This window comes from Malaclemys terrapin, chromosome 1, assembly GCF_027887155.1.
Source record: "Malaclemys terrapin pileata isolate rMalTer1 chromosome 1, rMalTer1.hap1, whole genome shotgun sequence".
In the NCBI taxonomy this organism is placed as follows: Eukaryota; Metazoa; Chordata; order Testudines; family Emydidae; genus Malaclemys; species Malaclemys terrapin.
The window spans coordinates 199,476,057-199,600,862 of NC_071505.1; the positions used below are offsets into that span (position 1 = coordinate 199,476,057).

A 124,806-nucleotide genomic window follows, 5' to 3' on the forward strand; every position below is an offset into this window, starting at 1 on the left:
GTTTCTTGCTCTCCTGTCCTGTGTTGGGGAAATTGCTGCCCAGCCTTCTGCTTATAAAATGTGCAGATGACACCAAGCTGGGAGGAGTTGCAAGCACTTCAGAGGACAGGATTAAAATTCAAAATGATTTTGACAAAGTGGAGAATTAGTCTGAAATTGACAAGATGAAATTCAATAAAGACAAGTGCAAAGGACATCACTTAAGAAGGAAAAAAAATCAAACGCACAGCTACAAAATGGGGAATAACCGGCTAGGCAGTAATTCTGCAGAAAATATGAGGCCAACAAGGTAATGCAGTTGCAAAAAAGCTAATATCATTTTGGGATGTATTACCAGGACTGTCATTTGTAAGACAAGAGAGGTAATTGTCCCACTCCACTCGACACTGGTGAGAACTCAGCTGGAGTACTTGGTTCAGTTTTGGGTGCCACCCTTTAAGAAAAATATGAACAAATTGGACAGTGTCCAAGGGAGAGAAACAAAAATGACAGAAAATTTAGAAAAAAGTGAGTATATTTTGGCTTGAGAAAAGATGACTCATGGGGGCCCTAATAATAGTCTCCAAATACATTAAGGGCTGTTAAAAAGAGGACGGTGATCATTTTTCCCCCTGACCACTGAATTTAGGACAAGAAGTTATTGGAGATTTAGGTTAGATATCAGGAACAACCTTCTAGCTCTAAAATAGTTAAGTATTGGAATAAGTCACCAAGGGACGTTATAGAATTTGCATCACTGGTGATTTTTAAGAGCAGATTAGACAAACACCTGTCAGGGATGGCATAGGTATGTTTGGTCCTGCCTCAGCACAAGGGGCCATAGGTACTGGAACTAGGGGTGCTGGAGGCCCTGGATTGAAGTGCTTTCCATCATATACAAGATTTACAGTTTGGTTCAATGGCTCCTGCACCCCCACTATACAAATTGTTCCAGGACCCCTGCAGGCGGCTGGACGAAATGATCACTTGAAGTCCCTTCCAGCCCTATATTTCTATGATTCTGCGATTCATTATAACCCTGGCAGATTCAAGAAAGATACAAGAGAAAAAAAGACTTGGAGACCCTCTTGATTTATTCTTGACAATACTTTCAAGCACTGAATGATAATTCTGTAATTCAGACCTTATATTCACAGGTACTATAGAGTTTTGGATCCCCTGGATAATCTGACTTCTGCTGAAACATTTAGGAAAAAACTCTGTTGTTCCCCTCTTAAGGCTAGGCTTGGATTTTAAATTTTAGAGCAACAGAAAAATATCCTGTTTATTGTCAAATGCTGGTTTGCAGCCATGACTTGAGTAACAGCAGCTTGGAGGAAATGGTTTGCAACCTTTCAGCAAGAGGTTAAAAATTTACAGATGGGTTTTAAACTTTAATATTGCTATTGCTTAAGGATAAAATAGCTGCATGAATGACAGCCTGACCTTGAGCAGTTGAGAGGTTTTAAAAAAGAAAGCAGTTAGGCAAACATAAAAATCCTTTTGATCTGAGATGCTTTCTGGGATGATGGAGTACAGAAATTCCACATCTGCTTATTTCTGTCTGCATGTAATATGCCCTTCGCAGCCTCAGACAATGACATTCCTCCTGTTTGTTCATCGATTTCTGATGAGAACTGAAGAGAACTGGAGTTAACTATGTAGCCTGTAGGTGGTGCTCCTGTATCACTGCACTCTGGGAATAGCAATGCTTCAGTTCGTGCTGCACACAGCTCACTTTCTTATCCTCTGCACATAGAGACGTCTGGGAATATAGGACCGCTGTCCTTATTTTCACAGTTTGCATTAACTGGAGCACTCCTCATAAACTGAAATAGTGTCTCTGTGGAAGGCTGTTTTAATGAGACTTTTGTTCTGAGTTGTAGCATTGACTGTGTGGGGCTTGTGGCATAAATTTGCTGGTGAATTCAGCCTGATTAGGCTTTATTGCCCCTAGAGGGTGATACATACTTTGTAGCTTCTGTAGGCAGAGCTTCTAGGACATACCCAGGGCTCCTTGCATCCCTCCATTCCTCCCACAAGCTCCCTGTGTGCCACCCTCCCATCCCCCTCTATTTCAGGGACTCCCTACAAGCCCATCACCATCTCCCTCCCTTGCCAAGGGCTCTGTGTGCTCCCTATGTCCTCCTTCCACTTCAGAGCTGCCCCCTACCCGCTACCACCCATAACAGGCTGTCCCTTCTCCCTCTATGCCAGGGGCTCTATGTGCCCTTCTATTCCTGCTTCACACATCCCAAACCAGAGTCTCCCAATCTTCCCCTCAGGGGCTCTGTGTTCCCCCCTATTTTCCCCCCTGTACCAGGAGTGCCTATTGCCTTCATGCCAGGGTCCCCCATTTTTCTTCTCATGCCAGGGGATCTGTATGCCCCCCTTTCCCATGTTACCCACCATTTTAAATTCTATTGGGAGGATAAACTCAACTGGGCAGGAAATGCTCTACAGGGCATGGGGCGGGGCGACTACAGTCTACAAGTAGAAACTCACTGTTCAAACCCCAGCATGTCGTTATTACTAAATAAAACAGCCTGTAAAAAAAAATACCAGTCTAAGTCAGCACTGACCTCTTTGAGACTGGAATCTCAATGGATTTTGACCAGAATGAAGAATGTTATTGTTATTTTTTATTCCTAGATAGCACTATAATGAGAAGTAGCTAAGAGTTGTACTATGGTATTCAAACCTATAGAATCCAACTGTCAATGAGAAAAATCAATAGTGTCCCACCCTCTTATGCCAATTGACTTAAAACAGCCATTAACAATTCAGCAGTGTCCAGGGAAAAGCCTGAGCATGGTCTGACACTTGTCATTCTCTGGCTCAGCTGCACAGTCAGGGAGAGCAAGTTTCAAAAGCAGGAGCCTTACGCTGCAAATACTATGCTGCCAGCCATGGACAGTTGAGATCCATGAAACTACAGCAGAGATGCCTTGGGAGATGTCACACAGCATGGCAGGATGCTGGGAAAGAAGAGCATGTAGGGCGTTAGTGATTGTCACTAGCACCTGGACACGTACCTGAACTGAGCAGCCAGTCATGCGAGACACCATAGCACTGAAGTTATTTTCTGGAATACCCCATGTCACAGAGTCACCAGGGCGATGCTCTGAAACTGCTCCCTACAAAGCCAGTCAGGTCTCTGGGGGAGCCTCCTCTCTCTGAGCATACTGTCTCCAGGGCAAGAAGCTTCCACAGCTTCGACCTTCCTGGGCCTGACCTCAGAGCAACCCCTTCCACACCATGCATTTCCCACAGCGAGTCCGCCTGGGCGGAGCTCCTGGGTAAGCCAGAGGGCCCTGCACCCCAACTCCACAGTTAGCAGTGACTCTCAGACAGCCGGTAAAGCAGAAGGTTTATTAGTTGACAGGAACACAGCGTAGAACAGAACTTGTTAGCACAGAAATCGGTGACTTTCAGCAAAGTCCATCTTGTGGGGAGAGGAGCCCAGAGCCAGGACGCTGATCCTCCCCCTGCAACTCAAGCCAGCCCAGACTGACTCATTTCCAGCTGCCTGGCCCCTGCCCTGCCCGTTGCTCCTCCTCCAGCCTTTATCTCGCTTCCGGGGCCAAGAGTCACCTGGTCGCATCCCTCTCCTGGGTCTCAGGTTACGAAGAGGCGGCCATAGCATCCATGCAGACAGCTGGAGCAGCCCCGCAAAAGTCACACACCCTTATTCCCACCACCTAGACACTGGTGCAATACATAGGGAAACTGAGGCACACACAGCATTCATGCAAATCAGTAAGACTAACGTAGGCTTGCATACAACATAACAAGGGAAAATCCCCACTTCGTCACATTCCACCACAATCTGCTTCCATAGTGGTGACGTGTCAATGAAGTGATTGCCATAATGCTGTTGTTAGAATATAATTAATATACTATAATTTAATATAATATAATATAATATAATATAATATAATATAATATAATATAATACATAAACTATCATGCCTTTAAGCTATTGCACTTACTGTAACCTGATATGAAATCTTGTCCTGGGCCAAATGAAACTGTGATTGTGACACCTGTCGGTCAAGGAGACTTCTATTCACAATAGCCTTATTTACACAACCGGACAACCCTAGCGGGGAGCAGAGTTCAAATAAGCAATTGGCAGCAAAGATTTATAAAGAACAAATCTCGCTGGACAGATTTGATTGCTTTTTATGCTAGAATTAGAAAATTAGTGACAGATGGCAATGGAACAGATGTAATAGACCCGGTTTGTAGTCAAGAATTTGACATAGTGTCTCATGAAATCTGACTTGGGAAAATAACTCAAATAGGCTTGGAAACGAACACTGCCTTCTGAACTGATAATGGGTAGAAAGACCAAAGATAAAGAGTTATAATACAGAGCAATGGATTGACTTTTTTGGGGGTGTGTGGGGGGATTAATGGGATGTTTAGCCTGCTCCTGTGTAATATCTCCATGACTGACCTGGAAAAGAGCTAAAGGTTCACAAATGACTGTAAACAAGGAGGTTTTGTGTACCCCAGTGAGGACAGAGAAATAATAAAAAGACACCAGAGGAGTTGCAGAATAATAACAGGGGTTTTGAACCACCAGCTGTTTCCATAAGGGGGAGGAAGGGGATTGGAAAAGGGCTTTCACTTGAGCGCTGTATTGATATTGTAAGTCTTCACTTACAGATGTGGTAGCCTAAAGGAGGAATTACAACAGTATTATGTAGTTCCTAGACACTGTTTAAAATAACAAGGATCTGGTGGCACCTTAAAGACTAACAGATTTATTTGGGCATAAGCTTTGGTGGGTAAAAAACCTCACTTCTTCAGATGCATGGATGCATGACTCCATGCATCTGAAGAAGTGAGGTTTTTTACCCAAGAAAACTTATGCCCAAATAAATCTGTTAGTCTTTAAGGTGCCACCGGACTCCTTGTTGTTTTTGTGGATACAGACTAACACGGCAACCCCCTGATACTAGACACTGTTTACTTTATGCATGTATATTCACAGCTAAACGTAGCTTCTGAGGGAGAGAGCTGCCATTTTACAAAATACTGTCGTAGCCCTTTAAAATTCCTCCTGACCTGATGGAAGGAAGTGTAGTTTTTTTTTTATCAGGAACTCAGCATTGTTCCATGGAGTTTATCCAACAGGGCAGGAAATGCTTTGCAAGGCAGGAGGAACTTTAAAGAGCTAAGACAGGACTATGTTATATAACTAGAAACATGCTATTCAGACCCTACACATTTATTATTACTAAGTAAAAAATAAAACATTAGCAGTCTAATTCAACATTGACCCCTTTGGGAATGGAGTTGCAGAAACTCGTATGTGCTTCGTGAAAATTAGCTATTACTCACAGAATTTTGGAATGGTACACCACCGACACTTGTAACGTCAGGGGCATGCACAGGAATTTACATTCCACAGCTTTTGGAAGGGAATGTTTTGTGGCCCTGGGACGGAGGAGCTGACTCTCCCTGCAGCGGCCCTAGGCTAGAGGAGTTCTGTGCCCCCGCCGATTATTGGGGGGACGGACGTGCCCCTGCTTGCTCCAACTTTCGCATGCCCCTGTGTAAACGCTTTCTCTGCCACAAGATACCATAAGAAGGGTTTGCTTATTCATATTATTATTTCTTATACAAACATCAGGGTTAATTGTGATCATCTCAGTGCTCCATGGCGCCCATTTTCATACGTAAAATGTATCCTCTTAGGTTACCCAGGATGGATTTTCTTTATGATGCATTTTGCCTGTTCTTTTCCAGAACAGTCACGATACAACACAGTTTCTACAACGTATATATATATATGGTGAAAGCACACATATCTTTGTGCAATTTAGATGGGATGTTTTATTCACAGAAATATGCATATGGAGTCAAGGGTAACATTTTCAAAGGTGCTTAAGGCATTGTCTACACTGGGTGGCATGTAGGGTAGGTGTAGCTACACACCACAGGCTGCCTCAATGCTGCGGTGTATAGCTAAAAGTGTTAGTGAAAGGCTCTGAGAGCTCCCCATTACTGGAGCCTTTCCCCACTGCCTCCCCTCTGCCAGAACTTTTCCCCACTGCTGGAGTCTTTCCCTGTGGCAGGGAAAGTCTCCAGCCATGCCCTGTGCTGGGGAAAGGCTACAGCAGTAGGGAGCTAAGATGCCCTAATATTCTGGCATGTCTTTACTCTACTCACCTAAGCCATGCCTCACCACCTACATTGCTATTTATACCTGTGCTCGGGTGTGTGTGTGCAATGCATGTACTCCACACACCGCCATCAGTGAGTGTGCGTGATTTGGGAGATTGTCACTTTTGAAAATGACCTTTGGCTTCTAAATCTTAAGGGCTTGTCAACACAGTGCCACAGTGTTCTCTACAGGGGTGTTAATTGTATGTGTTGCACTCTAACTGCCCTGTGGAGGCCCTGCTGGCATAAACTAAAAGGTACCTAGTTTGCACTGATGTAGGACTACGTTAACATGCACTAGGTGCCTCTTGGTTTGTGCCAGCAGAGTCTAAATGGGGCAGTTAGAGTGCAACATGTTAGAGCACTCTACAGTTACATCCCTGTAGAGCAGTGGTTCCCAAACTAGAGGCGCCGCTTGTGTAGGGAAAGCCCCTGGCGGGCCCGGACGGTTTGTTTACCTGCTGCGTCCGCAGGTTCGGCCGATCACAGCTCCCAGTGGCCGCGGTTCGCCGTTCTCGGCCAATGGGAGCTGCAGGAAGCGGTGCAAGCCGAGGGATGTGCTGGCCGCCCTTCCTGCAGCCCCCATCGGCCTGGAGCGGCGAACTGCGGCCACTGGGAGCTGCGATCGGCCGAACCTGCGGATGCGGCAGGTAAACAAATCAGCCTGGCCCGCCAGGGTGCTTACCCTGAACAAGCGGCGGCCCTAGTTTGGGAACCACTGCTGTAGAGTAACCTGCAGTGCTGTGTAGACAAGCAAGGGAACGAGAACCTGTCAGAGACTCAAACGCCCCGAGGAATCAGGGGGAATTAAGGGCACCTGGAACCAGCAGTATTTCCACCCAGCTCCTGCCCACCACCTGCTTTGGAAATGATACCAAAAGATTCTTTTAAGTTTCTGTATCAGACAGAACCCTCCTCCTAATGGCTTCTATCATTGTAGAACTTCTTTCCTCAGAAAGTCCACATAGACCTCCGAAGGAAGGACCTAGGTTTGTCTCCTGGCTCCCTAGCCCACTTTATCCACAGCTACTTGCAGGGCCGGCTCTAGGTTTTTTGCCACTCCAAGCAAAAAAATTTTTGCCTGCCCCCCGTCCCAGCCCTGGGCTCCTCGCCACACCTCCCCTGCTGCCCCAGCCCTGGGCTCTCCCCACCCACCCACCCACACACACCCCCTGCTGTCCCAGCTCTGGGCTCCCTCATTCCCCCCGACCATTGCTCCCCACACACACCTTCTGCCGCCCCAGCCCTGGGCTCTCTCTCCCCCTCCCCCACCTGCACCCTCCTTCCGCCGCAGCCCTGGGTCACTGGTAACTCACTCCTACGGCAGGTCATTCAGCATGAATTTTAGATGTGCACAGAACACAGACAGGATTGGTTCCCATATGGTTACAGAACTGCAGTAAAGTGGAACAATTTTCGGCTTGTGTGATTGGAGGATATCTGGATGCATATTATAAGACTGTCCTACGTAAATGAGGAAAAGTTGAGGTGCCTTTATTATTCTTTTCTTCCACTCTTTCTTTCTATGGGGAATTTGCCAATGCAGTATCACTGTCTTCCTTTTAAACAAACAAACAAACAAACAAACAAACAAACAAAAAAAGGCAATGGCTGTTGAAAATAGCAATTCCAGTCCTAATAACCAATGGGAAGCATTTCTTGCTCAATTTTATCCTACTTTTTCTACAGCAAGTTATGGTGGATCAGTATATTTGATTTGGGAGAAATGAAGTAACAGCTGCCCAAACTGAGCTTGAGCACTCCTGAATTTTGAGGTGTTCAAATCTGGAAGGCAGGTGCTGGAGGGGGAAAGGGGGCTGTGGCTCCGCGGGGGAGCACGGCAGCATGTATGCAGCAGTGTGTCTGGCGCTGCGCGGAGCCAGACATGCTGGTCTGAGTGGCACGGTAAGGGGGCTGGGGGGATGGATGGGGCAGAGGTTTGGGGGGGCAGTCAGGGGCAGGGAGAAGGGGGGGTTAGATGGGTCAGGGGTTCGGGGGGCAGTCAGGGGACAGGCAGCAGTTGGAGAGGCATGGGAGTCCCAGGGGTTGGGTAGGGGGTGGGGTCCTAGGGGGGAAGTTGGGGGGGGGTCTCAGAAGGAGGCAGTTGGGGACAAGAAGGGAGGCTTAGATAGAGGGTGGAGTCCCAGGAGGGGGCAATCAGGGGACAAGGACCAGTGGGGCTTAGATAGGGGGTGGGGTCCTGGGGGGCAGTTAGGGGCAAGGATCCCAGGAGGGGGTGATCAGGGGACAGGGTGCAGGGGGGGTTGGATGGGTTGGGGTTTCTGTGGAGGGCAGTCGGAGGGGGTGGATGGTGGCAGGGTGGGGTTACCCTCCCTCCCTGTGGAGTGTCCTGTTTTTTTAATGTTAAAATATGGTGTCCCTACCCTTCAGAGTGCAGCTCTCCATTCATAGCAAGCTGCAGCATGAGGTCTCAGCTACCTCCCTCCCTCCCCCTCTCTCCTGTTGGTAGTGACCAAGGGAATGCTGGGAAATGTAGTTCTTTCCCTGCTCCAGGGCTGGCTCTATAGGCAGGGAGCTAACCAAGGAACTACAGCTCCCAGGGCCCTCTGTTGGTTCTCAGCTCTCATGCTGGATCCCTGCCGCCCCTGCAAATGGGCTGCCCCAAGCAGTGCTTGCTTTGCTGGTGCCTAGAGCCGCCCCTGGCTGCTTGGTCCCTCTGGGTCCCACACTTGTTCTCCCGTACATAAGACAGATCTAAGCCTTTAACCCCACCCTGGCACTGTTCTTATCATCCCACTATTTTCCATATGCTCCAACATAGCTCTAGCTTTGTTGCTCTTCTCCCCTATTTGAGAAAGCTTTGGGGCCCCCACATCCCTTCCACACACACCCCAACTCCAATTTTTTTAAATCTCCCAAATACAAGTGAATGTATCTATACAACACCTCTGAGAGATAAGGAACTAGTGTTATCACCATTTTATAGAGAAGAAATTGAGGCACAGAGGTGAAAGCCAAAGATAGCAGCTTCCTCCAAAAGGTCTAGTTAAAGTGACTTGCCCAAGATCACACAGGAGGGCTGCAGCAAAGACCAGGGATGGAACCCAGTTCTCCTTGCTCCTAGTCCTTTGTATTAATCATGTGACTATTCTTTGTTTTCCCCTTATAGTGCCCTCCTCATTCAACTATTTTCAGGGGGATCCTGGACCTTGCTTTTTCTCTGCCTGTGGTCAAAAAAGCATTGTAAGAATATTGATTGTTTAAAATTAGGACATACTTTGAAGAGTTGTATCTCAGATAAACCTTGATCAAATGGAATAAAATACGCAGCACAAATTCTACCCCAATCCCTGAAATGACACACTAATTTCCAAGCCTACCTGCCCACACACATTGATTTTAAAGAGTTCATATTTAAATAAAATTCATATTTAAATAAAAACCACCTTACAAACTTAACTGTGGTATCTGTTGCTGGCCCATAATTGAAGAGCATGCTTTTTCATGCCATTTTTTCTTATTATTTTCCTTTCCACATTTTCCCCTTAATTTGAGTAAAACTCAGTAATTATACAAATAAGGAGCAATATTAAATAAAGATGTCACAGGAATGTTGGCAAAAAGCTAAACTTCATTTCCTGGCTCCAGTCACCGTACACAGGTCAGGGCTACAAAGGTTAATACCCTTTCACATGAGAGGGGTCACTGACAGTGTTTATCATTACAGTAAATAATGATAGACTCTGTTGTTACCATATTATTCCTATTTGCATTAAATCATATTTATTGCTTTCAGCTGCTTTCCCGCAACCTCTAAAAACATGTGTCAACCATGAATAAAATAGTGAACACAGCACATTAGCCTTGCCACTGGCTTGTGATCTGTCATTATACATTGAGTATAATGAGATATTACATTAGTAATTATTATTTGTATTGCAGTAGCATGTAGCACCCCCAGTCATGGACCAGGACCCCATTGTGCTAGGCGCTGTACAAACACAGGTCAAAAAGACAGTGTCTGCCCCATAGAGCTTACAATCATAATATAACCAGGGCCCAGATCCTCTGAGGTATGTAGGTGCCATGAGAGTCATCAGCTTCAATATCTTTGAGGGTCTGGAGTCATATGCGTAACATCACATCATGATGGTTTCTTTATCCGTATCACAAGTAGTGCAGGCTGAGCGGCAGATAAACATTCAGACAGAAGGATGCTTTGTTATAGGGTGTATAGACCCTGGCTCAGCTTTGGTGAGGAGAGGGTCAGAGTTACAGGTGTCTTGTCTCACTGCAGGGATTGCAGAGAAACCGCTATTGAATGGGCATGAGCTCAGATGATGATGATTCCTGTATCAGGAAGCAGGAATCTGTATAAGAAGGGAGATCCAGGAGTGAATCAGTTTCTGATGAAGCTGAGCTAAAAGGATGGTAGAGACATGATAACATTAAAAAGTGCTTCTACAACAGACTTATTTAACCTCAGGAGACTTGCTTTGTAGATACCTTGCACCTTTTGCTTGTTTACTTTGCTAGTGAATGGACTGTGAGAAGCTGTCTATTTGGTATTATATTTTGGCCACAGGAGGCCTGGTTTGAGCCTGCAGCTGCTGGGTAGTGAGCATGAGCCCTCAGTTTCCGCTGTAGATAGATAGCGGGTTGCCTATCCTATACCATGCTTAATGCATACTCTTTCAAAATCTTTAACTATGTCTTCTTGCACCTGCTCTTACCTGATTTTCCTTCTACCCTCTGACAGATGCTTAATTCTGTTCCAACTAACCTACATTTCCTTCTTCAGTCCTTTGGCTGTGCCCTGCATATTTTTCTAAGATCTACAACACCCCCATCACATGCTGAGCAGGCTTAGGAGTCTCTGAAGGCTTGACTTAATGGTTTCCAATTGCCCAAAAGGTTCTTGCTGCGATCAGTAACAATGATAGCACTTTTTTTACAACAGGGCCTAAGTAGAACAGTAGGCCATCTGTTTACTACGGTAACATGCAGGAGGGAAAAAATAAGACAGATAACTGTGTTCCTGAAGAAAGATACAAAGGTATCCATGCAAATAGCTGAATAAGCACATAGGGGGGAAATACTTTGAACCCTCAGAAACAGAACAAAAACGTTTTGAGGTTATAAGGCACAGGCCAGGCCTGTGACTTGTAACCACACAGTTCAAAGAAGAGGGAATGCTGTTTCAGTGGAGGATAGATAAATGGAATTACACGCAAAGTGAGGTTACTTGTTTTCTGGGAGTCTACCTAGTGAAAAAGAGTCTTGGATAAATGAAGCAGTATTATGGAGCATTACCTCCTTCAAGACTGGGCCCCTAGTGGAATTTTGGTCTAAGTACATGTTTACAAAAATATTATAGCTATGAGATTGTGGTTGCATGATCCTCTGAGGAACACAAATACCATCCTAACGGCTTGTCTACATGTACAGCGCTGCACAGGTGTAGCTGGGCAACTATAGCGCTTTAGTGAAGACGCTACTACACCGATGGGAGAGCTCCTCCTATCGGCATAGTACCTACAATGCACCTCTGTGAGAGGCGGCAGCTATGTCAACAGGAGAAGTGTTTGTACAATGATTAATACGATATTGGGATCTGAACAAATCATGACAAGGGGTTAGGATGAGATCACAAAGTCACTTTCACTTACAACCTCAGTTAGGATTTGAACCTGCCAACTTTGTTATGTATGTAATTTTCTTTAAAAAGATGCACCAGGCAATGAAATACCTTTGGCTTATTTCTTTGTATTGCTATGTTGTACCTTTTAAATCCTGTACTGAAGATTACTGTGTACTGAGACCTAACTGTTGGACACCTGTATAAACACTGTAGCCTCATGGGCCTGCAATTACAATTGGAGCTTCAGTTTTGATTACAGTCTTAGGTGTCTGATTTCACTCAGGTGAGAATTATTGTTGAATAATGTTATCGGACAAAACTACAACAACTAGAATTGTGCGAAAAAAATATCTCCTGTTGGGCAAAGCTGCTGAGATTTACCCTATTGTTGCTTTTTGAAATAGGGTGAACAATTTACTTAATCCAGGTGGTTGCATCAGTTTCATTATAAGTAATTATCAGTCTGTCAGCAATTATAACATGTGTGCATCTCACCAGGGGAATTTTACTTCAATGGAAGCAGGATTAGACATTGGCAGAGGAACAGAAATCTTGATTACCTATAACTAAAATCAAGAGAATATAATAGAAGACTAACCCAGTCAGAATGAGGAAAAGGAACAGGTGTTTGATAATACAGACGAGATTAATCCATTTTTCACCATTCTGCCAGAAAACAAAATTAAAATACTGTCTTACAATGAATGCAGATTAAAATAATTTGATAACACAATAAAATAACCAGATCAGGCAATCAAATAATAAAAGCTATCATAAAACATTTTGCTGTGTTTCTAAATCTTTTAAAATTCTAGTTAATGTTAATTTTTCTTTAAACGTTTGGTAATTCTAAATAGAAAAATCCATTGTATAGCCTTAATGCTATTAATTAAAACATAACTAAATAATACCATTAATTAATAAGAAATACTGTTAGTAATATTAGACAATTTTATATAGGTATATGCATAATTACACCATTGAAATAAACCCATTAACATGGTGTGAGGGCACGTGGGTAAAGATCTGTGGAAAGACAATGAAAGCAAGCTCCCATCCAGATGTGCTGGTAAGATCTCATAGCAAGACGTGCAAGCTCAGATCCTCTTAAAATCAGTGGAAGTGATGTACCTAAATACGGTTAAGGATCTGAGGCACAAACCTTGTCCTGTCTCTCTACTGAGATAAAACTGAGAAATGCTGAGATAAAACTGTCAACTAGAGACAACCATTCATAACCAGAAAATCCTCTCTCACCTTTAAACATGTCTGACCATATCACCAGGTGGCACTGGCCCATTAAGAGGGCAGAGGCTAGTGCACTTGTGACTCATCAGCTCACTCCAAGTGGTCTTAAAAGAGAGCACCTGTGCCCTAGAAGGGAGGGAGCCCTGGTGGCCAGTCAGGGAAAGATCAGGTGAGAGCTGCTTGAGAGCGACAAGATTTTGGCAGGTAAGTGCTGCCAGAGTATGTGGGAGGTCCCTGCTGGAAGCTATAGGTGGTTCCTGAGAGAAGGCTGAAGGCAAGAGCGCACCAGGAGCAGTTTGCTGCTCTCCAAGCTTGACCTTCCCCAGGAGAGAGCCAGGGCTGGAGATGGCTGAAGGCTCGGAGCAGTAGAGGAAGATGTCTGCTGGCTCTCTGAGCAGGAACCAGAGGGCTGGAGAGGCTAACAGAGAGATGGCTGCTCCCCTGGTGGAGATGCCCTCCGAGCAGAGGAGCTGTAGGGATTTCTGCTGGGAAGAGGGGGCTACACTCCAGCTGGAAGGGCTATGGTGACTGTCCTGGCAATAGGGCAGGAGGGGAGTGAAGAACTACCTAGGTGTGGAAGAAGTTGCTGTAGTGAGGGACGTGCTATGTGAATTGTCTAGGTGAGGTAGGATTTTAAGGACATTACATGTGGGAAATGGACTCTGACTGGGACTCCTGTTATGGGTTATTTGAACTATATTATGGTAATAAATTGGCCCTAAGGGGGGTATTAGTGAGTCAAGAACACATGTGTGGAATTAGGGGGGACACTGATGGAGGACCTGATCCATTACTGTGATTGCCCCAGGCAGGGCTGTCATAAGACAGCCCATAATCAAAACAATCCACCTAATAAAGAATGTTACTCTGAGCCCTAAAAATTATGGCATTAGATAGAAAGATAATTGTACCATCTACCATGATACCTTACACAAACACTAATATTAATCCTTACTCCTACAAAAGGACATAATATGATCCCATGTATCCTCTGGCACTGCAAACATTTACAAGATACTCAGGGACATTTTTCTACTCAAAATGATGTTATTGGGTGTTTAATGAGTACCTACAATGACCATGGTACAGGTGCTTGTTTAGGATGTACTTCATAATAATGTCTCCTGACACAATCAGGCAGATGGTGAAAATGGCATGGCTGCACTGCGGCTGGGAGAGAGCTCTCAGCCTGGTTAGAAAGACTCATGCTGGCAGGGCTTGAGTTAGCACAGTGGTTCTCAAACTTTTGTACTGGTGACCCCTTTCATATAGCAAGGCGCTGAGTGCGACCCCCATTTTATAAATTAAAAACACTTTTCTATATATTTAACACCATTATAAATGCTGGAGGCAAAGCGGGGTTTAGGGTGGAGGCTGACAGCTCGTGACCCCCCATGTAATAACCTGGCAACCCCTGAGGGGTCCTGACCCCCAGTTTGAAATCCCCTGAGCTAGCACATGGAAAAATAGGAGTGTAGATGTTGCAGCTCTGGCAGAGACTCGGGCTAGCTGCCCCAGCTCAGACCCAGGGGTCAGGTGAGCTTGAGAGCCCAAGCATCCACCCTAACTACAACATCCACGCTGCTATTTTTAGTGAGCTAGCTTGAGATGAGGTAGTGTGAGTCTGTTTGCCTGGACTGGGAGGCTCCCTCAGAGCTGCAGCGTAGACATCGTTTTACAAAGATTATTATGCTGCTTCCCATGGGGCCTTACCATCCAACTCTCATTTCTAGAGGCAGAGATGATTCCAATGAATTATGCATAGAGTTGCACACTTGTCCTTGCCAGGATCTTCCTGAATCATATGCTATACTGGCCAGCAAATGGGGTAGCATAACATGATTTATAACCTGTTTCTATGGTTATAAGTCAACCTCAGTTTGTTTGCAGCTCAGGAGATCCCTGTACAGGCACTGACCATTAATACTTGTTAGAAGTGGGTATAGACATGAACATGACTGAAAACACATTCATCATACATCAAACAGCTACCACAACAACATTCTACGTCCAGATCAACGTAATATTCTTCCACTAGCTCTCCTGAGGCATCACAGACCCTCGTCTCCCATATGTCTAGGTCTTCTCTTCCACCTCACTGTGTGGGGTTTTATTGGTATCATCTCTCATAACAGTAAGCCAGTAGTTGTTTTAAGACATCGCAAGCCACAATATTATTAGGGATTACAACAGTGATAAGAGAATGGAGTAGCAGGAGATGATACACCAGGAAAGCAGGTCACTACATTGCGTGATTTTGCCAATTTATCATATTAGATGTACTTTTCTTTACCTACAGTACATTATTTTTACTGGACAATCAATCCCAGATATATTAGAGACAAACAATAATTACTGTTCTAATGAGTTCAGGGTATTTGAAATCACTAGACAATATTCAAAAGGCCATTTCTTCCTGCCATGATCTATAATTTAAATAACTTTGCAGAGCTACTTTTGAGCACAAAACTTCACATACCATCAGGGCCGGCTCTAACTTTTTTGCCGCCCCAGGCAAAAAAGAAGAGCGCTGCCCAAACCCCTGCCGCCCCCCCCCCCTCGAACGCTGCACTGGGTCGCCCAAACCCCTGCCCCACCCCTGAGCACCTTGCCGGGCTGCCCAAATCCCCAGAGTGCCGCGCCACGCCGGGTCAGCCAAACCCCCGTCCCCCCCCAGCGCCGGGCTGCCCCGCCCCACCCAAACCCCTGCCCCCGAGCGCCACGCTGCGCCGCCCAACCCCCCAGTGTGCCGCGCCGCTCCTCCTCCCCAGTGCCGCGCTGCCGAAGCCCCTGCCCCCCCCGCCGCCGAAACACCCCTCCCCCCCCCGTGCTGCCCGGCCAAAACAAAAAAAACCAAAACCCCTCGAGCGCCACCCCGCTGAACAAAAAAACAAAAACAAAAACACCACGAGCGCCCCCGCCACCCAAACATTGGCCGCCTGTAGTGGGGCGGCTGTCCCACTCCCTGAGAGTATGGGCTGCGGTAGGCCAGTTGGCCTGCGCAGACAGGGAGCCAATCAGGGAAGGCCTTATAGGGAGCCAATCAGGACCCAGATTGGAGGGAGCCAATCAGAGCCAGGCTCAGGCCGAAGGGGAAGTGGCCCAGGGACGTGGACAGATGGAGGGAGAGAAGGAGGGCAGGACGGCTGCCACTAGAGGGTCCCTGGGTTGGGACCCAGAGTAGTGGGCAGGCCTGGGTCCCCTCCTTCCCCCTTGCCTTGCACCCGGCTGACGGAGCGGCCATCTGGAGCTGCACCAACCCCCTGCCAGGAGGGGAGTGACTTTGAGGGTGCAGTTGGCCATATCGGCCAGGACGCAGAGAAGCAGCTGATTGATTTCCCCCCACACCCCCGGAAGGGGGCGAGGATGGACTAAGGGGCACTGCTGGAGGGCAGTGGCTTGAAGAGGATGCCGCGAGCTTGGGGAGCAATGTGGGTCCGGACACGCCAACCGAGGGCAAGACAACGGATGGGACACCACCAGGAGGGGGCACTCCACTGGACAGAGCTAATTCCCAAGACAACCTGTAGGAGGCGCCAGGTGGTGAGTCCCAACCCCGTCACACTGCCCCTTCCAAGGTGCCGCCCCAAGCATGTGCTTGGTCAGCTGGTGTCTGGAGCCGGTCCTGCATACCATAAGGAAAGGGGGGCGGGGGAGAAAAGCTTCCAAAACATGAAACTGCACAAATATAGGTTTTTTTTTAAAATACTGTAAAAACTTAGATAAATGCTAACGCTTGTATAGTTGTGAATTCAGAAGACTTGACTGCTCATGTGAAATGTATATAGTGGAAATATAGCAAGAGTTACAATATTTCTTTGCTAGAAACCCAGATGGCTCAGATTAGTCACAGGCATGTTTGTTCTACTTAACTACCCATCCAGTTCTGGACTCCTGCAGTTTTTTGCCCAAAAGAAAATGAAAGTTTCTATTCTAGTAAACTCCTCCACTGCATTACACCTGTTGTGACCTAACAAATCAGCTTATCAAAACAGTGATTTCAAAACAACAGTTAAGAACACACAGTCTGAACCTGACAACCAAAATTACACTGCACAATATGAGCAGAATTATTGGACTAATCAACTAGCAATGTGACAAAATCGGTCCACTGAATACTCCACATTGTAAGGGTAACTTCTGACACATTGGTTGTATGACTCCCATTGAAGTCCATGAGAGATGTGTTTTATTCCAGTGAACCTCAGACATCTAGCTGAAATCTCACTGTAATGGGAGACTAAAGGGACAACAGCAAAAACACTACACTTAGACAGTGAGGGTCCATAACGCCGAATATCCTTGGCACATTGTACGGCTTTATTCATGGTATCAAAAGATCCACAGGTTTATTACAGGTCAGGTGCTGCTAGATTAATCATGCATGATCGTGTTGCTGTTGCCAGTCCATAGCTGGGCAATGTCCCCTCCTGACAACAAGTCTGATCTTTAGGGCTCTGAGACGTGCAAGGACTTTGTCTCTGAGGTGGGCTATCTGATCAAAAAGTGCCAGCAATCTGTATTGCTGATAAAATCAAACCAATTTATGCCCAGTAGTCACTACTACCAATGCATATGAAATGCCTCCAGTCTCCTGATGTCTTGTTCAAGCAACATTCATATTTCAGATCCATATAAGAGGATCAGAAGTACACAGGTTTGATAAATCCGTACTTTTATATATAATTTCCTTTTTTTTAACTCCGGACCCTATGCAGATCCTTCATAGCTGATGCTGCTAAATGATTCTCCTTAGGATGTCTGTCTGGCTGTACCTATTGGATATATGAAATCACCCACTACTTCCACCATTTGTCTGGCAGCACAGATGTCTTCTATCACAACTTTTGTGCCAACACTCTGGATTTTTGTTCTTGGCCAAGAAACCGTTAACCCAAGGGCAGCTGCCATGTGCTTCTACTATGTCTTCAAGGTCGTTTGTGTCATCACTGAAGAAGACAATATCATCCGCATAATGCAGGTCAAGTAAATGAAATTGAACTGATACTTACACCAGTATTTGTGGGAATATGTTCAAGAAGCCAATCCTTTGCAGGGCAGAATAAGACTGGGGGAAGGATGCATCCCTACTTCACCCTGGATCTAGTGTAAAACTTGCCAGACAGACCTGTGTCCCTTTCCCCACGCCCCCCCCCCCCAATCGCACCCGTGCCCCTGACATCTTGAATTAATCTTATGAGGGATGTCGGGAACAGAACATAGTTTCACTTGAGTGTTATTGGTCAATGTCTGTATGCAATGGCAACTGGTCCTCTAGCAACACCTAAGTTAAATATAACGAAGAGATCTTGTGGCACCTTAGAAACTTCCAAAGTTAGGAAAAATGGGCCACTCTCTTACCACTTCAAAAGTTATTTTTCCTCCCTTGGTATCCTGCTGTTAATTGTTTTATCTCATTAGACTGACCTCACGCTTGGTAAAGCAACCCCCATCCTTTCATGGAATTATACCTGCTCCTGTATTTTTCACTTCATGCATCTGATGAAGTGGGTTATAGCCCACAAAAGCTTATGCCCAAATAAATTTGATAGTCCTTGTGGCACCTTAGAGACTCCTCGTTGTTTTTGCTAATACAGACTAACACGGCTATCACTCTGAAATGAGTTAATTGTTGATTTTTATTGAAGATAGGGAGAAGATGATTATAAATGTAAAGTAAACTCTGCAACATAATTTTGCAGTAAGCAAGGAGACAGATGGCTGATCCAGTCTGCACTGTAGAAACATGTTAAAAAAAAAACAAATAAAAACACTTTGCAAGTTAGGGTTATATTGTTTCAAGAAAAGCTGGATTTAAAAATTAAGGACACTAATGTGAAGGTATCGTTATATATTTAGAAAGACCAGATCTCATCATAAAGATAAGAACAACAACAAGGCCCTAATGGATTTTGAAATCCTGGTTCTGAATTTTTTAAACTACAGTACAGCTAATAAATAAAAACATACTAATTTGGTTTAAGATTTTTTTTTTTTCAGATGAGGTTTCACTTTATTAAAGCTCTGTTTAAGCGAGGGTACAAAGAAATGTCCACAAGAAGATTAATTTGTGAATTTATAGGGTAATTAAAAATTTTAAAGAGAGACTAGTGCTTAAAAGAAATGAAACAGAGTATTCAATGGAAAGAAAAACAAGTAAAATGAACATGGATAATCTTACTGATAACTGACTGAGAAACCTGAGTATAATTCCAAGGTCCTGACCCCTCTGTGTTTAGTATAGAAAGCTTTGGATTTGATTGAGTACATGAGGTGGTGTTGTTTTGAATATTTAGAAAATACAGTGTGTGGAATGCAACTATAATGTAGGAAATTAGTTCAGGTCCAGCATGTGGCAGAGGTTGGCTATCTCTGTGTGTGTGGGAGCTTAAAATCCTCACAGGGGCACTAATACTTAATAACTAATAGCCTAATCATCCTTCTGAGATCAGTGTGTAACGGGGACCATGCATGCCAGTGCAGGAGTCCCTATCTGCATGGTTCCAGAGAGCTGGAACACACTGAACAGGGGGATGGGAAGTGTGTGGAGAGGCACAGGTCCTTTGCAGAGATGTCTCTGGTCTCCACCTTATCACTGAGAATCAGCAGGGCTTTGAGGCACAATTGCTTGCTTCTTCTGAGGAGTGAGGGAACAAAAACTCACCCGCTGTACAGAAGAATTTGGAAGATTAATTCACTGAAGAGATCCTCCCAGACTTGTTTTAATAGATTTTAAAGACAGAAGGGACTATTGTGAACATCTAGTCTGACCTCCTGTGCGGCCATAGGACTTCTCTGAATTAATTCCTGTTTGAAATGGAGCATGTCTTTTGTAAAAACAACCAATCTCGATTTTAAAAATTTACAGCGATAGAGAATTGAATTTGTTCCATGATTACTTACCCTAGCCATAACAAATGTGCACCTTAGTTTGAGTGTGAATTTGCCTAGCTTCAACTTCCAGCCATTGGAGCATGTTAATCTTTGTCTATTAGACAAAAGAGCCTCCTATTATCAAATTTCTGTTCTCCGTGAGGTATTTATAGATTGTGATCAAATCATCCCTTAATGTTATCTTTCACACTAAATAGATAGATTTAAGGAACTCAGTCACTATAAAGTATGATTGCCTAGCATTTAAATCATCCTTCTGGTTCATCTGTGAATCCTCTCCAATTTGTCAAATTCCTTCTTGAATTGTGGACACCAGAACTGGACGCTATTCCAGCAACAGTTGCACCAGTACCCGCATCTACTCAATATTCCCATGTTTATTTATCCAAGGACTGCATTGGCCCTTTTGGCCACAGCATCCCAAAGGGAGCTCATGTTCTTGCCTCTGGAGTTCCTCCCTGTGGATTTCTTTGTAAGAGTGGGAAACTGGGCCCAGAGTTTAGTTGCTGGTGCAATTTTTTTGTCCTCGTGACTGGCAATGAGAGAGTGAGACATTAGAATAATCATTGGAGAGAAGACCATCTAACATGCTGAGAATTAAGAAGAATGCCAAAGTGGAAGTGCTTCTGATTCCAGTTCAAATAATTTAGCAATGAACTAATAATAGGTGGCAATGGCTTGTCTAAAAAAAGAGCTATCCTTCAAGACATGGGTATAAAGTGGAAGATGTGGCTTTGGTAGTTGCTAAGCAGCAGCACCAGTATGCTAAAAATGAAAGGTCTCACACTGTGAAAGCATTAGACATAACTGAGGGGTGAAAACTGTTTTTCTGTGGGAACTTTGTGAGGCAGAGGGAGAAGAGGAGTTTATTTTGTTAATTGGATGCAAATGTATTGTTTCGTTAGATGCATAGCTCTACCCCAATACATTTTTATTCAGGACAATTTCAGCTTGGTAGTGGCGGCAGGCAGCAATTTCTCTGTCACTACTGCTGTTTGTTCTGCATCTTTAAACTTTACTCCTGAAATTCAAAGCCAAGACTGAGATCACCAAGACTCTAGTGGGAGGGTGGGAAATGAAAATGCCATTGCATAGCAATGAGAGCCCTGAGAGCTCTCTTCTGGCTATTGCTCACCGAACAAGAATAGTATCTCTGGATTGAAAAATTAAATATGGCTCTATCTCAGGGATCGGCAACCTTTGGCATGCAGCCCATCAGGGAAACACACTGGCGGGCTGGGCCAGTTTGTTTACCTGCAGCATCGGCAGGTTCGGCCGATCGCAGCTCCCACTGACTGCGGTTCACCGCTCCAGCCAATGGGGGCTGCGGGAAGTGGCGGCCAGCACATCCCTTGGCCCGCACCACTTCCTGCAGCCTCATTGGCCTGGAGCGGCGAACCGTGGCCAGTGGGAGCTGTGATCGGCCAAACCTGCGGACGTGGCAAACTGGCACACGGCCTGCCAAGGTAAAAGGTTGCTGATCCCTGCTCCATCTGAAGCTTTTCGATTTCCATTTGGCCTGCTTTCTCGCACTCTGGCTTGTCCATAAACTAGCATTCCCTTCTGCAGCACTCAGAGTTATGTTAGGCTTTTGTTATTCCTAACATTATCCTTTTTTAAATCTCCATGTCTCTCCCCACCTGTGGCCTATCACATACAGCACTCCCCAGCTCCCTCTCATATGATAGAGAGATGAGGAGGTAGGAAGAGCTGCAGGCTGCTAGAGAGAGGACCAGCTAGGAAGCCTTCTGAAAGCAGCACTCTCACTATCTTCCCCTGTTGCCCAGCCAGTGCTGCCAACTTTTTTGGCATTGCTGTTTACTTCCTGGGCCTCCTGTGGCTGCAGCCTCCCTCTCTTGATGGAGACACCTCTGGTGGAGTCTCTGCTGGCAGAAGCTGGCATAGACCCTGGGTCAATGGAGCATTTATTTTGAAACTAGTTGAAGGCAAAGGGTGGCAGTGCCAGGAACCTCTGCTAGTGGGTGAAAGCAGGATCCCATGGCAGACAGCACATCTCAGGAAACTTCTCCCAATGTGATTGTGGGGCTACTCTGGAGGGAAACATATGAAAAAGAGATAAAAATAATAGGAACTTGGAAACAGCAATGACTGGGGCCAGTAAGCAGAAAGGGGGTACACGTGTGTGTATATATATACTATCCCTGACAAAGGAAGAACTGAAATCCTAAACCCCAGCAAAAAAAATTATTCTCACAACACCAAACCAGCCAAGGCCCCATGTACTCCTTTCTGATTACTGGCCACAGCCACAATAGTTTCCAGTTTCCTACTACTTTTATCTCTTTTTGCCTAGGTTTTCCTCCAAATTAGCTCCAGAATCACATTTGGGGAAGTTTCCTGCGATGTGGTACCTGCCATCACCAACTGCAGAGGGATTCTGGCACTGCCATATAGATAGTGTGACAGACCCAGACCAGTGGGGTACAGGAGTCTGGTAGAGGACAAATATACTGGTCACTGGATGAGTAGTTTTCTGTTCCCTGAGTGACCAGAGAAGGGGCTGCACTAGAGTAATCAGGAACCTGCTAGAACCAGTTAAGGCAGGCTAATTAGGACACCTGGAGCCAATTAAGAAGCTGCTAGAATCAATTAAGGCAGGCTAATCAGGGCACCTGGGTTTTAAAAGGAGCTCACTTCAGTTTGTGGTGTGTTTGTGAGGAGCTGGGAGTAAGAGGCGCAAGGAACTGAGAGGGTGTGCTGCTGGAGGACTGAGGAGCACAAGCATTATCAGACACCAGGAGGAAAGTCCTGTGGTGAGAATAAGGAAGCTGTTTGGAGGAGGCCATGGGGAAGTAGCCCAGGGAGTTGTAGCTGTCATGCAGCTGTTACAGGAGGCACTCTAGACAGCTGCAGTCCACAGGGCCCTGGGCTGGAATCCAAAGTAGAGGGTGGGCCTGGGTTCCCCCCAAAACCTCCCAATTGACCTGGACTGTGGGTTCTTCCAGAGGGGAAGGTCTCTAGGCTGTTCCCCCAACCCACATGGTGAATCTCTGAGGCAAGAAAATCCGCCAATAAGTGCAGGACCCACCAAGATAGAGGAGGAACTTTGTCACAATAGTTATAACAAACTGTTGGGAAATTTTAAATAATCATATTATGGAAATGAGGGGGAAATGAGCCTGCTGATGAAAAACTGAATGATTCAGCATGTAACATATTTGCATTTACTTACCAATCCATCCATTTCATTTTGTAGGCTGTCTTGTTGAATCTGGTCTAATGTAACTGGGATCTAACTAATATTAAAAATAGTTTGATTATCATTTATATTACAGTAGTGCTTATAGACTCAACTGAGATTTGGGCCCATTGTTCTGGGCACTCTACAAACACGTAATATGAGACAGTCCCTGGCCTGAAGAGCTAGCAATCAAAATAGACAGACAAATAAAGGGTGAGAGGAGAAACAGCTTTTGTAATCTGAAAGTTACACACTTCTATTTGAGCATAAGGTTTCATGGGTGAACGCCCACTTCATCAGACGCAAGTAATGGAAATTTCCAGAGGCAGGTATAAATCAGTATGGCGATAATGAGGTTAGTTCAATCAGGGAGGGTGAGGTGCTCTGCTAGCAGTTGAGGTGTGAACACCAAGGGAGGAGAAACTGCTTCTGTAGTTGGATAGCCATTCACAGTCTTTGTTTAATCCTGATCTGATGGTGTCAAATTTGCAAATGAACTGGAGCTCAGCAGTTTCTCTTTGGAGTCTGGTCCTGAAGTTTTTTTGCTGTAAGATGGCTACCTTTACATGATGTAAAGGTGTGAGTGTGAGCTCCAGTTCATTTGCACTCACACCTTTAGATCATGTAAAGGTAGCCATCTTACAGCAAAAAAACTTCAGGACCAGACTCCAAAGAGAAACTGCTGGAACGGGACACCCTTGTACCAGGGCAGAAGGCTGTAAGGGCCAAGGATTATCATTGATTAGGCTTTATTTGTGGCTAGACTGTAAAGGGCCCTGCATGTCCATCCCAGCTAGTGTTTTCCCCAGGAATGGAAATTGGGGGAGGGGGGTGTTCGAATGTATGGGGGGGGGTGTCAGGGCCAATGAGGGGTGAGATTGTAAGGTGTGATAGACCCAGACCAGTTGGGAACAGCAGAGTAGCAGAAGGGAGATATACTGGCCACTGGATAAGTATTTTTCTGTTCCCTGAGTGACCAGAGCAGGGGCTGCTCTAGGCTAATAGATCACCTGACTCCAATTAACCTGCTAAGAGTCAGGTGAGGCAGTTAAGCACCTGACTCTAATTAAGGCCCCTCTGATGCTATAAAAGGGCTCACTCCAGTCAAGCCAGGGGGAACCAGAGGAGAGGAAGTGTGTGTGAGAGGAACTGGGAGCAAGAGGTGTGCAAGAAGCTGAGAGTGAGTAGGTGTACTGCTGGAGGACGGAGAAATACAAGCGTTATCAGACATCAGGAGGAAGGTCCGGTGGTGAGGACAAAGAAGGTGTTGGGAGGAGGCCATGGGGAAGTAGCCCAGGGAGTTGTAGGTGTCGTGCAACTGTACCAGGAGGCACTCTAAACAGCTGCAGTCCACAGGGCCCTGGGCTGGAACCCGGAGTAGAGGGCGGGCCTGGGTTCCCCCCAAACCTCCCAAGTCCTGATCAAACACAGGAGGAATTGACCTGGACTATAGCTTCTACCAGAGGGGAAGGTCTCTGGACTGTTTTCTGACCCACAGGGTGAATCTGTGAAGGGAGCAAATCTGCCAATAAGCGCAGGACCCACCAAGGTAGAGGAGGAACTTTGTCACAAAGGGTGAGTTGGGCTGTATGGCACCATAGTAAAAACTGAAAAAATGTTTCATGACCATTTTATTAGATTTAACTCATGTTTTAAAATCATCACACAAATTAAAGTTGGCTACTCAAGCCTTCTATGAAGCACTACATATACATCCTTCTTGGTTTCTTGTTATAATTTTGCACAACTCTGCTAATAAACTTCTTGAATGCAATGCGTTAATCTTTGGTGGCTTCTCGTGTGTCCGGTACTTCCATTCCTTCAATTGATATGCTCATTAGTTCATTCACATGATCAGGCAGAAAGTGACTTCTTTCCGAACAGAAAATTCTATTCAATGATGTAAAAGAACACTCAACTGTAGCTGTTGTGACTGGGAGTAGCAAGAGATGAATTCCTACTTCTTCCATCCTGGGAAACAGAACACAAAGATCAGGTCAAGCCACTAGTGATGATAAAAAAGAAGTTGAAGTCAAATCTTCATTAATTTGTCGTATGATATTCCACCCTATGTTCAAATTCTCTATTCTGTCCTGAGCACACAGCAGCCCCATTGTTGGTAGTGTCTCACTCCACTCAACTGTCAGTGTTTTATAGGACAGGGATCTGTAAAACTATGTAGAGGTTGAGTAGAATTTAGAAGTCGCTTTTGTCAATTTTTAAGAATCAAGTCTCTGTACTTTTTCATTTGTCTTAACTAACACTTCTTGTCCTCTTCACTTAAGGATTCAATATAAATGCCTTTATTAGTCAACTTCTTGACTGAAGTCTTTGCTTCTTCCAGTACTTTTTCAATGGATAGCTCTCTGATTGATCTAAATGTAGCTTCTGTTGCTGGATAAAGATCTACTACTGTTGTGGCAGATGCCTGGATGGCATTGTGTAATGACCCAAGTGGTTTCAACTGTAGACTTACAAGAGAGAGAATGGCCATAGTCTTCTCTGAACATAGTAGCAAAAGTAATCCACCAGCTTTGCTATTTAGATCCATCCCATCTTGGTAGATATTTACCAAAGCCAGTAATAATGGCTGGAGTAATTTTAAGACAGCCAAGGATCGCTCAAGAGAAAGCCAGAGGGTTTTCCCAGGTTGGACTAATTTGAACTTCAGTCCGTGTATCTTCTATATTTTCCAAGATATTCAGTCTTCTTGGACTCTTGCTGAAAAATATAATGAAGACATTACATTTATAGCTTTTTTTTAATGTCTTTTAAAGAGTCTGCAGCTCGTATTAGTGCTAGTTGGAGTAGATGGCCTCTGCAGTGTGTATAGGAGAGATTAGGGTTACACTTTTCTCTGAGCAAAGCTTGTACTCCTCCATGTCTTCCAGAGAAGTTTACAGTTCCATCAAATGCACTAGCAGCCATCTGTTTGGCCTCCAGTTGACAAGCATTTAACTCTTCTAAGATGTGGGTTGTCACAGATGCAGCCGATGTGTCTTCTATAACTTGAACATCTAGAAATGCATCTACTGGCCTACCACTGACATCAAGATAATGTACACAATAACTTAATACTTGATGCTTATTTGCATCAGTGCATTCATCAGCCATGTATTCAAATTTTTTTGAATGTTGTGAAAGAGTTCTTTACTTTTTCAACTGTTGAGTCTTTCACTGTTGCACCACATGCTTCTAGCCAGTCAGTTGAGTTTCTTGCAGAAAGATAGTGAGCATTTGCTGGTCTTGTTTGGAACCAGTGTTCAATTTCAGGATAAACAAGTGACAGCGCACTTAACATTGGCCTGCAGTTTGTAGTCTGTGGTATCCCTTGCTTAAAGAGAAAGTATGATGTCACAGCCATGTTTGTTCACATGAACTGTATTGTGTCTCCAGCATTCTTAACAGCCTCATTAACACTCACTAGTGTTGTCCTTGGTCAGTGGAGGTTCAGAGGTGCTTTCACATGAGTTCACCTCCCAGGTGGGGGGCAAGAAGGCACCTTGCGCATTCCTCCAGCTGCTCGCTGTTTGCTCTGGCCACTATTGTTCGTTGTGCCACTGTTCACTCCATCACTCTGTTGCCAATGGCCCTGCGCTGTCACCTGCTGCTGCCACCTGCCACTGTGACCTCTGCAAATTGATCTCTTGAGGTTCCACCCAGCTCTCAGTGATTTCAGCTGAGCTCTCAGTGCGGGAACCTCACTGCTGGTGCAGACTGGGCCGTCTCTACCACAGAAACACTGTCCCAGAGCAGGTCTAAGAATTTAGACCTGATTATCAGTGATTTCAGTTGCAGTGGTCACTTAACAAAACAAAAGACTATCTATGAAGCCTAATCAGCTCTGTCTTTAAACAGTGGAGAGGGACAGGTCCCCGCCCTCTCTCTTGATGCCCTCAATCAGCACAGGCTAAGTACAGTTCTACTGCCCTTTACTCATACAATAAGAACAACAACATTTCATTATCCCCCCCCCCCCCCCCCCCCCCCCCCCGCATTCAAGTGATTTGTAACCCAACCCCAGCCAAAATCTATCACCTGGGCAACACAGCTCTGTTTGCTGGATACCTAGGTAGATTAGGTGTGAATGTAAATCCAATCTGGTCCTGAAGCCTTTCCCCCCAGCCCCAGCTCATCACTAGCTGTCAGGGAGAGCTCATTTAGACTTCGCTTACAAATGATCATTTGAAATTATTAGGTTGGCTACCATCACCGAAATGAATGCACTGACATTGTCCTAAAAAACAACAGCTGTAGAAGGAAGCTAGTCTATGTTCATACTTTTCAAATCTATTATACTTTTTCAGATACATGTATTTTATCATACACTTTATATGCTTTTAAAGTATGTATTAATGTTTGAATTTCAATTCAAATTTCCAAACAGTCACTAAATTGGCAACTCTGCATGTAACTAGTTCACAAAACTGGGGGAAGGGGGGTTGTTGGAAAAATTCAGGCGGGGTATACACCCGACCCCGTAGGGGTGTGTGTAGGGAAATCCCTGATAGCTACAGCAGATGAGGTGCCCCAGCCAAGGGACAGGACAGCAGCGTGTTTCAGCCGCTTGACCATAACCCCGCCCCCCCTTTAGAGGTTAGAGCCCCCGGTTAGAGAGGGGGTTGCTGGGGGGGAGCAGTGGGGTCTGTGGGCGGGCTCCCACCTGCCCTTTGCAACCTGAGGCGGGGGGACGGGACACGCCGGTCGTGTTCTCAGCTCCCCAGCCCCGTCTCGCCCCCCCGCGCTGCCATTGACGGGGCGGCGGGCGGAGCCGGGAGCGCCGCTGTCAGACTCCGGCGGGCAGCGAGGGAGACGCGAGCGGCAGCTGCTCCGGGAGCCCCAGCCGCGCAGAGCCCGGGAGCGGGAGCCGAGGCAGCGCCATGAGCCAGAAATGCGACGTGATCGTGGTTGGGGGCGGCATCTCAGGTCAGTGCAGCCCAGCGCCGGACACGCACCGGGGGTCCCAGCCTGCTCCCTTTGCGCGCGGATGTGGCTGGGAGCAGGGCGGAGACACTCGTGCCTGTCTGCCCTGGCCGGGGGAAGGCAGGTGCTTTGCAGCCGCCTGCGGCTGGGAGTTGCTGCCTCCGGGGTCAGCCCTGCAGGGAGAGCTGGGGCAGGAAACTCTGCTTCTGTCGGTGTAATTGCGGGGCCGCCTTAGCGCGGTGTGGGGCTGGCCACTGCTTCTTTCCGCCACTCCTCTCTGGAGAGCTGACATTTGTCAGATGGAGCAGCCGCTGCCGTCATCCCCACGGCTCACCTCCGTCTGGCCTAGCGCCGCTCCACAAGTGCAAGGGGGGGTTTCAATGCTTGGTAGTAGGACACCTTGTTTAATGGCCCAACACTGACCTTAGCTCATTACCCAAACTAATGTACTAGAATTTAGCTCGTTATATGCATATCATCTGAGCACCCAAACCAGCTACCAGCACTTTCTTCATAGATCAGCTCTTTGGATGGATTAAATAGTGCACATTGCACACGAACAAACCTGACTTTCTAGGAATTGCATTTCTGAAGCTGGGAAGGCTTATTATTCAGGTAGGCTAGGAAAAAAACAAGAGGGGAAATCTGGCACCAAATGTCTTCTTGTCACAGGCGTTTGATGCAGCAACGCATTGTGTCAGCTAACCTAGAATACTTACAGTTTATCACTTATTAGCTCACTAGAGCTAAGTTAATGGAAATAATACTTTTTGCAAGAATTAATACATGTGGGTAACAAAGAGTATGCTCACTTTCTTCATGAAAGAAGTATAATTAGAATATTCACTACCCCTGAAATGTGGCTGCGGTTGAGCGTGAAGCATGGGTGAAGGGAGGGGATTGCTTCTAGGTTTGCTCTGTTACTGAATTTCAGTAAATATTGTATTAAAAAGGAAATGGAGCACCCATAAGTGAGATGATGATGATGATGATGTCTAACACAGGGGCTAATCTGGTATTTATGCAGCTTTTAGTCAAGCACACTCTCACTGCAATTGCTGCAAGGCCAGCAGGATTGAAAGGTCTGCTTTGCCATAGGTTTAATAATCACATTGTTTCTTAACACTATTATCAAGTTCTAGTTACATTTTGAATCAAAATAGCACTCTCCTGTGGCAGGACTCTATAGAACTCAATAAAGAATTGAGAGCTGCCCTGAAAACCACATAGCACTTATTTCTACAAGCTGTCTAGGGAGGGTGACCATCAACTATTCTACCCTCTACCTTCCCACCCCTTCCAGGACTGCATGCTAGTGCTTCCTCATGGATCTCTAATGTGCTACATACATTTTACTTCAGACATTACCTAGGTATTTTTCTAAAAGCAGTTGATGGATGCCCCTGTTATCATGTTGATTGAAGATGATTGGAGAGCTGTTGGCATCGATTTTATGGATTAATGAAAAACAAAGTTGAAAGTAGAGATGGACGAACTAGCTCTTATGAAATACAGAGCTGGCTCAAGGCTTCTCTTGTTTTCTCAGTCAGACATTTCAGGATTGGCAAAGGAGACTCTCTGGTCAACCTCCAGTGCTCATACCTTCTAGTAGAGACCTGCTGTGGGGTCCAACGTGTTTGACTGTTGTTAATAGACCCCAAGCAATGTTGCACTCACCTTTTGTGCACTCGGGGATGCCTCTGTCAAGGAAACCCCTGAACATGCAAAAATGTAACTGCAATGGTGCCCAGGAGCCAGCTAAGTGAATGCCATGCTGTACCCTGCAAGGCGTTCTGAACATGAGGAGTAAAGCTGTCCTACAGCAGCAGAGTGAAACATACAGCTGAAAGGGTATTTATCATTGTTATTAGTATGGGAGTGACTATACTAATGCCTGTGTTCAATCTTCAAGCATGACCCATGTGAACTAGCTTTCTTCAGAAGTCTGAGCAGGCTCAGCATGAGCCGAGTGCTCATGCAATTAATAAAATTGCTGTGCTTTCTCCAAACAGCATGACTGCTTAGTTCTTCCTAAATGCTACAACATAGACTATTCCTGCCTTTCAGAGTAACAGCCGTGTTAGTCTGTATCCGCAAAAAGAAGAACAGGAGTACTTGTGGCACCTTAGAGACTAACAAATTTATTAGAGCATAAGCTTTCGTGGACTACAGCCCACTTCTTCAGATGCATCTAGAATGGAACATATATTGAGGAGATATATATATACACACATACAGAGAGCATAAACAGGTGGGAGTTGTCTTACCAACTCTGAGAGGCCAATTAATTAAGAGAAAAAAAACTTTTGAAGTGATAATCAAGCTAGCCCAGTACAGACAGTTTGATAATAAGTGTGAGAATACTTACAAGGGGAGATAGAGTCAATGTTTGTAATGGCTCAGCCATTCCCAGTCCTTATTCAAACCGGAGTTGATTGTGTCTAGTTTGCATATCAATTCTAGCTCAGCAGTCTCTCTTTGGAGTCTGTTTTGCTACCCAAGATCCATAAACCTGGATATCCTGGACGCCCCATCATCTCAGGCATTGGCACCCTAACATCAGGCTTGTCTGGTTATGTAGACTCTGTCCTCAGACCCTACGCTACCAGCACTCCCAGCTATCTTCGAGACACCACTGACTTCCTGAGGAAACTACAATCCATCGGTGATCTTCCAGAAAACACCATCCTGGCCACTATGGACGTAGAAGCCCTCTACACCAATATTCCACACAAAGATGGACTACAAGCTATCAGGAACAGTATCCCTGATAATGTCACAGCTAACCTGGTGGCTGAACTTTGTGATTTTGTCCTCACCCACAACTATTTCACATTTGGGGACAATATATACCTTCAAGTCAGCGGCACTGCTATGGGTACCCGCATGGCCCCACAATATGCCAACATTTTTATGGCTGACTTAGAACAACGCTTCCTTAGCTCTCATCCCCTAACGCCCCTACTCTACTTGCGCTACATTGATGACATCTTCATCATCTGGACCCATGGAAAAGAAGCCCTTGAGGAATTTCACCATGATTTCAATAATTTCCATCCCACCATCAATCTCAGCCTAGATCAATCCACACAAGCGGTCCATTTCCTGGACACTACTGTGCTAATAAGCGATGGTCACATCAATACCACCCTATACCGGAAACCTACTGACCGCTACACTTACCTACATGCCTCCAGCTTCCATCCAGGACACACCACACGATCCATTGTCTACAGCCAAGCTCTAAGATATAACCGCATTTGCTCCAATCCCTCGGATAGAGACAAGCACCTACAAGATCTCTATCAAGCATTCTTAAAACTACAATACCCACCTGCTGAAGTGAAAAAACAGATTGACAGAGCCAGACGAGTACCCAGAAGTCACCTCCTACAAGACAGGCCCAACAAAGAAAATAACAGAACACCACTAGCTGTCACCTTCAGCCCCCAACTAAAACCTCTCCAGCGCATCATCAGAGATCTACAACCTATCCTGAAAGATGATCCTTTACTCTCACAGATCTTGGGAGACAGACCTGTCCTCGCTTACAGACAACCCCCCAACCTAAAGCAAATACTCACCAGCAACCACACATCACTGAACAAAACCATTAACCCAGGAACCTATCCTTGTAACAAACCCCGATGCCAACTCTGTCCACATATCTATTCAAGTGACATCATCATAGGACCTAATCACATCAGCCATACCATCAGGGGCTCGTTCACCTGCACATCTACCCATGTGATATATGCCATCATGTGCCAGCAATGCCCCTCTGCCATGTACATTGGCCAAACCGGACAGTCTCTACGCAAAAGAATTAATGGACACAAATCTGACATCAGGAATCAAAATACTCAAAAACCAGTGGGAGAACACTTTAACCTGTCTGGTCATTCAGTGACAGACCTGCGGGTGGCTATATTACAACAGAAAAACTTCAAAAACAGACTCCAGAGAGAGACTGCTGAGCTAGAATTGATATGCAAACTAGACACAATCAACTCCGGTTTGAATAAGGACTGGGAATGGCTGAGCCATTACAAACATTGACTCTATCTCCCCTTGTAAGTATTCTCACACTTATTATCAAACTGTCTGTACTGGGCTAGCTTGATTATCACTTCAAAAGTTTTTTTTCTCTTAATTAATTGGCCTCTCAGAGTTGGTAAGACAACTCCCACCTGTTTATGCTCTCTGTATGTGTGTATATATATCTCCTCAATATATGTTCCATTTTAGATGCATCCGAAGAAGTGGGCTGTAGTCCACGAAAGCTTATGCTCTAATAAATTTGTTAGTCTCTAAGGTGCCACAAGTACTCCTGTTCTTCTTATTCCTGCCTTCTTTCTTTGTTTTACTACCCAATCATGCATTTGTTGCACATGCAAAACTTCCATGTTGTCCACAGAAGTTTTACCTACACAAGGATTGCAGCATTTGTCTCTCATCCACTGATTTCAGTATTGCTGTGAGGGAGCGCAAGTCAAGCAGTGCTAATTTTGAAACTTCTGGGATTTTACCTGTTTGGAGGAGGAAGAGAGGTAGGAGGAGTGAAAGGGAAAGTGAAAATGTGAATTGAAAGCCCTGAAAATGGGCTAAATTATTTTAAGATATTCTAAGCATCTGTCCAGAAAAGTCCCATTAAAATCAATGGAATTGCTCATGTGTTGAAAGTGAAGCACATGCTTAAGTCCTCAAATCAACCAGGAACTTATTCCATAACTAGGAACAAATAAATAAATCCGTGCACTTGTTACAAAGCAAATGACAAAATCTAACTTTTAGACTATTTGCTTTTTATATCTTACCCACTTAGGATTTTTTTAACCATCAGATTTAAGGGGTGTAATTTACAAATTGGGCTTCTTCCATATGCAGTGTCACTTTCAGAGGCCTTCCTAAGTAGTGTTCAATTGACTTAAAAGTTATCTATTTGTACAGACTACTTTTTATGGCACTTGGCACTAGATTCATTGACAAAATTATCCAAATGTAAGGGGACTGTTGCCCCCTTACTAACATTCAGTGGGGGTGTTTTGGTTGCTAGCTCCCAGCACTAAAAGGGGAAGGGTCGATGGCAAATCAGGAGCCTGAGACTGACAGTCCCCAGGAACAATGGGGAGAGGCCAATGCTCCAGATCAGCCTGATTGACAGGGCGGGCAGGCTAATCAGAGAGTCAGGAGGCCAGGGGGGGTCCCGTCCTCCATGTAAACTGGAATGGCCTGAGTCAGACAGAGTGGGGCTGAGCTAAGGAGAGAGCAGGGGCCCGAGCTAAGCTGCTGGAAGCAGAGCTGCAGCCCCAAAGCCAGAGCCCAGCCCAGAGGGAGCAGAGCTGCAGCAACCAGAGCCAGAGAGGCCAGACAAGCAGCCAGGGAGCTGGAGGCAGAGCAGCAGCAGCTGCCGTGCTGAGGCAGAGTGGAGCAGTCCGGAGCTGGGTGCGGGGCTGGAGCAGTCCGGAGCTGGGTGCGGTGAGCAGCTGGGGAGAGGATGGGGACCCTGGGCAGTGGGCCCCGCACAGGGAGACGCCTCAGCCAAGAGGCTCTGCAGGCCAGACTTGGAGGGGGATCATAATCCCGACCGGGCAGGGGCGATGCTGGGAAAAAGGGTCCTGCCACCTAGAGCCTGAGAGCATGTGGCCACCACCAGAGCAAGTGTCCAACTCACAGTGTCTCTGCAGCACAGCCAGGGCCTGAGAAGGAGCCTGGGACCTACAAGAAACAGACTGTGAACTGCCCTGAAATTCCAGAGACACTGTTTGTGATGTTCCCTGCCACAGAGCAGGGTGATGTGTTTCCTTTAACCTTTCCCATTTTTCCTTATTTAAAATTAATTGTTAATTAAACAACTTGTATTTGCTTTAAATTGTATGAAATGATCAGTGGGTCAGGAAGGTGCCCAGTGCAGAGAGAGCACCCTAGCTCCTGTCCTGGGTGACCACAGCAGGGTTGGGGGTCGAGCCCCCCAGGAATCCTGGGCCCAGCCTTGTTGGGGTTACGAGGACTCTGCCAGACAGGAGAGTGGAAGGGGAGTCCTCAAGGGCAGGGAGGTCTCTGGGTAAAGGAAGTGGGAGCGAGGACTCAGATCCTTTCAGTAGCCCACTTCACCGGGATAGTGCATGTCGAGGACTCTAACCCAGACGGCATGGTTCGTTGTCTGACCGCAAAGAGACAGGCAACACCAGCAAGGTCCAAAGACAAACTCTTTATTGAAGAGTGCACACAACAATAGAGAGCGGCCCGTCTCCAAAGAGAACCAGCCCCAGTTTTAACAACTAGTAGGGTTATATAGACAGTTCCATCGCGTCATAATTAAAACAACCCAACCCTCCTTTATTAGTTAGAAAGCTTCTAATATTCATGCATATCTAACTTCTTTGACACTACAAACAATTCGTGATGCCTCAGCAACTTATCAGCTTTGTTGTCATGCACCAGAAACTAGGAGAAAGGAGGGAGTTAAGAACAGATGAAGAATAGAAACAGGGAGTGGAGACTACAAGTCTCCATGTCCAAACAAACTGTTCCTAGCACTTCTGGTACAAGAATGCGCCCCCCCCCCATCTCGTTCTCTGCAGCTCAAGCAAGCATGGCCTCAGGTTTCACAGAGAGACAGGAATGGCCCAGCAACTACTGTTAGCCTAACTTTGGCTAAGCTGGCCAAACAATGTTCTATACGCCATACTTTTTGGCCTAATATGCAGAAGCCAGGAAAGTTCCCCACAATAGCGGGAGCATTCCCCCGCTTACATAATACCAGTTCCATGATGAGTACATTTTATTAATTATTAAAAGTTCCAAATACTTGATATGTCTGCAGTTTTCTGTTAGCTGATTTTTTTAAACTGTCAGCAAAAAGAAATCACCAGTATTTTGAAAACTAAGAATGATTCTGAGAATTTGGCTAATTTTTAACTGATACCTTATTTCGCACTGAAAGGCTATTATAGTACATTTTATTGTAGTTTCCAAATGAAACAGATTTCAGTAGCAAGTTTTTAGACAGCATCAATGCTATGGGTCTCTTATGCTTAATGAGTGGCTTCGGAGAGTTCAGCACGACATAAACAAGTTGTTTATAATATAACCTTGTTTTTCATTGTTGCCATGGGAACATTTGTGTGTAATTCCGGTACAGCTTCTGTAATAAATTCTGAAAGAACGGTCAAAACCCAGGCAGAGACGAGGTGGTTTATGCTGTTCAAGCAACGGCTTCCTTCTTTGCTACCTGCAGACAGAAATAAATAATGGGGGTTGCAAGGAACCACTTTGCTTTGTCATTATAAGGATTAAGTCAGTCCCACTCTAAAACACTCTACCTTCTCTTGGCCAAATAACGCTAGTCCTGCACTCCAAGAGATGTTAGCAAAATAACACACACCCACACACATTCACAAAGAAAGTAGAACCAAGCAAGATATTAAACACTTCCACTCACTCATTTAGCTTCAGTTATTTCCTACCAGCCATCTTCCACCAATGAGTTTTCTATCTAGTTTTTAAAATTCTTGGGGCGGTGACCTTGTATTTATACTTGTTTGAGAAGCACCTACCACACTTTTGAATGATAAAATAATAGTTATGTCTCCATGCTCCTGTTGAGAACACCAAATAGAGTGTCACTTAGTGCCAGTTGCTGTGCGATTGTGTTGGTTCCATTGGGAAATGGAACAGATCAACTTTAAAGCAAGTCACATTACTGAGTCCAGATTTGTCCCCAATCCAGATTGGATGGGTCATTCCTCCACAAAGGCATTGCCTTCACACTACAGGAATAGCAGCCAAATCTCTTATTCTTCAGTTTTTTCATGTCTTCTGGTGAGACATCATTAGACCCACTGAGGCAAAATGCTCAGGAAATCGTCAGTAAAAGTTTGAACTATCCTTGATTTAGCAGTTATAGAAACCAGCGAAAAAGAAGGCAAAATACAGGTGGAAATGCATCATTTGTAGTGCTGATCTAGCAATGTGAGCAAACATACAAAACAGATTCCTTCCCACAATGTTTGTTATTTAGATGCATACAAATGCTTTAAAAGAATGCCTATCCATAATGCTCTAGCCACCCTTGTCGAGCAGCTCCATTTGTCTTGGCTTCTTCACATCTAGATTTAGATAGGAGATTCTCAACCTTTAGGGATGGAAAGGCTCTATTAGATCTTAGTCCACGACTTTGCCAGCTCCTTATAATTCAGAGCCATCACAGTCAGTGTCCTAGTAAGGTGAGGAGATTCTAACCCAAGATGCTACTCGCCCAGTTTAATCATTTTTACGCTCTTTTAGTATAGAAGTTTGTTGAAAAGCAAACAATAAAACTAAACAGCTGGATGATTCAGCTCCTAACTCAGTAATGAAAATCTGCTCTTTTCCATATCCTTCAGGTATAACTACAGTGCAGTGGGACGCAAGCCTCCCAGCCAGGGTACACAGACTTGCACTAGCTCTGCCTGAGCTACCACATTACAAAGAACAGCACAGATGTGGTGGCTTGGGCTAGCCGCCCAAGTCCAAGCCTGCCTGACACCCTAGGTCTGAGTTTGGGTGGTTAGCCTGAGCCACCGCCAGTGTCACAACGTCCACACTGCTATTTTTAGTGTGTTAGTTTGGGTGAAACTAGCCTGAGTCTGTCTACCTAGCTGGGAGGCTCGTTCCCAGCTGGAGTGTGGACATAGCCTTAGAGGCTAAAGAACCTATTGTTGTGGCTTGTTTGAAGATTTCAAGTAATCTCTTAATGCAATTATTAAGCCAACTAAGGAAGCAGAGGAACAGGAGGCATTAGCTCTCTGCCTGTGGGAAGAGGTAACATCCAAAATGCAATGGCTGTTCATCTTGCAGTTTTTAAGGGTCAGATTCTATTCTGAGGGTAGAACTTCTGCTGAAGTCACTGGCGTTTCTGTGCATGGAGTGACTAAAGAAATGGGCTCTATTCGGGAAGAAGTTCTCCTGAATTAAAAATGTATTCGTGAAAGCACCAGGCAGTACATTATATAATGCCGTTTGATACGAAACAAAAATTTCGCACAGGAGGTGTAAGAAAGCTTAAACTCTCTTGGAGATAGATTCGTCTCTTACTTTAGACTCAGCTGTTTGCTCCTGAAGAGACTTCTAGACAGAAAGATGGAGACAACTATGAGAAAAGCAATGGGGCTCCCATCATACCTGCTGAGAGCCTTAATTTATGTGATACCAGTGGCAATAACTACTTTGCATGTTTTCTTTTTAATCTCTTCAGAGTGTAACAGTTTCTCTAAATTTCCCAGTAGTGTTTTCAGAACAGTCTTCCTTTGCCATTTCTCGCTGTTCAGATTGCTTTAAGAATGAAATTTAGGTGGTTTCTTGGCTTTAAAAGAGGCTGGGTTAAAAGAGATTATAAATCTTTAAGCTAACATCATGGCAGAGGTATCTTTTCTTTCTCAGCATGAGAAACCTGACATATCCACTTTGTTTAAACCAAAAACTATTGGAAGAAAAAAAATCCAACCAAAATTTTGGATCTATAAGATAATTTTAGATATTTAGAGCATGATGGTACCGTGAGACTATCCTCCTCTTTCTCCTAAGACTTGTTTACTGTTTATATGATGCTTGAAGGCATTGCATACTTGCTATAGCTCTCACTATATCTGTGATCCAATAAAAATGTTCTTTATGAAAGCAGGTCAGATGTACTAGAGGTAATATATGATGATGTTCATCCCATTTATCAGAAGACTTCAGTAGAGGACAACCTGTCACTGTTCAAGGATAAACTGGTGTGTGTTGCAGCAGGACTATAGATGATATAAGCTTATTTACCTCTTTTGTCCTGGAAAGTAATTTAGACTTTCCTGATATCACACTTAGCGGGGGGTGGGAGGCGGGACGATGGCATTTTCTATCATCATTAAATATCTTTGGTGAGAGCAGTATTAATGTAAATATATCCGAAGTATAAATTATAAGATATTTATGCCAGATATTTCACTGTTTAAAAATATTAGGGTTGATGAAACAACCTTAAATGGGTGAAGCAGTCCCTGTGAGTGTAGTCCTTCAGAATGTTAATTAGTCCTTCAGAATGCCAATTATGTCGGCTCTGATACCCATTGATCCAGGGAATTTCTAGCATCATTAGATTTAATGGTCCTCTACATCCACATTCCCACTGCTCTCTTTCATCAAAGGTTCTTCCTTTTGTCCTCAGTTACCTTCATTTTCACTACAAAGTGAAATGAGACTAAATATGTGGAACCTGACATTTGGCCTCTCAATGGTTCCTTGTATATTCACAAATATGATGTAGTAACCAGCAATAAACCTTGACAGGAAACAGGACTATTATGTTGTTTCAGGATGACTTGGTAATCATGCACATGTCAAATAGGCAAAATGTGTGGGCCTGTTTCAATCAATGGGCCTGGTAGTGGATTTTGAAAATGTCTTCCACTATAATTGCAAAAGATGTAATGTCTGGAGGCTCAGATAGATGCATCAGCAGGAAAAGCTTTTACATTATCATCATCATGAAAAAGCATTCAAAATATACGACATTATTAGACAAACAATGTTCATTGACTCTGCACATAGAAAATAGAAATTACTTCATTTATGATATATTTGGCATCTACATGCTATGGTGATTGGTACTTAAAAAAAAAAAAAAAAGAATAGGTAGAAGACCTACTCTTTGTATGAAGAATTCAATGGTTATTCTTTTGGATACACATACTGGAAGAATCCACATCTTTTGTCTATCATGACTGATGCTAGTGTTATGGACTGCAAAAGCGCATAAAGGTAGAGAGATTACAGATGTGAATTATACAAGGAGGCTTCACATCATCAATCTGCTTAGGCTAAAAGCTATTAATCAGTCTCACTTCACTTTCAAGGATCAGATAATAGAACATTTTATTAAGAATGGACAACTCATCAGTGGTGTCTAACATTTTATGAAATAGCGGATGAAGCACTATGTGGAATAAGCCTTCACTGACAATGGGATAGATTAGATGACATAATAATTTTTAAATCTCTGTGTTTTTATGCTACTGCGTGGCGGAAAGACCTTGCATTTATCAGGTTTAAAGCACCTTTCTGCATTCTTACGTATGCTTGACTAGCTAAGTCGACATTACTAATCTGATCCAGATTTGCTAACAGAGCAAGATGGATTGATTTAAATCAAAGCCAGTCAATAATTTTAATTGTGATTTAAATAAGCAAGCAGGAAACATTGATATAAACAATTGATTTTAATGTTGTTTTGCATCTGTATTTTTTCATAATGTTCCTAAAGAAAGGTTCATTCTCTTTGGTTGGTATAATCATTAAAACACGTTTATTTGCAACTCAATTTAGCTTTTACACTATATTTGGCACTTCTTTTTGCCTACCAAGAAGTTACATTATATCTATATACATTTATTTAAGGAATTATATTGTATAATATACATTTTATTCAGAGTCTGAATTTTTACATTTCTTACAAAGTTAGAAAATGGTGACTGTTGCATTTCTTATTTATTAGATTTTATTTTTAATTACTTTGGATTTTTGTCAAGCTGCATTTGGATGGAAATCCGCATTCAACTAAAAATGGAGAAAAACAGCATTTTAAAATTGTTTTCTATTACGGTAGTTAAATAAAGCTAGCTTAAATGTGTTGGATCATTGAGATAAAAGTTTATCACAATACATTTTGCATTTAAGACTAACTGATTTATTAAACAAAGGAAGTATTAATTGTAGTTGGTGAATCGATGGATTGTTTCTGGTCACCATGGGCCAGATTTTCAGAGGTTTTTGGGTGCCTAAAGATGTAGATGCCTAGTGGGAGTTTTAAAAACACGTAAGCAGGTTAGGTGCCTAATTCTCATTGATTTCAGTGGGAGTAACTGATTTTTATCCACATTGAACAGAGGTCATGTGGGTTCAATAAGACCTCTGGTGGGCCATGTGATCTTTCTATCCAATTTCTCCTTTTCCTTCATCACAATATCTACTCACCACTACAAAGTTAGTATCAGTGTACATATGGTTTTTATACCACTGACTCAACTTGTTACCCCTTGGACAACAGTCTCATTCAAATCAAGCCAAGAACTAATCAGTAATATTTATTCACGAGGTTATAAGGACACTGATCACTAGACGGAGTTTAGTTTTAATATTTTCTGAAAGGACATTTTCCTTACACAGCAAAATAGCTTGCAACACGGTACTTTAATATAATATTAAAGACACAGGGTGAAATCCTTGCCATATTGAAGTCAATGGGAGCTTTGCCATTAGCTTCAATGGAAGAGGATTTCACCCACAGTGTAGAACAGGAGTCAGCAACCTATGGCACGTGTGCCAAAGGCGGCATGCAAGCTGATTTTCAGTGGCACTCTGCTGCCGGCCTGGGGTCACGGCTACTGGTCCCGGAGGCTCCGCTGCCGGTCTGAGGTTTCGGCCACTGGCCCCTTACCAGCTGGGACCTGGCCGCTGGCCCCGCTCAGGCGGCTGCCAGCCTGGGATACCAGGTGCTGGTCCTGCTCAGCTCGCTGCCGGTCTGGAGTTCCGGCCGTTGGCCCCCTGCCAGCTGGGGTCCCGGCTGCCAGCCCCACTCAGCCCACTGCTGGCCTGGGATACTGGCCGCTGGCCCCACTCAGCCCGCTGCCAGCCTGGGATACTGGTCACTAGCCCCCTACCAGCCAGGGTCCCGGCCGCTGGCTTCGCTCAGCCCAGTGCCGGGCTGGGGTACTGGCCACCGGCTCGGGGCTCTGCTCCTGGCCTCGGCCTGGCACTCTGCAGCCGCCCCCAGCTGTGGCCCACTGGCCCCAGCCTCGGGCAGTGAGGGGTGCAGATAGGGGCAAGAGGGGGCACAGTTCAGCACCCATAGACTCATAGACATTAAGGTCAGAAGGGACCATTATGATCATCTGGTCTGAGCCCCTGCATGCTGCAGGCCGCAAGACCCTTCCCTGGACTCTACCGTTGAAGTCCCCAATCCTGTGTTTTAGTGACTTCAATCGGCTGAGACCCTCCTGCTAGTGATCCCTGCCCCATGCTGCGGAGGAAGGCGAAAAACCTCCAGAGGCTCAGCCAATCTACCCTGGAGGAAAATTCCTTCCCGACCCCAAATATGGCAATCAGTAATACCCCGAGCATATAGGCAAGAGTCTCTAGCCTGACCCTTGTTGGCCATTATGCTGTTCATGTACCATTGCTTGGTTTTCCTTGGCTACTATGTTTTATCATTAAACCATTCCCTCCATAAACTTATCCAACTTAATCTTAAAACCAGACAGGTCCGTCGCCCCCACCGTTTCCCTCGGAAGGCCGTTCCAATATTTCACCCCTCTGATGGTCAGAAACCTTCGTCTAATTTCAAGCCTAAACTTCCCCCCGGCCAGTTTGTATCCATTCGTTCTCGTGTCCACATTAGTACTAAACTGGAATAATTCCTCTCCCTCCCTTGTATTAACCCCTCTGATATATTTAAAGATAGCAATCATATCCCCCCTCAGCCTTCGCTTTGTCAGACTAAACAACCCAAGCTCCTCTAATCTCTTTTCATACGACAGGTTTACCATTCCTCTGATCATCTTAGTTGCCCTTCTCTGCACCCGTTCCAGTTTGAGTTCATCTTTTTTAAACATTGGAGACCAGAACTGCACACAGTACTCCAAATGAGGTCTCACCAGCGCCTTATACAACGGAAGCAGGACCTCCCTATCTCTACTAGATATACCTCGCCTAATACATCCCAAGACCGCATTGGCTTTTTTTCACCGCCACGTCACATTGCCGACTCATAGTCTTAAAAATTGTTCCAGGCCACTGGGATATTTTTAAGTCCTGGTTTACTGCTTATATCAGGCCACGTGGAACAGCGTACTGCGTTTGACCTTGTGTGTGCCCTCTGTTGCCATTTCCCCCCCCCACTGAGTTGAGGGGGACATTTGACAAAATGTCAGCTCCTAAGAAAGCAAAGTTAGATGTCTGTTAATTTCAGCCTTCATGAACAGACACATTTGGATTTATTCAAAAGAAGGACCGTGCTGTTTGTGCTTTCTGTTGTGAAAATGTTGTTTTTCGCACATCAAGTGTTCAACGACATTTTGAAATGAAACACGAGAAAACCTTGCTTGATGAAGCAGACAAGACTGAATCGATCAAAAAGGCAGTAGCAGGATATGAGAAGCAAAGCAATGTTTTTAAATGCTTAAGTGAAAGGAAAAATCAAGCTACATAAGGAAGTTACAAGATTGCACAGTGCATTTCAAAAAATGGAAAGCTATTTACAGATGTGGAATATATAAAAGAAGTTTTTCTCAGCAGTTCGGAGGTTTTGTTCAATGATTTGCCAAATAAAGATACGATCATATGTAGAATAAGAGAACTGCCTGTCTCTGCCAGAACAGTTGAGAGATGCATAAGTGAAATGGCAGAAAACATTAACGAAAAGCAGACAACTGCATTAAAAGACACAGCAGTGTTTAGCGTTGCAGTTGATGAGAGCATGGATATAAACGACGTTCCACGTTTGGCAGTTGTTGGAAGATATTGTGCTTCCGATGAAATCCAAGAGAAACTTTGTTGCCTAAAATCCCTGCATGGCACAACAAAGGGGGACAATAGAGTGGAAAGTTTTGTAAACCATTTTGAAGAACGAGGAGTTGACATCAGAAAAATATTTTGTGTCACAACAGACGGTGCTCCTGCCATGGTCGGAAAACAGAAGGGATTTATAAAGTTACTTGAAGATCAAACTGTATCATCCATCAAGAAAACCTGTGTGCTAAAATTTCTAATTCAGAGCTTAATAATGTGATGACTACAATGGTGCAAACTGTGAATTTCCTTGTTGCTCGATCTGCTTTAACTCACAGACAGTTTCAAGCACCGCTAGTAGAGATGGACAGTGCTTATAATGATATTCCACTTCACAGCAACATTCGGTGGCTAAGTCGTGGCAAGGTTTTGGTGCGCTTTGTAAACTGTTGTGATGCAATCAAGGCCTTTTTGTCGGAAAAAGGACAAAACTACCCCAAACTGGATGATGATAAATGGCTGTGTAAGCTCATGTTTCTAACTGACATCACCGCTAACCTAAACGAACTCAACCTCTGTCTCCAGGGTGCAGGGCAAATGGTTCTGGATCTTTATGAAGCCTGGAAGGCATTTGTTGTAAAACTAGCAGTTTTTTCTCGGGATATTCGAACTTCTACTTTCCGCTACTTCCAACACATAAAAGAGCTATCGACACGTTGCACTGTCAGTGTCGATGAGATTGGAATGTACATGCAAGAACTGGAATCAGAATTTTCTAACAGATTTCAAGATTTCCAGCGATTTTGGCCCAGTGCTTTCTTTTCTAATTAAACCTGAAAAGTCCAGCAAAAGCGACTTGGATTTGTCTGTATTTCAGTGGATGGGTGTTGAAGATTTCGAAATGTAGCTCATTCAGTTAAAAAGCTTAGAATTGTGGGCATCAAAGTTTGGAGATCTGCGGAGTGCACTTGAAGCAACCGAGAGAGATCATGGGGCCTCTATTCTGATCTGCTGGACTTCCCTGCCAGAGAAATTTAACTGTTTGAAGAAAATTGTGTTTGCAGTGGTTTCAGCATTTGGATCCACATACCTGTGTGAACAGGTATTTTCACAAATGAAATCTGTCATCTGTCCCTCTTGGAGCCGGTTAACAACTGATCACTCAGAAGCCTGTGTGCGGCTTAAAGTATCCAAATACGTGCCAGACATTGGAAAACTCAGCAAGGAAAAGCAAGGGCAAGGATCACACTAAACTGATAAGATCTGCATTTTAATTTATTTTTAAATGAAGCTTCTTAAACATTTTAAAAACATTATTTACTTTACATACAACAATAGTTTAGTTATATAATATAAACTTATAGAGAGAGACCTTCTAAAAACTTTAAAATGTATTACCGGAACGCAAAACCTTAAATTACAGTGAATAAATGAAGACTTGGCACACCACTTCTAAAAGGTTGCCAACCCCGGTGTAGAAGCATAACAGTCTGCATCTTTCTAATGACCTACACCAGTGGTCCCCAACCTTTTTGTGGCCAGTAGCACATTCATGTTTTCAGAAGAGTGTGGCAGGCTCCAACAATTTTTCAAGGCTTATTTTGTATTTGTACATTAAATAATACGAAAAACATCATATTTAACATTACATAATATATGAATCCATAAGATAAAAAAGGTAATTTTACATGTAAAGGTATTAATTAAATTATTCGGCAATTACTCTTTCACCTTACCATGTGAATTTGCTTTTTTATCTACCTGTAAGAAAAATTAAGGAGTTTTTACAAAATAAATATCAAACAGTTTTCATCTTATTTATTTTAAAAAAACATTGTTGAACTGCTGGTCCAAATGTATTTATTATTCTTACTTTAACATAGATAGCCAGTTATGGTTAATTAAAAATATTCTTTGTATTGTTACTTGTATCTGGATTTCAATAAATAAGCAAACAAATATGAAAAAAAGTTAAACACAAGTTAATCATACGCGCTCATCAGCACTTAATGGAAAATAGGTATCATTAATTCACGTGGTTTTTCTAATAAAGTCAGTGTGATTTTTTGGCACTGCATTTCTTCAGCCAATTTTTCATAGGTAGGAGAGTAGGATGATATTCCCGTTTGTAAGCAATCGTCAAGATGGCATCTGTAAGCCGAGATCTGTATTTTGATTTTATGATGTTCATTGTTGAAAACAGAACTTCACATAGATAAGTGGAACTGAACTAAGATTTTATTTTGTATGCTACATTTTTTAAGGCAGGAAACTTTTTGTCGGTCAACCAGATTCCAAAAGTTTTCATCTGTTGTGCAGGATTTTAGAACAATATCATTTTGAAGGTCCAAAATCTCCAGTTCCACGTCTTCTGTTCTTACTTGAATGAGACTCGCAATTGATGTAGCCATTTCTGTTACCTCTATTTGGTAAGTAAAAGGATTCACAAGAAAGGCAACTAGAGGCTCAATGATGGTGAACTGTTGAAATCTCTTTTCAAATTGTTCCAGAAGTGTTTGAATGTGGATAACAAATGATGATGGATTAAAATCACTGTCATATACCATTTTCTTCATACTTGGAAATGTACGAGTGACTTTGTCTTCATATATGACATCCACAAGATCAGTTTTGCTTTGAATGATTTTACAGAACCTATCATTTGAGCCACATGTTTGTCTTTTCCCTGGAGCTCAAGATTTAAAATGTTCAATTTGTCAGTGATGTCGGCAAGAAAAGCCAAGTCCATTAACCAGCTGGAGTCTTCTAGTTGCTCGAAGTTCTGATTTTTGGACTTCAAAAATTCTTTGATCTCTTCAATTAGGCTTAAAAAACATGCAAGAACTTTACCTTTGCTTAGCCATCGTACTTCTGAGTGCAAGATAAGATCAGATTGTTTATCATCAACATCTTCCAACAGGGCCTTAAAAATTCTGGCTGCATAAGTGCTAAAAAATCTCTTCTTTCTCCCACTTGGGATGAGCAGCACAGCTATTCATTCTGGAATCACTGGCCTGGGCTGCAACTGAAGTTGTACCACAAAGGGTGAAGTTAGGGAGAGCCAAGAGAACACACCCAGAGCCCACACAAACAGAACGAGGCATCATGTACTCTTTGAAAATGCTCTCTCAAGTCCTTGGTCCTGCTGCAGAAACCAGTTACAGTTTGAAAAGGCACTGGTGGTCAAGAGTGACCCTTTCATCTATGTATTACATCCAGCATCTCGTAGTTCAAGTGATCAGAAATCCTACAATCTTTAGACCTGCACAGAGAAATGCAGACATTCCTGGGACGATCACAAGGAATTGTCACATATTTAAGCTTACTTTTGACTATCAGTAAGTAAGAAATTAAGTTTGATAAATGATCTCCCAGTGGTGTTTTAGAATCATTTGCAATAGTGCCATTATAGCTCTTGGATGCAGAGTAAATATCACTATGTTGCAGTTGAAGGGAATAAAAACTCCTTTTTCCTAGTGTGTGTCAAGATAATAGGTGCAGTTACACAGTGTTAGTGTAAACTACTTCTTATGTAATCAAAGTGGAAATTAGGGAATCTGGGATATATTAACAATGTAATTAACAACTGAGAAAAGCAAATGCACTTTGAATAGACAAATTGAACAAATATTTACTGTATACTAAACACAGTAAGAAACACAGTGTTTTGATATTTTGTTGAACTAAATGCTAATTCTTCATTTGGAGAAAAAAGTGTGCAAATAATATGACTAGTTCTTCTGCCCTATTCAGCTTGTTTCTCTCATTCAATATTGGATCTGCCTCTCTATCTTGCTTGGCATCAACATTCAATATCAGCTAATAAGGTGTCACTTTGCCTATTTAATACAAAATAAACACTCCTACTTGTTTTTTAATAATAGTACAGCAGAGCCCACTTATGCTCTGCACTGCTGGGGGTCCATTATAATTTATTTTTATGTATTTATTTCAATTTTTTTAAGTGCTCCGATAGACCAACTTTTAATAAGCACATGTACATAACTTTAAAGAATTAAATCAAAAGCGGAGTTTCATTATAAGTGTGATCAAGAGGCTTCACTTCATTATAAGTGTGATCAAGAGGCTTAAACTGCGGCCCCGTGCCTGCCAGGGACTAAGAACAGGGGCGCCCGCAGCCTGCAGCCCCAGAGTTCTCTGTCCCCGGCAGGCGCTGGGCTGTGGCTTCTCTCCCCTGCTGGGCACTAGGCGGGCGCACATAAATGCCCTGGCGGGCGCCACGTTGGGGACCACTGACCTACACTATTTTAAATAACACTTTTAACTGGGTCTCTGCTCTGCAGTAGGCAGCTGTGTACAAAAAATGTGCGTGTACACATATACTGAGCATGTGTTGCAAAACTGGGGAAAGCTAAAACCCACATATTGGGAAAGTTATCAGTCAGTCTTCAGACTGTAAAAGAGCAAAGGCAAGCAAGATGCTTTCCAAATTCTAGAGCTGAGTTTTCTTAGAAAGTTAGGGTTGGGCAGAGGAAAGACTGTCTCAACTTTGTCTCAAAGTTCAGCTCGTTATTTATTTAAGACTCAAATTGCAATCCTAATTTTATTTCAGTGGATTTTTCAGACTCTCTCTAAGCTCTAATTCTGGGCTTTGATATTAAAGGTCTCCATTTGATCAAGTGGTCAGCAAGTTTGGATTCTCAGTAAAACTGCCTTTATTATGGCATGTCTGTGCACAAACTTCTTGCATATTTGCAGTCTTTGCAGCTAGTCATTAGAAATTCTAATTGTATCAGGGCTGACACTATGTTAAATGTTTTGAGGATTTTTTTGAGGGGGTCTCAGAGTTGGCTACCTCTCCTATGGTCTGCAGTAATTATCCCTCTCCCCCACTGATTTTAATTCCTGGAAGGAGGTTGGTAACCTTCCCCAACCAGACAGCATACAGCTCCTGGCAAACAGAGATAGAGATAATATTTACGAAGTTTTTACATTAGTCTCAAAGCTATGCCTGTGTTCGTCATATCTGGCTTAGGATTTGCAAGTGGTTTCATCATAAGGTCAATGTTTCTTCTTATAAAACTATTAGAGTTTAATTAAGCTGGGTGGTATTGGTCAAATTCCCATTGTCATGGTTTGGTTCTGTTATAGTAAAGCTGATAGCTGTAGTTTAATATTTGTATTACTTAAAGATAAGATAGTGATATTGTCCTTTCGGCCGGTTCCCTGAGTTTTAAGAATACATTTGTCCTAATATTTCATCATAGTTTTATAGTAGTTACTGTACCAAACTCACTGAACTTTGATTTTAATGGCAAAATTCCATGTTGCATACAAAATCATTACTCAGTAACGTTACAGAACTTAAAAGTGGATGTGACAGATGTGAGACATTGGAAGCATGGAAACTTCAAAGACTATTATTTTGAGATGTGCCAGACACTAGGGGCACATGCAGTATTCATAGAGTCTTGTATCAGTAAGCATTATACATGTCTTTGTTTTCCTGGCTCACCAGGTGGGTTTCCTGTGCAATATGGAATAAATAGGGGGTGATTCATTAAAAGTCCCATTGCCGATTATGCAGCTACCTAGCCTTTGAAGTTTTACCCCCGGGGGAAAGGGGCATGTGACTGGTTTTACCTGTTTTAAGAGCCTGGGGAACAAAGGCCCCAAAGTATATAAAGTGTCAGTCCCAACTGACTCCAAGATTAGGGTGACCAGATAGCAAGTGTGAAAAATCGGGACAGGGGGTGGGGGTTAATTGGTGACTATATAAGAAAAAGCCCCAAATATCAGGACTGTCCCTATAAAATCAGGACATCTGGTCACCCTCTCCAAGATGGGTCTTCATTTGATCCACAAACTGACATGAAACTTTAACCAAGAGGGTAAAATCCTGCTGGAGAGGGTTGAAGGACTTCGGAAAATTGCCTGGGTCTCCCTGTGGAAGATGGGTGACACCTGATAGGCTTAGCATTTGTGTAGACTTATTATTATGTTATTTTAATGTTTTTGTCTGAAATATATGTTTTGTTCTTTGTAAAAGCTGGCTAGTCACTGGTAACCCTGTCATAGCCCCTGGGTGTTGGAGGTGGGGGCAGAACTGCAGGTCAGACCTCTGTGGAATACGCACAGTAAATTGCACAGGGACTGCAACCCTAAAATTCTGGTATGGAGGGAGAGGAATGCAGGTACCTGCCCATAGAGGGGTGATGTCTGGAGGCCTGAGCCCTAAAGGGGCACCTTTGAGCAAACCATGGAAGGGGCAGAGGTGTAGTTAACCCCAGAACTGTTGACAGTATGTGGAAAAACTTCCTTCAATTTTACTTTGCACAGAATGTATCCTGGTGCACTCACAAGCACACAGTTAAGCTACACCTCTACCTCAATATAACACTGTCCTCAGGAGCCAAAAAATCCTACCACGTTATAGGTGAAACCGTGTTATATTGAACTTGCTTTGATCCGCTGGAGTGTGCAGCCCCTCCCCCCTGAGCACTGCTTTACCGCGTTATATCACAATTCGTGTTATATTGGATCGCATTATATCAAGGTAGTTGTGTATTTGTATTGTCAGTGTATGGGCAGTGAGGATGTGCAGTGTGTGTTGATAATGATCTAGCCGTGCTGCTAAACTGATCATACAGTGCATTGTGCTTCCTGTGGTGTAAAGTGGATTTTCATGTGGTTTAGATTCTTGTGCAAAACCGATAAAAAGCCAAATAACACTGAGGCCAATGGGATTGTTACCTGAGTAAGGACTAAAAGATTTAGACCTTTGTGATTTAAACTGTGAACATTTAGGATTCTTTTAAATAAAGTGTCCACATTTTTGTACTTTAGTAGTCACAGATCATGTTGCACAAGATTTGAAGCATTTGTATGGGAATTCTGCACGTGGCTCAATGGAATGTAGCAGATTTAGCTGGGCCACTTGTAAAGATGTTCTAATGTCTAGAAGTTATGGTTGGGATTTTTAAGGAAGCCTAAGGGAGTTAGGACCCAAATCTCATTCACTGGAATTTTGATGCCTTAATCTCTTAGCCCATGTCTAGATTAGGAGTGCTTTACTGGTATAAGAATGGCATTATACAATACCAGCACATCGCTCCTAGTGTGGATGCAGCTATATTGGCAAAGCTGTGCTTTGTAATGGTATAGTAAAACTACCCCCCAAGAGTGAGACAAGGTACACCAGTAAAAGAACAGCTTTGCCAATTTAACTGCGTGTGCCCTAGGGGCTTCTGCTGGCACAGCTAGATCAGTTGGGGATCACATCTCTTCCCATACCTGTCTAACATCGCTATGCTTGCAGAAGGCTGCAGTGTAGACATAGGATGTGGCTTTTTTGACAAATCGAAAGCTTTTGGCAAGACAGCTCAGGTCGTCCCATATATCTTCACAAAGGCAGTACAAGCCTTTTTTTTATGTCAGTTCAGACAACTTGCTTGATAATAACGTTAGTGTGTAGTCCCTGCAAAAATTGTGTTTGCTCAACAAAATTGTATCATGATTGTTTGGCGCAGAATGCATTGAAGGACAGAAAAAAAAAAAACATGGCCTCAATAGTACTTGGTTGTCTAGAACCTGAAATCTAGCTAAAACAACGAGGAGTCCTTGTGGCACTTTAGAGATTAACAAATTTATTTGGGCATAAGCTTTCGTGGGCTAGAACCCACTTCATCAGATGCATGGAGTGGAAAATACAGTAGGCAGGTATATATACACAGTACATGAAAAGGTGGGAGTTGCCTTGCCAAGTGGGGGGTCAGTCCTAACGAGGCCAATTCAGTTAGGATGGATGTGGCCCATTCCCAACAGCTGACAAGAAGGGGTGAGTATCAATAGAGGGAAAAAATATTTTTTGTAGTGACCCAGCCATTCCCAGTCTTTATTCAGGACTAATTTGATGGTGTCAAGTTTGCAAATTAATTCCAGTTCTGCAGTTTCTCGCTGAAGGCTGTTTTTGAAGTTTTTTTGTTGAAGAATTGCCACTTTTAAGTCTGTTACTGAGTGTCCAGGGAGATTGAAGTGCTCTCCTACTGGTTTTTGAATGTTACATTGTACATTGGCCAAACCGGACAGACTCAATGCCAGGGCTTCCCAAACTTGGTTCGCGGCTTGTTCAGGGTAAGCCCCTGGTGGGCCATGAGACTTTTCGTTTACTTGAGCGTCCACAGGTACGGTTGCTCGCAGCTCCCAGTGGCTGCGGTTCATTGTTCCCGGCCAATGGGAGCTGCAAGAAGTGGTGGCCCGGCCCAAGTTTGGGAACCCCTGCTTTACACCCACTTTTCACAATATAACAATTCCATGAGGTGCAAGGCAATGGAGTGGAGAATCTGGCCCTGTAGAGGCTCTTGGTATCTCTCCACTATTGTTGGTTGTGAGAATGATTATTGCTATTTGATGATCCATGTTATAATTGGGCAAAAAGTTCTGATCAGTTTTAACCAACTCGAACCCATCTGCTCATCGTACAAATAACGTATTTATTCCTCTGCTAGATAAACTTCTTCCATTATGTTGTTTAGCTCCTACCTTGTAATTCAGTTGGAAGAGTTAAAAAAGATGTCTTTGTAACCTCCTGCTTGTCAGCCAGATGGTCTTTATATGCTGTTTAGACCATTGAGATCAAACATTGAATGCAGTCTGTGTAGTCCACTCCACACTGTGACAGCTGATCAAACAGCCAGTTCGTGCTGTACCTTCTGACTACATAGCTTGTATATAAACCATGTGTTATGTTTGGTTTGGGGTAGGTAACTGGTTGGAACACATTAAATATTGAAGCAAGATACCTCTTTTGTACACTATTAGTTTATTCTGCTTTACAAAATGAGTCCAATTTAACTGGTGACTTAATCAGTGGGGTATGGTACCTATGGGATGTAAATGAAGCAGGAAAGGGGTACAAGTCGTGTTGGTTTACACCTGTCTGTTAGTTGCTTCTCCTGCTACATCCTATCTACTCCCTTGCTTTTGCACACCACTACCAAATTGGTGCAAATTATGCTGTAACCGTTTTGATTCACTCTTTTATCCAGGGAGCCCAGCCTGAGCTTTGCTGGCTGACAGGTCTGTTTTTGGAATGATCAGTTTTAAGCCACACAGCCCTACCTCAGCTAGGGAGCAACCTATCCCCACTTCTACATTAAAAACACTCCTCTTCTGAAGCAATCGCTGTTTAAGTGTGTAAATGCATTCCTTCCCTCTCCCTCGCCGCCAAACAGCTCCATGTTTTTCCCCATGATACTGTGTGAGAGTGGGAAAAACGCACCAACAAAATGAATCAAACCATAACTTTATCTACCTTTAAATCCCTCTTTAAAATTAATCTCTGAGGTGATGTCGTCAGAAAACTATCATCTGACAATGACATGGCAGGTGGCAAGCTAGGACTAATGCGAGCACATGCCTGTGGAATTCCTTGGCAGAGGATGTTGTGAAGGCAAAGACTATAACAGAGTTCAAAAAAGAACTAGATAAGTTCATGGAGGATAGGTCCCTCAATGGCTATTAGCCAGGATGGGCAGGGATGGGTATCCCTAGCTTCTTTTTGCCAGAAGCTTGGAATGGGCGACAGGGAATAGATCACTTGATGATTACCTGTTCTGTTCATTCCCTCTGGGGCACTTGGCATTGGCTACTGTCAGAAGACGGGATACTGGGCTAGATGGACCTTTGGTCTGACCCAGTATGGCCGTTCATATGTAATACTCATTGTGCTAAAATATGCTTGCTTTACTGACACCTCATCTGCCACTTTTCTTCCCTCCACCCTCTCATTTGTTTGTTTTATCCACCTGTTCTGTTCTGATGCAACCTAGATTGTGAGCTATTAGGAGCAGGAATTCTCTCTCTTTTTTAAATAGGTGCTGGTAGGGTGCCTAGCAATACAGGGTCCTGGTTGGAGCCCTCAGGTACTACTACTACTACCAATACAAATGTATCTTGCTTTTCCAATAGATCCTTGGGGCTCTGTTCATAAGAACAAAATAGAGAGCATTTAAACCCCATTGGTGTTGATTTTTTTTTTTTTACCCCAGTAGAACCTACAACTGATTGTGTTTGAAAAAAATTGAAAATAAAAATATTCTCCTGAAGCCTTGAAGGCCCAGTTTTAGCAATTGAAAATTTGCACCTGAAAATAGAAAACACAATGGAACCAATAGGAAGCCTTTACTCCACTGTTGGGCACTCCCAGAGTAACTAAAGGATCCAGTTCTGCCCTCAGCTACCACTGCCTTGATTTTGAAGGGAATTGTACCCATGTAACTGGAATGAAACTGCACCCTAAGGCCCTGATCTGCACATGTGCACACGGTTGCATCATGTAGAGGCTCACTGAAGTTAATGGAGCTCCACACAGGTGCAGTGAACTGCTTGCATGCCACAATTTGCAGGATTGAGGCCTAAGATGCTATAGCTGTGCTTAAAACTGTCCAGATTCCATAATACCTAGCAGATACCCTGTTTGGAACAAATTCAGCTGGAATGATTTCAATGACAGTTATCTTTTTTCCCCCCAATACTGCCGTCTGTGCAGTACATGAATAGCATAAAAGTATTGTACTAGGAGAAGGGTCATTGATAACTATGGGCCAGATTCTATAAACCTGTCTCATGTTAAGCAATATTAACTCACAGAAGTACTCCCATTGAGGTCAATGGGAAAATTATAGAATCAGGCCTGCTATGGAGCAGACTCAGTATATGGACTAGTCTGTGAAATATCAACAAAAAAAAATTGTGCTTGCATATCCCAGGCAGAAATTTTTTATCCCTGTACAAATATTTTAAACAAACAAGCATATTGACAGTCTCCGCACCTTAGTGTTTCTGAAATTGTCACTTCTTGGAAGCTCTCACGCTGTTACAGAGTGATATTCATTTTAATGGCATTCAAAACTGCATTTGGTGCATGTACTATAGTGAACAAAAGTATTGCTCTACTTCTACAGAGCTATTTCCTGCAGAGAAGTTTGTCTGCTTAACATTTTCCTGGGTGACTCTGACTGTAGTATCTAACCGCTAACCACTACGGTATTTAATATAATGCAGATTTCCTGAAGAATTAAGGCTAACAAACTAGCTAACATGGCCCTCTTTTATTTAATTGAACCATCATATAAAATGGCATGGTGAAAGGACTGTCCTCTTCCTGAAAGCATATGTATTATGTATGTGTTAGTTCAATAAATGGCATCAGATAGGGCATGGCTTCTCAGCCTCATAGTATACAGGCCGTGCTGTAGCACATCACAGAAGTTCTGAATAGCATCCTGGCTGAGACTGTACTTTGGGATTACACTTTTGAGCAATACTGTCATCTAGAAATGCAGGAGCAACTTGGATGTTGAAACATCCCCAAGATGCAAGCCTCTCTCTTCAGCGGTAAAAGGTGGGATTATCTATTATGTCCTCATTTGCCTTAACAACATCACTGTCATGTGAACTGATTTTCGGCCAGTTAACTCTCCTCCATCGCTGTTGCTTGCGTACAGATCACAGTGTGTCTACTGAAAATATAATGCACACTTGTAATCTTCTTTGAAAGAGCAAAAAACCTGAACCTTTCAGTAAAGTCAATAAAAATTAAAAAATGCCCGCATAACCCACCTCTCCCATCAAATTGAAACTGGGCCAAGCTTAGGGCTTTAAAAACTATTATATGATGTCTTGCTGGTGATGGTGTCACAAGCCATTATTTCCATGAAAACATTTCTGTTGACTAACAATGAGCGAGCACAGAGGTAAAGGTGATCAGTGCCAGGTTTAATCTCTCAGTTGCTGAGTGGTAATCAGATTGTGTTCATTAGAGCAGTCAGCAACATAAAAACAATGTTATTAAATACCAGTTTCTAGCACAGTAATGCAATAAAGATGATGTAGGGGATTGCAAAGAAAAACAAAACATGGGAAATTACTGCTTAGCTGTGAACAAAAGATGTGTGTCCTCTCCATTTCTCTGCCCTAGGGTCTGTTGCTTTCAATATTGTAGTGAGCTGCACCATATATCATGCTGCTGAGACTAAACTTGGAGGGTGTTTTAAAGAAAGTGCTAAAAAATAGGTCAGGGAGCCAAAAGTGTAACCAGACAGGCTTTGCATCTTAATTTTAGAGTAATGTGGTCTGAACAAAAGCTACCATATTTTCCATTAGCAGAGCTAGTTTTTGTAGCCTGTGAAATTAGCACAGAGGGTTGGTTCCCCTGATTCATGGAGCCATGACTGTTTTTCCCACCACCCCCACCTCGCCTCTTGCTCTGTAACTTCAATTTTAATCAAATTAATTTATTCAGATGGCATATATTCACTTTGTTGTCTGCTGTTAGCTCCAGACTGAGAAGTAGAGCATCAGAGATTATAGATAATAGATAATGACTATAGTGGTGAAGAAGTGTATTCCTCATTGCACTTTCTTTCCCAACTTGCCCTCCTCCCACTCCCCCAGCAATGTTGACAACTCCTAATTTTATAGTAAGTCTCATATTTGGTGTTTTTTCTTAAAGCTTCAGCTCTTGAAGTCAGTTGATTTTGTGGGAATGTCAGCTTTCATTTGAAAAGAGAAAGTAAATTTCTAGCCCTCTTGACTGTGGAAAATAACTTGAAAATGTGCTACAGCTCAGAAACTACAAGGCAAACAAAAAGAGCCCCAAATGTATTATTTTAAAATTTCATGCTTTTAAGTGAGTTCCCCTGCCCAGAGATCAGCGGTAAATAGAGTAGCTCTGCTGCATGGGTGTTACCATTTTCACCATTAGAACCTAGCCTGTGCATCAGTGGAAGTGGTATCTGGGGTGAGCTATTTGAAAGCATTAGCTCCTTTGAGAGGATTGCCTCAATTTACCTTTACAAACATTATGATGGGTTTTTGGTTTTACTGTTATCAATACATGTTTGTGTGCACAGTACTGGGGCTAGCCCTTGGAAGCAGTGTGAAAACTGTCAGGGTTTTCTTCGCTGGATCCCTAGATATTTTTTTTCCAATTGTAATCTTTGCTGTTTATTCATTAAAATCCATACTTCTCTTTTATTTAAGGAAGGAAAAGATCTACGAAGATCCAACTGCAGAGATCTATGCATCTATGTATGATGAGCTCCTGGTGGTTTCAGGGAATAGTACAGGACAAGTATGACCAGTGCAGTTTCCTCACCCTCAACATGCCATTTTAGATTGGCCAGGGAAGTTGTTAAAGATGCATTTGATGTTTATTACCTTTGGCAGTTATTTATGAGGCAATTAGAACATCTGATTGACTGGCATTCATTCTTTCTCCTGTTATTGTGGTTATTATTTATTAATCATGTTTATTACAGTTGTGCCTGAGGGTTAACCAAGAACAGGATCCCATTGTGCAACGCACTGTACAAACTAGAGTAGCAGACAGTTCCTGCCCCAAAGAGCTTCAAATCTAAATAGACAAGACATAACACAAGGTGGGGGAAAGGGGTAGAACATATAAGCAGAGTGAACTCTGTGATGGCAGTCAATGACACTTTTGGGGGTTCACTCTGCTTATATTTCTAACCCTTAGGACTGGGTTACTTAGGACTGTGTCAGCTAAAGGGAAGGAATAGGGGACACTGAAGGAAAAGGAGTTGGAGTAAGGGCTGAGAAAGTCCAGTCATAACTGTAGAAAGTTCTCCAAATGTCCAGAGTTCCAGAGATTCCTGCTTTGGCTGCTTCTGCTCCTACTGGCTGGAATCTCTGGCTGGCTTCTTGATGCAGATTTCCCCCCAACCCCCATGGCAGGGGGCGGGGGCGGCAATATTTAGGTCCTAGAAGAATTAAACTGTGGAATTTGTTGATAATTTTCAAGTTACAGACATTAGAGCTTGTTTACCTTAGAAAGGAGACTGATGAGAGGACATGATAAAAATAAAGAAAGGTATAAAGAAGATAGATCAGGAACGCTAAATATTAGAGACCAGGGTGAGACCTAATGTGGGGGCCAGATTATCCTACATCTGTCTGTTTGCAAGGTTCTTCGCTGAAGCATCTTGTACTGGCCATGGTCAGAGACAGAACAGTGGATTAGATGGACCACTGGTCTGATCCAGTCTTGCAGTTCCTGTGTTCCTATTAATTAACGACCATAAAAATGCTAAATCTTTAGTAGCTAGTCTGAGAGAGACAGAAGGGAAAGATGATCTTGTTGCTAAGGTATTGGACTGGAATTTGAGAAATGTGGCTTCAGTTGCCACTTCTAATAGGCACACTTTGCATGGTGAAGGGCAAATCATTTAATCTTTCTTTGCCTTACTTCCCCATCTGTGACATGGGGATAATAATCCTTCATCATTTTGTCTGTTTAGATTGTAAAGTCTTCAGGGGAGGGCCTGTCTCTGTGTAGTGTCTAGCACGATGGGGTCCTGATCTTGGGTGGGGCCTCTAGGTGCTACTGTTGTGTGTGTGTGTGTGTGTGTGTGTGTGTGTGTATATATATTTATATATATATTTTATATATGAAATGGCCTTTACGCCATGAAAAGATTACTGATTCCAGAAAACACATTTACCTGGAAGAATTGACTGTTGAGAAAACAACTCTCACATTAAAAACTTGTGGGTATGGGTATTACTGGAAGGAATGGAAGGAGATTATCATATTCCTGAAATTCTTGTGCTGTTGGAAGAAGAGGCGAGCCAAGGGAAGGACTGTGGGGTTGATGTCCCAAACCTCAAAGGTCTGTCCAGTAACAGAGAAGAAGGATGGGCGAGTGGTTAAGGCAGTAGTCTGGGACTCTGGAGACGGGAGTTCAAGTTTCTGCCCTGTGACTGTGGGCTAGTCACTTAAGCTCTGTGTGCCTCAGTTCCCCATCTTACAGATGGAGGTACTAACACTTCCTTACCTCGCAAGGGATTTGTGAGGATAAATACATTACAGCTTGTGCCATGCTCAGATAATATGACAATGGGGCCATCAAAGTGCTTAAAATAGAATCCATGCTCCTCCTCCATGTTGCAGAACTCACCAATCTTGTGGGCTGCTATGGCAAATGAAATCTTGGTAACCCAAGAGCTGATGTTGATGGACACAAGGGCTCCATGCAGGTGGCCTTGTTTTCCTGTGGATGCCCTGATAATCCTCGGGTTCTGAAGAGATAATCCATTGTTTGGTCTGTGGGGGAGGAATATGTGCATGTTGACCCCTCTTCAAATTATTTGTCAAAACGTCCCTGTAGGAAGATATTTTTGTTTGCTTCCCCCAGGAACCCATTTCCATGGGATTTTCTGCAGAAAGAGGTAAATGAACCTGAAGAGAGATTTTTTTTAAATGATCCATTTACTCCTTCATAGACAATGGTAGTACTGGAGACTTAGTATGCTGCAGAGTTGTTGTTCTTAGTTTGAGGGAGAAAGAAAGTCATGACTGACCTGTTGTATGCAGCTTTAACAATCCAAGGAACAACAATAGGCTTTTCTCAATACACGGAAACTATATGGAAATGCTGTAAGTATCATTTAAAAAGTACTGGAGGTTCAACTTATCCTGTGTTTTGCAATACAATTCTCATAGAAATAGTAAGGTTTAAAATTGAAAGAGTTTTACAATCCTAATGAAATGTATACTGGCTCTGCATAGAGTGGGGTCTGAGCTCTAAAATTTGGATCCACTTTAGAACACCCCAAATTTCAGCTTCTTTTTATCTTAGGCTACATCCTCACTATGGGGGGGGGAGGGGTGTGTCGATTTAAGATACGCAAATAGCGTTGCTGAATTTGACGTATCGGAGCCGACTTACCCCGCTGTGCGGACGGCGGCAAATCGACCTCCGCGGCTCCCCTGTTGAAGCGCTTTCTCCTACCTCCGCTGGTGGAGTACAAGCGTCGATTCGGGGATCGAATGTCGCGTCCCGACGAGACGCAATAATTCAGTCCCCGAGAGATCTATTTCTACCCGCTGATTCAGGCGGGTAGTGTAGACGTAGCCTCAGAATACAGAGTGAGGGGCAGTGGAAAAATTTGGATCAGATCTGAGTTTGGATTCTGCACTTGGACAAAGTCTGAGCCTATCTCTATGCTTTGAACAACTGACAAAAGATCACAGCTTTTGTTGTCTCACTTATCAGTCTTCTTTGTCTATTTTAAGGAAGCTGGGAGGAGGATGTTGGTGGGGAAGTTCTATTATTTAAAACTCTGTTCCAGGATGTTCAGCAGGTACATAAACAACAACAACAAAAAGGACTGAAATAAGCTTGAATTTTATATGAAATAATTGTTATGATTGAAGATGCTTCAGTAAAACAGTCACTTGAATGCAAATTACTGTCTGATGGAGAAGCAATTTCCATAGCTTGAACTCACAGTATAAAAGCCCTTAGAAGACAATCTCATCCCAGTATCTTCAAGTGGATGCATTTTGATATCAGGTTGCCATAGTAACTTCTGAAGGCTTGCTGCTTTTGCCTTGTTTAACCTGTTCTAAGCACAACTGTATCCTCAGTCTGAGGCTTCAGATAAGACCTGTACTCTTTTCTTCTTTATTGTTTGTATTAATTTTCTAGGTATTGATTCTCATGGAGGAATCAGAGTTAAGGCTACTGCACTGCAATGACAGCACTCAGTATGTCTTTTTCTTTATGTGAATTGAATGTAGATATAACTCTCTCTTTTCTTTTGAAGTAAGCAAGTCTATAATGGAAGCTGTACTAAATTATTGTCCTCTGAACTGGTGACAAAAGATAGCTGGTGCTTTTTTTCTTTCTTAGGTGAAATTTTCACTGCTCCTTACATAGCAATGAGTGTGTGTAGAAATCTCTCCGGAAAAAATACCATTTTGATAAAAAATATCCTGCAGAAGAAATCTGAATGATAAGGGCAGTAATCATATTTTTAGACACATTCCTTTATGTTGATCTGTTTGTCTAAACTCTAAAATCTTAGGCAAAGTTAAAGGGATTGCATTCTGTTTGCAATCCAAGAAAAAATGACAGGTAAACCAGCAGCTGTGCTGAAATGTGTACAGTTCTGAACACCTGACAATAGGGTTACCATATTTCAGCAAGCAAAAAAGAGGACAGGGGGAGCCGCGCCCCCATCCTGCCCTAGCCCCGCCCCTGCCCCTTCCACTCCCTCCCACTTCCCGCCCCCCTCAGAACTCCCAACCCTCCCCCTGCTCCTTGTCCCCTGACTGCCCCCTCCTGGGACCCCTGCCCCTAACTGCCCCCCAGGACTCCACCCCCTACCTAAGCCTCCCTGCTCCTTGTTCCCTGACTGCCCCCTCCTGAGACCCTCCCCCCATCCTAACTGGCCCCCTAGGATCCTACCCCCTACCTGTCCCCTGACTGCCCCAACCCTTATGCACACCCCCACCCCCAGACAGACCCCCGGGACTCCCACGCCCCATCCAACCACTCCCCACCCCCTGACAGCCCCCCCCAGAACTCCCGACCCATCTAAACCCCTCTGCTCCCTATCCCCTGACTGCTCCGATCCCTCTCCCCACCCCTGCCCCCTGAAAGCCCCCCCCGCTCCTTGTCCCCTGACTATCCCTCCTGGGACCCCTGCTCCTAACTGCCCTCCAGAACCCCGCCCCCTACCTAAGCCTCCCTGTTCCTTGTCCCCTAACTGACCCCTCCTGAGACCCCCCCACCCTAACTGCCCCCCTAGGACTCTACCCCCTACCTGTACCCTGACTGCCCAAAACCTTATCCACACCCCCACCCCCAGAAAGCCCCCCCTGCTCCCTGGCTCTTGACTACCCCCTCCAGAACCTCCCTGCCCCTTCTCCGACCCCTTGGCCCCCTTTCCCTGCCGCTCAGACCAGCATGCCAGGGAGGAGGAGCAGGGGGAGGAGCTCCAGACTGCCAGTGCGAACTGCTGGCTGGTGATCTGCGAATGCAGGGAGGGAGGGCTCTCAGCTGCAGGGGAGAGGAGGGGGAAGCGGAGGAGGAGGTCTCTCTGGCTGTCGGAGCCCCATGTAAGTGGCACCATCCAGCCGGCTGCCCTGTCATCCGCGCGTGCTCTGCATGGGCGGGGTGGAAGTCCGGACATTTACAGATTCCCCCCGGATGCTATTTTTAACTCAAAAAAGCCGGACATGTCCGGGGGAATCCGGACGAATGGTAACCCTACCTGACAAGATTTCATACTACGTAAGAGATTTTTTCCTGGACTTTGCTTTATGGAGTCAATACTTGCTTATTCTGTTCACAGGAGTTTAAAAATTAACCTCTGAGTCCACACAAAAGGTATAGTTCTGAATTTGGTCCAGAAACAGGGTTACCATTTGTATGCTTTTCCCACTGCAACTCTTACTACATTTTTAAACAGCTTTCTCCCATCCCCCGCAAAATGTAGCTAACAAAATGGTGCCAGTCATCACTATGTTAATTTATTTCTAAGTTATATCATTGTCCCTTTGGCTATAAATGTATCATTTAGGTTCTAAGTTCTCTGGGCAAGGAATTGTCTCTTCATTCAGCATTATCATTATTAATAAAATCTGGGTAATTATATTTATCTTCTTTTGTAAAGTGCTTTGAAATCTATTAATGAAAAGTAATATATAAGATCTAGGTATAATTATTATTTATTACAATGGCATCTAGAGGCCCCCATCATGGATTTGGGTCGTGTGGTGCTAAGTGCTGTACAAACACAGGACAAAAAGATGATTCCTGCCCCAAATTGCTTAGAATCTATGTATGAGATGAGAGACAACAGGGTGGATACAACAAGTAGATGGGAAGAGAGCAGAAGGCAACAACAGACAATACTGACAGTACATCAGCATGATAAGCGGATTAAGCCCCATTCTTAATTGGAGCGTTTGGGTGCTATTGTAATATAAATGATTAATAATATCATTGACTCTTGCTTTGGCAGATTTAATAATGGTCTGTTATGATGGACACTGCATTTTTCTGAGCTCCAATCTGTTTCCAGAAGGATCTTTAGACAGTAAAACAATCTCTGAATGGAAAGTGTTTGATGCTCTGGCAAGCATTTGAACATACTGAATATTTTTTACTCTCAAAATATGCTATTCCTGCCTTATAGTCTGCTCCTTTTATGGGAAAGGTCAGGTGTAACTGCATTTGGCAGACTCTCATTTGCTCTGTTATGGGGTATGAAGAGCCCATTGTATCAGGGTTATTTGAAAGCTTGCTGTACTTATTGGTATGCTGAAGTGAAAAGTTGAGGTAACCTTCAGAATGGGGTGGGCAAAATTTTTGGTCTGAGGGCCACATCTGGGTATGGAAATTGTATGGCGGGCCATGAATGCTCATGAAATTGGGGGTTGGGATGCGGGAGGGGGTGAGGGCTTTGTGGTGGGTCCAAAAATGAGGAGTTCAGTGTGCGGGAAGGGGCTTTGGGTTGGGGCACAGGGTTGGGGTGAGAGGGGGAATGAGGGTTCCAGCTCGGGCTGCAGGCTCTGGGGATGAGGGTTGGGGGTGCAGGAGGATGCTCATCAGTGTGCAGAGCCCCTTGGCTGCCTCTACATGTAGGAGCTGGAGGTGGGACATGCTGCTGCTTCCAGGAGCTGCACTGAGCCACGGTACGCATGGAGCGGGGCAAGCCCCGGACCCTGCTCCCTGGCGGGTGCTCAAGGGCCAGACTAAAATGTCTGAAGGGCCAGATGTGGCTCCCGGGCCATAGTTCGCCCACCCCTGCTTCAGAAGCTACTCCACTGTGGCTGGAAGTAAACACTGTTGTGTAAAGATAATTCCGAGATCTTCTATACGCTTTTCATCAGTAGGTCTCAAAGTGCTTTACAAAGGAGCTCAGTATTATTATTGCCATTTTACAGATGAGGAAACTGAGTCATAAAGGGGAAGTGACTTGTCCAAGGTTACACCACAGACCAATGGCTGAGCTGCAAGCAGGACCCAGGTCTCCAGAGTTCCAGTAACACTCTTTTGATGTTATTGTGTAAAGTTATTCACTGTTGAAACCCTGGAGATAGGTTAACCACATGTGCTGGTTCTCAGTCAGGCCTGCTGAGGAATTCACAATGAGTTGCAGAGGGATTGCAAGCCTAAACCCCTGGTCTGGAGGGAGAGAGATGCAGGTCTCCACCTGAGAGAAGTGATGGCTTGGACCCTGAAACTTTAAATGGGTGCCCTCAAGAAATACCAGATGGGTGGGAGTCAAAGGTGCAGTTAACCCTGAAAGCTGTAACGGCACCTATGGGAAATTACGAGCTGATAATGAGAGAGAATGAATTTTCATCAGCTCCAGCTACCAACATCACCTATACTTAAAGTTGCCTGACACGTCTTATTGGCAGGGGAGTTACCCTGCTAGGGATGTGCTTTTTGCTGCCACCATGAAAATTTACCCATATACGACCAAGTTACAAGCCTCTGAAAAATCTGATTTTACGTGGTGAGCAGAGACTTGTTAAAGTTTGACAACTAAATTCTCTGAAGATTCTGTTTGCACTGAGCATGCTTCTCCCTCCCTCACAGCTACTCCTGTATGCCAGCCGGACTGTGCATATGCCATTGCCACAGAGAGACTGGGCATGCTGCAACCCAGGGCTCCAGAGACTGAATCTGGCTTTCCCCCAGTTTCTCCTCCTGCAGGGCACCAAATCTGAGTACAAGGAGACCATCTTTCCTGTGCTCTCAATGCTGTCCCTGCTGGTGTCCAGGCAGGAAGGAAGAGACTGAAGTGGTTGTATATAATGCAGAGAGGCAAGGAATGGAACCATGTTCTCTTGATTACTCACCCTCCATTTCCTTCCTACTATTTGCCACACTCACTAATTCTGTTTAGTTTTTAGTTAAAGTATAAGCTCTTAAGGGCAGGGAACCTGCCTTCTGACTTCTTCTAAACATGAATGGACTCTAAAATGGTTTAGCTTGGAAAGGAGGCAGCTTAGAGCAGGCTTGACCGAATCATTCAAAATGATTGATTCCGTCCATTTTACCTGGTGGGTTTTAAAGAAAAGACAACACTTGCAGAAATTAGAGAACAGAATTAGAAAATAAAATACTCCCCCCCCCCCCCGCAGAGAACTGCATGTGTATGTGTGTTCTGTGTACAACAATATGACTGTTTCTCTCATTGTTACCCAGCTAGGGCTGCCTTACAGAAGAGCTAAACTCACTCTGCCCCAGCTGATGCCACTGGGAGCTGAAGGTGCTTGGCATATGTGAAAATGTGACCACTATCTTGTTTTATATTTACCTTTAGTTGCCTTTGGGGATTCTCCTCCCCCCTTACAAGCTCTTTATAGTCAAAATTCATGACACCTCTTACTAAATGTCTGGGGGTGCTGACTACTGACTGTCTAGAAGCCACGCAGGCTACAGAATCCACTGTGTGGACTTGTTCAGTGTTGTTTCTCATTTGTCCTTTAGGTCTGTCGGCAGCCAAGTTGCTGACTGAGTCAGGGCTGAGTGTTGTGGTGTTGGAAGCCCGTGACAGAGTTGGAGGAAGAACTTTCACTGCAAGGGTAATTATCCCCACAAATAGTATCTAAATTATTGCACTTATTTTTTGAGCAGAGCCTCCCACATACTGAAGAACCCCTCAGGAGGGTAGAATTCCAGGGTGGCGGCACATAGGGAAGTCCTTGACGGTGCTGAACCAGGGGCAAGAAAAAGTATGGAGTGTCTGTGGCGACACAGAATTTTCTAGGATATTTGCAGGTTCTGGGGTTATCACACCTCCCCTCCCACCTGTTCCACATGGAAGGAAAAGATGATTATGTATGTAGCAAAAACTGCCCTTGCAGAGATGCTCTGGAGAAATGTTTCTAAAGGGAACCAATGCAGAGTTTTCACCTCTGTGGCTTCCTCTTGCAGGTTTTCTCCGGGGCAGGGGTGGTGGTGGTGGTGGTGGTGGGGTCGGGAATCTGGCCTCAAATACTCAATTAACATAAATAGTTTCTCTGGATTACATTGTTTATCTCATGATTGATTGCAAAGGGCTTATCTTTCTTCTTTTGTCTTTTGGGAAACCAGAATAAGCAAGTCCAGTATGTGGACCTTGGAGGAGCATATGTGGGACCGACACAAAATCGCATCCTGCGGTTGTCTAAGGAGCTAGGAATAGAGACGTATAAAGTGAATGAAGTAGAACATCTTATTCACCATGTCAAGGTAAGGTAGAATGCATCTCTAAAACACAGCCATGTAGATGAGTGTAGATTGTTGTTCGTTGCTTTTTTTTATTTCTGTGGGGATGTCACCAGTTTAGAAGTACTATCTCCTGTATTGCCTTTTAAAAAAAATGGGTAGCAAAGTACCATAAACATGTCCTGCTAATTAATCCATTTATGAAGTTTTAATGTAACAATTTGTGCTTACATATTGTGCCTTCAATTAAAAGATAAATGCATTGAACGCTAAGGTCAATGTTTCTGACAGTGATCACTGACTCTACGTGACTTTTCTTGGTGCACTGCTCGGGCTGCCTGGGGCCTGACTTTCAGAAGGGCTGGAAACTCACAACTGCAGCGGAAGTTAGCAGAAGCCGTGGATGCTCAGCACTCTGGAAAATCAGGCCCAAGGTGTCTCCAGTTGGGCACCGCTAAGGCAGTGGCTACTTTTGAAAAGTTTGGACTAAGAATTAAACTTTACAAGTCAAATATTAGGCCGATTTTACTGATGGGGGAACTAAAATACAGAGTAAGTAATGCTCTGATTTCACGAGGTGCCGAGTGCCCTGGGACTTGAGGGTGCTCAGAAGTTTGTGCAAACACGTCCCAAATGACTTGTCCAGGATCTGAAACAAGACATCTGTGTGGCAGATCGGGTAAAAGCCCAGATTTTCTGAGTCCTTGTTCTATGCTCTGACCCAAAAGAGCATCTCTCCACCTGTTAAACATGGAACAATGGTGCATCTTCCCAGAGGAGAGACTTTCCAAGTTTTGCAGCTGCTTCTGTGGAAATGAGCTTCAAATTTAATGTTACACACATGAGTAAAACACTATGAAAAGCTATTGTTATGTGGTCTTGTGACAGGGGAAACGTTTCAGCCAGTCAAGTTTCAGGATTTCTGATGCTTAATCAAAGTTTAAACAAAAATTCAAGGGACTTAAACAGCAACTGCAACAAAAGATCTGCACTCTCATAGATTTTTCTCAATTGGTTTTCCTGCTTGATTCTTATGAAAAATAAGCCTCTTCTCAAAGCCAATGATGCAGCTTTTTATGCTGGCATTGAACAGTTGTTACTACTGAACTAGCATACATGAGACCATAGGACAGAATGTACATGATCACTGACTCTACGTGACTTTTCTTGGTGCACTGCTCGGGCTGCCTGGGGCCTGACTTTCAGAAGGGCTGGAAACTCACAACTGCAGCGGAAGTTAGCAGAAGCCGTGGATGCTCAGCACTCTGGAAAATCAGGCCCAAGGTGTCTCCAGTTGGGCACCGCTAAGGCAGTGGCTACTTTTGAAAAGTTTGGACTAAGAATTAAACTTTACAAGTCAAATATTAGGCCGATTTTACTGATGGGGGAACTAAAATACAGAGTAAGTAATGCTCTGATTTCACGAGGTGCCGAGTGCCCTGGGACTTGAGGGTGCTCAGAAGTTTGTGCAAACACGTCCCAAATGACTTGTCCAGGATCTGAAACAAGACATCTGTGTGGCAGATCGGGTAAAAGCCCAGATTTTCTGAGTCCTTGTTCTATGCTCTGACCCAAAAGAGCATCTCTCCACCTGTTAAACATGGAACAATGGTGCATCTTCCCAGAGGAGAGACTTTCCAAGTTTTGCAGCTGCTTCTGTGGAAATGAGCTTCAAATTTAATGTTACACACATGAGTAAAACACTATGAAAAGCTATTGTTATGTGGTCTTGTGACAGGGGAAACGTTTCAGCCAGTCAAGTTTCAGGATTTCTGATGCTTAATCAAAGTTTAAACAAAAATTCAAGGGACTTAAACAGCAACTGCAACAAAAGATCTGCACTCTCATAGATTTTTCTCAATTGGTTTTCCTGCTTGATTCTTATGAAAAATAAGCCTCTTCTCAAAGCCAATGATGCAGCTTTTTATGCTGGCATTGAACAGTTGTTACTACTGAACTAGCATACATGAGACCATAGGACAGAATGTACATAATGTATCTTTTATATTATAATAAGAATAAAATTGATGAGATATCAAATGCTGTCATGGGTTAAATATTTCTTTCTTTAAAAGTAAACGTTTTGATTTCACGCATGATTATTTTTTCCGTTCACCTCTATATTTATCCAACAATGGGAGAATATTGTTATAATATTATTGTCACAGATCCACAGGGCAGGATCTGCCTCTGGTCTTTAAACAGTTTTTCTGGAAGTCTCTCGCTTGGTGATAAGCCCTGGGCTTCTACTTTTCTCAAGGAAGGGCCGTGATTCTGCTACTTTCAGATTGGGTTTGTGGCTTCAGCACCGCTGTGTCTCACTGTGGCTTTTTCAGCAGATCCAAAGTAGCTTGGAACCCCTTGGGAGACTTTTCTTCTTGGGAGGTATGCAACCAGCAGATGTTTTCGGTGACACAGGACAACCTTTTCAAAACAAGCCATTATTAATTAGAAAACAGGATATGGTATTTAGGCATGCTGGGTCAAGAAAGTAAATCAAAGCCAAAATGTATAACTCTCGCCTGACTTGATTGTTGATCCTTGTTTAGTTAGGAGGGTCCCTCTTTGCCCTTGCAGCTAACCTCCCTCTGTTTCTGTGATTGCCAACCTGTCATCTTTTCACTGACACCCTGGGAAGTCCCTTGCAGCTCATTCAGACCCCCTCCTTTTTCTAAGGTCTTTGAGGTTTTCTAATGTTGTATTGTTCCCTTTGATTTCTCTGTTCTCAGCGTTGGCATAACAGCTGTGTTCCGGGTTTGGCAGAGGAGTTGCCTCTTCAAAGCTTTGAACCTGGCTGTTGTGCTTGAATTTTTGCTGGGATGTTCCTTATTTAGACCATTGTTTTACATCTTCTGCTCAGTTTCTCTAACAACTCCTCTTGATCTAACTCCATAGTAAGTAACCCATCATAAACACACAGAGGCATACATCATACTAATAAAAATAATACCATTTGTCACAGTGTATCATAAATAGAAACCTTAATTACAATTAAATAGGCTGGATCCTTTACGTGAGACAGAAAGCACATGCACTGGCTAGGAGCTTCTCTGGTGCAGCTAAATCTATTTCATAATCTTGGCTTCCTGAAACTGGATTTCTTGGTTCTTATTTATACAGTGCCTAAGTATACTCCTTTCAGATCTCTTGTCTTTTACCATACAACCTCCCAAAGCTTTTCCCCACATTATTCCAGAAGCAATGCAAGCATTGGAGGCCAGTCTAGTTGGTGACAAATGGAGAATATACTTCTCTGCACCCTGGAATCTAGGTGATGATATTAAAATTTTTGACTGAAGTTCTATCCTGTAAGCTGAACCCCAAAAGTTCACAGTGTCCAAAAGTCTGTCAGCTCTAAGTGGGTTCAGATCCAAATACTAACCCAAACTTTGTAGTGAAGGCCAAATCTACTCAAATTCTGGAAGATGTGTCCCTTGGGAAATGGAAGGTATCTATTTTTTTCAATTCCCTTTCCAGTATTCTAGCAAGGGTCCCTGTGCATCTTTTAAAATCAGCTACTGCTTTTACATATACCCAAGAGCAAAATCAAGCCTTTTAAAGTCAATTTAATTCATTTCAGAGGCTTTTTAAATTCGAATAATGTATGGGTCTTCCTTTGTACTACAAAACGAAAAGACTGAGTCTTGTTTATCTCCAAGTGAGTCCCTCCTCATTAGGCTTTGCCATCTAGATTGACTTCTGTGTTTATTTTTCTTTAATCTTTTTTAAGTGCCCAGATCTACTGCAGGATTTTTTTTCCTTCTTGCTTTTGCATTGCTTATGATACCTTCATAGAAGTTTGAAAATAATAATTCTTGCCCTGCATATTTTGTTTTGGTGAAAAGTGACCTCTCTCTTTGCTAGTCTTCTAAAGGAGATTATATCGACATATTTGTTTTCCTTGCTGTTGTGTCAGCCTTACTGAGGAAAAATATTCACAGCTCTGGGACTAGTGTTCGTTAGTTTAACTGCTGCAAAAAAACAGCAAAAGCAATGTGTACTTGTAGGCCAAAATTTTCAAACATGCATGCCTAATACATGCATGCCTAATACATGCTTTTTATTTAGCTGTTTAAATAACTGGATTTTCAATGGTTCTGAGCACATGCAGATCCCATTGACTTGAGCTGTGGGAGTTAAGCACTTCTTAAAATCAAACCATTTTTATTTAGGAGCCTAAATATGGATTTAAGAAAATTTTGTCCAGAGGTTTTATTTGCCTTACCAAAATGTTGGCTGTTGTGTTCTACAGGTAGTCAAATTTTGGATTTAAAAAAAAAAAAAACAGAAAAAATAGTTATAATCTAGATAATATTTGCCACCTGATTACATCACTGTTAATTTATATCAAATATGGGACCTAAACCATTTAAGTGTCCCTTTAAAGTAATGTAATTAAATATGGGTGTGGGTTTACCATTTGTCAGGATCAAATTATCAACAGATCTACCTATTTATTTAACTACACCTCTAGCCCGATATAACGTTGTCCTCGGGAGCCAGAAAATCTTACTGCATTATAGGTGAAACTGCATTATATCGAACTTGCTTTGATTCACGGGAGTGCGCAGCCCTGCCCCCCGGAGTCACTGCTTTACTGCGTTATATTCAAATTCGTGTTATATCGGGTTGCGTTATATTGGGGTAGAGGTGTATTATTGTATCTCAAACTTGGTCTAATCCCATTATCGATGCCCATATGATCATGAAGATTTGGTGTTTAAAACACAGTTCTGCAATTTTTATTGTGTACAAAATAGAAATTGATTTGTTAAGTGTAATGACTGGAATTAAGAGGCTTTGCTACATAAAATCCGTGTATAGAAGCGTTTTATGTGTTTGAAAGTAATGATCCTCCAACTTCGAATTTAAGAATGTGCTTCTTTCATATAGAAAGAGAACAGTCTACCCTTGCATCAATGCATCTCACTCCAGCTGCACTTGCTCATGTCTGTGGCCTTGTCTTTCCCATTCTCACCTGCAGAGAATTTCCTGATGTACTCACCAGCATCACAACATTCCATTTACACCCGTGTTTCAGCAGCCTGACGGAGCTCACTTCTCTAAGTCCATCCATGAGACTGGGGTGGACACACTAGTGCTATTTTTATGGTACATTTCTTCGTTATATTTCACACTCATGTTCTTTACCGCAATCAGAACTTTTCATAATATCATGTTTCTCATGTTGCCCCACATCTGGACGTCATCAATATAAGTGGAACAACACATCTATTCCTTTTAAACTTCCTACTGTCTTATTTTGGTGCACTGAAAATACCAAGCAGTAACCACTGAAAATGGTATCTGTCTATCTGTTCTGAAATATACTGTACCTGGAACTTTCCTCATGCAGTGACAATTGCCAAAATCCCACTGGATGTTTCCAAAACACTAAAGGCTGGACTGGCCATGTCCTATACAAGTTCATGGAAGGCCATCAATGCAACAAGGAGCATCCCCATCATAGGGTTGGGGCAGATTCTTGACAGCAAGTACAGTAAGACTGAGCCAGCAGTAACACTGGTGTGCACAGCCTGGGAACTCCTAGGAGGAATTCCAGGTGAGCCAAATTGTCTGGCATGTCACTGAAATCACTTTCTGTTGATAGATGGTGAATATTTACTCTCTTCTACATAAAACCTTTCACTGAAACCACCAATCTGCATTAATGAGAATGCTCATCTGTATCTGTGTAGAAAATCTTTGCAGTCCTCCTGGGTGTGATTCATTTTTGATATTACCGTGGAACTGATGGTGTTATTAAAATGCAGTTTGCTGTGGTCTTGTTTATGAATTATAGATGTGATACCACTGTCGTACTGGGATTTAATTGGCAATGGGATAAGTGATTATTGTATCTCTAGGTATGTAGTTCAGTGGTGTTTGTGTAGTTCTGTGGTATCAGTGATATGTACATACATTAGAGTTAAGCAATATGATTTATTTTAGTCTGTGACCTGCTTTGCAAAAATTAATAGCAGTTTCTGTTAGCATAGCTTAGAGTATAATGGCTTAAATGGATTTTAAATGACTAGATGAAATTGAAGCAATTTTTCTTAGTGTATATTTTCTTTCTCTGAATGCATTGTAATTAAAGTATGTGAGAATCTTAGTTGCTGTTGGCGATAGGTGATAGACTCAAAATGTCATCATCCCTCCTTCCCCCTGGCCTTATTTATTGGGGAATATTTAATTGAAAAACTGTGTGCAAGTGGGAATTAGACTACTGAATAGAATCAATTGCCGTCTTTTCAGAAGTTGAGCCTCTCGTGGTTTGAAAATGAAGCCAAATAAATTTAAAGTCACTTTTTAAATTACATGATCACAGAGGGACTTGGTGGTTGACGGTATTGGTAATGGGGTATGGAACTTTTTGACTTCTAGGTCATCAGCTCACATTTTCCCCAGCTATAAAATGGTCTCAAGAGTGGGGAGAGGTAGCAGTCCACATCATGAAAAACACCCTTGTACAGTTAGCTTCATTAACTTTCTCAACAGAGAGGCCAAAGACTGAATGGGGAGAGAGACGAAAATATGGTCTGACCCCCCCCAAGCTTGATTCTCTCCATGTTGTAGTTGAGGTAGCAATCATTGATGGGCATGTGTAGAAAGCTTGCTCTTGTGCTGTCTACTTTGGCCCTGGCCTGTGGCTAAATGGACATCTTCACTTTCCAGAGCTGGCCATCTGGCAATGATTGCAAAGGGTGAATTCACAGTTAGATTTTTTTAACAAATGAAAGTATTATAGCAGAGGTGAAAGATGCTATGTGATGTACAGACAGAATTGCAAAAGCAAAGTTGTACAGTACATGGTCACTTCTCTCAGCGCTGTCTGTAGAGCAGATCTGGTCAGAGATGCTAAATCAGTGAAGTTTACTTGAACTCTGGCAACTGTGCCCTTATGGTTTGTGTGTGGGTGGAAGGAATAAGAAAAAATTACATGAGCAAACAAGGCTTTTGATTAATTAGAATTGGCAGATGAATGGAAGGAACCTTTCCGAGTCGTTTCCTAGGAGATAAGGATAAGCAGCCATAGTATTCACTCAGCTTGTTTAATCCAGGCTGCTTGGAGCAAAGCCTAAATTGCACTCGATTGTAATAACTGTTTTTTTCCTTATATTGCTGATTAAGCATCATCATAGAAACGGAGACTAGACAAATGCTTATTTCATACAGGAACAGCTGCTTGATTCCTGTGGGTTTCACACATGCCTGTTGGAGCCGATCTGGTGTCATGCATCACTTTTAAACAACAAATTTCAGAGCCTGGAGTATCCTAAAAATTCGAGTGATCCCAACATTCTCTTCTGTTTTAAATAAAATATATTTTCTGGTTTTGCACAGTGGCCCTATCTCTTTACGAGCGAGTCAACCCAGGATGATTTTTTCCCCAAACTGAAACTCCTCTCCCCCACATTTTTCTTCTTTAAAAGAACAGAAAAGAAAAAAAAATCCAAAAACACCCACAAAGGTGTTCATTTTATGGAATGAAATAGCAAACATTTTCAATGGGTTTAATTTTGAAAGCATTTTTATTCAAGCATAGAAAGGCGCAAAAAGAAAGGCTTGCAATTCCAGATGCAATGATTTCTAGTAACACTTCTTCCACTGATTGATATTAATTCTGTGCACTTCAAAAAGCTTATTATAAAGCAAAGCCCCATAATCCTACTGTAGGAGGCAGGCAAGTATCCTTTCCCCTACTCCACCTTTTGCAGATGAGATAATCAAGGCTCTGAGAGATTGTACAAGGTTACTTGTTGGCAGAACAGGGAATGGAATTCAGGTCTATAATATGACAGACCCCAGTTTTAGCCACTTAACTCCACTGCCTTTCAGAATGATTGTTCCAAGTGCAGAGGTGAAAGTAAGCCGGTCCGGTCCAGTCCGGCATACCGGCAAGAGCCAGTATGCCGTGCTGGACTGCACCGGCTTCCACAGTGGGGATTTAAAGGGTCTGGTGCTCCGGCCACTGCGGGGAGCCCCGAGCCCTTTAAATCCCCGCCCAAGCCCGGCTGCCGGAGCTGTGGTGGGGATTTAAAGGGCCCGGAGCTTCGCAGCAGCCGGAGCCCCGGTCCCTTTAATTTGCCCCTGAGCCCCAGGGGCTCCCAGCCACCTCTGCAGCTGGGAGCCCCGGAGTGATTTAAAGGCCCTGGGGCTCCCAGCCACAGCCGGTGCCCTAGGGCCTTTAAATCTTGAGAGAGGCCCAGCCTCTTCCGGTTGAGGCCACGCCACCGCTCAGGACTCCGGCCGTACTGGTAAGTCCTGTAAGTTACTTTCACCCCTGTCCAAGTGTATGTGCTTGGTTATGTTGCATGTAAAATGGCGATACTCCTGCGTATCACCATTTACAAAACACTGACAATCCTAGTGAACTAGAATTAATATCAATTGCTCAAATTATTAAAAGCTGTTCTAATGCATATGTGCAAGAGGGCCAAATTAAGGTTGCATAGATGACCTTATTTCCTAACTGAATGCTTGACTTTGCAACTTCAGTGGTCTTTTTGGTTCATATTTTTATATGGAATTAATGTATATATTTCAAATTAGATTGATTACTCCAGCTGTATATTTATAGCGTACAGATGAGTATGGTAACTAATTATCTCAACATATAGAGTCCAGAACAAGAAGAGAGAGAGAATGGAGCTTGTAGTTCAAACTGGCCTTTTTCTAATAAGAAATACAATTCTTTGGCAACTCTAATAAAATTGTATGTGTAGGTCTAGTTGTTCATAACAGCAGTAAATGGCTTGGTTTGCTAGTCAGCATGCTTTAATAAGAGTTATGTTTGCAAAGGAATTAAGTGACAAATTCTGCGCAATTTTAGGTGTCTTACTCATTGTGTAAGTGAGTGCAAATTTCCAGATATATTCTGTAGAGCTGCAGCTGAGAAACAGTGGTTTTATATAGATTGAATTTTCGTACTGACATAGCTCTTTACCATATTTCTCTTGCACCTTGTTCCTGGCTGTATCAGACATCACTCATTTTTAAGCAGGGATGAGAACTTGTATGATTGTGCACATGCTGTAAATCAGTACAGGGCACCACATACTTATAAACATACATCGCAATGAATCAATTTATAAGGTGACATTTGTGGTGGGATTAGAACCTATGTCTCCAGGGCTGAGACAGTTTAGCTGAAGGAATAACTATGGTAGCATGATGCAGAGAATGCTTTGCACATTACATGCAATTTCTTAGAGCAGTGGTTTTCAACCTTTTTTCATTTGTGGAGCCCTAAAAAATTCCAAATGGAGATACAGACCCCTTTTGGAAATCTTAGAGATAGATTTTTCAACCACAGGTTGAAAACCACTGTCTTAGAATAAGAACAGATTATTTTTATTTAAGATAAATGGGTATGGTGTTTTAGAGATGAATGGGACACATGGCTTCCACTTCTAATATCTTACAGACAAAGGGCTGCTTCATCATTCTTTAACACTCTACTCATGGTAGGGGTGGTGCATAAGCACCAGAAGGCATTGTGCCTCAGAGATGCATAGTTTCATTGGGGTCCCCTAGCTGCTGGAAGGGGACAGTAATGGGCAACACCACTTTGTGGGGTGCAATAGAAAATCCTCCCATTACTCTCCCTTGTAACTAGCAAGCTCTGCTGGTTGGAATGTGGGGGAAAGGGCAGACTCATGGCTTCCTTCTTCCTACTCCATGCTCTCTCTCTCTGTTTGCTCCCAGGAGAAAGCACCTGGAACACAACCTCTGCACCCCCAATTCAGGCAGTCCCTACTGTGGCTATGCTACATTTCTATGATTCTATCGTGACTACAATTTTCTCTTTTTGTGCCACGGGCTTAATATAATCTAAGAATGGGTGTGCACAAGAGGCTGACACCTATAGCCCTTATATTAGCTAAGCAAGGCATTATTTGTAATGCTGTTTCCCAAAGCAGATGCATGGAATAATTTCCTTTTAGAGCCCCGGTTGGGGTTGTAATGTCTGGTGAGACTTTACCTTAAGCTCTTTGGTTCTCTTTTTGTTTGTGTCTACGTTTGATGGTTTGCCTGGTTTTGTTACATTTTTTTCCCCTTTGTACAGTCAGAGTCTTCAACATCCTCTGGTACTGTATAACATGGCATCAACCTTTCAAAGCAGCCAAGAGTCCTATAGTGAAGCAGGTCCAGCTTCTGCTGTTCTCACCGGGGCTCTATTTTTGGCAAAATCGCAAGTGGAGTTATGAATAAAATGCCTTTGAAAATCCATGCCTTTGGGCATTTTGGTACTGATGTTGAGAAGTGAAATTAAATACACAGATGGAGTAACATTTGAAGTTATATTTCTGATGCCAGTCTGACTTGATCACATGGTTATATATAAAGAAATGGAAAGAGGTAAAAAGTTTGCACATCCTGGCACATGATTTTCATCTGTGGGCCTGGCCTTTCTTTGGAAAGCCTTTGGCATCAGTAGTGATGGCCCTACATGGTAAGCTAAAACTAGAATGATTATAGCAGTGCATATGTAATACTGATACCCCTGGATGGATTGTTGGCAGCAGGGAGCAAACCTAGGACCTCTTGATCTTAATGCATAAGCCTCTACTGCCAGAGCTAGAAGATGCATTTCTCTTAGCCAGGGCTGTAACAGGCTCATTAATCTCTCTAGCTGGTCTAGCCACTACTAGACGGGGGCAGAGTGCCACACTGAGCGGGCATGGCTTACACGTACATTTACATAGCTTGCATCTAAGGCATCTTTAGTTCTAGAATTGTTGTTCTTTATCCAGACTGAAATACCCTTGTGCTATATGAGAAATCAGGCATCACAGTTTTCTGCACAGGAGACACGTTTGAGTTCTCCCTTTCTGCAGTTCAAATACAATAAAAGAGTAAGAAGAATACCAAAACAAGAATATTTTAAGTATATTGTTAGTCAGCAGAAGCATTATAGGGAACTCATGAGACTTGAGTTAATTCAGAGGGGATAACTCCAACAGAAGTGCCTCAGGTGGAGAAGGAAGCGCAGAACAAAATCAATAATTAGAATAAAGAGAATGCTGTCTGCTTCTGTCTTGGTTTTTTTTTTGAACACAGCATGCACGTGTGTTTCATGCTTGTAGGCCTGGAAAATGTAAGGTGCTTGAAACAGAACAGTTTTACACTTTCTTAGGGAAGACTGGTACAAGATTTACACTTGTGAAATGTAGCTCCACCATTCCAAAATCGTTTAGGTTCACAGTCAAGTTTGTCTTCACTGCTGTAAAAATTATTTATTAATAGGATAATGCTAAGCATTATGGCTTTCCTGAGAGGCTAAAAGAAATTGCCAACATGTTTCAAATGCAGCTTTTTTGAATGAAAAGCGTTATCTAGTGTCACTGGGCACCTCTCCTGGAATGCCCTCCTGCTGCAGGCTGTGGCATAAGTGTGCCTGCCTCAGTTTCCCTCCTTCAGATTCCCCAGAAATAGTACAAAGCATCTTCCCAAGTATAAATATAGTCCTTGTTGGGTTCATTTATTACAAGAGTCCTGTGCACACAAGTCATAACAAAAGCCCCATAGTTCAGAATTCCCCCAGCATAAGCCAAACAATACATGCAACATACCTCCTTGGCATCTCTCACCACGCCCTGGCTCTTCAGTGCAGTCCTGTCCTGTTCTTGTCCCATGACAGCCACCCCAGCCATCCAGCTGGAGTGCAACCCTGCTTTTTTCCAGCAGGAACTTGCCTGGGGAGCATCCATTACTCTCCCAGGTCCTCTTACAGTTCCTATGGGTCCCGCTCTCCAAATCTGGCAATGTCAGTGGGTAAGCGCCTCTGCTGCTCCCCTGCCTTCAGAACTCTCTGGCCCTTGGCTCTGGCTTAGAGCGAGCAGGCAGTTCCCTTCGCTCTTGCTGCCTTCAGCCTTCTCGCAGGAACCACCTTCTGCTTCTTTCTGGGACTCCTCCAGTCCCCTGCTCTCTAGCAACTCTCACCTGCCCCTGACTGAACCAGTCTGCTCTGAGTCACTGGAACATCCTCTCGTTGAGTCTCTTCCTCATCCTTCATAGCCAACAGCATCTGCCCCACCCTCTCAATTGGCCAAACAAGGAATACTTGTTCTGGCACAAGGGAACTGGACCTACTTCATTTACAGGGGCCAGCCACCCTGTGACACCTAGTTTATGTAATAGTGCAACTTTCTTGTAGCTATGCTAATTTTCCTGCAAAACTCAAAGACGTATCCCACCTCAAAGGAACAATTAACAATTGTAACAGTATAGACCAAAGGTCCATCTAATCCAGAATCTTGTGTCTGGCCAATGGTGGATTTTTAAAAAAAATGCATAAACTTACTGTGATGCTGTGTACCTTGGGGGAACACCCTACACACCCAGGTTCATCTTTATGAAATGATTGTGTGGTATCCAATGCAAAGTTTGTCATGTTGGGTGTCTTCGGAAGGCTCTTAATGCACTGAGCATGGTTGATATTGTGATGTTATAGTAATTGTTACAGTAATGTTATAGTAAGGTTATAGATTATAATTTCATGTTGTCAAGGCTGCTTCCCCACTCTGAACTTTAGGGTACAAATGTAGGGGCCTGCATGAAAACTTCTAAGCTTAACTACCAGCTTAGATCTGGTCCGCTGCCACCATTCCCAAGTGGATTCCCTTCCCTGGGAAGCCTTGAGAAACTCTTCACCAATTCCCTGGTGAATACAGATCCAAACCCCTTGGATCTTAAAACAAGGAGAAATTAACCATCCCCCTCCTTTCTCCCACCAACTCCTGGTGGATCAAGATCCAACCCCCTTGGATCTAAAAACAAGGAAAAATCAATCAGGTTCTTAAAAAGAAGGCTTTTAATTAAAGAAAAAAGGTAAAAATCATCTCTGTAAAATCAGCATGGAAAATAACTTTACCGGGTAATCAAACTTAAAGAGCTCAGTGGACCTCCCTTTAGCCTCAGGTTCAAAGTACAGCAAACAGAGATGAACACTCTAGTAAAAGGTACATTTACAAGTTGAGAAAACAAAGATAAACTAACACGCCTTGCCTGGCTGTTTACTGTCAAGTTTGAAATAGGAGAGACTTGTTTAGAAAGATGTGGAGAACCTGGATTGATGTCTGGTCCCTCTCAGTCCCAAGAGCGAATGAACTCCCAAACAAAGAGCACAAACAAAAGCCTTCCCCCCCCTCCCCCAAGATTTGAAAGTATCTTGTCCCCTTATTGGTCCTTTGGGTCAGGTGTCAGCCAGGTTACCTGAGCTTCTTAACCCCTTACAGGTAAAAGGATTTTGGAGCCTCTGGCCAGGAGGGATTTTATAATACTGTACATAGGAGAGCTGTTACCCTTCCCTTTATAGTTATGACACATGTATATAGTTAGGAGGCTGAAAATGTATCCTCATGGCTTAAAGTAAGCCCATGCAAAAAACAACAACACTTTATGGAGAACACTCTTCTCAGCAATATCCTATTTGTTAAACTTGCAGGAGTACTGATTGCAACTGCAACATTTTACAGTGGGATAGGAGCCTCCCTAAATCGTGGAAAGATTTGATAATCTAAGAGCAGACTCCTTCAATGAAGGGCAAGGTGATAGTGGGAGTTAGATCTTCCAAGTGTTTCCCTCTTGAGCATCATCTCACTGTTGCCCAGGTTCCTCTTCAGCCAATTGCGGTGCAGAAAGAAAATAAATGTTGAAATCTCAAAGATTACCACAAAATGGAATTGTTGTCCTCCAGTCACCACCAATTTTTTTTTATTTTGTTTCTCTTTGGAATAAAATAAAAACCTTTTAAATGTTTTCATGAAATAAAACAGCAGTTTTCAGGTTGAAAAGGTCAAGTTTTCCATCAGTTTCTCTCTCTTTCTCTCTGGAAGTGACTGGACAATCCACCCTGGAGCTCAGAAACCTTTTTAACAAAAACTTCATCAAAACTGACATGTCTTTGCAAAACATTTTGGCTGTGATGAAACAGCATATTTTGACAACAAATTCCCCACATGGCAAGTTACTGTGAAAGGACATGATGTTCTCAGGCATCCCTAGTCATAACTGTTATGTCCATATGTAAAATAAAATAAACCCCCCCCAAACTCCTTCCACTGCTTTCCTCCTATTTGTATTGCTTTGGTTTTGCTTACAAGCCTTCCCAGCTGTCTTCCACTAGGCTCCCTGTGTCTTTACAAACACTGTACCGAAAACAGTCTCTCTTTCATCTTGTCCAAAATGGCATTGTGTCTTTTGTTGCTCTATCTCATTACAAATTGATTTGCAATTTGCTATTACTATCACCCTTCGGTTTGTTTTTGACATTACTGCTTTCTAAGTAACTCCCTCCCTTTGAATTAGGTTTCCTCAAAGGTTGTTAGCTTGTGTTTTTCAAGGTTGTATTTCACTTTGTTATTTCCATCCAACTTTTTTAATCTCTCAGGGTCCCTTTATGTTGTGTTGTGTTGCTGCACCCTCTAGTGTCTGCAACAGCTGCAGATTTAACTAATTTGCATCTTATCCCCTCTTCCGGACTGCTGATAAAGAGGTTAAATAAAACCAGACCTAAGACTGCTGCATACAACAGTCCAATAGACACTTCTCAACATGATACACTGTTGTCCATTTCTTACCATTTTAATCATGTTATAACGCTTATATACAAATCAATTTGAATTTGTTTCCAGTAATCATTTTGTGGGACACGGTAGGAAATGTTTATTACAATTTATTATATCCATTGTATTCCTATTGCTGCAATACCATCTTAAATGCATGAGTGTGATTTTTCCCCCCCCCACCACGGCTGTATATTCCTGCAACATTAAATAACCTGTAGTGTTCTTACCAGAGAATATTCTCAGTAGGCCCTGGAATGCCTTTTTGAGGAAAGGAATAACTAAGGTCAGTGACTTTTAGTAGCTTCACACAGCTATCAAGTCTGCCAGCCACAAAAACAACCAGGGAAATCCCCTGCAAACAAAATAGTATCTATAAATTAGCCATCTTCTCACTCCTTCCATGAAGCCAGACTTCCTTACTTCATAGTAATAACTACATGTAAAATCTAATTATTAAATACTTTTACGGCCAATGAAATATGACTTCCATACTGGTTAGGCTATCTCCATGAAACATATATATACCAAAAATACTGTGGAAAATATTGATGGCTAATAAAGATTAATGATTCACAAATGCTACCTTTCTAATTAGTCTTTTTGAAACTATAAATTGTTGTGTTTGTTTAAGGAAAAGCTCCGAGCTATGGCCAAGATAGTCTTCCTATCACAGTCACTTTGCTTTGATTTTGAAGAAAACTAATATTGTATCTTTGAAAAATATTATATTGTTATTCATTTTAAATCTCATTTAGGAAAGAAAATGTAATCAAACATAAACATACAGTACAAAACTGATCACCCCAAATAAATGCCAACACTCCAAAGCTGTCTGCTTTTTGTGCTGGCCTTAACAACCTTGCTTTTTGTCTTGGTTGGAGGTGTCAGTCTCAAACCTACTTACTCGGCTTTTAAAGATACAAGGTTATAGCAATCTTATCATTTGTTCTTCCTATTAATTTTACTTTCATGTGCAGCTGATTAACTAATCTGTCAAATGATTACTACTGTGTGTACTGGTTGGAGCTGTCTGGTGACCGTTTAAGTCTTCAGTACTAACTTATGTACATTGAGGTTGTGGTCATTCACATGAATGAGTAGTTTTACAAATTGTATTCTGATTATACTTTTTTTTTTCTTTTAGGGTAAAAGTTATCCCTTTAAGGGTGCATTTCCTACTATGTGGAACCCTTTTGTCATCTTAGATTTCAACAATCTATGGAGGACGATGGATGAAATGGGAAAGGAGGTGTGTAGAGGCTCAGTTATCCAATGCAGTTAGCCCTTGTGTGGGATTCAAAGGTGTGATGTTAGCACATGTTAAATGACACATACTAACATGTCTTAATAGTCTAGTGTAGGCAAGGCACACTGCCTTTAACATATGCTAAACTCCTTCCCCAGAGGCTTTAACTAACTTGACCAGCTAAGTATGTGTTAAAGGTGATGTACACTGGTTCTCACTATACTGTTGAGCTAGGAGTGTTTAAAAAGGAAAGTGCAGGTGCTTCAAAACACTAAACAGGGGAGCTGTAGAATTACACACTTTGTAAATCCAGCACAGCATTTTACCTCACTAGGCAACATTTTAGTCTATTTTTTTTTAATCTTCTGCTCAATCCACTTTATTTCTGTTTAAAAATTGTGTAAATTTCCAGCAAGAACATTTAACAGAATTCTGAAGTTGCAGGTGAGCTTGTAACTGTAGTCTTGCATTGTTATTTTGGAGGCACTAATTCAGTTTCAATCATAATACATTTTCTATTACTTGGCTTCTAAGACTGACTCTCGTCTCAGATATTTTTTCTACCCATAAGAGTTGCGCTCTTGCCTTTAAAAACCCCCTCGGTGTTTTTAGAATAAATAATACTAAAATAGCAAAAATATAGACTGATCAGAGAAAATTATTCAAATATGTCTTTTCTTTAAACAGTTTGTTTTAAAAAAGAGTCTTAAATCACAGTCTGTATCTTCTAATTTTAATGTGAAATCAGTTGACTCAGTTAAAAATTAGTCTGTGTTAAGAGACAAGTTTACTATTGTAAAAGGGAGAAGGGCTGGTGTTTTTCAGAAAAGCAGAATTTTACTGCCTTGGCTTGACACTGACGCTTGAACGTCCATGGCTCATCCTCATTAATATGACCTTCAAAGTTCACTTCACTGGGAAGAAGAGCAGAGGGTTCTAAATGGTGATCAGGTTTGATAACTATAATAACTGAGCAAATACACAGTGCAGCCCATTATTTTCCATACGTTATTTTAACTCAAATAAATAAGTGTTCTCACTAAAAATGTATGTAAGAATTCTGCCTATAAAGTTAAAATAGAAATAGGCTTATCTGGAATAGAAAGCTCAGGTAAGTGCTGAGAAGAAACCTTTTGTCCCAATAAAAATGATTAGTATAAATCTGGGAAGGCATAATTTCTGGATCACTTTTCTAGTCCCGTCCTTTATACCATTAAGCCAATTCCTGAAAAAAATCAGTGTGTTGATGGAAGAATGCTTCCGTTCAGGTTCAGGTAGGTGGTGTTCCTGCACAAACAGAAAAATCCTTTCTGTCCATGTATGCTGCGTCTACCCTATGGGGTTGTGCCAGCATAGCTGCACAATGTAGCTGTGCCAGTCTAGTGTATGTAGTGAAGACATATCCACAGTGTGCAATTTTGTTACTGAATATTCGCTGTTCTTATGTTGTCATAGATTCCTAATGAAGCCCCATGGAAGGCACCACATGCAGAAGAATGGGACAAAATGTCTATGCAAGATTTCATAGACAAAGTTTGTTGGACAAAGTAAGAATCACTTTAATATTAAAGTGTATAAGAGGTTATAGTTGGATAGTGCTGCAGGCCAACTGTGCAGAGCAACAGCTAAGTACAGGAAGTGAGGAATAGTATTGTCCCATTGAAAGTGCCAGGGGTAATTGGAGTAGGCGGATTCTAATTATCCCCATTGAAATTTGACCACAGCTAACACTACTTTTGCAGAAATACGCCAAGAGGTTTAATGACCACAAATGAACAGGATATTGGTTTTACATTTTAATCTGAAAGACAAATACAGTGTTCACTGACATTATGATGGGGCATTGAATCAGTGCTAACTCTGAGAGAGAGAGAGAGAGAGAGAGAGAGAGAGACCTACCAAATCACCAATAACACTTCTTGCAGCACTTGATGTTTTTCTCTGGAGGCGTCCCATCCAAATACTGCCTTGGCTTGACACTGATGCTTGAACGTCCATGGCTCATCCTCATTAATATGACCTTCAAAGTTCACTTCACTGGGAAGAAGAGCAGAGGGTTCTAAATGGTGATCAGGTTTGATAACGATAATATCTGAGCAAATACGCAGTGCATCCCATTATTTTCCATACATTATTTTAACTCAAATAAAGATCAGATGAAAACGTAATGTTTGCTAGCATTGAAACCATGGGTAACATCTCTGCTTGTTATATACTCTATTTAATTTGCTGATGACCTGCTTATAACTGGATTCAGCTGTCTGTGTATCAGGCCTCTTTGGACAAACTGAAAAATATCCGCTTGCCTCATGCACTAAACTTGGAAATTATGTTGTATGTATCTTGGGCATTCCAGAAATCAGAGACAGTTAAGTTCAGATATGTAGTTTTTAGATATCTATTGATAGCTAGCAGCACCCTTAAATCCTGGAATTTAATCTGGCAGCATAGCATCTAGGGATATTATAGTTTTAAGAACAAACAAACAGCACAAAACAGTTACAGACTTGAATCTTCATAGTGGTATTGCTTCATCGTGGCAAATTTGTAGCTTTTCTGTTGTTCTTGTAAATAGTTTTTGTGCACAAAAATATTATTTGCTTTTGCTTTTTGGTGAGTCTAGTGTAATGCTTCCAGGTCAGATGACAGGAGATTTAACAAGACTCCGATTTTGTAATTGGTTTAGTCGGAAGTTCTGAATGTTTGGCAATAAAACAGATATGCTCTGGTGTAGCCAGGTTCCTGTACTGAACTTTGGATGAGATATTGCCTTCAATTATTTAGTGTTAGGCCAGCTGATTTTCTACAATCACTATAAGAATTCAGTATACAGTCCTGAGACTGAGACTGAATTACCTGAACACCCAAGTGGCCGCTTTTGTTACCACTGTACCTTATATAGCACGGAGGTACTGACAATACTGCTTGTTGTTATGCATACATCACATTAATTTTTATTTCGCCTGTAACTCAAGAACAGTTTGACTAGATTTCATCATACATAAGAAATTTATAGCCTGGTGCTGCTCTAAAGCAGACCCATTTCTAGACCCATTTCTAGAAGTACACTATCAGAATTACTAAATAAACTACACCCAGGAGCTAGAACCAGGATGAGCCTACAGCTCTAGAAACAGACCTGTGCCTGCTTAAGCTAAAGGAAGTGATTTGCTACCTTTCAGCTATAAAATGGACACTTAATGTTCTTTCTAAGCTTCAACCGGCCACTAGTGGCCACATGCTCACTGTGGGTATGTCTACACTACGGGATTAATCTGAATTTACAGAATTCGAATTTTGGAAACAGATTGTATAAAGTCGAATGTATGCGGCCACACTAAGCACATTAATTCGGCGGTGTGCGTCCATGTACCGGGGCTAGCGTCGATTTCCGGAGCGTTGCACTGTGGGTAGCTATCCCATAGCTATCCCATAGTTCCCACAGTCTCCCCCACCATTGGAATTCTGGGTTGAGATCCCAGTGCCTGATGGGGCAAAAAACATTGTCGTAGGTGGTTCTGGGTACAGTCTCACCCCCTCCCTCCATGAAAGAAACAGCAGACAACTGTTTCACACCTTTTTTCCTGGGTGAACATAGCAAACGCCATACCACGGCAAGCATGGAACCCACTCAGCTCAAGACAGCAGTCATGAACATTGTAAACACCTCGCACATTATTGTGCAGTTTATGCTGAACCAGGACCAGAAAAACGAGGCGGCGACGGCAGCGCGGCGACGAGAGTGATGAGGACATGGACATGGACACAGAATTCTCTCAAACCGCGGGTCCTGGCGCTTTGGAGACCATGTTGTTGATGGGGAAGGTTTTATCCGTGGAACGCCGATTCTGGGCCTGGGAAACAAGCACAGACTGGTGGGACTGCATAGTGTTGCAGGTGTGGGACGATTCCCAGTGGCTGCGAAACTTTTGCATGCGTAAGGGCACTTTCATGGAACTTTGTGACTTGCTTTCCCCTGCCCTGAAGCGCCAGTATACCAGGATGAGAGCAGCCCTCACAGTTGAGAAGCGAGTGGCGATAGCCCCGTGGAAGCTTGCAACACCAGACAGCTACTGGTCAGTTGGGAATCAATTTGGAGTGGGCAAATCTACTGTGAGGGCTGCTGTCATGCAAGTAGCCAAAGCAATCATTGAGCTGCTGCTACGAAAGGTAGTGACTGTGGGAAATGTGCAGGCCATAGTGGATGGCTTTGCTGCAATGGGATTCCCTAACTGTGGTGGGGCGATAGATGGAACCCATATCCCTATCTTGGCACCGGAGCACCAGGGTACCCAGTACATAAACCGCAAGGGTTACTTTTCAATGGTGCTGCAAGCACTGGTGGATCACAAGGGACGTTTCACCAACATCAACATGGGCTGGCCGGGAAGGGTTCATGACGCTTGAGTCTTCAGGAACACTACTCTGTTTAAACGGCTGCAGCAAGGGACTTACTTCCCGGACCAGAAAATAACGGTTGGGGATGTTGAAATGCCTATAGTTATCCTTGGGGACACAGCCTATCCCTTAATGCCATGGCTCATGAAGCCATACACAGGCAGCCTGGACAGGAGTCAGGAGCTGTTCAACTACAGGCTGAGCAAGTGCAGAATGGTGGTGGAATATGCATTTGGCTGTTTAAAAGGTCGCTGGCGCACTTTACTGACTCACTCAGACCTCAGCCAAACCAATATCCCCATTGTTATTGCTGCTTGCTGTGTGCTCCACAATCTCTGTGAGAGTAAGGGGAAGAAGTTTATGGTGGGGTGGGAGGCTGAGGCAAATCGCCTGGCTGCTCATTACGCGCAGCCAGACACCAGGGCGGTTAGAAGAGCACACCAGGAAGCGAGGCGCATCAGAGAAGCTTTGAAAACCAGTTTCGTGACTGTCCAAGCTACCGTGTGAAAGTTCTCTTTGTTTCTCCTTGATGAAAATCCGCTCCCTTTATTGACTCATTCTCTGTAGACAACCCACCCTCCCCCTTCGATCACAGCTTGCTTTCAAAGGAAATAAAGTCACTATTGTTTAAAAATCATGTATTCTTTATTAATTGATTATAAAAAGAGGGAGAGAACTGACAAGGTAGCCCGGGTGGGGTTTGGGAGGCGGATCAGAGGGAAGGAAAGGGCCACTAAAAAAAGGTTAAAATAATGACAGCCTTTTGCTTGGGCTGTCCACTGGGGTGGAATGGGAGGGTGCACGGAGCCTCCACCCCCGCGTTCTTACACGTCTGGGTGAGGAGGCTATGGAACATGGTGAGGGGGGTTATACAGGGGCTATAGTGCCAGTCTGTGATCCTGCTGCCGTTCCTGAAGCTCCACCAGACGCCGGAGCATGTCTGTTTGCTCACGCAGCAGCCCCAGCATTGCATCCTGCCTCCTTTGATCTTCCTGCCGCCACCTCTCATCTCGAGCGTCTCTCCTCTCCTCACGTTGGTCCCTTCTGTCCTCATGTTGGTCCCTCCTGTGCTCACGTTCACTGGCATCTTTCCTATACTTTGAAACCGTGTCCTTCCACTCATTCAGATAAGCTCTTTCATTGCGAACATCTCGTCTCGCGTCCTCTTTTTCCAATGCCTTATCTGAGATAGCCTTCGGGACGGAGGAGGGAGGCTTGAAAAATTTGCAGCTGCTGGAGGGAGGGAAAAAAGGAGAGAATTTTTTTAAAAGATACATTTTACAGAACAATGCTTATACTCTTTCACGGTGAACAACACTATTAACATTACATAGCACATGTGATTTCTGTGCAAGGTCGCATTTTGCCTCTTAATATTGAGTGCCTGTGGCTTTGCTGCTAGAGATCACAGACGCAGGTCCAGGCAATAGAATTCGGCTTGCATGCGGCCATGGTAAGCCATTGTCTTTGGGCTTCTGTGTCCTCCTTTCCCACATACCAAGCAAAGCCTGTTGAGTGCTGCGGTTTTCCTGTTAACCTTCAGAAGCAGAAAACAAACTAACCCCCCCCTCCATCCAATTATCTGGGATGATCACTTTATCCCTCGCCCCACTGCGTGGCTGGTATCAGGGAAGATCCCTGCTAGCCACACGTGAAAAGCTTAGTGTCAATCCACCCCCCCTCCCCACGCTTGGCTTACTACAGGGAAGGATTTCTTTTCAGCCATAGGCAAACAGCCCAGTAGGAAGGGCCATCTCTGTCCCCTTAATTAAATTCCCATATTTCAACCAGGTTACCATGAGTGATATCACTCTCCTGAGGATTACACAGCGAGATAAAGAACGGATGTTGCTTGAATGCCAGCAAACACCGGGACCATACGCTGCCAGGCTTCGTCATGCAATGATACCAGATTACTTGCTTCTAGCATGGCGTGGTCAAGTGTCCTACCATGGAGGACGGAATAAGGCTGCACTGCCCAGAAACCTTCTGCAAAGGCTTTTGGAGTACTTCCAGGAGAGCTTCATGGAGATGTCCCTGGAGGATTTCCGCTCCATCCCCAGACACGTTAACAGACTTTTCCAGTAGCTGTACTGGCTGCAAATGCATCCCAAGTCCTCAGGGCAAATTAATCATTAAAAAACGCTTTTAAACCATGTTTTATATTTTAAAAGGTAAACTCACCTGAGGTCCCTTCCATGGGGTCATGGTCTTGGGTACTGGCTTGGGAGGGTACTTCACTCAGGCTGAGAAAAAGATCCTGGCTGTTGGGGAGAATGGAGTGCTGTGTGCTCTCCGCAAGCTCGTCCTCCTCCTTCTCCTCCTCTTCCCCATTCGCAGACTCCTCAGGTGTGGCTGATGACATTACCCCCGCCTCGGAATCCACGGTCAGAGGTTGGGTAGTGGTGGCGGCCCCCCCTAGAATTGCATGCAGCTCAGCGTAGAAGCGGCATGTCGGCGGCTCTGAGCCGGAGCGACCGTTTGCCTCCTTTGTTTTCTGATAGGCTTATCTGAGCTCCCTTGACTTTCATGCGGCACTGCTCTGAGTCCCTATTGTGGCCTCTCTCCATCATGCCCTTGGAGATTTTTTCAAAAGTTTTGGCATTTCGTCTTTTCAAACTAAGTTCTGCTAGCACTGAATCCTCTCCCCATATAGCGATCAGATCCAGTACCTCCCGTACAGTCCATGCAGGTGCTCTTTTTTGATTATCGGCCTGCATGATTACCTGTGCTGATGAGCTCTCTGTGGTCACCTGTGCTCTCCTGTGCTGGGCAAACAGGAAATGAAATTCAAATATTCGCAGGGCTTTTCCTGTCTACCTGGCCAGTGCATCCGAGTTCAGATTGCTGTCCAGAGAGGTCACAATGGTGCACTGTGGGATAGCTCCCGGAGGCCAATACCATCAAATTGCGGCCACACTAACCCTAATTCGAAATGACAATATCGATTTTGGCGCTGCTCCGCTCGTTGGGGAGGAGTACAGAAATCGATTTTAAGAGCCCTTTATTTCAAAATAAATGGCTTCGTTGTGTGGACGGGTGCAGGGTTAATTCGATTTAATGCTGCTAAATTTGAATTAAACTCATAGTGTCGACCAGAAGTGTGAATGGGTGGAATTCCTACCCTAGCCTTCCACACAATACAGTTGCAACAGGCTCTTGTCCAAAACTTTCCTATGGTTTTTGCCTTTATTTGTGCCTTTGGAAATGTAACATAAATAACAAAATCCTAAGGCGTCTAACTGTACTGCAATCAGTTATCCATAGATCTTGCCGAAAGAAGTCCTGAAGGGGAAGATCCCTGGGAATAAACCATTTTAGACAAATTCTATGGAGAATAAGTTTGAGCAACAATAGTAAATGCTACTGACTTAAGTGTGTATGTACTGTCTGTAAGAAAAGCATTCAGGTATCCAGTAGAGTATACTATGGCATAAAGGCCTTCAGAGAGTTTCTCATTGGTATCATCATCCATGACAACTGAAACAGAATAAGAGTGAATGAAATGTTACTTGAATTGGACAATGTGCATTTTCAAAATGTTTGGTAGGTAACTTCAGCATAGTGTTTGTTAATGCATGGTGTAGCTCAGCCATCTTTGATATACATAGTTATAGGTGATCCAGCCTCTTAAATTGGAAATGAGACCCTGTACAATCTTGCACAATATCGTACAGTACCAGGCAAGGAGAGTCACATCTTTCTAATCTGTGATGGAATTTGACTTGACATTTTACCTGAATTTTGACATAATTGTCAGCCTGTCTTAATTCCAAGATGCTTTTCAGATTTCATATGTGCATCTAAACTTGATCTGCCATGTGCAATCAAAAGTTAGGTTACATGCCATAGCAGTTTTCCTATCCCTAGAATGCAATGGTCCAGAAGGGTAATCCTCCATTCTTTTCTTTTGTCTGACAGATTGTGCAGATTTGCTTTAGTTTGCCATTTCATGCTGAAATAGCATTGTGTGCTAATGATTGAAACCAAACAGCCATTTCCATGTGAAATAATAGATGAAATTGTGGTGTTGAAATACCAAAAATAATGGCAAAGTGGCAAAATATTATGGAAAAATTAGATCATTGCCTAAAAGTATATTTCTAAAATATTAATATACATGTATTTATTCCTCCATTAAATATAATAAAACCTCTTTCAGAGCTGATCATATTTACAAAATATATAAATAAGAACTGAATAAATGCCTGTTTCATCTGAACCTTTTTATGGCTCTAAAGGAAGAGAGGTAGAATCTTTATAGGCACAGATTGCATGCAATTTCTCAGTGGCTAACAGAGGAAATAGCATGAAGCCACTAAACATGCACATGTGGTAGTATCACATTAGCAGGGGTGATCAATCACTACTTCAAAGAGCTTCAGAGCCCAACACTCCCACTTTACACCTAATCTTCTCAAAGGTATATAGTAACTGATTATAACAAAGGATTATAACAACACTGGCACAAGGAATCTTTCTACTAAACTGAAATGCCAGGTTTCATCTTTGTTAAATTGCTGCCTCCAGAAGTGGCTCTCTTCTCAATGACATGGATATATCATGGACAAGTATCTAATCAGTAGCTTAAAATATCACATAGCACTAAAAAAATCCCCCACTAGTCCCTACAGGATTACTTCTTTTATTGCTTACTTTATTGGCGAGCGCTGGGCACCCAGTTAAGATGCTGATAAATGGTTGAAATATGGTGGTCAAAACATGCAAATGATCCTGCATCTCAAATTGTCGTGTTGCTATTGCAGCGGTTGCCCATATACAAATATTCCCGGGCTGTCAAGGACAGTCATAAAAGCAGATCAAAGGTCAAGCCTCCCTGGAGGGCAACTCCATTCTTAGCCTTTTGCTTCAGTGGAAATGTCTGTTCATTAAGCAGATGAAGATGCTGTTTCTGTGAAGAATTGAATTTAAATGTGCTTAAATGCTTTTATTTTTTAAAAGCCTTTTTGCTTTAAAAAATGTTTGACTAAACAAAAGAGAAAATAGTTTAAAACCAGGAGTTTTTACTGGCTTTGGAGGTTATTTTCTGGGTGGCAGTTGACAAAAGCAGTAACCGCAGAGACCCATGTGGTGTTACGCAGCTAAAATGAGCATCTTCTGCTTGGAAGACAGGGGACTTCCTTCACATGGCTTTAATACACCTATACAAATGTGCAATGTGAGGACAGAGGGAGTAACTGAAGTTCAGTGAAAGAATGTTTACTTCTGCCTGTATTCACACATCTTTTAACCCAACCTGAAACCTTGTACAGATCTTTCATCTCTAATAATTCTCAGTAGATTTGTCATCTCTTAAATCAAAGCACAAACAGTAAGAGAGAAAACAATGATCAAACTTCAGACCCAGTCCACTTTTAGTTGTGACACTTTTCTACATGTATGCTCATCGGCAGAGGCCATTGCACATGCCCAGGGTCCGATGCACAACATAGTTACATGGCTGTGCAAATGACATCACGATTTCTCCTTTATTGTCAATCTGCCTCATAAATCTGCTCAAGGCCTTTTCGCCATTCTGCTTTTTTCCCAACTCCCCCCAGGCTGTTTCTTTGTTCTGTGTGTCCCCATAAAGGGGAATTCTGACTGATTTCCTGCATGCTGCTTCTCTGAAAAGGACAGAGTAGGAGGCAGCTGGGTGGCAATCCATCCAAAATGTGGACAGAACAAGGATGAGAATGATCACCACCCACCTGGACCTTCTCTCACAGTCTCTCCTGAGCTTTACTGTCGTCATAAACTCCTCTATTCCTGAAGGGTTCCGGAGCTTATACAGCAGAGGAGACTGTGGCTGGCTGAAGGAGTGGGGAGACAGGTACAGTCAGCAACAGAAAGGACTGCTTTCAGAGTAGCAGCCGTGTTAGTCTGTATCCGTAAAAAGAACAGGAGTACTTGTGGCACCTTAGAGACTAACAAATTTATTAGAGCATAAGCTTTCATGGACTACAGCCCACTTCTTCGGATGCATACAGAGTGGAATAAATATTGAGGAGATATATATACACACATACAGAGAACATAAACAGGTCTTACCAACTCTGAGAGGCCAATTAAGTAAGAGAAAAAAAACTTTTGAAGTGATAATCAAGCTAGCCCAGTACAGACAGTTTGATAAGAAGTGTGAGAATACTTACAAGGGGAGATAGATTCAATGTTTGTAATGGCTCAGCCATTTCCAGTCCTTATTCAGTCCTGAGTTGATTGTGTCTAGTTTGCATATCAATTCCAGCTCAGCAGTCTCTTGAAAGGACTGCAGGTCTCATGGGTGACATGGTGGGGGGGGGGAGCGGGTGGGATTGGAGGAGTAGGTAGCTGATATGCAGAGCTTTAAAGCCCATTAGAGCTGTCTGGCCTTGCTCCATTGTTCCCAGAATCTTGAATGACTGACAATTGTCTCCAGAGGTTAACAGAAGAAAATAGTGTTAATATCACTGACAGAGGAGGATTGCGAGGCTCCTTTCTTTCGCTGTTGCTAGAGAACAGGACTAGGCGTTGAATATCATCTTACTGCTTTTATAGTAACATACTCTCTTTACTTTGATCCCATGTGCAGTGCTAGCAAGAGGTTTGCAACGCTGTTTGTGAATGTGGATGTCACCTCTGAGCCTCACGAGGTCTCTGCTCTCTGGTTCCTGTGGTACGTGAAGCAGTGTGGGGGGACAGGCAGGATATTCTCCACCACCAACGGTGGGCAGGTACAGTAAGCTGAAGAACACAGCACATTTCTTGGCAGAAGCCCTTTAAACTTGTTTATTTTGTTTGTTTTTAAAAGGAAGGACAAGAATCACGTAGACACTGTTCACTGCTGCATTAACAGGGCAGCCAAACTCCCATAGTTTTTACTTTACATAGAAACAGTAGGTACCCTTGATTTCAGTATGAATAGGGTTCAGGTTGTATCAATGTGGAAGGCCATTCTTGTGGTTCAGGCACTGGAGTGGGGATCAGGAGATCTGGGTTCAATTCCTGACTCTAACTTTGGGCAGATCACCCCCTTTCGCTTAGTTCAGCCTCTGAAAAATGAGACTATTAGTAATACTTCCTGTCGTCCTCACAGGCTAAATATATGAGAGGTACTTAAGTAGTGTAAGGTGATGGGAACTGCAAAAGTGCCTAGATAGATACAGACTAATATTTGAAACACAACCACCAATAGCTGGGTAACTAAAATCAAATCTTTCCAATGTTTGTAGTTCATAAGGCTATTAGAGCAGTCTGATGAAGATAAAGGCCTGTATTTATGTATTATATAACCCTAAAATGTGTGTGAAGTGGTGTATTTAATGCAAGTAACACACATGAAGAAAAGGAAGAATCGGCTAATGTTCTTGCACGAAATGAATGTACGTTTAATTGCACTCTACTATATTGAAATGAACTTATTTGGCTCACCTCTGATATGTGTGAGAGAGGGTTGTGAGAGAGGGTTTTTAAAAAATTTCTAGTTATAATTAATACTACTGGCAGATTTCAGGACCATGCTACTTGCTTTTTATAGCCTGTTTATGTATAATTATGGCAATCATTGTTACTATTACTGGTGGGCAGACCTCCAAAAAGAATGAGACTGTCTTCAGCTGAGCATTCACAAGTTTGAATGCTGATCCATACCTTAGCTGAGCCTCTGGGATCTCCAGAATTGGTTTGGAAGTCACATGAGAACAGCTTTCTCATGAGATTTCTGGCACTTTTGGTCCCATTGGTGAACAGACCCAGCAAGCTCAGAGGTCTCTTCTCTCAAAAGGGTAAAAAATACTAGGAATACGCTTTCCAAATTAAGTCATCTAACTTGCCAAAAGGTCAAAAAGGAGTTGGGTTTATTTTGAGTGTTGAGAACAAAAGTTCTGTATGATTCTTATTTTATCCAAACCAAGTTTGTCCATCTCACATTGTTGAACTGTCTCTTTTTCTCTTCCAGGAGAGGAAGTTTGTTGGAGGTTCTGGTCAGATTAGTGAGAAGTTAATGGAACGCTTGGGAGGCCGAGTGAAGCTAGAGAAACCTGTAGTCCGCATTGATCAGTCAGGTGAAAATGTCATTGTGGAGACCTTAGACCATGAATCATATGAGGTAATTCAATACCTTACACTAGAGCAAATATTTGTAGGGGTATGTTTTTAAATCTTTAATTGCTCCATTCGTCTTTTCAATAGAGGCACAGTATAACAAAAAAGAGAGCCACAATAACCAGGAGTCACATTTTCTGTTATTCCCTAAGTAATACCAGTGACACAGCTTGGGATGGGCACCGGAGAAGCAGAGAATTCTAGAATGTGTATTTGTGTCATTCCTTTACTATTTCTGCTCCTTTGCATTCAGTTAGCTTCAGAATAAAAGCATATCTCCAGGGATGATGATAGAAATTTAGTGCAAGAGAAACATTCTCCAGAAACATTTCAGAGTTAGCTTCCAAGCCACAAAATGAAAGGTCAGTCAAAAAGGAGCCAAGTGACCCTTTTGTAAGAGGAATAGTCTTCTGACCAGTTAGAAAAGAATAGCTGCCCAATTCGATGGTCATTTATACAGTACTTGTTGTCATTTTACAGTTTCCACAGCGAAGACATCCTGAGAGGTCTATTTTGTAACTTGCATGCTATAGGCCAAACTTTCTTTGCTTTGGAAGATATTACTGTCAGCATACATACTGTAAAGCTTCCCCAGCTGTAATAGAGAGAGGCTCAAATACTGGATAATGTATTTCGTTTACGTACTATTTGTTTTCCAGGCCAAGTATGTGATTAGTGCCATTCCCCCAGTTCTTGATTTGAAGATTCATTTCAACCCACCATTACCACCAATGAGAAACCAGCTGATCAGCCGGGTTCCCATGGGCTCAGTCATCAAGTGCATGGTATACTACAAAGAACCTTTCTGGAGGAAAAAGGGTATTACATTTTAATTGGGGGTTTTCTTTTGTATTATATTATGCTAATACAAGAGTCCACATTAAAGGGGATTTCATCTCTTTTCAGCTACTTCTCCGAGAGTCCTAAAAAGGGGGGGAGGGGAGAGAGAGAGAGAATATAGGACATGAGGGAAGAAGTTGGGATACACTAACTCTTGTTTCTTGTTGTTCTCCTTACCCCCGTCCCCCATTTTTCTTCAGTGACATCTTGAAATGAGACGTATCTCTGCCATTAGTTACCTAAACATAATGGTGGAGTTGGGGCATAATGGAGAGCGATTTTATGCCATATACTGCATGACTGCAACAATTTTGTCTTGAGAATAGTTTGTAGCTAAAAACATATAGCCATATGTCTTGGCCAGCTAGAGATCCTAGGAGTGCGGAAGTTGAAATATTTCCCAAACCATTTAAAGTGACACCACTGAACACAGTGCCTCTTTAATTCTTGCACACCATACAGTCTTTGTTTGCCTTTAAGCTTTTGGGTAGATTTGTAACAGATGACTGTAAAGATGTCCAGAGTGCTCTGGAAAAACTGGTGCTTTCAGAGCCATGTTTTTAATAACAATTGTACTCTGTATTTCCAAAACATTTAGTACAAGCATCCTGAAATCTTTTGTATCTGGCATATGCCTGTCATAAAAACCTAGTGTGCTTGCCAAAATATTAAACACCGGCAATACTCAAGAACAGTGTGTTTCTGTGCAATTAATTGGTACCCCTATCATGTCGGTTATAACACCATCTTTTTGGTCATAAATTCAATTATATGAATATCCTTATGTTGTCCCTGCTTTTTAAGGATGCCCGGAATAGGTTGCTAAGAGTTTCAGGATCCCATATCTAAAATATCTCACCTAGATAGAAAATAGTATTTCCCAGAGCCCGAGGAACAGGGCACACAGTCTCTGGCAGAACAATTCCATGGAGCAAGAGAGTGGTGTCATATTCTTTGTCACACCACACTGGTGGTTTCACCTCCTTCTCTGTCATAGTTCTCCAAATTACCTGGATTAATAAAATCCATTTTTTTCTCCTCTCTGGTTTTTAGACTACTGTGGTACCATGCTCATTGAAGATGAGGAAGCTGTGATTGGAATGACACTTGATGATACCAAACCCAATTGCAGTGTTCCTGCCATAATGGGGTAAAAGAGAAGAGGGACGATTGTCCATTAATTTTTGTGGGCCTGGGGTTTGAGGAGACACGGAAACCTACTATTGGGGAAAAATATCTGAAAATATTAACAAAAAAGTAGAACTGTTCGAAAAGTGGTGAATTATTTTATTTCACAAAATATAGTCAGTATTTTGCTCCCCAAATTTTGTCTTTAAAAATTTTTCACTTTTTTTTTTTTAATTTTCATTTTTCTTGGTATGGAAAAAACTGGGAAAAGATGTTTGTTTTATTTCTGTTTCCCTCCCTACCCCTGTCCCTTTTGTCCCTGGCCTCCCCAATGTCAAAATAAGAAAAGGATAAGGGGAGAGAGAGGAGGAAAAAATGTAAAGCGAGTTGGTGGTGTCCAGGGGAAATCCTCCAAAATCAAACATTTAATAAAAAAAAAAGAACTAAAATTTTCTACAATCCCTCCCTCCCCCGTTTTTTTAAATGAAAATTTTCAGCCAACCCTATTAAAGGGGATTTCTTTCCAATAAATGTGTTTTTCCTCCCCCCCCCCCCAATAATCAAAAATGAAATGCAACATTTCCTTATATAAGGCTATTGAGCCATACCACCTAATTCCACACTAGCCTTCGTAATTTGCTATTACTATATCAAATCCTGCAGCTGTCATGAGCGGATTTACTATGCCATGAAACAGCTCCTATGGATCTTCTGACCCTGACCAGAGTGTGGTTCCCTGCATGCAGGGACCAAAGCAAGAGGTCTGTACATCGCCAATGCCATGGCACACACCTGTGGAGGAGGTGTTTGGGAATGAGCCTGGAGCTGTGCTTAATTTATAATGAAAGAGGTGCCGGGGCTCAACCAGTTAGGTGCTGGGGGCTCAAGCAATTTTTCTACATTCATAACTGTTGCAGAAAGCCCAGAGGTGCTGGGGCTATGAACTGCCAAGCTACAGGTGCCAGGGCTCTGCCCTGGCAAGCCCCGGCACAAATTAAGCCTTGGCCTGGAGAAAGGTGACTTCATAGATCCACCAGCCAGTCTGTCCCCCACACCTTCCCCACAGGAGGAAGAGTGCACAAGATGCAGTGGCTACTGTTGCCCGGTGGTTACTTTTCCCTCTGCTGCATGGGGAAGGACGTTTCCTCTTTTTCCGTTACTGTAACCCTAGTAAATTTCTCCAGCAGACAGCCTGAGATAAAGATTTGACCTTTAGAAACTTTCTGAAAGCTGAGCTTAAATCTTGCAGAACTGAAGAAAAGTTTATAGCCAAATTTCTCAGTAAGAATTGAAAGGGTTGGAAAGTGGCCACCAGCTAAAGACTAAAGACCTAAAGATAAGAGACAAATATTAGAAGCTGGCATCATCAAGCCACCAACTGATAGCATTTTAAAGGGCACTGTATATATAATGGATGCCATCATTCCTTTTTTGTGTTTGTGGTTTTCTTTTTTCAGTTTTATTCTCGCTCGAAAGTGTAGAAGACTGACACATCTCACAAAGGAAGAAAGGTAAGAACAAAGTGCCATAGTTTTACACAGGATCTAATTTAAGTTTTTGTTTTAAATTCTCAGAGATTCTCTCTCTCTCTCGTCATATATCAGACAAAACATTTCCTGCATGCAATAATTACAGGGACGTTGGCTATTAACTAAGCACAGTTCACAGCGCTGTCACTTCAAAAGTGCAACACTTACATTTTGTTCCCTTAGGAGCCATGTGAAGCCTTTATCCAAAATGGCAGTAAGCATGGCGGCGTCTATCTGTTCTTTGTAAAGCCAAGTCCTCAAGCTGCCATTTGACTGCTTTGAGCTGTTCGGGCAGTGGAAAACAGCCAGAAAGCTTCACTTAGTGGGCAACTGGGGATTCCTCTTGTATTTGGGAGTGTCTGGGTAGCATAAAGTCAGAATAGCCAGCTCCATGCTCCCCACTGCTGCTCCTCTGTCCCCACACAGTGGAGTGGGTGTGTTCAGAGTGTGCCAGAAGTGGGAGGGGCTGAGTCAGAGTGCTCAGCACCCTAGTGATCTTGGATCAGACCCTAGAGGGCCATTTCAGCCTTTGTAAGTTAGCGCAGCCTTGAGGCTGCTCCAGTTTGTCATGGGATGAACCAGCCCTATGGATTAGGGGGTAGAAAGGTGACAGAAAGCTACCTTTGACCCTGTGTCTTCTGGTGTGCCAGGCAGAGCTCAACACACTTGAAGATCTAGCCCACTGTCTTGTTATAGCAGTCTCCTCCCTGCTATTGTTTAAAAATAAATAAAAATAGGTTTTAAAGGGTAGTAGAGTTTTGCCCTCAAAAATATTCCCAGCATTTCATTGGACTAATCAACAAAGCTAAAGTTATATGGCAGGGTTGGGGGGAGACCTTTATTTAAATGTGGACAGGGTATTTTCAAAATTAAAAACGTGGGATGCTCTATGTTCAAGTACACATTTTAACAGTAATGGTCAGCCCAATTAGAGACGATATTGGTGTCCTCAAATCAGCGATATGTGAGCTCTCGCAGCTTTTGTAAAGTGGGATCATGTGGAGCATTACTCCACCAGCTCTTACAGCAGCAGCACTGATCCACTGAGCCTCTTTCGTTTTTCAGGAATAGACCAGATATTCTCCATCTGCATTTAAGCTTCGGGCTGAAACTACAAGAGGTGATTGTCACAATAAAAGCTGGGCAAGCTTGAAGTCCATTGTGTTCAGCATTTCAGGCTATCATTAACACCAAATGCCACGTTTCACTGCGTGTCAGCATATTAAGTGCAATCGAACATTTGCAGCACTTGAGAACAACTTATGTTTCTGTGCAATAAAAGGACACCTTTGTTCATAGAATCATAGAATATCAGGGTTGGAAGGGACCTCAAGAGGTCATCTAGTCCAACCCCCTGCTCAAAGCAGGACCAATTCCCAACTAAATCATCCCAGCCAGGGCTTTGTCAAGCCGGGCCTTAAAAACCTCCAAGGAAGGAGACTACACCACCTCCCTAGGTAACGTATTCCAGTGCTTCACCACCCTCCTAGTGAAATAGTGTTTCCTAATATCCAACCTGGACCTCCCCCACTGCAACTTGAGACCATTGCTCCTTGTTCTGTCATCTGCCACCACTGAGAACAGCCGAGCTCCATCCTCTTTGGAACCCCCCTTCAGGTAGTTGAAGGCTGCTATCAAATCCCCCCTCATTCTTCTCTTCTGGAGACTAAACAATCTCAGTTCCCTCAGCCTCTCCTCATAAGTCATGTGCTCCAGACCCCTAATCATTTTTGTTGCCCTCCGCTGGACTCTTTCCAATTTTTCCACATCCTTCTTGTAGTGTGGGGCCCAAAACTGGACACAGTATTCCAGATGAGGCCTCACCAATGTTGAATAAAGGGGAACGATCACGTTCCTCGATCTGCTGGCAATGCCCCTACTTATACAGCCCAAAATGCCGTTAGCCTTCTTGGCAACAAGAGCACACTGTTGACTCATATCCAGCTTCTCATCCACTGTGACCCCTAGGTCCTTTTCTGCAGAACTGCTACCTAGCCATTCGGTCCCTAGTCTGTAGCAGTGCATGGGATTCTTCTGTCCTAAGTGCAGGGCTCTGCACTTGTCCTTGTTGAACCTCATCAGGTTTTTTTTTCCCAATCCTCTAATTTGTCTAGGTCCCTCTGTATCCGATCCCTACCCTCTAGTGTATCTACCACGCCTCCTAGTTTAGTGTCATCTGCAAACTTGCTGAGAGTGTAGTCAACACCGTCCTCCAGATCATTAATAAAGATATTAAACAAAACCGGCCCCAGGACCGACCCTTGGGGCACTCCACTTGAAACCGGCTGCCAACTAGACATGGAGCCATTGATCACTACCCATTGAGCCCGACAATCTAGCCAGCTTTCTATCCACCTTACAGTCCATTCATCCAGCCCATACTTCTTTAACTTGGCGGCAAGAATACTGTGGGAGACCGTATCAAAAGCTTTGCTAAAGTCAAGGAATAACACATCCACTGCTTTCCCCTCATCCACAGAGCCAGTTATCTCATCATAGAAGGCAATTAGGTTAGTCAGGCACGACTTCCCCTTGGTGAATCCATGCTGACTGTTCCTGATCACTTTCCTCTCCTCTAAGTGTTTCATAATTGATTCCTTGAGGACCTGCTCCATGATTTTTCCAGGGACTGTAGTTCCCCCTATCCTCTTTCTTCCCTTTTTTAAAGATGGGCACTACATTTTTCCCGTCATCTGGGACTTCCCCCGATCGCCATGAGTTTTCAAAAATAATGGCTAATGGCTCTGCAATCTCATCCGCCAACTCCTTTAGCACCCTCGGATGCTGCACATCCGGTCCCATGGACTTGTGCACGTCCAGTTTTTCTAAATAGTTCTGAACCACTTCTTTCTCCACCTAGATGGTCACCTTCTCCCCATATTGTGCTGCCCAGTGCAGCAGTCTGGGAGCTGACCTTTTTCATGAAGACAGAGGCAAAAAAAGCATTGAGTACATTAGCTTTTTCCACATCCTCGGTCACTAGGTTGCCTCCCTCATTCAGTAAGGGGCCCACACTTTCCTTGACTTTCTTCTTGTTGCTAACATACCTGAAGAAACCCTTCTTGTTATTCTTAACATCTCTTGCTAGCTGCAACTCCAAGTGTGATTTGGCCTTCCTGATTTCACTCCTGCATGCCTGAGCAATATTTTTATACTCCTCCCTGGTCATTTGTCCAATCTTCCACTTCTTGTAAGCTTCTTTTTTGGGTTTAAGATCAGCAAGGATTTCACTGTTTAGCCAAGCTGGTCGCCTGCCATATTTACTATTCTTTCTACACATTGGGATGGTTTGTTCCTGCAACTGCAATAAGGATTCTTTAAAATACAGCCAGCTCTCCTGGACCCCTTTGCCCTTCATGTTATTCTCCCAGGGGATCCTGCCCATCTGTTCCCTGAGGGAGTCAAAGTCTGCTTTTCTGAAGTCCAGGGTCCGTATTCTGCTGTTATTTATAGGGGTATCATAAAAGACAGACCAATTTATCAATCAGTGTCAAAAGCACTAACATGTTCATCTGACTCTGAGATTAATTTTTATACAATGGGACTTAGAATATTTTCTGAGTGAACATTAAACTATCGATGACTCTCAGCGGTAAAGAATGGTTCTGACATACACTGTGCTTAATGTAGTATATTATTTACAATGAGAAATCCATCCCATGCACACAATTTAAGCCTCACTTTAGTTCTACACAGGGAAAAGGGGCAGACTGAGTGGCTGGCCAGGAGGCATCTCCACACCCAACTGTAAGCTAGTGGGGCAGATACATTGAGTCACTGATGTTGGGACTGGGTTTCCAAGGATCCAGAAACCGTGTTCCAGGGGTTGCATGTAGGGGCTATGGCCACTACACTACCCCATTGGCTGGAACAGGAGTCACAGTGCAACAGTGGTGCAGCCTGCCCACCTGTTGTGGGAGTGAAACCCACCTCCACCTACTACCCGAGATTCCCCTAGACAGAGACCAATCACTAATGACAATGGGTTAGATAGTGGCCCAGCTTGCACAGCCACTCAATGGGGCATCTGGTGCTTCCTTGTGCCAGCTGCCCAGACTGAGTATTAGTGCAGGGAGGAGAACAGCCTCCATTGGCTGTGACAGCGCCACCCCCATCTCTTGCGCAGTGCAACAGGGGCAATACAATACCCGCTGGCTAGCAGAGCTACACAGTGCACTGGGGAAGTACCCTGCACCAGGTACTTCCTCCACAGAGCAGAGGGAATCCAGGAGGACGCTTAGAGTCACAATATGCTTCCTTGGCTGCTTCTGGAGCAATGCAGCAACACATTCCCTTTGCTCAAGTCTTGTCGGAAACCATGATTGAGTACAGGGACCGCAGATGAGGATTTTGCCCACAGCGCATGTAGATGTATGGTACGCTCTGGACAGAGTATTATCAATAGGCCATTTAAATAAAATACTAAACTGTTCCAGGGCAAAAGGCACAGCTGTGTGAGCAGCAGGCACATCTGCAAAGATTCACCCTTGTTGTGGGGACCACTCCGATAAATCTCTTCAATAAAATGTTGTCATTCAACTCTTTTGAAACGGCATATTTGTTATTGAGAATTAAAGCTATATAATGCCCTCCTATGCATTTATTTGCTTGGCTGTCTGAAAATGCCATTTTCAGGTTAATATTTACTTTTGCTTTTGCCAAAGTCATTTTGTCTTTGCAATTTAGTTGGCAAATAGTGGAGCTTTCAGCTTCTCTGAGCCAAATTGCTCTCTTCCCACAAGGACCTCCACCTGCCCGCAGCGAAGTTGGTTACCTCTGCTACACAATTCACCTTCCTAGGACCCTGCAATGGGATCTCTGGAGGTTCTGTGATCGACATCGGGGAAGAGGGCAGACCAGGGCTGAGTTTGGAGGGAGGCTAATTATTCCTGCCACAATTTTGTGAGGAACAGTCAGGAAGTTAATACAGCCTGAGGTTGTATTTACTTTTCTTTGGAGCTTCTCTGTTTGATAGAGCCACCCAGGATGAGTCCAGGAACATCTGTAGGGTGAGCTGTCAATGGCCATATGGCTCCAATGGACTGTGGTGTTAGAGAGCTGGGGAGGGAGGGGCGGGGAGGGAGCAGAGTGTCCTAGGCGTGGTCCAGTGGCCCGTGACTTTTGGAGATTCCTGAGAACCTGGGCTTTCAGGGCTGACCCCCTGCTGTTTTTGCAAGGTTGGAAACCCAGCCTCCAGTGGAAGAATGCAGCGTCTGCTGGCACTTTTCTGTGAGTTGCCCTGCTAGAGCACCCGAGCTGGGCCTTTGTTTGAGATGGATAGAAGGGACTTTCTTTAGGGCGGATAAAGAAAGAGCTAGCAAAGAGGTATTCTTCTAATCATTGTCACTGGCTCCCTTTCCCTGTTGACTGCAGTGTGACTCCCACATTGAGTTTTTGCAGCTCTCTGAGCTCCCCCTAGTGTTACTTAGGGCTGCTTGGCATGTCTGTGGCATTGAATTGACGAGGGTTTGAAAGAGCTTGTGTTTTGGCTCACGGTATGTGACAGCACAATATTAAACTGTATCAGCACAGTCAGTGTGTGACACACACACACACACCATAATGGGCACAGATCCAGCAAGTCTCCAGAAACCCCATGCACTTACCTGAACCCAACTCTGAAAATCCTATGAGAACAGTGACTCTCACAGTCTGTCACATTAAGCATTTCTGCTTCCAGAACAGATGATTCCTCAAAGGGCAGAAAGGAGAGGAAATATAACAAAGGACCAAATCTTTCCTCCCTGTCAGAAGCCCAGGTAGCTGGGCTAGGCACGGCGGGGTCCTGCGAAGGTGGAGCGGGAAAGAAATCCTCCTCTGGGCACAGACCAACGGCCCAGTCACTCCATGGCTGCTACTGTAACTCCAGATGTGTAGTAGCCTCCACTCTTACTGTTTCCACATTATGCAGTGTGGAATAGGCTTTGGAGCTGCATAGTGGGGCATCCTCTCTCTCCACTTTTCCCCAGCCCACTGCTGCAGCACCCCTGAAACCTGCTGCACAGGGAAGTAGCCGAACCGCCACAAACCTGGGCTCCCTAATACATGGGGGATGTGGTCCACTTGTGTAGATTCCTTATATACTCTGCCCTCCTGTATTTCTGTTGTGTCTGAGGCCCTACATTTCTTCTATGAATGGGACAGGATTTGCATCCAAAATGGACTGAGCATGGGTCTGTTTTTCTTTTTTGGTTCTTAACTGGTGCGCTTGTCTCATTCTGATCTTTTTCCTTTTGGGAAAAATGGGATATGTCTAGCACTAGACAACAAGGGCCAGAAAATGACTGGGAAGTGGGAACAGACTCCATTGCTATTGCTTTGTTACTGAAGGACGTACAGGCCCATACAAATAAAGAAGTGAAAAGGAAAGAGGGATTTTTAAAATTCATACTGGTTCCCTGAGATCACAAGCAGCAGTGTTTGTTTCCCTCATCAAAATTCAGCACAGGCTGTCAGCCAGGAGACAAAAGTACAAAACCTCACTTCTCTCTTTCTCTGGCAGATTAAATGACTTTTGGATAATATACGAATTTGAGATGATAGAGATCAGTGTCTTAGGGAGTGATTTGCAAAACTGCTCGTAAAGTTAGCTCATATAAAACAGAGCATGTCAGTACATTGATCAAGTTTATTGACTCATTTCTGAAGTACAACTCCCGGCCTCCAAACTTTCAGTAATCAGAATAAAACCAAAAGAGCTGAAGCCTCCAACTTAGACACAGAATAATCTTTGTTCTCTCAAAGTAAGAACATATCATCAGTAGATTATTTTCTTTCTTGTGTTTAAATCTTTGTTGCATTTCTCCCATAGGAAGAAGAGGATCTGCGAGCTCTATGCAAAGGTTTTGGGCTCAGAGGAAGCCTTACACGTAAGAACATAACTTACAACATAGCACATCCTGCTGATCTCATTATTGTAGTTGGGAGGCACAGGGTGAAGTTGGAAAGTAGCAGTAAAATCAGTGTTCTTGGCACTGTGTCCCATGTTTAATCAGGATTAGTGTTCTTCACCACGCTTATTAGTTTGTACAGAAGAGTGATGAAAAATACTGAAAAGCTTTACATCCCATTTGAGAGTGATTAACATGTTTGTGTGAAGCAGTTAAAAATACAGGAGCTCATTTTAAAATGAGCCACTAAAGCCTCAGTGCGGAGTGTTACCTTCATTATTATTATACGCTAAATCTCAGCCATTTTCAGCTGCTGTGCCATGACTTGCCTCTCCATCCAGCCCCTGCCCGGCACAGTGTTCCGTTTTGTCTCATACAGGGCCAGCTCTGGCTTTTTGGCCGCCCCAAGCAAAAAACAAACAAACAAAAAAAAACAGGGCAGCCAGAATGACAAACCAAAAAAAAAAAAAAAAAAAAACCTGCGGCGTGGCTGGAGCACGGGCGCAGGGGGACTCCCTGCGCTGCAGATGTGCCCTGGCTAGCAGGGGGAGGGGGAGGGAGCAGGGGGAGAGAGAGAGAAGAGGGGGTGGCCAGGGCTTCAGCGGGGCGCTGCCACGCAGCCCCGCCACCTGCCGGGAGGGCTCTGTGCCGCTCCGGTCGGCTGGGAGGGAAGGACGCGGGCTGCCCTACCGGGCTTGCTGCAGGGCACTCCTGTCCTCCGTGCCGCCGCCCCCTACAGGGTGACCGGAGCTGAACACCACCAAAAAAAGGAGCGGCCGTGCCACCCTAGGATTGGGCAGAATGCCGCCTCCTACAAGCTGCCGCCCCAAGCACCAGCTTGCTTGGGGCAGCAGCTGGTGCCTGGAGCCGGCCCTGGTCTCATCGTTGCTCCCTCCCATAGCAACATCTGCTTTTGTTTCTTTCTGTTTTTCCCTTCCTAGTAAGGGGAACTGACTGTTAGGGTTTGTATGCTCTCCCAGTTTCTGAAAACTCGTTTGCTTTATATTATAAACATCCTTTATTTTATTGAAGGCAATTTTAGGCGGTTGAAATGTTTAGATATGAATCACAGTAGCATGCCATTTTACACATAGCTTCCACATACTGTATTGCACAAAAGTGGCATACTTTGCAGACTCACTGTATAAGAACATAAGAACAGCCATACTGGGTCTGACCAGTGGCCCATCTAGCCCAGTATCCTGTCTTCCAACAGTGGCCAATGCCAGGCGCTCCAGCGGGAATGAACAGAACAGAGCAATTATTGAGTAATGTATATAAGTAAGGGTGGGTTATGGGGGTCCTTTCCAGTCCTGATTTTGGGGCCTTAGGCAGCCTGGGAGTAAGCAGGTGCAGTTATACTGAATACAATGGGAATTACACCTGCTTACACCAGGGCTGAATTTGACTCCATGTTGTCTCTGCTGCCTGAAGCACAAGTCTACATAAACAAGAGAATTAGGAGGATCCAGTTCTACAGTGTCCAAATTAACCAGTAAAAAAAGCCAGCAGTGTCTGAAGTTAAGGCTTATGTCTCATCCACGCTGCATTAAGAGACTTGTTAAATGTGCTCATCTCTAGTCAGGCATTGTAAAGCGAGACAACAAATCATAAGCTATTCTTCACTGCTGTTTTCTCAGTTCTTGTAATAGCTTCATCCTTAGGGGGTTTTCCTCCTTCTGAGGTTTCATTAACTCTGTTTTACAGCCAGTGCATTATGAAGAGAAGAACTGGTGTGAGGAGCAGTATTCTGGCGGGTGCTACACAGCTTACTTCCCACCGGGGATAATGACACAGTTTGGAAGGTACAGTGTCTCACTAAGGGACTGAACAACAGAAAGATAAGAATGATCAGATAAATATCCTTTGTAAGGGTTGTAAGTCCTCTGTGAACAAATTTTCTTTATACCTGGAGTATTGCTTAGGGAATACTTCAAACAGCCTTGTAAAAATTTACTTCCCCACTTGCCTGGATTAGGTATTTTTGATGGATGAGTCTCATTATTAGTATTTTCACTTTCATCATTGACTACAGGGAAGAGTAGGTGAGTAGATTGCTTGATTGTTTGGGGTGGGGGGAGGGGTGGTTGTTTTATTTTGTGTGCCCAAACTGGTAAATTTTCATGACAATTTTGCTTTTCAGATTTGGGATTGGCATTACCATTTCCTTTGTGTGTTTTAATATATTTTATTGGTATTTTTAAAAATAAAGTAAAAAAGCCTGATCCTGTAAATATTTATGAACATGAGTAACTTCAGTGGACTGTTCCTATTAGCAGACAGGCCCTAATGCAGTAACTACTGTGCCACCATGTATTGTCCTCCTCAATTCAGGTTTTTGAATGAAAACAAGAGTGACCCCAAAAAGCAGCAGTGGCCGACCTGCCTGTTGCCGTTCATTTACGTGCAGTTAAGTGCTCTGGATCCCTTGTGAAATGTAAATTTCTGCAATTCTAAACTAGCTAAGAGCACTAAAGAAATCCTGATTTATGACCATATAGTGCCTTCAGTTTTTAAAGTAGACAGAACTTACTTTAAAGTAGATGATTGCAGATCCCAGCAAAGCTATATGATCCAGGAAAGTGTCATGAGGGCTACAGCATGCCATTCAGAGTGCTAGTGACTCCATCTTTCATCTCTAGAGTCTTGGCTATGATAACAATGAGAACAAGCCTTGTCTCAGTCTAGTTCTCATTTAGACTTCCATGAGCCCCAGAATCACACTCAAAAATAGCATTAGCAGGATTGCAGTAATACTTTCTGAGCCTTTAGAAAACATAAGGAGCACCAGGAAGTGTCTAACGTAAGAAATGTAATGAAAGACTGACTATCCTAATAGCCTGCTGCATTGCTAACTCTTAAGTGTTGATTGATATTTAAAGCACCCTTCTCCTGTTTTTTACCCAAGGAATTTTATCATGCTTTCCTGATCTGGCTGATACGACCTATTTTTGTCCATTTTAAAGGATCATTCGCCAGCCAGTTGGTAGGATCTACTTTGCTGGAACAGAGACAGCTACAGAATGGAGCGGGTACATGGAGGGGGCTGTGCAGGCTGGAGAGAGAGCAGCTAGAGAGGTACAGCCCCACACTTATGGCATGCTGCATGGGGAGAACATTTAAGTGTGTTTTGCAAAATCAAGGCTGAGATTTTCAAAGCCATGTAAGGGATTTAGATGCCCAGTGGGAATTAATTTTAAGGAAAATTTAGTATTGCCAATCTCAAGCATTTAAAAATCATTAGATTGGATTAAAAATGAGATTTGAAAAAAAATTAAAATTGGGTTCTTTTTATTTGCAATTCCATTTTTGAGCCTTTCGGAGCACCCAGGTCATGCTTTCAAGCTTTCCTCTGCAACCGTGAGGGCTAGACATTTAATTTTTTAAAGCTGAGATTTTTACCTAATCATGTGTCTCTAGGAACTGGAGCTGCAAGCTAAACATCAAATACTGTCAGACTTGCAATAAAAGGACAGGAATTGGCAACAATGGTGTCCAAATCCCATAGGCAGCTTTGAAAAGCTCAGCCCCAAAGTTTATTTTCAAGAATGATAGTTGTGCTGCGGGCCTGGAGAACAAGTTAGGCCCCGTGCTCGGTTGATTCTGAATAATGATGATTCATAGGAACATACACACTTCATTGTCTGTAAAAATGCCATTTTCCTAGCTATTTTTGTAAGCATTGTGGTTTATGGGCAGATACACTTCAACAAAAGAAATCTCAGATTTGTTTCATCAGAGGTTAAGGGGTCAGCTTTGGGATCTCCTATGGGGGAGGTAATCAATAAAGTATCGTCATGTGTCAAGTGATGCAAGCATTAAAGCAGAACCTCTAAAGACCTCTGCTCAGGACAAAACTGAAGAGCTTAGATGTTGGGCAACAGGAAAGAGCTGGGAGTGATGTATACTTAAGAATCAATCCCCATAACACTGTTAATTGTGCTAACTCATAGATAGACCTGCTAATCATCTTAGATCTGTCTGAAATGGGACCACATCTCAGGAGACATCAGATGTTGTTAATTCCGCAAAGGACTGGGATAGAATAACAAGAAATTAAGATATCCACATTATATATTGGAAACATGTGCATTAAAAAAGTAATGTTCACCTTACTGTCACACTCTCCTCCTTGGTTCATGTAACCCTAGAACCTTCTCATGGCCACCAATAGACACCAACTAGTTTTTTAAAAATAAATTTTGCATTTCTGGCACTGAACCCTAGTCTCTCCCTTCCTCACATGACCTCAATCCTATTCCTGTGTTGGGGCAACGTTTTTCAAAATTAGCTTCCGATACATTTTGCATGTACCTGTTTTACATCTACACATCTTGTGTGCACTACTTTAATGCCAATTTTATAGGATATGGCCCACAGATTTGTGGTTAATATCAGGCCCTAGTTCAACAAGATCTTTGAGCCTGTGCTTAATTTTCAGCCTGACTGACTTCAGCAGGACTACTCACATATGAAATTAGGGATGTGCTGAAGTACCTTGCTGAGTTAGGGTCTGAATAAGTTAAGGAGGCTCCTTCCACTCCTTCATCCTGAACCATTATTTTTCTTTCATAGAAAAACCACCATCACTCACACTGGAGTGATTACACAGCTAGGAAAGAGGTGCTTCTCTGGGAGTATGTCAGTAAATAACAGCCCCTCCCAGCAAACTGATGTGCAAATATCAGATTTTCTGTTAAATCTGAATACACACAATCTTATTTGCTAAGACCTTATCTTGATTATTGCAGCATCAGCTTAGACCAAAAACTGAAAGCCAAATGTTTTGCCCTTTAAAAGAATGAATGGAACTGATCAGTTCTTTATTTTCAGATACTGTGTTCCATGGGGAAAATCTCAGAAGGTGAAATTTGGAAGTCAGAACCAGAATCAGTTGTAAGTTTTCCTTCAGTTCCTGTGAACTTTCCTTTGATATTAATGATGAGATAAAATATGTGTTGCCTTTACGTTCATAAATGACAGCTACAATTACTATTCTACTGCCTGCCAAAACTGTCCATGGATGCCTGGGAACATGACAGGTACCCAGAGAGGGTTGAGGGTGTCTAAATACTCTGTAAACATGGCACAGGAAAGAGTATTCAACTTTTAATAAAGCTAAAAATCCATACAGATATCATTTACCATACTTACCTTAAATTGATGAGAACACTTTGGGCCTCATATTTTTTCACAACCTATTGTAGTTTCGGAAGCTTTTCAAGCTCAGGTATATTCATTGCTCACAGCCACCTTTAATTGCGCTGGTTGAATTTTTTTTTTTAATTTGGATAAAAAATTTTGCTGAAATTTTGCTGAGAAAAATAAGGAACAATTTGATAAAATTTTGGCAAAAAATGTTTCCTGCCTTTTAAACAGCTCTTCTTTTTATTGAAGTGAGTACAAGGGAATGCAAATGGCCAGTCTTGGTCTCTTTCTTTAAAATATGCTAATTTCAGGCTTTAGGGACCCTCAACAAACATGTCCTGTTTAATTCGTTTTCTCAAGTAGAAGCTATCTACTCTGTTCTGGTTGTTTCCTGATTCATCAACAGGGCATTAATAGCAACAGAGTGCCAGACCTTGCCTGAATATAATATACTTCTGTTTAAAAGAGAAAATATGCATCTGAAGAAGTGGGTTTTTTACCCACGAAAGCTAATGCCCAAATAAATCTGTTAGTCTTTAAGGTGCCACCGGACTCCTTGTTGTTTTTGTTGATATTTATATTCTCCCTTTCATAGTGGAGGTGATCCTGCACTAATACTGAATGTTCTCCCTTCCAGGATGTCCCAGCCCGGCCAATCACTACTACCTTTTGGGAGAGAAACTTGCCATCTATACCAGGACTACTGAGGCTGGTTGGATTTTCCACTTTCTTCACTTCAGTGGCTGCTGTTGGGCTATTTGCCTACAAAAAGGGGCTGCTAGTTCAAAACTGAGAAAGGTGCCAGCACAAAGCTGTGTACTTGTTGTGTCCTTTTTCCAAAGTTTGTTTTGACATGCACTTATCTGTCTTCAAAAGCAGATCAGGACTGGTAACGGGGGTGAGGGAAAGTAGAGATGCAATTTTAGAGTGAGGATGAGTGAAGGGGTTCAGATAAGGTAAGGACCCCCTGAACATTGACCTATTTTTAGCATCATCATTTGAGGTTCTGAGACAGTGGCGGGCAACCTGCAGCCTGCGGGCCGCAAACGGCCCATCAGGGTAATCCACTAGCTTACTGCCAGACAGTTTGTTTACATTTGCACAGCTTCCCGCAGCTCCCAGTGGCTGCGGCCACGGCCACACAGACGTGCTAGCCACTGCTTCCCGCAGCTGCCATTGGCTGGGAAGGGCAAACCGCAGCCCCTGGGAGCTGCAGGCAGCTGTGCAAATTTAAACAAACTGTCTGGCGGCCCATCAGCGGATTACCTGGACGGACCGCAGGTTGCCCACCACTGTTCTGAGATGTTCCACTATGTGTTACTTCACTTTGAGTTTCTATCTAGGTCTGCAAATGAAAATGCCAAAATACTGTGAGAAAGCTGTTCTTCTGATATTTTCAGCCTTTTGTACACTTGTATCTAACCTAACCTGAACTCTGAACATTTAAAGGCACTCCCGTCCCTAGTTATAAGTGGAATATTGCCACACTCATGGAGATCTAAAAGACTTCAGTTGTAGCGTAAAATAACTTTTGAATAAATGCAAATTGCAGGTGAGGGTCTTTAACAGCACTTACAAAAAAATGTAAGGCTAAATTTTGAAATTGTTGTTTCGAACTATGTAAGTGCTCATGAGTTTGTCAAGAGTATAATTCCCCACTTTACATTTCCAATCGCATGTTATGGACTATGGACCCAGTGGCACAAAAGAGGCTATAAAGGTGTCTTAAGTGGCCTCTTGAGGATTCCCCCAGTCTAGCGGCTCTACAGCACCCTTATCCTATGTGGGTCCCATGAGGCTGCTATAGGTAGTGCCAGGGATCAAATTAACCCCCCTGTTGACCCCAGGGAGCCATGAAGTAACTTTTCTGCACCCTTATCTAAGCTTTTTGGGGTAGGGGCTCTCTCTCACCTTGTGTTTGTAGGGTACAGTGGGCCCTAGATCTCAGTTGGAGCCTACAGGCACTACCATAATAAGTAATAACTTTGTCCAGTGTTGAAAACAGCTTATCTAGGCCAGAGAATCTAAGCTAATGTCTACACATTTCCCCAACAATTAGTCCTTGAAATATAAATGGAAATCTCTAAATAACATTTCAATATGTATTCCTTGGGATTGATGTTGTGTTGAGGGGTGCACCTGGAATTGCAAGGGTGATTTCTCTCATGTTCTGCTCTGCAAAAATAAAAAAAGCCCCTGCTCAGCTTTGCTTCTTGATTCACATCACTCTAAATTGGACTCTTTTATATGCACAGTTAATAGAGTTTTCTCCATCACACCTATAGTCATCCAAGATGTGCCCTGCCTCTCAGTCCTCTGTATTTCACCTAGGAGAAAAGTTATTGCAGTTCTGCTCTTTCTAATATAATTTCCAGAAGAAAGGAATCTTACTACTTTACCTTAGCATGATCAGACTTCATTATTTTTTGTAAAAAAGCAAGACAAGGCAAGAGAAGAGCTTGAAAATCCTTCCAAATCACTATGCATCTGATGAAGTGGGTTTTAGCCCACGAAAGCTTATGCTCTAATAAATTTGTTAGTCTCTAAGGTGCCACAAGTACTCCTGTTCTTTTTGCGGATACAGACTAACACGGCTGCTACTCTGAAATCTATAAAGCTCTGTGTTAGTGAAAAGTATCCAATCCTTGTATGTACCAAAGGCCCAGGACAATGGAATTCAGTGTGACAGCAGCATGGTTTCCAGGGCTGTATAATCATCTTGTTGTCCCTCAGTTCTTTTCTGGACTGTAATTGCTTCCAAGGAGAAGTAGTTTCTACTTCCTGAGAGTGAGAGCAGCCAAACTGTGCTTTTTAGTCAGCCATTCTTTGACAAGATCTTGTCTTAAGGTTTCGGGTCTGTGACTCCCTGAGTTTCAGCCTGCTAGCAAAATGGAGTACAATTTTTTTTCTACCACATCTCTAGTCAGATCTAGTTTTCACCTTCTGTGTACCTTTGAAAACTATATTATTAAGAAATGTACAATCCTGTAGTGGGAGTTTTGGAGTCCTATGAGCAAATTCTTTGCTGGTGTAAATGCACACAGCACTACTGACATAAGTGAAACATTGAGCTACCAACACTACAATATTTTCAGTTGTCCTTTTCTATTCAACCTTCAGTCAAAGGCTTTCTGGCATTACACTAATTAATACAAAGCTATTATTCCATGCTACATTGAATGCCATTCTAACTATGCTCCATAAAATCTTCTCTTGGTGACATTTCACACTGCTTGGCTCGCAGTTTTATGAGGAGAAGGTGTGAATGATTAAGCACAAGATCGTTGCTTGCCCTACATGCTTGCACAAGGGAATGAGGGGGCATCAAATGTCTTGCGCAGGCTACCTGCATCGCAGCTCTCAGTGCAGAAAGGAGAGCGGCCTCTGAGGAGTCACTACTCCTCCCGCTCAGGTGGGCAGAATAGGGATGGGAAAGGTGGAGCCTTGACTAAGCCCCACAGCAAACCAGTCAGCATAGCTGAGGCAACATGAAGAGAGGGAAGTAATCTCTGTGTGGTAAAGGACTGGGACAGATTACTTCCCACTGGAGTAAGGGAAGAGCAGGGGACTGAATTGTGACTTTCAACGTCTGCCCCGGGGCAATGCAGCTACACACTGACAGCTCCTTGCGCATGGTAGACTTCTAAGCAACAACCTAGTCCTGTGCTATCAGCTCCAAGTCCATAGGTCTGGTGGGAGACTTCATGATCTAGCTAGTCAAGATTTTGTAGGATCTTTAAAACAACGCCCCTGAAATCAAGATTAGGAGGACAGCTCATCAGCAGGGTGTTAACTGTAAAAGGGTCAATTGCTAAACTATGTGTAACCCTTCTGCCCATCTAAGTTGGCAGCAACAAGGGCCGGGTTCTGTATCTAGGGGTTCCGTTTCAATAACGCAATGCAAAACCGGCTCGAGCCCCCACCCAGTGACCTGGGACAATTACATACCACCCCCTGGGCGCCTCTAGGAGGCAATACTTCCCCTCTCGCAAGCACGGAGTCTGAGTGTAACAGAAAATGTTTAATAACATGAGGTAAACGACATCAGCATTAAATTGGAAAAACAACACAAACAGGCTTCATGAGCAAAAAACCCACCCCAGCAAATTGGGCTGTGTCCTTTCCCTTTGGTTCTTGAAACCAGCAACCCAAGAATCACCAAGGTCCCAAAAGTCCAACAACCCCAAAGTCTCTTGGGTCCAGCAACCCAAGGATCACCAAAGTCCCAAAAGTCCAACAACCTCCCAAAGTCTCTGTCCCTGGTCAGTGCAGCCCCAGAGTTCAAGCGGGGGGGGGAGAGGGGGGGAAAGCACGCAGGGTGTTCAGGGGCACCTTACGTGATCCGAGGCCGACTGGCTGCCTCTCCGTGGGGTTCCGCCGCAGCCTTCTCCACGAGCTGCTCCACTCCACTCCACCAGCTGTCCTGTGAGCCGCTCCCGCCGTCCACGAACTGCTCTGGCAGCTGCTCCGCTCTGCTCACCGACCTGTGACCGCTCAGCTCTGCTCCACTTCAGCTGTTCCTTGGGCTGCTCCCACAAGGCTCCGCTCGCTGCTTCTCCAGCCGCTCCGCCCTGCTCACCGACCTGTGAGTTGCTCAGCTCCACTCCAACCGTCCCTGTGAGGCCTCCACTCTGCTAGCTGCTCCGCCAGCTGCTTAGCAATATAGCTTCAGGCTCCCCCACTAGTTAACACAGTCTCAGTGATCTCAGCTCTTAATAACTTTAGCTCTTTTGTGATTTCAGCTCTTAGCAATTTCAGCTCATAGTATAGTAGGGGAACCTCAGTGCCAGTGCACCATTGGCCCAAAGTGAATTCAGCTCAGCAGCCTGTAACTAGACTCCTAATAGAATCAAAGTTAGATCTGACATTCAACAGTGGAGAGAGGAGGTAGTGCAATTGGTGTTTCAAACCCTCAAAGAGGGCCCATACCATCAGATATAAATACCTGACCCCCCATCCTCTCTCAATTCACTGGGTTTTGTAACCCATGCCCCTTGTCAAGCAAGTGCTACTTAGGTAATGGTGAAGGACTCACTCAGTCCTTCTGTCATACAACAGTTCCACTGGCCTTGATTCACAGAATCAGGGTAACAAAACTTTATTCTTCCTGCCCCAATAATAGAGAAACTGGGGATCCCACACCAGCCAAAGTAACCACTTTCAGTTGTTGTTGTCCCAGGCTAGGTGGGTGGGTGTGCCTATGCAAACCAGATCAGCCCCTGGAGTTCTTTTCCACACTCGCCATAATTCACCACCAGATGTCAGGGTAGAGCTCATCCTGGCTCTGCTTACATATGCAAAATGCAATAAGCACTTCCACACCAGGAGTTAGAAATGCAGTACAAGTCCAACTGACATTCCCAAAATTTTAGTAACTATTCAGGGGGTTGAATCACAAAGAGATTAATTGGAGCCCTGGAAAGCTTAAGCATGTACCGGTGCTTCTGTCCTCCCTGTTTTGGGGCCTTTGAAACAATGTACACAAGAATAAAAAAATGTGCTGTCTGCTATACGCAGAGTGTCACAGTTCGGGTCAACTGCACCTCTGTTTCCTCTTATTGGTTCAGCAAGTGTACCCACTCTTAGGCTTCCTTCCCCATAGCCATTCCCTTTCTTGGGTGGATAGCTGTGTCTCCCTCCTTCCTGACTGGGGTATTTCCATGCTGAACAGTTCCCTGCCTTCACTGTGATATTCCCAGCAAACAGCAGTCTCCCCAGACAGGCCTGCTTGCTGTCTCTTCAGAGACTAATAATACAGTGATTGCCAACAGCTAAAAGTTACTTCACAGCATGTCCTATGCAAGGCTCTTTTAGGCTAGGTCTACACTATGGGGGGGGGGGGGGGTTTGACCTAAGATACGCAACTTCAGCTACGTGAATAGCGTAGCTGAAGTTGCGTATTTTAGGTCGACTTACCTGGCTGTGAGGACGGCGGCGAGTCGACCGCTGCCGCTCCGCCGTCGACTCCGCTTCCGCCTTTTGCCGTGGTGGATTTCCGGAGTCGACGGCAGAGTGATCAGGGATCGATTTTACAGCATCTTCACTAGATGCGATAAGTCGATCCCCAATAGAACGATTGCTACCCGTTGATCCGGCAGGTAGTGAAGACGTGCCCTTACTCTTAAGGTAAAAGCACTTCAGAAAAAACACATTAAAACAATACAAATCTCCATGTATACTGTATGATCTTACCAGAGATCCCCTCCTCCAATTGTCTCCAGCATGATTTCTAGCAAGTGAGTCCTTCAAACCCCTCAAAGGAGTCTCTTTTGTGGGCACAAGTTCACAGCAGCCTCAGCTCAGAACTAGCACCCTCATGTGGTTGGAGGTCTTTGAACTGGAGTTTTCAGAAGCAGGTAATCAGTATACAATTGGTTTCTCTCCCCAATGCCTAGTTTCAAAAGGATGGATTTGAGGTGGGTCATTTGCATTCCCCTCGCCCCCCAGGTATTTCCTAGGAAATCCACTTAACATGTATTGTCCCCAAAATCCTTTGAAGTTCCTGATATAGCTAAGATATTACCTTAATCCTGTTTTCCTGCTAAAGGAGGTCCATACAACCCACAATAGTACACAAACATTTGCATTTTTAATAGAATGAACTCCAGAAGTGTTGAACTTACTTCAGTAGGGTTTAGCTTGATTCAGTTAAGTTTGTCTAGGACATTGCCATAAGTGTCACACAGACACATTGCACCAAATTCTTCTCTCCTTCTCCTTCCAATGGAAAGTCATAGGTGTAATTGAGAGCACAATTTAGTCCAGTGCACATAGAATTCTAAGAGATCTAAACTGGTCAGCCAGCTGGAACTATTTTGAGCCTGTTTGAACTTTTTGCTCCAGTTGATGTTGATTTAAACTAACTGCAATTGCACTGCAGTAAAACATGGAGTGAGGCAGGAAAACAATGATCTCAGTCAGCAGCTGGGGCATACATAAGGCAGAGAAATTGTATGGTCAACTTCATGTAGATCTTCAAGGCCAGAGTCTGATGCCCTGGACTCACGCTTAGTAGTACTTTATTCTGCTCATGGTCCCATTGAACTACTCATGGAGGAGTTGTCATTGTGGATAAGGGTATCAGAATCTAGCTCTTAGATTTCATTCTGTGTCTTTGAATTGTGATAAAATCCAAGCTGCTGCTACAAGTGTGTGTTCTCACATCAGCCTTTGAACTAAATAGGAGACTTCTTCAGATGTCAAGTTCTTGAAGTCAGAGGAACAGGGGACAGTGTAGTAGATGTGACCTTTCTCACTGTGTCACATAGAGAAGCAGTTGGACAGGGTACTTCTGAGACCTATTCTTGTAGATAGATTTGTAATCTATCCCATGACTCCCCTTCTTCGACCAATTCATGTCTCCGGGAATTGATGGGGGTGTCGTCTACCAAAATGAAATTATGTTGATTGGCCTTTGGCTTGATAGCTTTTGTTGGCTCCTCCTGCTTTAGATTCTAATCGGCTTTACCTGGGCACACTGGCCTGGTTTTTCATTCTTGACAGTCAGACTCACTGGAAAGCACAGCAGAGAACAAGTTTGGTTTTTCTTCTTGGCTTTTAACAGCTATCTATTCACAAGTCCATCCTGGCACCCAGTGACCTTTCAGTATCTCTTACGCATTTACTTATATCGCCGTCTCTCTCTTTCTCCCCACTCTAAAGTTGGCAGTCCTCTCAGGCTCACAGGCAGCTCACTGGAAGATTTTTTTCCCTAAAAAGGACAGGACTGTAAGAGGAGCTGAGCAATGTGAGCCATGCAGACACAGCAAGCAGAAGAGAAAATTACATCAATGAGAGCAGTTTGATGTAAATAGCTTCTCTTCAGTGTTATACAATCTGAATGAGGCTAAACCCAGTTGTACTTTGTTAGTAACTGATGGCTTAGATTTTTTTTTTCAAAAGGAGTAGTGAGATGCTCAGCATTTGTGAAAATCAGACCTCTTATGTAGGGGCCTAAATACAGACAGACAAGCTTTACTTTAGGCAACCATTTTTAAAAATCTTGGCCTGATACTTATAAGTTTGACAGTGAAAACATACTTAACACACAGTGTACTGCTACATTTGTGGAATAATAATAACAGTGCCTCATTCTTTCCATCAGTAGATCTCAAAGTGCTTTACAAAGGTCAGTCTCAGTAGGGCTGAATGATTTTGCTGCCAAAGGTGTTTGGGGTATGAGTATTGGTGCTATCCTAGAAACATTTGGAAGGACTGGATAGGGGAACTACTAGTGAGGCTCCTAAAGGCAAATAGCTTTTCTTCATGTCCAAAAGTTATCCAGCTTTTTCTCATGCGCTGGCTAGAAATTTCCCAGTCAAACCAGCATGTGTTGTGTCTCATAGAAACAGAGCAGTCAAGTGAGGGAGAACTGATTTGGATAAAATTAGAACTGGTCTGAACCATCACCAACACTTCAACCCAGTTCTGACTTTTCATGAGCATGATTAACTTTTTATAAAGAATTATTTTTCACTGCTCTTAAATTCTTGGTTTCCATGGAGAGTGGAAATTGAAATACTAAAAGAAAGGCAACTCTCCTGATCCTTCTGGCCCAATCAGAAGTAGGAAGCACTTGATAGCTCATGATAAAACTGGATTCCATGAGATTTCCGGCCCCATTTTGCAGACTTACGGTGTTTAGAATGAAATGTTTGTATAAACACTTGAAGTTGTTGAGTGTTTTTTTTTCATTCTCAAACCTCTCAAGCTTTTGAAATATACTAATTGCCGCTACAAATTATTGTTGTTACAATTAAGTTGTGCATCCTAAGAACACTGTGTGATTAAAGAGAAGTGAAGTCAGTTGTCCTTTTGTTTATTAAATATTTTATGAATAAAATTAAAAGTGACTGTGTATGTATGTACATCATGATGTCATCAATAAATTGATCAGATGTGGTTACAAAATCCATGCCCCTTTGCACACATGGAAGGAACTTAGCACTAATTTACCTCTTTACACTCATTCTAACAGACTGTTAAAGGAAAGAAATTTGAAAATCAGGTTTGAAATGTGATTATCAGTGTAGTATTCTTACCTGATCGATGTCTAATGAGAAATATGCCCCCATGAAAAATCCTTCACTGTACTGATCTAATCAAATGTATTGTATAAACTGTGATGGTCATAATTTGTATTCTCACATATATTTTTGATGATCTTAGGGTGTGTTTTTAAAGGCAGTGTACTTGTTTGTATATTGTATCTATAACTATGTATTAATGTGACTGGTTTCAAAGCATGATATGTAAATCATGGCAACCATAGTATTTGGTAGTGATAAAATTAAAAGCCACTTATACATGTTACTCAACAGTACAGTAAAGTGAACAGTGAGAGAAAGCACAAGATGTGCTGGTTCATTCCTTCTCAACACAGACCCAGATTCAAGAAAGCATCCTATTCAGGATAGCACATAAGCAGGTACTTAAGGTTAAGCAAGTGTTTTCCTGATTTAGGGCCTAAAAGCTGGAAGACAAGCTAGTGACTTTTATTACACGAATCATGGTATTTCCTAAATGGGACAGTGATGTTAATTAAGGCAGAAATTATAGCGGTCCAAAATTCTTACCATTTTATTTTCTCAGATGAAAGCAAATCTTTACATCTGAGGAAGAAAGTACTGTATACCTCCACCGAACATTTATGCTCAAAAGGAAATTGGAAAGAAATCACAACAGAAGTGCCAGTACCTCTAGGCAACAACCAACAGTGCAGTTCAAATGTAGATTACAGTGCCCACAAAATAGACTAGGCCTGTGGTTAAACAGAGTAGCATTCCCTCTAGCATCTCCACCTCGAGACCATCTTGATTCTGCAACCCTCTCTCTAATGAAGCTAAAAGTAAAATAGCCAAAGTAATTTTGTTTTCAGAGTATCCCCACAGTCAAATAGTTTTCACAGCTTATAGTTTGTCTCCTGTGGTCATATGCAGGACAGTGTCAGTCGTGTCTGTCTCTGTAGTTTGAAAATAAAAATGACTTCCCTTTACAGGAATATGGATTCTGTGCGCGTGATTCATTTGTGCCTTAACTAATGGTAGCATTTTCTAAAGTGCCTCTGTGTTGGCTGTCTCACTTGGTTCCCTTCTTATGTTCCCTTTTCAATAGGCTCTTCAGATATTTTTATCTATAAGATGTGAACCTTTTTTTTAAACATAATCTAGAATCAATAAATATTGTTCATGTCAAACGTGTGTGTGTGGGCATTTCTTTTGTGAATCCAGAAATGTGCTTTTGATCTCTGTGTGATCTTGATTATTGTTTTGTGGTGACACAATATTTCATACTAACATTTGTGAGAACTTTGACATTTGAGAACTTTGTAACGCTGTTGCAAAAAAAGCAAACATTCTGGGATGTATTAGCAGGAGTATTGTAAGCAAGACACGAAAAGTAATTCTTGCACTCTACTCCACACTGATTAGGCCTCAGCTGGAGTGTTGTGTCCAGTTCTGGGCGCCACATTTCAGGAAAGATGTGGACAAATTGGAGGTGGTCCAGAGAAGAGCAAGACAAATTATTAAAGGTCTAGAAAACATGACCTATGAGGGAAGATTGAAAAAATTGGGGTTGTTTAGTCTGGAGAAGAGAAGACTGAGAGGGGACATAACAGTTTTCAAGTACATAAAAGGTTGTTACAAGGAGGAGGGAGAAAAATTGTTCTTCTTAACCTCTGAGGATAGGACAAGAAGCAATGGGCTTAAATTACAGCAAGGACAGTTTAGGTTAGACATCAGGAAAAACTTCCTAACTGTCAGAGTGGTTAAGCACTGGAATAAATTGCCCAGGAAGGTTGTGGAATCTCCATCATTGGGGATTTTTAAGAGCAGATTGGACAAACACCTGCCAGGGATGGTCTAGAAGATAATACTTAGTCATGTCTTGAGTGCAGGGGACTGGACTAGATGACCTCTCGAGGTCCCTTCCAGTTCTATGATTCTATGATTTCTAACAGAATGCAGCTGTGTAGAGCAGAAAATAGCATGTGGGGAAGACTTGCTCTGAAAAAGGAGGTGACCTATTGTTTAAAATGTAAGAAATGGTCAAAAATTCCTAGGAATATTTCAACTATTTATATTCATTATTTTATTATATTTTTATTATTTATGAATATGTATTTATTTTTAATATGGCTGTGTTTAGAGGGTCCTACTGATATCAGGGCTCTATTTTGCACGCAGTAAGAGAGATTTCTTGCCCCAAAATGCTTGCAGTATAAATAGACAAGACACACAAGGGGCTCAGGAGAAAGCGAGGCACAGAGAGGTGAAATGACTTGCACAAGGTCACACAGAGCAGGTCGGTGGTAAAGCTGGAGAAGGTCTCATGAGTCTCCATCATGTTGGATTTACCAGACTATGATTAACGGACCAAATTATTTTCTTCTCTTACATAGTCAGAAGCAATGGAGCTGCCTGGGTACGAGTGAAGGCAGAATGGGGTCAGAAGGAATATTTGTTTCACGTAAATACAACCTATTAACATTTGAGTTGTTATAAAGCTGCGGACAGAAATGCACCACATGGATACAATACTGGTTTTACATACATAACATTCAGTAGTTCAGTGTTTCATATAGTTTGAAAAGAAAGACATGTGCCATGAATGCGGATGATATGCTCAACCAGGGCCGGCCCACAACATTTTGGCACCTGAGGCGGGGAGCTCAAATGATGCCTCCATGCCCCCTCACTTGGGCCAAAACTTTGAAAGGGTCTCAGTTCTGCCTTCTTCCTGTTCTACTCCTCTCATTATACTGCTCTGCTACTTATCCCAATAAAGGAGAACTAACAACTTTAAATGCCTTGTTCAAAAATTTTTAGTAACACTTAACTTTCAAACGCCTGAACAGTAAATGTAACTTTTCTTGTCTCCATAGTAAACACTGGCATTTTTATCTGTTTGAATAATCAAAGTGGTGCTTTCTGTGCCTTCTTGGTTGCAAAGATTTGAACTGCTTCCTGAAGGTCCACAGTCTGGGCCAGCTCATGCTCTATTGAGATGAATGCACAGCCTCTCCTGTGTCATTGTGGAGTATAGATATGTTTTTATTAACTTCAGCTTGAAGAAGCTGCGTTCTCCACTGGCAACTGTTACAGGAAGTGTTAGAAGTATGCGCAGAGCAACAAAAGCATTTGGAAAGAGGGTGGTCATCTTATTTGTGCACATATATTCCAGAACAGCCTTTGGAGTTGATCCTGCTGAAATGTATCTTGAAAGGGTTTTCAGTTCATCACCTAAATCACTCACATCAATATCACGCATGTCATCATGTGTCAACACTGTCTCTAGTGCCCTGCATTGCTGGTGTAAGTCTTCTTCAGGTATAGTGAGGAGTTTTGGAATATCATACAACATCCCAAATATACTGCTGTATTCCTTGAGCTGCATGAAACGTTCTTCAGCTGACTGTATTGCACAATCTAGCACCTGGTTAAAGAATTCAACTTTGAATTGTTGTTTGGGGTCTCTTGTGGGATTATCCCAGGCCTCGTAATCAAAATGTCTTCTTCTTCGGTGACTCTTGTATTCTTGAATGGGTGGGAAAATAGCTTCAGTGTGAAGTTCCTCCACCAACTTCTGTGCACTCTTCAGAATGTTTTGAAATCCCTCATCTGACCGGTAAGACTGTAGGTCTGACTTTGCTTTGTCCAGTTATTCCATTGCTCCAGATATATCAAGGCGAACGCCTTGGAGTCTCTTGCTTACAAAATTTATTTCAAACAGTATGTCATGCCATAACACTAAGCCACACAGAAATTTCAAGTTATTTATGTTTCTGGTGATTCCATTTCCCTCTGCCACTGTTCTCCCACAAACAGTTCCTGTCATAGCATTATCCTCCATAATAGCAACTATGGCATCATCTATCTTCCCAATTTGGTGTTTGATAGGCTTTATCACCTCCACTTGACTTTCCCATCGTGTGGCACTCAGATGTTTCAGTATCAGAGAGGATGTTCCCAGATGTTGCTTCAAAATTTGCCATTGATGAGTTGATGCAGAGAAAAATACATAGATGCTTTGAATTACATTAAAAAATTCAGCAGCCTCACTAGAAGCTGATTCTGCATCACTGACCACCAAGTTCAATGAATGAGAACTGCATGGGACAAAAAAAGCTCGAGGGTTTAACTCTTGGATCCGTGTCTGCACTCCTCTGTTCTTTCCTCCCATGTTGGCACCATTATCGTAGCCCCGACCTCTCATGTCAGCTATCGCAATTCCCATATCGTCCAGCTTTTTAAGAAGCACATTTGTCATACCAGCTCCTGTAGTATCATCAGTGTCAATAAATTCTAGAAAATGCTTTCTGACAGTCACCATTGCAGGGACATTTTCACTAGGTTCTGTTGTTGTTACAAAACGACCCATTAAAGTCATTTGTTCCATATGGCTGATGTCAGGTGTGCAGTCCAGAATAACAGAGTAATATCTTGCTGACTTCAGATCTGCCACAATCTTCTGTTTGACTTTTGTTGCCAGTAACTGTATGATCTCATTTTGAATTGTTTTTCCAAGGTAGTGATGTGTGTACATTTCTTGGGTGGTGACTCTTCTTAGATGCTCCTGGAGTACAGCATCAAACTCAGCCATCAGCTCCACAGTTTTAAGGAAGTTTCCATTATTTGGCACATACAACTCATCTGAAGTGCCACACAGTGCTAGGTTTTGGGTAGCAAGCATTCTCACAATGACAATGAGCCTTTTCAGAACATTTTGCCAGTAAAGAGACTCTGATGCAATCTTCTCTTGATGCTGATCATCTATGGTGGCGTTTAACCTTAGTCTCATCTCAAGCTCTTTCCACCTATGGAATGCTCTCTGGTGATTTGCTGCCTTCTCATGGCAGGCCAGATTTCTAGCCAGATTTTTCCAGTCCTTTGTTCCTGAAGAACCCAATGTGGCTGGAACATTAGACTGGAAGAGTTTGCAACAAAAACAGTATGCAGCATTCTGGGTTTTTGGTACATAAGCCATGGCCTCTCCACTTTGTCACCATTGGGATTTCACGCCAGTAATGTGTTGGATGGAAACTTCTATTTTCATTGTCTTTGGGGAACATGACGTTTTTCACGTGCTGTGGCCCATGCAGTACAAGGAAGTCCCTCAGGCTACTGCTCAAGTGGGTCCACAGGCCTGGATCATCTAGACTTAAGGAACTAAACTTAGCAGCAGCTGTTTCTTGTGCCTCCACCACACTCTTCTCTGATCTACACCTTTCTTCAGGAATGTGCATGGTTACATCCATTTGAGATGGAGATATGGATGCTGCAGTAGCTGCCAGGTCACCTGCACTCTGACTAACTGGAAGATCAGGCATCTCCTCACCACTCACATCCTCACTGGGGCCAGAAGGCTCACCGTGAACATTTGCGTCTATGTATCTCAGGAGAGCTCCTTCCTGCTTAGATAGAAAAGCTTCCCTTGCTTTCTTTCTTTTTCTGAAAGCTGTCCTAGAGGGACGTTTTCTTCTTTCACTCATGACTGCTGTTCTGTGCCAGCTATAGTGGCTCTCAACACTCAATTGAAGGGCACAAATAAGCAGGCTAGTAGCAGGGCCTGAGTGAGGGAAGATCTCAGCGTTTTAAGGGCCTAATTGGCTCCTACTACTTCAGTTGACTGCCTGTTCTCCTCAAGTGGGCTCAGGGAAGCAGCAGGAAACAGGAAGCTTCCTGAGATGTTGGTGTTAATCAGTCCTGGCTCCTGGGGGTGCTAGAGAGGTACATAAGAGGCTCCTCCTCCTCTCTCTCCCTGCAGCTCCTGCTGCTTTCTGTTATTCCCTCTCACCTTTTCTCCTGCCTGCCTTTTATGTCTCTTGTGCCCTTCTTCCTCCAGCACAGCACTCCACCATCTCTGTGCATCTAGAGCAGAGAGAATACATATGCACCAGCAGCAGACACAATTTTCTAAACTCTGGGTCCTAGTGCTCCCCCTCCCCCCAGTCTGGCACCTGAGGCGGCCACATCAGTTCGCCTTACGGTAAGGCCAGCCCTGTGCTCAACTGAGCCAATGAATGCCATAAAAATGTATGTCCACCAAGAACAGACCTGAGATCATCAACACTTTTCACACAGGCCCCCAAATAGTTAAGAAATGGTTCTGACTTTCAAGCATTATACCCTTGGGTTGGATTACAGCCAGCTCTTTAACCCAGTATCAAACCCCAGAGGCAGCCTGTCCCACTACCAAAGTGTTACTTAAATATTTCATTTTTATTTAAACATCAACATGTAAGTCAAGGAGACACTGTCAGTGGGGATGTCACTGAATAGTCTTCATTGTTTTCATCAGCTCTTTCCATTGAAGTGTAGGAAAAATTGCCCTAGATGCTAAAATACAGTAGAATAGAGGCCTGCACGGGACTATTTTGTTAATCGCGCTTCCTACCCGCCCCGCAATTCCCACCCGCTCCCACGTTGTTTCTTGCATTTTTATCCCGCTCCCACATGCAAAACCTTAGATCCTGCAAATCCTACAAGAGAGACTGATGCCTCCATGTTACTTAAAAAAAAAACCCCGAACAGTCAGTAAATATATATATATATGAATGAATTCAGCCACAATTTTTACCACTTAAAGAATAAAACAAATCTTGCTTTAGCCATGTAAAAATACATTAACTCATCATAATAGACATCAGTTCTCTTTCTATCCCCTGCTTAAATTTAAGTATTAAAAACTTTATTTATAAAAAAAGAAACATTTGCTTTATCTTGCGGAAATTCTATTTAAGAGAAACTGACGAGAGCTTTAGTGTTTTCCCGCAAATTCTCACAGTTTGGTGTTTTTTGCTCTATCCCACCTGCAACAAAATACATTTTACCATCTCTCGCGCTCATGGCAGTGGGTCCTGCGGGTTCCCCGGGATCTCAGTCCTGCTGCAGGGCTGTACAGGAGAACTCTATTTTGTATCGCATCAGTAGAAGGCTAACTAATTAATAACAATCCATTCCTGAGAAACCAATTAATGAGCCTTCTCAAGGTTATGGGGAAGCTGGAACATCTCTGCATGTTTTGTAAATTATGCTAGTAAAGACACCTGTAAACCTATCTGGAGAGTGAGAATGAAGGCCATTCTCCACCTTGTTGGTCATAATTATCCCAAGCTGCCAAAGTTACACCTTTAAAACAAATTCCTAAAACATGTAGGGGGCTGATTCTGTTCTTAGGATTAATTCCCCTGAAGCAAGTGGAGTTAGACCAGTATAAAAGCTGGGTAAATGAGAAGAGAAACTGGCCCATAGTTTTAGAGAAAGCAGAGTAAACTAAAACATTGGCCAGAGACAGAACAAAGGCATAAGTAAAAGTCCACTGAAGTCAATGGATGACTTTCCATGCATTTCAATTGCCTTTGACTCAACCACTTAGAGAGAGAGCCTGTAAGAACCTGGCACCCAATCCTAGAAAC

The 124,806-nt window shown here is 43.2% G+C and overlaps 1 protein-coding gene across 1 annotated transcript; it reads left to right on the forward strand.

Annotated features, from left to right (window-relative positions):
* The first annotated feature begins 27,808 nt into the window (after positions 1-27,808).
* Positions 27,809-110,592, forward strand: LOC128823303 (amine oxidase [flavin-containing] B-like). The gene is made up of 15 exons (XM_054005547.1): positions 27,809-28,028; positions 63,833-63,927; positions 64,439-64,576; positions 80,273-80,377; positions 81,830-81,921; positions 91,344-91,485; positions 92,709-92,858; positions 93,514-93,673; positions 94,748-94,844; positions 96,280-96,333; positions 103,163-103,220; positions 104,949-105,046; positions 106,208-106,319; positions 108,075-108,137; positions 109,027-110,592. The coding sequence occupies exons 1-15, from the start codon at positions 27,983-27,985 to the stop codon at positions 109,180-109,182; spliced, it is 1,566 nt and encodes a 521-aa protein (XP_053861522.1). The 5' UTR covers positions 27,809-27,982; the 3' UTR covers positions 109,183-110,592.
* Positions 110,593-124,806: the final 14,214 nt, after the last annotated feature.

Coding starts and splice junctions, on each gene's coding strand:
- LOC128823303 (XM_054005547.1), top strand. CDS start 27,983: ATGAGCCAGAAATGCGACGTGATCGTGGTTGGGGGCGGCATCTCAG. Junction 28,029..63,832: donor GGTTGGGGGCGGCATCTCAG/GTCAGTGCAGCC, acceptor TTTGTCCTTTAG/GTCTGTCGGCAGCCAAGTTG. Junction 63,928..64,438: donor GAAGAACTTTCACTGCAAGG/GTAATTATCCCC, acceptor TTGGGAAACCAG/AATAAGCAAGTCCAGTATGT.